General features: G+C 41.8%; 7 protein-coding genes and 3 long non-coding RNA genes across 12 annotated transcripts; 4 read left to right on the forward strand and 6 right to left on the reverse strand.

The window, feature by feature from the left end:
• Nucleotides 1–4,088: 4,088 nt before the first annotated feature.
• LOC115181923 (gastrula zinc finger protein XlCGF17.1-like) lies at nt 4,089–8,399 on the reverse strand. Its single transcript, XM_029743615.1, has 2 exons — nt 8,393–8,399; nt 4,089–5,229 (listed from the first exon to the last, which is right to left on the reverse strand). Exons 1-2 carry the CDS (start codon nt 8,397–8,399, stop codon nt 4,523–4,525), a joined length of 714 nt encoding a protein of 237 aa, XP_029599475.1. The 3' UTR covers nt 4,089–4,522.
• Nucleotides 8,400–18,850: 10,451 nt separating this feature from the next.
• Nucleotides 18,851–25,687, forward strand: LOC115181915 (uncharacterized). 2 transcript variants are annotated; one of them, XR_003873556.1, is made up of 2 exons: nt 18,851–18,882; nt 24,808–25,687. It is a non-coding gene; the product is annotated as an uncharacterized LOC115181915 (long non-coding RNA). The 2 variants fall into 2 exon arrangements; XR_003873557.1 differs by lacking the exon at nt 18,851–18,882 and adding an exon at nt 20,327–20,365.
• A 5,393-nt stretch (nt 25,688–31,080) lies between these two features.
• Nucleotides 31,081–37,789, forward strand: LOC115181914 (zinc finger protein 883-like). 2 transcript variants are annotated; one of them, XM_029743609.1, is made up of 3 exons: nt 31,081–31,503; nt 31,715–31,931; nt 34,604–34,693. In XM_029743609.1, coding segments are annotated over exons 1-3 (426 nt in total). In that variant the 5' UTR covers nt 31,081–31,295; the 3' UTR covers nt 34,605–34,693. The 2 variants fall into 2 exon arrangements, with proteins under 2 accessions (XP_029599469.1, XP_029599468.1); XM_029743608.1 differs by lacking the exon at nt 31,715–31,931 and having other exon boundaries at nt 34,604–37,789.
• Nucleotides 37,790–49,401: 11,612 nt separating this feature from the next.
• On the reverse strand, nt 49,402–54,445 carry LOC115181906 (gastrula zinc finger protein XlCGF17.1-like). The gene is made up of 2 exons (XM_029743596.1): nt 53,903–54,445; nt 49,402–50,408 (listed from the first exon to the last, which is right to left on the reverse strand). The coding sequence occupies exons 1-2, from the start codon at nt 54,222–54,224 to the stop codon at nt 49,639–49,641; spliced, it is 1,092 nt and encodes a 363-aa protein (XP_029599456.1). The 5' UTR covers nt 54,225–54,445; the 3' UTR covers nt 49,402–49,638.
• A 4,668-nt stretch (nt 54,446–59,113) lies between these two features.
• On the reverse strand, nt 59,114–62,007 carry LOC115181908 (gastrula zinc finger protein XlCGF7.1-like). The gene is made up of 2 exons (XM_029743598.1): nt 60,422–62,007; nt 59,114–60,296 (listed from the first exon to the last, which is right to left on the reverse strand). The coding sequence occupies exons 1-2, from the start codon at nt 60,546–60,548 to the stop codon at nt 59,695–59,697; spliced, it is 729 nt and encodes a 242-aa protein (XP_029599458.1). The 5' UTR covers nt 60,549–62,007; the 3' UTR covers nt 59,114–59,694.
• Nucleotides 62,008–65,089: 3,082 nt separating this feature from the next.
• LOC115181909 (uncharacterized) lies at nt 65,090–74,917 on the reverse strand. The gene is made up of 2 exons (XR_003873555.1): nt 74,811–74,917; nt 65,090–65,335 (listed from the first exon to the last, which is right to left on the reverse strand). It is a non-coding gene; the product is annotated as an uncharacterized LOC115181909 (long non-coding RNA).
• On the reverse strand, nt 69,081–73,689 carry LOC115181907 (zinc finger protein 135-like). The gene is made up of 2 exons (XM_029743597.1): nt 73,147–73,689; nt 69,081–70,260 (listed from the first exon to the last, which is right to left on the reverse strand). Exons 1-2 carry the CDS (start codon nt 73,466–73,468, stop codon nt 69,659–69,661), a joined length of 924 nt encoding a protein of 307 aa, XP_029599457.1. The 5' UTR covers nt 73,469–73,689; the 3' UTR covers nt 69,081–69,658.
• Nucleotides 74,918–77,387: 2,470 nt separating the features above from the next.
• Nucleotides 77,388–108,380, reverse strand: LOC115181924 (gastrula zinc finger protein XlCGF7.1-like). The gene is made up of 2 exons (XM_029743616.1): nt 108,278–108,380; nt 77,388–78,520 (listed from the first exon to the last, which is right to left on the reverse strand). Exons 1-2 carry the CDS (start codon nt 108,378–108,380, stop codon nt 77,835–77,837), a joined length of 789 nt encoding a protein of 262 aa, XP_029599476.1. The 3' UTR covers nt 77,388–77,834.
• Nucleotides 108,381–126,499: 18,119 nt separating this feature from the next.
• LOC115181931 (uncharacterized) lies at nt 126,500–127,320 on the forward strand. The gene is made up of 2 exons (XR_003873561.1): nt 126,500–126,610; nt 127,128–127,320. It is a non-coding gene; the product is annotated as an uncharacterized LOC115181931 (long non-coding RNA).
• Nucleotides 127,321–131,903: 4,583 nt separating this feature from the next.
• On the forward strand, nt 131,904–133,368 carry LOC115181925 (gastrula zinc finger protein XlCGF17.1-like; the record flags this gene model as incomplete). Its single annotated transcript, XM_029743618.1, has 2 exons — nt 131,904–132,708; nt 133,316–133,368. Coding segments are annotated over 2 exons (858 nt in total), but the record flags the coding sequence as incomplete, so codon positions are not given.
• Between the last annotated feature and the right edge of the window lie 10,811 nt (nt 133,369–144,179).

Raw genomic sequence — 144,179 nt, forward strand, 5'->3', positions numbered from 1 at the left:
CAAACACAGTGTGCTTAAACTAATAACACAAATTGTATTTTTCTTGTCTATATTGAATACATCATTTAAACATTCACAGTGTAGGTTGGAAAAAGTATGTGAACCCCTAGGCTAATGGCTACTCCAAAAGCTAATTGGAGTCAGGAGTCAGCTAACCTGAATTCCAATCAATGAGGTGAGATTGGAGATGTTTGTTAGAGCTGCCTTGCCCTTTAAAAAACACTCACAAAGTTTTTGTTTGCTATTCACAAGAAGCATTGCCTGATGTGAACCATGCCTCAAACAAAAGAGATCTCAGAAGACCTAAGATTAAGAATTGTTGACTTGCATAAAGCTGGAAAGGGTTACAAAAGTATCTAAAGGCCTTGATGTTCATCAGTCCACGATTAGACAAATTGTCTATAAATGGAAAAAGTTCAGCACTGTTGCTACTCTCCCTTGAAGTGGCCATCCTGCAAAGATGACTGCAAGAGCACAGCGCAAAATGCTCAATGAGGTTAAGAAGAAACCTATAGTGTCAGCTAAAGACTTACAGAAATCTCTGGAACGTCCTATCATCTCTGTTGACGATTCTACAACACGTAAAACACTTAACAAGAATGGTGTTCATGGGAGGACACCACGGAAGAAGCCACTGCTGTCCAAAAAAACAATTGCTGCACGTCTGAAGTTTGCAAAAGTGCACCTAGATGTTCCACAACGCTTCTGGCAAAATATTCTGTGGTCAGATGAAACTACAGTTGAGTTGTTTGGAAGGAACCCACAACACTGTGTGTGGAGAAAAAAAGGCACAGCACACCAACATCAAAACCTCATCCCAACTGTAAAGTAAGGTGGAGGGAGCATCATGGTCTGGGGCTGCTTTGCTGCCTCAGGACCTGGACAGCTTGCTATCATCAACAGGAAAATGAATTCCCAAGTTTATCAAGACATTTTGAAGGAGAATGTTAGGCTATCTGTTCGCCAATTGAAGCTCAACAGAAGTTGGGTGATGCAACAGGACAACAACCCAAAATACAGAAGTAAATCATCAACAGAAGGGCTTCAACAGAAGAAAATACGCATTCTGGAGTGGCCCAGTCAGAGTCCTGACCTCAACCCGATTGAGATGCTGTGGCATGACCTCAAGAGAGCAATTCACACCAGACATCCCAAGAATATTGCTGAACTGAAACAGTTTTGTAAAGAGCAATGGTCCAAAATTCCTCCTGACCGTTGTGCAGGTCTGGTCCGCAACTACAGAAAACATTTGGTTGATGTTATTGCTGCCAAAGGAGGGTCAACCAGTTATTATATTATATTTTTCCCACCATGCACTGTGAATGTTTACACAGTGTGTTCAATAAAGACAAGAAAACATATAATTGTTTGTGTGTTATTAGTTTAAGCAGACTGTGTTTGTCTATTGTTGTGACTGAGATTAAGAAATCCAGGTATTTCCAAAGGGTTCACATACTTTTTCTTACCACTGTATATAATGAACATACTAGGTCTATACTGCCTACATGGTGTAACAATACATCATGTAGATGTATATAATGAACAGACTAGGTCTATACTGCTCCTACACGGCATCATGTAGATGTATATGATGAACAGACTAGGTCTATACTGATCCTACATGGTGTAAAAATACATCATGTAGATGTATATAATGAACATACTAGGTCTATACTGCTCCTACATGGTGTAACAATACATCATGTAGATGTATATAATGAACAGACTAGGTCCATACTGCTCCTATGTGGTGTAACAGTACATCATGTAGATGTATATAATGAACAGACTAGGTCTATACTGCTCCTACGTGGTGTAACAATACATCATGTAGATGTATATAATGAACAGACTAGGTCTATACTGCTCCTACACGGCATCATGTAGATGTATATAATGAACATACTAGGTCTATACTGCTCCTACATGGTGTAACAATACATCATGTAGATGTATATAATGAACAGACTAGCTCTATACTGCTCCTACATGGTGTAACAATACATCATGTAGATGTATATAATGAACAGACTAGGTCTATACTGCTCCTACACGGCATCATGTAGATGTATATAATGAACAGACTAGGTCTATACTGTTCCTACATGTACCAATACATAGATATACAGTACCAGTCAAAAGTTTGGACACACCTACTCATTCCAGGGTTTTTGTTATTTTTTTTTTTTTACTATTTTCTACATTGTAGAATAATAGTGAAGACATCAAAACTATGAAATAACACATATGGAATAATGTAGTAACCAAAAAAGTGTGTAATAATCCTGCTGTTTAATCAGCTTCTTGGTATGCCACACCTGTCAGGTGGATGGATTATCTTGGCAAAGGAGAAATGCTCACTAACAGGGATGTAAACGAATGTGTGCACAAAATTAGAGAGAAAGAAGTATTTTTTTTACATATGGAACATTTCTGGGATCTTTTATTATTATATGTTATATGAAACATGTTTATATATTTTTCAGTATAATATCCCTAAATATCAGTCAAGAAATGGAACAATAAGGCCACAGAACATGACATAAGCAGAGCTGTGGGAGATCACCTCAAGCCCCTGGTAGAGTCGGGGGTGGTGTTTACCACTCCACCACGCCTTCAGCAGGCTGGAAAAGTGGGATTGATCTGGTTGATCCATTTGTTTGTTTGTTTTCAGTAGTTGAATCCTTTCACATATTGTTGATTTAAAAAATGTACTTGATTTGTTGAAAAGAGATACTAAACTTACATACCACACAAGCACAATTTTGACAGTGGACGATATATTGAAATTATTTTGTTTTTCATACTAATATGGACCAAGATGTGTTGCTTTTGCACAGACTTGTTCATTGGTTTTGCAAGAGTCTGTTGATTGGTCAGTCATTGGGTTCATTGTTTTACAATATGTTCAAATCAAATCAAGCTTTATTTATAGAACATTTCAGACATGGATGCAACGGAATGCGCTTTACAAGAAAAAACGAATGAAAAACAATTAATAAAATTATATGCATTTTCCAAAATACTAAACAATAACAATAAAACTGAAAGATTAATGCGCATTCTAAGGAAATGCCATCATTAAAATAGTAAGAATTGGATGTAAAATATAAAAACTGAATGTACACCCCTTTGTTAATATGTATTGGCAATAATTAACTTAATGGTGAGGCATGGAATAATAAAACATGTATCTTTTGTCAGGCTGAATGTTTGAAATATGAGGTGATTTGAGTCATGCTTCTTCAGTAGTGGAATAAAGACAATTAGCACTTGAATGTTGTCAATAACAACTGTGTGTAAAAACTGGAATGATGTATGATTGTTAATAAAACTGTTCATAGACCATTTTTTTTTAATACTGCCTCCATGTTGCAAGTACGTTGAAACTAAGTTGTTTTCAAGTTGTTTAAACAAAGACGTGAAAAATACGTCTTTTGGACTTTCAACCAAAACCGAACGTAGATTGGACATAGTTTTCCTTTCAACAACATTTTGCTTGGTGCCAGTTTTAACGAGGCCAAACCAATAACCAATATGCAGAAACAGTTTGATATATTGAAAACCTAAACATAAAATGTACTATCAACACTAACACAATAGTAATCATATTACTTATATTTCTTTAAACTAGCACCTTATACATTGCACAAGGACCAAAAACATGTTGTTTTGACAAGTAGCAATAAATCACTGATATCGATTAGGGGGGGAAATCAGGTTGTACGTGCTGTTGAAACTAACAACTAAAACAAACACATGGAAATGGGAGATATATTTTACCTCACTGATTAGAGGACAACCTGCAGAAAACAGTCAGCTACATTTTGGAGTGATGCATTTAAATGTAAGGGTCCCCAAAACGAAGAGAAACCAAACACTTATTTGTCATCACTCATCGATATCACATTGAAATCAATTGCACGAGAGGGGGGAGATGAGGTTGCACTTCCTGTTAAAACTAACAGCTCAAAAACCACACGTAATCTGGGAATAATGTGTTCATCACTGGTTAGAGGACAATTTGTAGAAAACAGCTAGCTACATTTGAAGTGTTGCATTTTGATTCATTTGGGTCACCAACGCGGTAAGTTTAACAATATTTATTTTGTTGTTAAATTGTACTCTTTCAATTCAGAGCCTGGATTTTTCCCCTGATGCTAATATCCATATGACACTGAAATCAATAGAACAGGGGCAAACGTTTAAGGTTCTACATTGTGACATTATTAATTAAAATACTCCTACTACAATGTTTAAACATTGTACATTGTGACATTATTTCATTGATATCATGAAACAACTCCATCATGTATTTTCTGATGTTTAATCAGAGATCTTTTATCAGAGTATCTCGTCACATTGATCACAAATATGAGTTCTCTGGTGTGATTCTAAACATCCTGACGAAACATAACTCTTTCCACAGTCAGAGCAGGGAAAAGATTTCTCTCCTGTGTGTGTTCTATGGTGTATAGTCAGACTGCTAGATGTAACAAAACCGTTCCCACATTAACCACAGCTATGAGGCTTCGCTCGTGTGTATTCTCAAGTGTCGAGTCAGATGGCTAGATGTAACAAAACTCTTCCCACACTGATTACAACTATAGGGTTTCTCTCCGGTGTGAATTCTCAGGTGTGCTATCAGGTTGCTAGATTGAGCAAAACTCTTCCCACATTCATTACAGATATAAGGTTTCTCTCCTGTGTGTGTTCTCTGGTGTAGTATCAGACTGCTAGATGAAACAAAACTATTCCCACATTCATCACAGCTATAATATTTCTCTCCTGTGTGTGTTCTCTGGTGTATAGTCAGACTGCTAGATGTAACAAAACTCTTCCCACACTGACCACAGCTATAAGATTTCTCTCCTGTGTGTATTCTCTGGTGTATAGTCAGACAGCTAGATGTAATAAAACTCTTCCCACATTGATCACAACTATAAGGCTTCTTTCCTGAGTGTGTTCTCTGGTGTGCTTTCAGATTACTTGAATGTGTAAAACTCTTTCCACATTGATCACAGCTATAAGGTTTCTCTCCTGTATGGATTCTCTGATGTCTTTTGAGGTCTGTTGAAGAGGTGAATCTCTTCCCACAGTCAGAGCAGCAGTGAGATTTCTTTCCTGTGGGTTTCCACTGCTGTTTCTTGAGATGTTCTGATGTGGAGAGACTCTTCTCTGCCTCGTCAGCTTCATGATGTTGTTGAGGCTCTCCAGAGGATCCACGATAGTCAAGTCTCTCTCCTGTGTGAACAACAAAGTCAGACAGATGGTTAAAGGCCCACAATAGCAGAAATCCACTGTTTATTTTAGCTAAAAGGTGATGCCCATGATGTTGTGTACAAACTTATTTGACAATTGTCTTAATAAGACCAGTCAAGTAAGCAACAATAGACATGTTTAGTCTTATTTTTTTTTTTTAAACTTTAGTAGTAAAGTGGATGATTCTGATTCTAGGCTATTACAGTTGCAGACCACATTTGCTGACCAATATAGGGCCCTTTCAATATATTGGTTGCAGAAACTGCTCCCTGCTAATGAGGAAACAGCTAGTTATTGATGTAGTATATCTGCATGGAGCAAAAATTGTGAATTTAGATTTTAGTTTTTCGCAATGTATTCTGAATATTACAACGCAAGATCAGGAGTGCTCCTCAAGGAAACTCACATTAAGCTATGTGTCTATTCACTAATTCACCACCGTGGGGGAAAACTCAGGGGAGTTCTCATAGGCTGACAGCAAAAATAGCCTCCATTCACAGGTTGCTTATGAGTGCATTTCACACTACTTTTGGATTCAAATTGTAAGGCTTGTTTGAATGTCCTGCTTAATATAATGTTTTTGTCATCCTCCCAATTCAACTGCTTTATACTTAAAAAAAAACACTTCAACCAGTAAAATTCTCTGGTTGCTTTGCTGTCAATGAGCTTAAGCATTCAGGCTAACAACAAATCAAAACGGCTGCATCCAAAACAGGTATTTTGCAAATATTATCTTAGCGACTGTTCAAGCAACAATCAAAACAACAATTGTAAGCCTGAGAACCCAACAAAGTAATAACCTGGTAAATCTAGTGTTGAATGGTCCCAGATGGTGAACAGTTTATTTAGTAATAACCTGGTAAATCTAGAGTGTTGAATGGTCCCAGATGGTGAACAGTTTATTTAGTAATAACCTGGTAAATCTAGACTGTTGAATGGTCCCAGATGGTGAACAGTTTATTTAGTAATAACCTGGTAAATCTAGACTGTTGAAGGGTCCCAGATGGTGAACAGTTTATTTAGTAATAACCTGGTAAATCTAGACTGTTGAATGGTCCCAGATGGTGAACAGTTTATTTAGTAATAACCTGGTAAATCTAGACTGTTGAATGGTCCCAGATGGTGAACAGTTTATTTAGTAATAACCTGGTAAATCTAAACTGTTGAATGGTCCCAGATGGTGAACAGTTTATTTAGTAATAACCTGGTAAATCTAGACTGTTGAATGGTCCCAGATGGTGAACAGTTTATTTAGTAATAACCTGGTAAATCTAGACTGTTGAATGGTCCCAGATGGTGAACAGTTTATTTAGTAATAACCTGGTAAATCTAGACTGTTGAATGGTCCCAGATGGTGAACAGTTTATTTAGTAATAACCTGGTAAATCTAGACTGTTGAATGGTCCCAGATGGTGAACAGTTTATTTAGTAATAACCTGGTAAATCTAGACTGTTGAATGGTCCCAGATGGTGAACAGATTATTTAGTAATAACCTGGTAAATCTAGGCTGTTGAATGGTCCCAGATGGTGAACAGTTTATTTAGTAATAACCTGGTAAATCTAGACTGTTGAATGGTCCCAGATGGTGAACAGTTTATTTAGTAATAACCTGGTAAATCTAGACTGTTGAATGGTCCCAGATGGTGAACAGTTTATTTAGCTGTAATGACCTGGTAAATCTAGACTGTTGAATGGTCCCAGATGGTGAATAGTTTATTTGGAAGTAATAACCTGGTAAATCTAGGCTGTTGAATGGTCCCAGATGGTGAACAGTTTATTCAGTAATAACCTGGTAAATCTAGACTGTTGAATGGTCCCAGATGGTGAACATCAGTTGTTTTCCCCCACGGTGGTCATTCTACTTGTTTATGACGTGACTCTGAGTCATCAGGTTAACATGGGCTACATGGAGTGTTTTGGTTTCACTCTGGGTTGAGTAGACAAACAGAGAGAGGACAAAGACTCTCCTATTTCAGTGGCTGATAATACAGGGGGCGATCCAGGATTGGTCCATTTTAGTTTTAAACTAATACTATACTGTATACGAGTCTTTCTATTAATAAAGAGGACAATGTGGGACATTGGGATCACATTTCTAAATGACTGGAAACTAAAACACATTTCATGCAGTTCCACATGTGAACTTACAGGGACAGAAGACTTTATACACTGAGTGTACAAAACATTATTAACACCTGCTCTTTCCATGACAGACTGACCAGGTGAAAGATATGATCCTTATTGATGTAACTTGTTAAATCCAGTCCAATCAGTGTAGATGAAGGGGAGGAGACAGGTTAACCCTCTAGAGTTGATGTCTGCACCCCCACTGAAATCTAATTAGCATAATACTAAAATCACCATAAGAATCTGTCTGTTTAATCTTCAGATATCTGTATATAGGCTGCATCTCAATATCAGCCTTCCGCATCAGCGGCGAAAGGTAGCAGAGCTACAGCGGTGTTTGTCAGACCAGCGGTGTTTGTCAGACCAGCGGTGTTTGTCCCGAGAATCTGTCTTCTCACGTAGAAAAAAATAGTTTTGTTTTTGTTAAGCTACAACATGTTTAAACTTTCAGTCTGGTAGATACCATTAGTTATATGATACAGCACACTGGCTGGTTCGTGTGTGGATCTGGGAAGAGGGGTGTGTCTGTGGCAATTCACTGACGTTAGGCGTGCAGCACGTTGGCAGTGCTTTCTGGGACTTGTAGTGCAGTCCATCCCGGGCAGTATGGAAGCGGGCCAAACTGAATTGCCAACCCAAATAAGTGCATGGGCCAGATAGACGTGTCACGGGCCAGATTGGGCCGGTGGTCCTTGTGTTTGACACGTGCTCTAGATAGTCTGTTTCCCCAGTCATCTGTAATAATAATTCACAGACAGTGATGACGTCATCTCACAGGGACTTACAGTTTGTTGCCATCTTGCTGCAAGTCTCTTTCAGGACATGAACCTCTCCCTGGGAGAACTGTAAACTGTTCTTAAGGTCTTGGACCTCTCTGGTCAGATCGTCCCTTCTGTTGTTAGTTGAATCCACCAGTATTTGGACAAGGCTGTTGAAGCTATTTTCCTGTTGCTGTAAGGATTGCTTGTGGACATATTTTTGTTGATGTAAAAGATCACGTACCTGTCATAGTTAAACACTGTTCTCTCCATTACTCCAACCTTTAACTTTGGGCGGCATGATGGAGGCAACGTAGGCTAATGCTGGTACACCACATTATTCCAGCCAGCACAGCTCGTAAAGCCGATGGAAACCGCAACAAACAGCAGGGATTTAAATATCCACAAGCACAGGACTTAGGCTAACCGCGTTATGGGATACAAATTAAACAGGCTAGTAAGCAAAAATGTTTTAAAGGAAAAACTTTTCCCGAAAGTTTCAAAACTTTCCAAACATCTAACACCTGTCCAACAGACTGTCAACCCATCGAGTTCACGTTGTCATGCTGCGTCAAAGAGTTGCTAAGATAGTCACAAAATCCCTTCTAAAAACCAGTTGAGAAAATCGACCTATTTTCCTTGAAAGTACGTAATGTCACGATTTCAAAGCTTTACTATATTACAGGGAAGTTAATTATCGCACACCTCTGAAAATATGTTGTGCTTCTTGTTCACGTAGGCTAATTCATGCTAATGTTATTTAGAATGTTATCTAGAATGTTATCTAGAATGTTATTTAGAATGCTATCTAGAATGGCGCTGCATTGGAAAGCAGACGTTTTATGGGCTCCTGATCAATTGTGCAATTATTATGATTTTTTGAAGCTGATCACAACTTTTTTTTTTTACATAATGTTTCCACCATCGCTTCCTATGACCAAAAAGAGCTTCTAGACATCAGAACAATTTTCACTAACCTTGATTTGGACAACAAATTCTACTTCAATGAGTCATGAGTCAGAGGAGAAAGACATATTGACTGTCCGGGATCAGGCCCAAATCCCCGACTCTCGAAGAAGGTTCTATAGAGGCTGGCGCAGGGGGCACCCTGATGAGACTAGAGTGAATAAATCACCTCTACACTCAGTTCTATTGGCGATTGTGCAATCACTGGAGAATAAACTGGACAAGGTCTCTCCTATCAACGGGACTCCCGAGTGGGGTTCCCGAGTGGCTCAGCAGTCTAAGGCACTGCATCTCAGTGCTAGAGGCATCACTACAGACCCTGGTTCGATCCCGGGCTGTATCACAACCGGCTGTGATCGGGAGTCCCATAAGGTGGCGCACAATTGGCCCAGTGTTGTTAGGGAGGGTCTGGCCATGGTAGGCCGTCATTGTAAAATAGGAATTTGTTCTTAACTGACTTACCTAGTTAAATTAAAGGTTAAATAAAAATTACAAATAAACATTAAGAACTGTAATATACTAATATAATATAGCTGCTTCTCAGAGTAATGGCTGAACAAGGATAATATACGTCTAGCTGGTTTTTCTATATATCAACAGGACAGAACAACAGTCTGGTAAGATCAGGGGGAACTAGAGGGAAAAAACTAGATCAGAACAGCAGAGTCTGGTAAGATCAGGGGGGACAAGAGGGAAAAACTAGATCAGAACAGCAGAATCTGGTAAGATCAGGGGGGACTAGAGGGAAAAACTAGATCAGAGCAGCAGAATCTGGTAAGATCAGGGGGGACTAGAGGGAAAAACTAGATCAGAACAGCAGAATCTGGTAAGATCAGGGGGGACTAGAGGGAAAAACTAGATCAGAACAGCAGAGTCTGGTAAGATCAGGGGGGACTAGAGGGAAAAACTAGATCAGAACAGCAGAGTCTGGTAAGATCAGGGGGGACTAGAGGGAAAAACTAGATCAGAACAGCAGAGTCTGGTAAGATCAGGGGGGACTAGAGGGAAAAACTAGATCAGAACAGCAGAGTCTGGTAAGATCAGGGGGGACTAGAGGGAAAAACTAGATCAGAACAGCAGAATCTGGTAAGATCAGGGGGGACTAGAGGGAAAAACTAGATCAGAACAGCAGAATCTGGTAAGATCAGGGGGGACTAGAGGGGAAAACTAGATCAGAACAGCAGAGTCTGGTAAGATCAGGGGGGACTAGAGGGAAAAACTAGATCAGAACAGCAGAATCTGGTAAGATCAGGGGGGACTAGAGGGAAAAACTAGATCAGAACAGCAGAATCTGGTAAGATCAGGGGGGACTAGAGGGAAAAACTAGATCAGAACAGCAGAGTCTGGTAAGATCAGGGGGGACTAGAGGGAAAAACTAGATCAGAACAGCAGAATCTGGTAAGATCAGGGGGGACTAGAGGGAAAAACTAGATCAGAACAGCAGAATCTGGTAAGATCAGGGGGGACTAGAGGGGAAAACTAGATCACTTTTAGTCCACACACAGAGACACATACAAAGCTCTCCCTCACCCTCCATCTGGTAAATATCAACATTCCTCTATCCTCCTGATTCCTGCTACAAGCAAAACCTGAAACAGGAAGTACCAGCTCAATAAGGAAGTGGTCCGATGAAGCGGATGCTCAGCTACAGGACTGTTTCACTAAAACAGACTGGAATATGTTCAGGGATTCATCCGGTGGCATTGAGGCGTTTACCACATCAGTCAACGGCTTCATTAATAAGGGCATGGATGACATCGTCGCCACAGTGACCGTACGTACATACGTATATATTTGAGACTGTTGGACTACATAAATCTTGCTGATGCCTTGCTGATGCCTTGGTCCGGGCTTGTGCTGACTGGCAGGTGTCTTCACTGACATTTTCAACATGTCCCTGATTGAGTCTGTAATACCAACATGCTTCAAGCAGACCACCATAGTCCCTGTGCCCAAGAACACTAAGGCAACCTGCCTAAATGACTACAGACCCGTAGCACTCACATCCGTAGCCATGAAGTGCTTTGAAAGGCTGGTTATGGCTCACATCAACACCATTATCCCAGAATCCCTAGACCCACTCCAATTTGCATACCGCCCAAACAGATCCACAGATGATGCAATCTCTATTGCACTCCACACTGCCCTTTCCCACCTCTCACCTATGTGAGAAAGCTGTTCATTGACTACAGCTCAGCGTTCAACACCATAGTGCCCTCAAACCTCATCACTAAGCTAAGGAACCTGGGACTAAACACCTCCCTCTGCAACTGGATCCTGGACTTCCAGGACAGTCGTGAAGAGGACACGACAAAACCTATTCCCTCTCAGGAGACTGAAAAGATTTGGGTCCTGAGATACTCAAAAGGTTCTACAGCTGCAACATTGAGAGCATCCTGACCGGTTGCATCACTGCCTGGTACGGCAACTGCTCGGCTTCCGACTGCAAGGCGCTACAGAGGGTACTGCGTACGGCCCAGTACATCCCTGGGGCTAAACTGCCTGTAATCCAGGACCTCTACACCAGAGGAAGGCCCAAAAATTGTCGAAGACCCCAGCCACCCCAGTCATAGACTGTTCTCTCTACGACTGCATGGCAAGCGGTACTGGAGTGCCAAGTCTAGGACCAAAAGGCTTCTCAACAGTTTTACCCCCAAGCCATAAGACTCCTGAACAGGTAATCAAATGACTACCCGGACTATTTGCGTTGCCCCCCCCCCCCCCCCAACCACTCTTTTAGGCTGCTGCTACTCTCTGTTCGTCATATATGCATAGTCATTTTAACCATATCTACATACTACCTAATCAGCCTGACTAACTGGTGCCTGTATATAGCCTCAATACTGTTATTTTTCACTGTTGTTTTTATTCCTTTATCTATTGTTCACCTAATACCTTTTTAAAATTAGAAATTGCACTGTTGGTTAGAGCCTGTAAGTAAGCATTTCACTGTAAGGTCTACACCTGTTGTATTAGGCGCACGTGACAAATACACTTTGATTTGATTTTAACAACATCCTATCAACCTCTGTTTTTAAGACAGTACTTACTTGTGTTAATCAGGGAACGGTTTCTCAAAACCATCTTACGGCTAAGTTCATCATTAGAACCATTGGACGCCTTAAGTTGCCTTTGGGAAACCGGGCCCAGATATCCAGTTTCCTCCTCTTCTTTCGATGTGACAGTCATCTTCTCCTCTTTCACTCCAAAAACTGCATCCTCCTCTTTCTCTTGCTCCTCTTCTTTAACTGTAACATCCTCCTCCTCTTTCACTCTGAACGTGTCTTCCTCTTCTTTCTCTTCTTCTTTCACGGTAACAGCCTCACCTTCTACTTGTTGTTGTATTGTAACAAACCCCTCCTCTTTCTCCGTCCAGCTGACCTCTTCTTTTTTAGCAGGAGGAGAGTAGTTTAGTGAACTCATGGTCGGAGATGTTAGCTAGCTAGGCTAATGCTAATTTAACCAGCCCGCTACCTGACTAATATCAACAACACCGTAAATATGAAATTAAATCTGATAACTAACTAGACGACCGAAGTGGGGTTAAAACACAATGGCTACATGAACGCATCTAAAGAGTTTTGGTTCGGCTATTTTGTCTAGCAAGCTACGGAGGTGGCTGACTAACTGTTGTTGCTGTTGAAAGAAGAGTTCCGTCCACTACATTATACGTCACACCAACAGCATCGCCTTAAATTCCCAGAACGCCATCTGCTGACTGGAGTGGGTAACGCAGTTGAGTAAAATGTATATTTTATTTTCAGACAAAAACTTAATTGGTAGGAAAAGTGAGTTTTTACCCACCAATGTAACAACACATTGTGGTTAAAGACTTAGTAACTGAGTTGTAGTCACGATCTGGTTTCTTATAAGTACAAACCGTTATGTTTTTGCGTTATTACATATTTATTAACTTATTTCCGGATATCTTCTAAACTACCCACAATGCACAATTTTGCAATGTCAAATTGATGTACTCTGTTCTACCGAGTTCTATGCTAGCTCGGTAGCTAGCTTATGCTGGCTAACATTAGCCACACCTCAATCAATCAATCAATCAATCAAATGTATTTATAAAGCCCTTTTTACAACAGCCGATGACACAAAGTGCTATACAGAAAAATGTGTAATACAGAAAACCAGCCTAATACCCCAAACAGCACACCTCTTCAAATCAAATCAAAGTTTATTTGTCACGTGCGCCGAATACAACAGGTGTAGACCTTACAGTGAAATGCTTCCTTACAGGCTCTAACCAACAGTGCAAAAAAAGTATTTGTTGAACAATAGGTAAGACAAGAAATAAAAACAACAGTAAAAAGACAGTGAAAAATAACAGTAGCGAGGCTATAACAGTAGTGAGGCTACATACAGGCACCGGTTAGTCGGGCTGATTGAGGTAGTATGTACATGAATGTATAGTTAAAGTGACTACACATATATGATAAACAGAGAGTAGCAGCAGCGTAAAAGAGGGGTTGGGGGGGCGGGACAATGCAAATAGTCCAGGTAGCCATTTGATTACCTATTCAGGAGTATTATGGCTTGGGGGTAAAAACTGTTGAGAAGCCTTTTTGTCGTAGACTTGGCACTCCGGTACCGCTTGCCATGCGGTAGTAGAGAGAACAGTCTATGACTGGGGTGGCTGGGGTCTTTGACAATTTTTAGGGCCTTCCTCTGACACCGCCTGTTGTAGAGATCCTGGATGTTGCATCCTCTTGCTCTTCACTGACTGTGTGGCAAAATATTTGTATAATTTACCCAAGATAGACCAGAGCCTATCGTTTCCAATGGGAGCAAATTAATGATAGTGGGCAGAACAAGAGAGGTGGGCAGAGCCAAGCAGGAGCTAGAGAGATCCTATTGGCGCGTTCTAAGTATTTATTTTCATATGTCCTACTGTGTGAAGTGCAATAACTCAATTCTCCCTTGCACTCCTTCTAACCAACGTAATCTTTTGAAACTTTGGCAAAAGGTAAAGGCTACAAAACGTAGTCCACTCTGTTTGTTAGAGATTCTACTTATGGAAACAGAAAACTGAATTGAGATCAAACGTTTAATCGATGAGAAAATTTGCAGGATTTCAGCCAGAATCCATCTGGCTACTTCTCGCACAGGGCTTCCTCTCATAACCAAATTTGGTAGTGAGTGGAAAATACAACCAGATGCTTCACATTTATACATCAGGTGCTAAGCTGAAAAGAGTGAAGTTAATCGATCCCAGTCGAGGGAGGACCTGATTTTTTTTGTACATAATGTTGATGCTACCATCTCTTATGACCGAAAATAACTGCTGGACATCAGAACAGCGATTACTCACCTCTAATGGAACAAAGAGTCTTTCTTTAACTAGTCTGACGTGAAGGATATACTGCTGACTCGGGAACGGCCCAAATCCCCATCCTTTACGTGAAGAAAAGACTGAGAAAAAGGGGGCTGAGGTCAGGCTGCCTTCTGAGAATTCGCAGGTGAATGAATAAACCACCACTACCATTCGTTATATGCGCCACTTTTCTGTGTTTTTTTTGTTGTTGCATTTCTTGAAACAAGTACTTTTTTTTCATTTCACTTGACCAAATTGGACTATTTTGTGTTTGTCCATTACATAAAATCCTATTTTAAAAAAACATTTAAAATACAGGTATGTTATGCAACAAAATAGGAAAAACGCCAAGGGGGTAAATACTTTTGCAAGGCACTGTAAAACTATTGCTATCTATCAATAATGATGAGCCACCAGGTATAGACAACCTGGATGGGAAACTATGGAGAATGGTAGCAGACTGTATTACCACCAGGTATAGACAACCCGGATGGGAAACTATGGAGAAAGGTAGCAGACTGTATTGCCACCCCTATTTGCTATACAGTGCATTTTGAAAGTATTCAGAGACCTTTTCTACATTTTGTTACATAACAGCCTTAATCTAAAATTCATAAAATTATACTTTTTCCTCATCAATCTCCACACAATCAATCAAATGTATTTATATAGCCCTTTTTTAAATCAGCCAATGTCACAAAGTGCTGTACAGAAACCCGGCCTAAAACCCCAAACAGCAAGTAATGCAGATGTAGAAGCACAATACCCCATAATGACAAAGCAAAAACAGGTTTTTAGAAATTTGGCAAGACAGAAGTCGCTCTTCAGTAAAAGGGATGACAGCCCGCTTGGAGTTTGCCAAAAGGCATCGAAAGACTCTCAGACCATGAGAAAAAATGTATCTGGTCTGATGAAACCAAGATTGAACTCTTTGGCCAAGTGTCACATCTTGCACCCTCCCTACGGTGAGGCATGGTGGTGGGAGTATCATGCTGTGGGGATGTTTTTCAGCGGCAGGGACTGGGAAACTAGTGAGGGTCGAGGGAAAGATGAATGGAGCAAAGTACAGAGAGATCCTTGATGAAAACCTGCTCCAGAGCGCTCAGGACCTCAGACCGGGGCGAAGGTTCCCTTTCCAACAGGACAACGACCCTAAGAACACAGCCAAGACAACGCAGGAGTGGCTTCGTGACAAGTCTCGGAATGCCCTTGAGTGGCCCAGCCAGAGCCCGGACTTGAACCCAATCGAACATCTCTGGAGAGGTCTGAAAATTGCTGTGCAGCAACGCTCCCCATCTGACCTGACAGAGCTTGAGAGGATCTGCAGAGAAGAACGGGAGAAATACAGATGTGCCAAGCTTGTAGAGTCATTCACAAGAAGTCTTAAGGCTGTAATCGCCCACAAAGGTGCTTCAACAAAATACTGAGTAAAGGGTCTGAATACTTGGTCAACATACTTATGTAAATGTTCTATTTTTTATTTTTAATACGTTTGAAAAAATTTCTAAAAAACAGTTTTTGCTTTTTCATAATGGGGTATTGTGTGTAGATTGACGAGGAACATTTTTTTAAAAATATATTTTAGAATAAGTTTGTACTTCATCAAAAGGTTAAGGGGTCTGAATACAACACCTTTTCATATTTACCTTAAAACCAGGGAAGCAGATAACGTGGACGTGTTTATCATAGCCTTATCATAGCCTTGCAGTCCATCTTTTTGGTATTTTGTACCAGTTTCTGTCCCTGTACAAAAGCATGGTCTTCAAACTATGGAAGATGTCAAATCATTTAATAATAATTTATTGGAATTACCTGGCACTTTTCCAGACACCCAAAGCTCTTTAAAGTGTACAGGGGGAAATTCACCAACCTAACCCCACTTACATACATTTCCCCTGGTGGCATTCATACGTGTTTGTGCCCACATCTTGAAAGGGAACAAAAGACAATTTTACTCCACCAGAGGAAAGACAGACAATCAAAAGCCAAAGAGAAATATGCTGCTGAAATGTAACAAGAAGGCAGTAAGTTCAAAGACAGATCACTGTAATACACTTGTACAACATAAATTGGGACTTTAAGATGGGACTTTAAAATGGGTGTCCCAACTCTGTGGTCACTAAACATCCCATGGCACTGATAAAGCCGGTCAGCATACACTCTCTCTCATCTGATTGGTCGAGGAGGCGGACCTTCTGACTTTGTGGCTGTGGTCACTAAAGATCCCATGGCACTTATTGCAAGAATATATAAGTGTGGTTAGGGAGCTGAGTTTCCCTGTACACTGTAAAGAGCTTTTGGGCGTCTAGAAAAGTGCAATGTAATTCCAATCAGTTATTATTATTATTAAATGTTTTTCCATCTTCCATAGCTTGAAGACCATTCCTTTGTACAGAGACAGGAACTGATACATAATACCTAAAAGGTGGTCTGCAAGGCGATAATAAACAGCATCCACGTTATCTGATTTCCTGGTTTTCAGGTAAATATGAGGAAGTATATCACCTTACTGTTTAAGGTAAAAATCTCAAGATGTTAAATAAATAAATTACTATAATAAAGGTTCCAGAGTGACAAATAAAGTAAAAAGGTTGACGTTTTCATCTTAATATCAGCCAAAAAAATCTGCCAATTTCAAAAAATGTACATTTTTGTGCACAATGCTGTGAAACTGTGCACATTTTAAACTAAAATATATATTTTTTAAACAATGCAGATATTAGAGTAAACCTATTTGGCTTAGGACAAGTAACTGAGTAAGAGCCAACATCATGATAAGCTTGCAAGCTGAGTTTGAATAAGACATCCAATTACCATTTTGTTTTTATAACGGTTGGTTGCATGCGCGTCATCACACACCCTCATCTGATTGGTCATTTTCCGAGAACAGTAAAGCGATATTAGTGTCATCACACGAGTAGGCGGGCCTTCTGACTTTGTGACTTTTATGGCCAATTTGAAAAAATAAGAAAAAGAGAATGGACCCCTTTACAGGTGAAGCGATGTACGGGGCATATTTTTTCAATATATTTTTTTCCATTTGTTTAACTTGCCAAGTCTTTCTTACTTTCTTATTTTCAATGACGGCCTACCAGGGAACAGGGAACTGCCTTGTTCAGGGGCAGAATGACAGATTTTTACCTTGTCAGCTCGGGGATTCGATCCAGTAATCTTTGGTTACTAGCCCAACGCTCTAACCACTAGGCTACCCTGCCGCCCCAATAAATGATAGGAGTACACAGCAAAAATATTAGTGACCATTTAGATAAAAAAATATATACATAACAATAAACAAATAAATCACATCATTTTGCATCATTTTCTCACAAATTATTAATTTAGAAAGTATACAGGACAAGACTCTTATTCTAAAGGATTCTAAAAATCCGTGACCCGGAAGTACTTAGTTAATCTTACCCGTTTCACGACAGCCTAATCAGTCACCTCTGTGGCTTGCTGTCCAACATTGCCGAAACATTGGAGCTCTTTAGACGCTGTCGGTGTATATTTGCCTCTGTGTTTTAAACTTCTTTCGTGTAGCTAGTTGTCCCATTTAAGTTCATATTTACGTTGTTAGTCAGGTAGCTAGCTGGCTTGCTAAGTTAGCTTAGCACCACGCTACTCGTTAATGCTAATTAACGTTAGCTAGCTAGCATCACCAACCATGAGTTCACTAAGCTGCTCCCCTGCTAAAGAAGAGGGGATCTACTGGTCGGAGAAAGAGGGTCTGGGGATGAACATTGTCGCAAAAGAAGAACAGGAGGATGCTTTCAGAATGAAAAAGGAGATCGAGGTAGAGGATGTTACAGTGAAAGAAGAGGAACCTTTTAGACGGGAAGAGGAAGAGGGGATAGAGGCTGTCACAGTGGAAGAGGAAGAGGGGATAGAGGCTGTCACAGTGGAAGAAGAGGAGGGGATAGAGGCTGTCACAGTGGAAGAGGAGGAGGGGATAGAGGCTGTCACAGTGGAAGAAGAGGAGGGGATAGAGGCTGTCACAGTGGAAGAAGAGGAGGGGATAGAGGCTGTCACAGTGGAAGAAGAGGAGGGGATAGAGGCTGTCACAGTGGAAGAAGAGGAGGGGATAGAGGCTGTCACAGTGGAAGAAGAGGAGGGGATAGAGGCTGTCACAGTGAAAGAAGAGGAGGGGATAGAGGCTGTCACAGTGGAAGAAGAGGAGGGGATAGAGGCTGTCACAGAGGAAGAGGAGGAGGGGATAGAGGCTGTCACAGAGGAAGAGGAAGAGGGGATAGAGGCTGTCACAGTAAAAGAGGAGGAGGTAGAAGCTTTCAGAATTAAAAAAGAGGAAGAGGAGGAGGATGTTCTAGTGAAAGAAGAGAGAGAACCTTTTAGAGTGAAAGAGGAGGCTATCTTAAGAAAAGAGGAGGAGGAAGACGTTTTGGGAGATGAAGGAGAGGAAGAGGAGACTGAAGATCTGATTAACACCAGTGAGTACCGTCTTAAAAGCAGGGTCACAAACTGCCCTTGATGAATTAATGTATTGTTTTAATATATGGCTCTGGGCCTCGCCATTGATTCTTGGAGAATATAACTTAGAAATGTCCACTGAGCTCAGAACCCAAAATATAAGCTTGTTTTACTCCTTTGTTTGTAAACAATGTAATTGTAAAATAACACTGTATATCCTCAAAACATGGAGGTAGTTAAATGATGCTGAACCTGAGACATGAGACTGTTATGAAATGCATTATGATGTATTTAGAGAATTGGTCCAACTTTTAGAATGTTGAATATTGTTCAAATTCTAGACATTCAGTTGAAATATTCCCCATGTATTGTTAGTGGTGCTCTGACATGGCTGCCGTCATGTAAGTGCATTAGGGATGTGACAAATGTACAATTTCTCTTAATGTTTAAACTGCCATTTCTTTTCTCACATTTAAACGATTTTTTCGGGGGGGGGGGGGGGGTTTATCATAAAAGGACCTGAATTCACAATTCAGATGTGGTTCAGTCTACCACTGTCCTGGCTTCCTACCGATCCTCACTAGTTATTAGTCAGTAAGTCTAAGTATCATAGTAAAATATGATTTTAAACCTAACCTTAACCACAAAGCTAACTTTATGCCTAACCTTAACCACAAAGCTAACTTTATGCCTAACCTTAACCACAAAGCTAACTTTATGCCTAACCTTAACCACAAAGCTAACTTTATGCCTAACCTTAACCACAAAGCTAACTTTATGCCTAACCTTAACCACAAAGCTAACTTTATGCCTAACCTTAACCACAAAGCTAACTTTATGCCTAACCTTAACCACAAAGCTAACTTTATGCCTAACCTTAACCACAAAGCTAACTTTTTTGTTTTCATTAATTTGACTTTGTGGCTGTGGTAACTAGTGGAACCCCTACCAGACGCCCCCCCCCCCTTAATGCTGTCCCCCACCCACTCAGTAACAATGGTATTAATGCTGTCCCCCACCCACTCAATAATAATGGTATTAATGCTGTCCCCCACCCACTCAGTAACAATGGTATTAATGCTGTCCCCCACCCACTCAGTAACAATGGTATTCATGCTGTCCCCCACCCACTCAGTAACAATGGTATTAATGCTGTCCCCCACCCACTCAATAATAATGGTATTAATGCTGTCCCCCACCCACTCAGTAACAATGGTATTAATGCTGTCCCCCACCCACTCAGTAACAATGGTATTCATGCTGTCCCCCACCCACTCAGTAACAATGGTATTAATGCTGTCCCCCACCCACTCAGTAACAATGGTATTAATGCTGTCCCCCACCCACTCAGTAACAATGGTATTAATGCTGTCCCCCACCCACTCAGTAACAATGGTATTAATGCTGTCCCCCACCCACTCAGCAACAATGGTATTAATGCTGTCCCCCACCCACTCAGTAACAATGGTATTCATGCTGTCCCCCACCCACTCAGTAACGATGGTATTCATGCTGTCCCCCACCCACTCAGCAATGATGGTATTAATGCTGTCCCCCACCCACTCAGTAACGATGGTATTTGTATTTATTATGGATCCCCATTAGTTCCTGCCAAGGCAGCAGCTACTCTTCATGGGGTTTATTATGGATCCCCATTAGTTCCTGCCAAGGCAACAGCTACTCTTCCTGGTGTTTATTATGGATCCCCATTAGTTCCTGCCAAGGCAGCAGCTACTCTTCCTGGGGTTTATTATGGATCCCCATTAGTTCCTGCCAAGGCAGCAGCTACTCTTCCTGGGGTTTATTATGGATCCCCATTAGTTCCTGCCAAGGCAGCAGCTACTCTTCCTGGGGTCCAAACACATTAAGGCAGTTATATATTACATATAAAACAAAAGATAAAACAGTACATCATATAACATTATTACACCACTACGTATCTACAATACTAAATGTATAATACCAACATACAACAATATCACAATGTATGCTTATGCATGTGTCTGTACCTTTTGTGTTTGTCTCTTCACAGTCCCCGGTATTCATGCTGTCCCCCACCCACTCAGCAACGATGGTATTCATGCTGTCCCCCACCCACTCAGCAACGATGGTATTCATGCTGTCCCCCACCCACTCAGCAACGATGGTATTAATGCTGTCCCCCACCCACTCAGCAACGATGGTATTCATGCTGTCCCCCACCCACTTAGCAACGATGGTATTAATGCTGTCCCCCACCCACTCAGCAACGATGGTATTCATGCTGTCCCCCACCCACTCAGTAACGATGGTATTAATGCTGTTTCATATTCTCTGTTGTGTCTCTCCTCCATGTTCTCTGTTGTGTCTCTCCTCCATGTTCTCTGTTGTGTGTCTCTACTCCATGTTCTCTGTTGTGTGTCTCTCCTCCATGTTCTCTGTTGTGTGTCTCTCTCCTCCATGTTCTCTGTTGTGTGTCTCTCCTCCATGTTCTCTGTTGTGTGTCTCTCCTCCATGTTCTCTGTTGTGTGTCTCTCCTCCATGTTCTCTGTTGTGTCTCTCTCCTCCATGTTATCTGTTGTGTGTCTCTCTCCTCCATGTTCTCTGTTGTGTGTCTCTCCATGTTCTCTGTTGTGTGTCTCTCTCCTCCATGTTCTCTGTTGTGTGTCTCTCTCCTCCATGTTCTCTGTTGTGTGTCTCTCTCCTCCATGTTATCTGTTGTGTGTCTCTCTCCTCCATGTTATCTGTTGTGTGTCTCTCTCCTCCATGTTCTCTGTTGTGTGTTTCTCTCCTCCATGTTCTCTGTTGTGTGTCTCTCTCCTCCATGTTCTCTGTTGTGTGTCTCTCTCCTCCATGTTCTGTTGTGTGTCTCTCTCCTCCATGTTCTGTTGTGTGTCTCTCTCCTCCATGTTCTCTGTTTTGTGTGTCTCTCTCCTCCATGTTCTCTGTTGTGTGTCTCTCTCCTCCATGTTCTCTGTTGTGTGTCTCTCTCCTCCATGTTCTCTGTTGTGTGTCTCTCTCCTCCATGTTATCTGTTGTGTGTCTCTCTCCTCCATGTTATCTGTTGTGTGTCTCTCTCCTCCATGTTCTCTGTTGTGTGTTTCTTTCCTCCATGTTCTCTGTTGTGTGTCTCTCTCCTCCATGTTCTCTGTTGTGTGTCTCTCTCCTCCATGTTCTGTTGTGTGTCTCTCTCCTCCATGTTCTGTTGTGTGTTTCTCTCCTCCATGTTCTCTGTTGTGTGTTTCTCTCCTCCATGTTCTCTGTTGTGTGTGTCTCTCTCCTCCATGTTCTCTGTTGTGTGTCTCTCTCCTCCATGTTCTCTGTTGTGTGTCTCTCTCCTCCATGTTCTCTCCATAATGACAAATCAAAAACAGGTTGTTTATAATTTTTTGTTAAATATATAAAAAATAAAAACTGAAATATGACATTTACATAAGTATTCAGTACTTTGTTGAAGCACCTTTGGCAGCAATTACAGCCTCAAGTCTTCTTGGGTATGGCGTTACAAGCTTGGCACACCTGTATTTGGAGAGTTTCTCCCATTCTTCTCTGCAGATCCTCTCAAGCTCTGTCAGGTTGGATGGGGAGCATCACTGCACAGCTATTTTCAGGTCTCTCCAGAGATGTTCGACCAGGTTCAAGTCCTGGCTCTGGCTGGACCACTCAAGGACATTCCGAGACTTGTTCTGAAGCCACTCCTGCGTTGTCTTGGCTGTGTGCTTAGGGTCGTTGTCCTGTTGGAAGGTGAACCTTCGCCCCCAGTCTGAGGTCCTGAGCGTTCTGGATCAGGTTTTCATCAAGGATCTCTCTGAACTTTGCTCCGTTCATCTTTCCCTCGATCCTGACTAGTCTCCCAGGCCCTGCCGCTGAAAACCATCCCCACAGCATGATCCTGTCACCACCACGCTTCGCCGTAGGGCTAGTGCTAGATTTCCTCCAGATTTGACATTCAGGCCAAAGAGTTTAAGTTTTGGTTTCATCAGACCAGATAATCTTGGTTTCTCATGGTCGGACAGTCCTTTAGGTGCCCTTTGGCAAACTCCAAGCAGGCTGTCATGTGCCTTTTACTGAGGAGTGGCTTCTGTCTGGCCACTCTACCATAAAGGCCTGATTGGTAGAGTGCTGCAGAGATGGTTGTCCTTCTGGAAGGGTCTATATAAACAGGTGTGATGTCCAATCAATTGAATTTACCGCAGGTGGTATCCCAATCAAGTTGTAGAAACATCTCTAGGATGATCAATGGAAACGGGATGCAACTGATCTCAATATATAGTCTCATAGCGAAGGGTCTGAATACTTATGTAAATAAGGTATTTCTGTTTTGTTTTTTTTAAAACCTGTTTTCACTTTGTCATTATGAGATATTGTGATGTCATTATGGGATATTGTGATGTCATTATGGGGTATTGTGTGTAGATTGTTGAGGAACATGTTTTATTTAATCAATTTTTGAATAAGGCTGTTCCGTAACAAAATGTAGAAAAAGTCAAAGGATCTGAATACTTTCCGAAGGCACTGTATGTATGCCATTGACCCAACTGTTGACCAGACTATGTTAGAGCTGCTGTCTGACCTTGTTACCTAACAGAATGCCCTGGTTGGTTTAAAACTTGTACTGTAATTTGGACAAGACTAAATACATGTTGTTCTGTAGTTCTCTCCAGGATGTTTCAGATGAACTACCGTAATTTCCGGACTATTAAGCGCACCTGAATATAAGCCGCACACACTGAATTTTTTTTAATTTTTTAATTTTGAACATAAATAAGCCGCACATGTCTATAAGCCGCAGGTGCCTACCGGTACATTGAAACAAATTAACTTTACACAGGCTTTAACGAAACACGGCTTGTAACAAAAATAAATAGGCTTTAACGAAATACGGCTTGTAACAAAAATAAATAGGCTTTAACGAAACACGGCTTGTAACAAAAAAATAAAACATTTGCAGTAAGCTTTAGTTGTCTTTTTGCACTGAGTCAATTCCTCACGCTGCTGTTTCCAACCTCTTATCATCGACTCATTAAGACCAAGCTCCCGTGCAGCAGCTCTATTTCCTTTTCCAACAGCCAGATCAATTGCCTTCAACTTGAAAGCTGCATCATATGCATTTCTCCGTGTCTTTGCCATGATGAGGGTGACAAAATGACTACCGTAATCAGAATGATGGGAAGTTTGAGAGCGCTCGATTTAATCTAAACAGTAAACAAAAAAGTTGTTTGACCTTAACCCGTTCGGCAATTTCATTGGTCTAATAAAAGCTTCATGCCGCCAAAAAACTGAGCACGTCACAGAATTTGTTTTATTTTTATTTTTTAATTGAAAGCGGGAAAAATCCATATATTAGCCGCATCATTGTTTAAGCCACGAGGTTCAAAGCCTGGGAAAAAAGTTGCGGCTTATAGTCCGGAATTTATGGTATATATTTATTCACTGGATGGTTCTCCCATCGATCGGGTTCCTATAAATATTTGGGCATTTGGATTGACAAAGACTTAATGTTTTTAAAGAAGCATACGGATGAGATAGTTAAAGAAAATCTAAGATTTAAACCGGGCTTCTTTTTTTCTAGATCTTGCTTCCCTAAACAGCAGAAGCAGATTGAACAGTCAACTTTCCTGACAGTTCTAAAAAATAAAAAAGGGTTTCTACTATTTCCTTTCATGTTCTGGAAATATCTGATTTTCTGTGGTGTTTTAGTGACCTCATGGCACAGTGTGGGTGGGTTTACATTGTTTGTTTTATTATTATTTATACATTATCAGAAAGCCTAAATCTTCCCCTAAAAAAAATTGGATGGATGGAACTTTTAAAAGGCATTACATGAGATTATCACAAATAACCAATCAGCATTTTATAATGAGGGATCTAGTCTGGATTAAACCTCATAGGAACACAGTTTAATCATGTGGAGGTTTCATTCAGGAATATTTGTTAACAAAATAATATTTTTTTATCTTTGGCAGGAGAGAAACCAGACTCTCACTCTGACAGCGGGACGAGTCCTTCAGGGGATCCAGACCCAGAGATTCCCAAACCAGCGACACGACACAACTGCTCCCAGTGTGGAAAGAGTTTTAAGTGGTTATGTAAGCTCAAAGAGCATGAGAGAACACACACAAGAGAAAAACTCTTCCAATGCTCCCATTGTGAAAAGAGATTTAACCAGTCATCACTTCTGAAAGAGCATGAGAAAATACACACAGGAGAGAAGCCTTTCCGATGTTCCCAGTGTGGAAAGGGTTTTACATGGTTAAGGCACCTAAAAGAGCATGAGAGGATACACACAGGAGAGAAGCCTTTCCATTGCTCCCAGTGTGGAAAGCGTTATACTCGATTAGCACACCTAAAAATACATGAGAGAATACACTCTGGAGTGAAGGCTTACCTCTGTTCCCAGTGTGGAAAGAATTTTAGGTGGTTAGAGAACCTGAAGCAGCATGAAAGGACACACACAGGGGAGAAGCCTTACCATTGCTCTCAGTGTGGAAAGGATTTTACCACATTAGGGAATGTAAAAGAGCATAAGAAGAAACACACAGGAGAAAAACCTTTACAATGTACCCAGTGTGGAAAGAGATTTACACATTTAGGAAATCTGAAAAGGCATGAAGGAATACACACAGGAGAAAAACTCTACCACTGCTCTCAGTGTGGAAAGCGGTTTACCCAGTTAGGGTATTTGAAAAAACATGAGAAAATACACTCTGAAGAGAAGCCTTACCCCTGTTCCCACTGTGGAAAGAGTTTTAGGTGGTTAGGGGACCTGAAAGAGCACGAGAGGATGCACACAGGGGAGAAACCTTACCACTGCTCCTTGTGCGGAAAAGATTTTACCAAGTTAGGGAACCTAAAAGAGCATAAGAAGAAGCACACAGGAGAAAAGCCTTACCACTGCTCCCTGTGTGAAAAGACTTTTACGCAGTTAGGGGGCCTGAAATATCACGAGGGTACACACACAGAAAAAAAGACCTACCACTGCTCTCAGTGTCAAAAGACATTTACCCGATTAGGGAACCTGAAAAAGCATGAGAGAATACACACACTCAGGTGAGGATAAGACCGTCCACTGCTCCCAGTGTAGAAAGAGTTTAGGTCAGTTAGGGAACCGGAAAGAGCATGAAAAACACATACAGCAGAGAAGCCTTACTACTGCTCTAATGACGGAAAGACATTTTCCCGGTCAGAGGACTTGAAATCACATGACAGAATAGAGGCTGTATTCTGAAATGTGTGTTTTGTTTATACCACATGAAATCATATTGTTTATACGAAATCATATTGCTTATATGAAATCATGTTTTGATTTTGACATGTTTAGATTATGACATGTTTTGATTATGGATTCTGATTGATGGAACCCTTAGATGTTCATAATTGTGTTCCAATTGTTCATTATGTATTTTGGGGCTCCCGAGGGGTGCAGCGGTCTGAGGCACTACATCTCAGTGCTTGAGGCGTCACTTCAGACCCTGGTTTGATTCCAGGCTGAATCACAACCGGCCGTGATTGGGAGTCCCGTAGGGCGGCGCAAAATTGGCCCAGCAGTGTCCAGGTTAGGGTTTGGCCGGGGTAGGCCGTCATTGTGAATAAGAATTCATTCTTACCTGACTTGTCTAGTTAATGGTTAAATGATTATTCTTTTTTAATTATTAGATGTTAATTAATATGATTAATACGATATTTTCAAATGTAAATTAAAATTGGATGAATAGAATGTTATTTTAAATATACTTTTTTTTATTTGAACCTTAACTTCTCATGAGGGTGGACATGTCATCTGACCATGCCACCGATTCTAATCCAAGTGCCAAAGAACTGTACCCAGTACCACAACATTTTAGCCAAAAACCTGGTTGCCTCTGCCAGGAGGCTGACACTCGAGACCACTGTGTCCTTAGGAACCTTCAATGCTGCAGACATGTTTTGGTTCCCTTCGCCAGATCTGTGCCTTTACACAATCCCGTCTCTGAGCTCTTCGGACAATTCTTTCGACTTCATGGCTTGGTTTTTGCTCTTACATGCACTGTCAACCTTTATAGATAGGTGTGTGCCTTTCCAAATGATGTCCATTCAATTGAATTTACCACAGGTGTTGTCCAATCAAGTTGTAGAAACATCTCAAGGATGATCAATGGAAACAGGATGCACCAGAGCTCAATTTCGAGTCTCATATCAAAAGGGTCTGAATACTGATGTAGAAAAGGTATTTTCGTTTATTTGTAATAAATTTGCAAAAATGTAAAACCTGTTTTCTCTTTGTCATTATAAGGTATTGTGTGTAGATTAGTAAAGAAAGGGGTTTCATCCATTTTAGAATAAAGCTGTTAGGTAAGAAAATGTGGAAATGGTGAAGGGGTCTGAATACACTGTAGATGGTGATGCTAGACGTTCTTGATAATGTTCGTAAGTGGGTGAATAATGGGTAGCCTACTTCCAGTACTTTTTGACTTGTAGCTACCCTAGCTAGTTGTACTATTTTGGTCTGGTTTTTTGACTTGTAGCTACCCTAGCTAGTTGTACTATTTTGGTCTGGTTTTTTGACTTGTAGCTACCCTAGCTAGTTGTACTATTTTGGTCTGGTTTTTTGACTTGTAGCTACCCTAGCTAGTTGTACTATTTTGGTCTGGTTTTTTGACTTGTAGCTACCCTAGCTAGTTGTACTATTTTGGTCTGGTTTTTTGACTTGTAGCTACCCTAGCTAGTTGTACTATTTTGGTCTGGTTTTTTGACTTGTAGCTACCCTAGCTAGTTGTACTATTTTGGTCTGGTTTTTTGACTTGTAGCTACCCTAGCTAGTTGTACTATTTTGGTCTGGTTTTTTGACTTGTAGCTACCCTAGCTAGTTGTACTATTTTGGTCTGGTTTTTTGACTTGTAGCTACCCTAGCTAGTTGTACTATTTTGGTCTGGTTTTTTGACTTGTAGCTACCCTAGCTAGTTGTACTATTTTGGTCTGGTTTTTTGACTTGTAGCTACCCTAGCTAGTTGTACTATTTTGGTCTGGTTTTTTGACTTGTAGCTACCCTAGCTAGTTGTACTATTTTGGTCTGGTTTTTTGACTTGTAGCTACCCTAGCTAGTTGTACTATTTTGGTCTGTTTTTTTACTTGTAGCTACCCTAGCTAGTTGTACTATTTTTGGTCTGGTTTTTTGACTTGTAGCTACCCTAGCTAGTTGTACTATTTTGGTCTGGTTTTTTGACTTGTAGCTACCCTAGCTAGTTGTACTATTTTGGTCTGGTTTTTTGACTTGTAGCTACCCTAGCTAGTTGTACTATTTTGGTCTGGTTTTTTGACTTGTAGCTACCCTAGCTAGTTGTACTATTTTGGTCTGGTTTTTTGACTTGTAGCTACCCTAGCTAGTTGTACTATTTTGGTCTGGTTTTTTTACTTGTAGCTACCCTAGCTAGTTGTACTATTTTGGTCTGGTTTTTTGACTTGTAGCTACCCTAGCTAGTTGTACTATTTTGGTCTGGTTTTTTGACTTGTAGCTACCCTAGCTAGTTGAACTATTTTGGTCTGGTTTTTTGACTTGTAGCTACCCTAGCTAGTTGTACTATTTTGGTCTGGTTTTTTGACTTGTAGCTACCCTAGCTAGTTGTACTATTTTGGTCTGGTTTTTTGACTTGTAGCTACCCTAGCTAGTTGTACTATTTTGGTCTGGTTTTTTGACTTGTAGCTACCCTAGCTAGTTGTACTATTTTTGTCTGGTTTTTTGACTTGTAGCTACCCTAGCTAGTTGTACTATTTTGGTCTGGTTTTTTTTTTACTTGTAGCTACCCTAGCTAGTTGTACTATTTTGGTCTGGTTTTTTGACTTGTAGCTACCCTAGCTAGTTGTACTATTTTGGTCTGTTTTTTTTTACTTGTAGCTACCCTAGCTACAAGTCCCTGTGGCTCAGTTGGTAGAGCATGGTGTGTGCAACGCCAGGGTTGTGGGTTCGATTCCCACGGGGGGCCAGTACCAAAAAAAAAAAAATATTTAAATGCATGAAATGAAAAATGAAATGTATGTATTCACTACTGTAAGTCGCTCAAATGTAAATGTACTATTTTGGTCTGTTTTTTTTACTTGTAGCTACCCTAGCTAGTTGTACTATTTTGGTCTGGTTTTTTGAGTGGTTTCGGAGATGAACTGATTAGCATCCTCTCTTGAGTCAATAGTGTGCTAACTTTACTGCAGGAAGACATTGATCTGTTTGCTGTTACCTTCTGGACAGCAGATCATTAATATAGCAAGTAGACAAGGTGTGAAAGTGAAAGTCACCCAGTAAAATACTACTGGAGTAAAAGTATTTGGTTCTAAATATTCTTTACTATCAAAAGTTAAAGTATAAATCACTTCAAATTCCTTCTATTATGCAAAGCAGACAGCACCATTTTCTTGTTTTTTTTTAAAGTTATGGATAGCCAGGGGCACACTCAGACATCATTTACAAAAGATACGTTTGTGTTTAGTGAGTCCGCCAGATCAGAGGCAGAAGGGATGACAATATATTGTCTCGATAAATGCATGATTTGGACCATTTTCCTGTCCTGCTAAGCATTAAAAATGTAACGAGTACTTTTGGGTGTCAGGTAAAATTATATGGAGTAAAAAGTACATTATTTTCTTTAGGAATGTAGTGAAGTAAAAGTAAAAGTTGTCAAAGATATAACTAGTAAAGTACAGATACCCCAAAAAACTACTTAAGCAGTACTTTAAAGTATTTTTACTTAAGTATTTTACACCGCTGGAGCTCTCTGATAGTCATAATAGAATATGGAACTCTCTGGTTGTCATAATATCATAACCGCCATCGATAAGAGACATTACTGTGCAGCTGTATTTATCGACCTGGCCAAGGCTTTCGACTCTGTCAATCACCACATTCTTATCGGCAGACTCAACGGCCTTGGTTTCTCAAATGACTGCCTCGCCTGGTTCACCAGCTTCTTCTCAGACATAGTTCAGTGTGTCAAATCGGAGGGCCTGTTGTCCAGACCTCTGGCAGTCTCTATGGGGTTGCCACAGGGTTAAATTCTCAGGCCGACTTTTTTCTCTGTATACATCAATGATGTCGCTCTTGCTGCTGGTGATTCTCTGATCCTCCTCTACGCAGACGACACCATTCTGTATACTTCTGGCCCTTCTTGGGACACTGTGTTAACTAACCTCCATACAAGCTTCAATGCCATACAACTCTCCTTCCGTGGCCTCCAACTGCTCTTAAATGCAAGTAAAACTAAATGCATGCTCTTCAACCGATCGCTGCCTGCACCTGCCTGCCTGTCCAGCATCACTACTCTGGACGGCTCTGACTTAGAATATGTGGACAACTACAGATACCTAGGTGTCTGGCTAGACTGTAAACTCTCCTTCCAGACTCATATTAAACATCTCCAATCCAAAATGAAATCTAGTATCAGCTTCCTATTTTGCAACAAAGCATCTTTCACTCATGCTGCCAAACATACCCTCGTAAAACTGACTATCCTACTGATCCTTGACTTCAGCGATGTCATTTACAAAATAGCCTCCAATACCCTACTCAATAAACTGGATGCAGTCTATCACAGTGCCATCCGTTTTATCACCAAAGCCTAGGGAACCCTGACCTGTTCACCGGACGTACTACCCTGTCACGGACCTGCTGTTTTTGACTCTCTCTACCGCACCTGCTGTCTCTAACTCTGAATGATTGGCTATGAAAAGCCAACTGACATTTACTCCTGAGGTGCTGACCTGTTGCACCCTCTACAACCACTGTGATTATTATGATTTGACCCTGCTGGTCATCTATGAATGTTTGAACATCTTGGCCATGTTCTGTTATAATCTCCACCCGGGAACAGCCAGAAGAGGACTGGCCACCCCTCAGAGCCTGGTTCCTCTCTAGGTTTCTTCCTAGGATCTGGCCTTTCTAGGGAGTTTTTCCTAGCCACTGTGCTTCTACATCTGCATTGCTTGCTGTTTGGGGTTTTAGGCTGGGTTTCTGTATTGCACTCTGTAACATCGGCTGATGTAAAAAGGGCTTTATAAATCAATTTGATTGATATAAAGTTTATTTGAAATTCGTACTAAAAATCAGAACTAATCAATCAAAACATTATTTTCTTTGTAAAAGTGTTAATATAATTTAATTTAATATAAAAAAAATAAACATTCCCCCAACTGCGTTACCCACTCCAGTCAGCAGATGGCAATGTGTGTTTTTCAGGGAATACTGCTAGTGTGACGTATAATCTAGTGGACGGAAAGCCTCTTCAACAACTGCAGTCTCCTCGGTAGCTCGCTTGCTAACATTGTCAAAACATTCAAGCTCTTTAGACAATTTCGTAGTTTATTTGCGACTATGTTTTAAACGCACTTCTTTGGAAGCAACTAGTTACACCTTTTAATGTCATATTGACGTTGTTGTCAGTCAGCTAGCTGGCTGGTTAAGTTAGCACTAGTTTAGCTAACATCCCCGACCATGAGTTTACTAAGCTACTCTCTTCCTGCTAAAGAAGACGTTTGGTGGACGGAGAAAGGAACTATCGTGAAAGATGAGAAAGAAGAGGAGGCTGTTACCGTCAAAAAAGAAGTTAAAGGCGAGGCTGTTTCAGTGAAAGAAGAGGATTACGATTTTGGAGTGGAGGAGGAAGAAGCAGAAAAGAAGACTGGAGATCTGATTAACTCCAGTAAGTACTATCTTAAACAGGGACACAAACTCTGCAGTTGTTGAACTAATGTGCGTTTTAAAAAAACTTTTTTTTTAAATGGCGCTACACTTGGATATGTTTGTCTGTACTGTAGGAATTGTTAAAGACATCCTCCGGTGACGTTTGAACGTTTCCTGTTGAAAAGCGATATATAAATACACTAAAGATCAACATTGTGTTTTTTTTAAAGACACAACTGCAAACTTCAAGGAGTTTGATGGGAAGACACGATGTCACCAGCTGGAACTCCAGTTGGCATTCTGCATTCTCACTACAGATTCCAGCCGTTCGCTTAGCCCGGCGACTGGCTCATGTGAACTACAATCAAGAAGCGTGTGTTACAACCTGGTCTCAGAAGGGGAAGGGTTAGCTAACATGCTAAGTAGTTGCAAACTAGCTAAAAAGTAGTAAGTAGCTAATTAGCTAAAAATGCTAAAGTTATCCGTGTTGAAATTCGAACTCGTAACCTTTGGGTTGTTACACGTTCGTGTTATTCGCTCACTCATCCACACCAGTCAACCACCCTACCTTCATTTTTGCCATAAGTAGCCATCTGTCTTATGTAACCATACCAAACATATTAACATACTAATTTCAGTGTCCTGGATTTACATGTACCATGTTACGTCTAGTCTGAGACAAGGCTGTGTGTGTTTAGAAAGTAAATCATTGCTTGCGATACGGCTTTCGAAACAGCGAGAAAGAATCCTTCAAATTAAAAAGATACTTACTGTAGCAGTTACAGATCCATGCAGCTATGGAGACTCCATCCTACTTAACTACACTGTAGCAGTTACAGATCCATGCAGCAAGGAGCCTCCATCCTACTAAACTACACTGTAGCAGTTACAGATCCATACAGCTATGGAGCCTCCATCCTACTAAACTACACTGTAGCAGTTACAGATCCATACAGCTATGGGTGACTCCATCCTACTAAACTACACTGTAGCAGTTACAGATCCATACAGATATGGAGCCTCCATCCTACTAAACTACACTGTAGCAGTTACAGATCCATACAGCTATGGGTGACTCCATCCTACTAAACTACACTGTAGCAGTTACAGACCCATACAGATATGGAGCCTCCATCCTACTATACTAGTCTTCGCTACACTTCCTGAGTTAGACTTAGACAGGTGGTCGCCTCTTGTCTTCCATCGGGTTCCGTTAACTGTAGCATGGCCCTGTGGGAACATTAACCCTATAAAGGTGTGTATCTTTTTAACCTTTTTTTTTATTTTATAAAAATTATTATTATTTCTTGCTGGTCTGAAAGATAAGGTCCTTATTGGTTCCAGAACCTTACAACAAGCATGCGTGTTCATGTTCAGACCGAGACGTCGGGGCTCTTAACAAAACTCCCCTGTACAGAGAAAGCATTCTTCCAACGAATCTGATGTGTAATGGAACGATCAAGGGCCTCTGTCTGAAGCTGTTGAACATAGTATATCTATTAAAGGAACAATCCACCAAAAACACTCACTAATATGTGAGAATAATGTTTTTGAAATCTGACGTTTCCTCGATCTAACTGTCACATCCCTACACTGAACAAAAATCTAAACACTGACCTCTATCTTAAACCCTCTGACCTCTGCTACCTTAAACCCTTGTTATCTGACCTCTGCATTCTGTTTGTACAGAAAATATGTATAGAACTTGAGATTTATTATTCAATAGAAATGTATGAAAATATGTATTTATTCAAATGTAATCTCCCTTTACTTGCTATAATGACAGCTAGTGGCTAATTGTTGGGTTGTTACTAGAACGGTACATAAGGGGTTAAGTTAATTGTAAACACCTTATTCTTTGTTCCAGCTGCAGTGTTTCCAGAGTTGACTGAGTCATAGTTCAGGAAATCAGTCAACTGAAATACATTCATTAGGCCCTAATCTATGGATTACACATGACTGGGAATACAGATATAATAAAAATATATATATTTGGCTGAATCAAGCTACCTTATCTGACTAAATCGGTAATAGAATTACCACAGAATATAGAACTGTGGAATAGATAGAACACCAGGATATAGAACTGTGGAATTGATAGAACACCAGGATATATCCCTTTGTTTTGGCAAGCTTAAATACGTTCAGGAGTAGAAATTTGCTTAACAAGTCATCTAAAAAGTTACATGGACTCACTGTGTCTAATAATAGTGTTTAACATGATTTTTTTTATGAGTACCTGATCTCTTTACCCCACACATACAATTATCTTTAAGGTCCCTCAGTCGAGCAGTGAATTTCAAACACAGAATCAACCACAAACAACGGAGGTTTTCCAATGCCTCGCAAAGAAGGGCACCTCTTGGTAGATGGGTAAAAATTAAAAAAGCAGACATTGAATATCCCTTTAAGCAGGGACTGGTCGTACTGATGTTGTAGTGACTGGATGTATTGATGTTGTAGTGACTGGATGTATTGATGTTGTAGTGACTGGATGTATTGATGTTGTAGTGACTGGATGTAGTGATGTTGTAGTGACTGGATGTATTGATGATGTAGTGACTGGATGTATTGATGTTGTAGTGACTGGATGTATTGATGTTGTAGTGACTGGATGTATTGATGTTGTAGTGACTGGATGTATTGATGTTGTAGTGACTGGATGTATTGATGTTGTAGTGACTGGATGTAGTGATGTTGTAGTGACTGGATGTAGTGATGTTGTAGTGACTGGATGTATTGATGTTGTAGTGACTGGATGTATTGATGTTGTAGTGATGTTGTAGTGACTGGATGTATTGATGTTGTAGTGACTGGATGTATTGATGTTGTAGTGACTGGATGTATTGATGATGTAGTGACTGGATGTATTGATGTTGTAGTGACTGGATATAGTGATGTTGTAGTGACTGGTCGTAAAGAATAATAATTCAAATGCAACTTTTAACAGGTATTACCTGGGATTATCTAATGGCTATCAACCAATCAGCATCCAGAATCCATATTTACCATTTTATTATGAGGGATCTAGTCTGGTTTAAACCTCATAGGAAGACAGTTTAATCATGTGGAGGTTTCATTCATTCCTCTGTTTAACAAAATCTGTTTATCTTTGGCAGGAGATAAACCAGACTCTCACTCTGACAGCGGGAAAAGTCCTTCAGGGGATCCAGACCCAGAGATTCCCAAACCAGCGACACGACACAACTGCTCCCAGTGTGGAACGAGTTTTAAGTGGTTATGTAAACTCAAAGAGCATGAGAGAACACACACAGGAGAAAAGCTCTTCCAATGCTCCCATTGTGAAAAGAGATTTAACCAGTCATCACATCTGAAAGAGCATGAGAGAATACACACAGGAGAGAAGCCTTTCCAATGCTCCCAGTGTGGAACGAAATTTACACGGTTAAGGCACCTGAAAGAGCATGAGAGGATACACACAGGAGAGAAGCCTTTCCAATGCTCCCAGTGTGGAAAGGGTTTTACACGGTTAGGGAACCTGAAAGAACATGAAATAATACACACAGGAGAGAGGCCTTACCATTGCTCCCAATGTGGAAAGAGTTTTACCCGAGTAGGGCACCTAAAAATACATGAGAGAATACACTCTGGAGTGAAGCCTTACCTCTGTTCCCAGTGTGGAAAGAATTTTAGGTGGTTAGAGAACCTAAAGCAGCATGAAAGGACACACACAGGGGAGAAGCCTTACCATTGCTCTCACTGTGGAAAGGATTTTACCACATTAGGGAACGTAAAAGAGCATGAGACGAAACACACAGGAGAAAAACCTTTCCAATGTTCCAAGTGTGGAAAAAGTTTTACACATTTAGGAAGTCTGAAAAGGCATGAAGCAATACACACAGGAGAAAAACCCTACCACTGCTCTCAGTGTGGAAAGAGTTTTTCCCAGTTAGGGTATCTGAAAAAACATGAGAAAATACACACTGGAGAGAAGCCTTACCACTGTCCCCACTGTGGAAAGAGTTTTACCCGGATAGGAAGCCTTAAAGAGCATGAGAGGATACATACAGGAGAAAAGCCTTTTCAATGTTTCCAGTGTGGAATGAGTTTTACCCATTTATTGAGCCTGAAAAATCATGAAGGAATACACACAGGAGTGGAGAAGACCTACCACTGCTCTCAGTGTGGAAAGAGTTTTTCCCACTTAGGGAACCTGAACAAACATAAGAGAATACACTCTGGAGAGAAGCCTTATCCCTGTTCCCATTGTGGAAATAATTTTAGGTGGTTAGGAGACCTGAAGGAGCATGAGAAGACACACACAGGGGAGAAACCTTACCACTGCTCCTTGTGCGGAAAGGATTTTACCAAGTTAGGGAACCTAAAAGAGCATAAGAAGAAACACACAGGAGAAAAGCCCTACCAATGCTCCCTGTGTGGGAAGACTTTTACCCAGTTAGGGGGCCTGAAATATCACGAGAGGACGCATACAGAAAAAAAGACCTACCACTGCTCTCAGTGTCAAAAGATATTTACCCGGTTAGGGAACCTGAAAAAGCATGAGACGATACACACATTTAGGTGAGGATAAGACCGTCCATTGCTCCCCATGTGGAAAGAGTTTAGGTCAGTTAGGGAACCTGAAAGAGCATGAAACACAAATACTGCAGAGAAGCCTTACTACTGCTCTAATTGCGGAAAGACATTTTTCCAGTCAGAGGACCTGAAATCACATGACAGAATAGAGGCTGTGTTCTGAAATAAGGTTTTGTTTATATGAAATCATATTGTACAGCTTTCCCAGGACTGCCGTGCAGAAGAAATACCTGTAGAGACGCACAAGATTGAACTTCACTTCACTTTTTACTTTGCCCCGTTAACACTATCAACGTTTCCCACTACTGAAATGGGGAATTATTATTATTATACTACTATGGGAATTGTGAATTAATCAACCTAATATCAGCCCCTTTCAATGCAAAACAAATCTAACTATGCAAGACTTAGTCTGTGATTTTTTTTAAATTTATTTTTTAGGCAGAGTGCGTGGGAGGAGGATTCTATCGCACTGAAAAGTCAGGTGCGGCAGTGAGTGGATGTGCTTGTTTTGAAATTAAACCATGTAGCCGCGTTATATTATATCCTGGTGTTCTATCTATTCTACACAGTTGTTCTTTTTTTTTGCTAGTTATTAGCCCAGTTCTAGCTCATTTCTGGTCAGCAATGGGGAGTGATGGCTTCCTACGGGTACATTTCTAGCCATCTTTGAAAAGCAAGTAAGATAAAAAATATATATATCTTAAAGGGAGAGGGTTGTATTTTGAGACAAGCTTGAATAAGCTAAGTGGCCAATAGGCAAAGGGTATCATATGTTTTTGTCTGACTCTGTATTGATTATAGTATGGGAATAATAATGACTTTTATTTTGAAAAGTGGTTTCTTGCGTCATACATTACAACATTTTCAGTCACCTACTTGTCTGAAGGCTAAAAAGTCAAGCCCTCCATGTTTTCAAAAGTCTCATGGAATGTAGGGCCTACATTGAACACCACACATTGGCTGCTACTCTAGGCTGAATGATAGAACAGCTATTTCCATGTTAAAATGTTATGGGGTGCATTTTCTCCATTGTTTTTGATGGTAGACCACTCTGGTAATAGACCATTTAAAATTACGTGAGGAGACATGAGAAAAGCCCTACCACTGCTCCCAGTGTGAAGCGTTTCAACCAGCTACAGCACCTAAAATCACGTGACAGGAAACACAATTGAGAATCTACCACTGCTCTCTGTGTGGAAAGAGATTTATCCGGTCAGAGGAGCTGAAATCACATGAGAGAATAGAGAGGCTGTGTTCTGACATATGTTTTTGACTGAGAATATATGTTTTTGTTTATGCCACACAAAACCAAATTGTATATATCAGAGCTTGCTCAAAAATAGGCCTACATTTGTCATCTCGAGACATGGTCATATCTAAATTTAGATTAAAATTCATGAAAAGTGTATTTTATTTTGATTATGAACGTAGTGATTGGATACAAGTATAAACCCTTAAATGTTGTTTGTTATGGATGTTGCCCTTAAATGTTTAATTATTATATAGCTGGATGGAATTTTCCCTTTCTTGATTTTAACCTTGAAACCCCTTGAATTTAATTGGATGATTTGGATATTGATAACTACATTTGATTGGATATTGATAAATACATTTGATTTGAATATATGATTTGGATTTTTCAACAACAAAAAATTTGATTGGATTCATGATTTGGATATTGCAAAATGTACAGTATTAAATGGATGACTATAATGGGCATAAAATGAATTATAACCTTGAAACCACTTGAATTGAGTCGTTTAGTTTCATTGAGATAATTTGTGTAATATTCATCAAGCTAATTAATACATTTTTTCACTTTTTCATTCCGGGATATTGTGATGTCATTATGGGGTATTGTGATGTCATTATGGGATATTGTGATGTCATTATGGGATATTGTGATGTCATTATGGGGTATTGTGTGTAGATGGGTGAGGGGGGAAAAATATAATTAATACATTTTGAATTCGAGCTGTAATAAAATGTGGAAGAAGTCAAGGAGTCCTGTACATCTACATTAGGTATTGTTACACCATGTAGGAGCAGTATAGACCTAGTCTGTTCATTATATACATCTACATGATGTATTGTTACACCATGTAGGAGCAGTATAGACCTAGTCTATTCATTATATACATCTACATGATGTATTGTTACACCATGTAGGAGCAGTATAGATCTAGTCTGTTCATTATATTCATCTACATTAGGTATGTGGAGCTACAGTTGGGTCTGAAGTTATTGACACCCTTGATAAAGATGAACAAAAACTGTATAAAATAAATAATTCAAACAATGAGCTATAAAATTGTTGTTGTATGTACAAAAAAAAGAGGAAAATATACAATTTGATACTAATACAATTGCTCAGAGATTGAGATTTTGTGTAACAAGTAATTGTGCTCCAGCAACCTCCCCTTGGGATGATAATGACACTAAAATGTTTGAGTTCTAGAACACATTGGGAGGGAATCTTAGATCATTCCTCCATACAGAATCCTTCCAGATGTTTGATGAGTTCTAGAACACATTGGGAGGGATCTTAGATAATTCCTTCATACAGAATCCTTCCAGATGTTTGATGAGTTCTAGAACACACTGGGAGGGATCTTAGACCATTCCTTCATACAGAATCCTTCCAGATGTTTGATGAGTTCTAGAACACACTGGGAGGGATCTTAGACCATTCCTCCATACAGAATCCTTCCAGATCCTTGATATCCTTTGTCTATGATTATTGACTGCCCTCTTCAATTAAAACCACAGGTTTTCAATGGGTCTGGAGTCCGGAGACTGAGAAATGTCCGGAGACTGAGAAATGTTGATTTTTGTGCCCATTAACCATTTCTTTGTGTATTTTGATGTGCACTTGGCGTTATTGTCTTGCTGGGAAGATCCACTTGGAGTTATTGTCTTGCTGGGAAGATCCACTTGGGGTTATTGTCTTGCTGGGAAGATCCACTTGGGGCCAAGTTTTTAAGCCTCCTGGCAGAAGCAACCAGGTTTTGGTACTGGTTAAAGTTCATGATGCCATTGACCTTAACAAGGGCCCCAGGATCAATGGAAGCAAAATAGCCCCATAACGTCAAAAATCCAGCATCAATTTACAGCAGGTAAGGGGTTCTTTTGTGCTCATGCATTCTCATTTAGACTCTAAACCCACCAAGGAGCTCTATTTTAATCGATCACTTAGCAACAGATGTAAAGTTTGTTTTAAATTCTCACTGATAAAAAATCTGAACTAATCAATCAACACATGCTTTTATTTTTAAGTTTTCATTTTATTTAACAGAAGAAAGAAAAAAACATTCCAACTTCGTTTACCCACTCCAGTCAGCAGATGGCGATGCTGCTACTGTGAAGTATAATCTAGTGGACGGAACGCTTCTTCAACAACTGTAGCCACATCGGTAGCTTTCTAGCCAACACTGTCAAAACATATACGCTCTTTAGACAATTTTGCGGATTATTTGCGACTGTTTTAAACGCACTTCTGTGGAAACAACTATTTACTCCATTTAATTTCAAATTGACGTTGTCAGTCAGCTAGCTGGCTGGTTAAGTTAGCACTAGTTTAGCTAACATCCCTGACCATGAGTTTACTAAACTACTCTCCCCCTGCTAAAGAAGAGGTCTACTGGACAGAAAAAGGAACTATCGTGAAAGAGAAGGGAGAAGAGGCTGTTACTGTCAAAAAAAGAAGTTCAGGGCGAGGCTGTTACACATTTGCATTTCATCCCTTTCTCTTAACACAATGTATTACATTTGCACTACAGTTGTGTTACGTTCCCCAGTGTTTGTGTGTATTTCAGGAAATAGCTTCCTGGATTCCAAAGCAGCTGATTGGTCAGCCCATCACTAATTGGAGCGCTGACCCCGCCCTCTCGTCAGGGGATAAAGCTGTCTGCAATTACTGACTCCTTCTGCAGCTTTAAAAGCCAGTGTTCCTTTGTTAGGAGTGAGAGCTTCTTTGTATGTCCTGTGTTGGTTGTTGGTCTGGTAAATTGGTTAGAAAGTGTTTTGTAGCTGCTCCTGTAGAGGTATGTGTATGCGATAGTACCTAGTGTTTTTGGTTTATTCAAATTGTTCACTAAGTTTGGTGAATTATTTGGTTTCATTTGTTCCCAGGAGGAGGGGAAGAGGAAGGCACCTTGGGAGTGTTTAAGAAAGATGTATGGAGAAAAAGAAATGTATGAAATGTATGCATTCACTACTGTAAGTCGCTCTGGATAAGAGCATCTGCTAAATGACTAAAATAAAAAAATAAAGAGACCACCCCCGGTATTTTGGTTAGGGCGCCAGGTAACCAGTTAGTAGGCAGGTAAGGTAGGAGAGGAACTTTAACTTTCTTTGCTTTGGTTCCATCCAGACCCTTTTCCCCACATTACCGTGTGAAGGAAGAATAAATTCCCTGTAAACGGTAATATTCTCTGTCATCCTTACCCGCACCTGCAATCACATACCTTTTTTCACTCCACGGGGAGTTGAGTTGTAGCAAGGTGTTGTGTTCCCTCCTCCAAGAGGCATACATAACAGTTTTATTACATTTCCACTGCAGTTACATTACAGTTGTATTACATTTCCATTAGTTGTTACATTTCCATTACAGTTGTATTATATTTCCACTACAGTTGTATTACAGTACATTTGTATTACATTTCCACTACAGTTGTATTACATTAGATTTACACTACAGTTGTATTACATTTACACTACAGTTATTATTTAAAGCTGCAATATGTCACTTTTGTATTTTTTTTAAATGTTCAAATGCTCCAATAAGTCGCTAGTGGTCAGCCAATGTGATGCAACAGTAACAATATAGCACTCCTAGCCTGCCTGAGAACCGTTGGATTCACTGCTATTCATTTTCCCGGTAGGGTCTGGTTTTCCAGACAGATTTTGTGGCACACACAGTGAGTGACATGTTTTCAGTCAGTAAGGAGGCGGTCTGATAGCTAGCTAGCTGAGCCCATGGACAACACTTGTCTAGAGGAGATAGCTAGCTAGCTAGCTAGCTAGCTGAGCCCATGGACAATGTTTGTCTAGAGCAGATAGCTAGCTTACAGACATGGCAGAGGCGAGTTGCAAACGACCTGACTCAGCAGCAGTAGTAGTCATGTGCCTTTTACTGAGGGTTGGCTTCCACCTGGCCACTCTACAATAAAATACCTGATTGTTGGAGTTCTGCAGAGATGGTTGTCCTTCTAGAAGGCTCTCCCATCTCCACAGAGGAACTCTAGAACTCAGACAGAGTGACCATTGTGTTCTTAGTTACCTCCCTGACCAAAGCCCTTCGCCCCGATTGCTCAGTTTGGCTAGGCAGCCAGTTTTAGGAAGAGTCTTGGTGGTTCCAAACTTCTTCCATTTAAGAATGATGGAGGCCACTGTGTTTTTGGGGTCCTTCAATGCTGCAGACTTGTGTTGGTACCCTTCCCCAGATTTGTGCCTCGACACAATCCTGTCTCAAGAGCTCTACGGACCATTCATTCGACCTCATGGCTTGGTTTTTGCTCTGACATTGCACTGTCAACTGTGGGACCTTACATAGACAGGTGTGTGCCTTTCCAAATCATGTCCAATGAATTGAATTTACCACAGGTGGACACCAATCAAGTTGTAGAAACATCTCAAGGATGATCAATAGAAACAGGATGCACCTGAGATCAATTTCAAGTCTCCTAGCAAAAGGGTCTGAATAAATAAGAGTACATTTGCAATTATAAAAACCTGTTTTCGCTTTGTCATTAGTAAGAAAATGTGGAAAAAGTCAAGGGGTCTGAATACTTTCCGAAGGCATTGTATGTATTTTTATATTTCACCTTTATTTAACCAGGTAGGCCAGTTGAGAACAAGTTCTCATTTACAACTGCCACCTGGCCAAGATAAAGCAAAGCAGTGCGACACAAACAACACATAGTTACACATGGGATAAACAAACGTACAGTCAATAACACAATAGAAAAATCTATATACAGTGTGTGCAAATGTAGTAAGATTAGGGAGGTAAGGAAATTAATAGGCCATAGTGGCAAAATAATTACAATTTAGCATTAACACTGGAGTGATAGATGTGCAGACGATGAATGTGCCAGTAGAGATACTGGGGTGCAAAGGAGCAAAAAAATAATAATATGGAGATGAGGTAGTTAGGTGGGCTATTTACAGATGGGCTATGTACAGGTGCAATGATCGGTAAGCTGCTATGACAGCTGATGCTTAAAGTTAGTGAGGGAGAGATAAGACTCCAGCTTCAATGACTTTTGCAATTCGTTCCAGTCATTGGCAGCAGAGAACTGGAAGGAACGGCGGCCAAAGGGGGAGTTGGCTTTGGGAATGACCAGTGAAATATACCTGCTGGAGCGCGTGCTACGAGTGGGTGCTGCTATGGTGACCAGTGAGCTGAGATAAGGTGGGGCTTTACCTAGCAAAGACGTATAGATGACCTGGAGCCAGTGGATTTTGGCAACGAATATGAAGCGAGGGCCAGCCAACAAGATCATACAGGTCACAGTGGTGGGTGGTATATGGGGCTTTGGTGACAAAACGGTTGGCACTGTGATAGACTACATCCAGTTTGCTGAGTAGAGTGTTGGAGGCTATTTTGTAAATGACATCGCCGAAGTCAAGGATCAGTAGGATGGTCAGTTTTACGAGGGTATGTTTGGCAGCATGAGAGAAGGATGCTTTGTTGCGAAATAGGAAGCCGATTCTAGATTTAATTTTGGATTGGAGATGCTTAATATGAGTCTGGAAGGAGAGTTTACAATCAAACCAGACACCTAGGTATTTGTAGTTGTCCACATATTCTAAGTCAGAACCGTCCAGAGTAGTGATGTTAGATGGGCGGGCAGCGATCTGTTGAAGAGCATGCATTTAGTTTTACTTGCATTTAAGAACAGTTGAAGGCCACGGAAGGAGTGTTGTATGGCACTGAAGCTCATCTGGAGGTTTGTTAACACAGTGTCCAAAGAAGGGCCAGAAGTATACAGAATGGTGTCGTCTGCGTAGAGGTGGATCAGAGAATCACCAGCAGCAAGAGCAACATCATTGATGTATACAGAGAAAAGAGCCGGCCCGAGAATTGAACCCTGTGGCACCCCCATAGAGACTGACAGAGGTCCGGACAACAGGCCCTCTGATTTGACACACTGAACTCTATCTGAGAAGTAGTTGGTGAACCAGGCGAGGCAATCATTACAGAAACCAAGGCTGTTAAATCTGCCGATAAGAATGCGGTGATTGACAGAGTCGAAAGCCTTGGCCAGGTCGATGAAGACGGCTGCACAGTATTGTCTTTTATCGATGGCGGTTATGATATCGTTTAGGACCTTGAGCGTGGCTGAGGTGCACCAATGACCAGCTTGGAAACCAGATTGCATACTGGAGAAGGTACGGTGGGATTCAAAATGGTCGGTGATCTGTTTGTTAACTTGGTTTTCGAAGACTTTGGAAAGGCAGGGTAGGATAGATATAGGTCTGTAACAGTTTGGATCTAGAGTGTCTCCCCCTTTGAAGAGGGGGATGACCACGGAAGCTTTCCAATCTTTAGGGATCTCAGACGATACGAGAGAGAGGTTGAACAGGCTAGTAATAGGGGTTGCAACAAGAGAGGGTCCAGATTGTCTAGCCCAGCTGATTTGTAGGGGTCCAGATTTTGCAGCTCTTTCAGAACATCAACTATCTGGATTTGGGTGAAGGAGAAGTGGGGGAGGCTTGGGCAAGTTGCTGTGGGGGGTACAGAGCTGTTGACCGGGGTAGGGGTAGCCTGGTGGAAAGCATGGCCAGCCGTAGAAAAATGCTTATTGAAATTCTCAATTATCATAGATTTATCGGTGGTGACAGTGTTTCCTAGCCTCAGTGCAGTGGGCAGCTGGGAGGAGGTGCTCTTATTCTCCATGGCCTTTACAGTGTCACAGAACTTTTTGGTGTTTGTGCTACAGGATGCAAATTTCTGTTTGATAAAGCTAGCCTTTGCTTTCCTAACTGCCTGTGTATATTGGTTCCTAACTTCCCTGAAAAGTTGCATATCGCGGGGGCTATTCGATGCTAATGCAGTACGCCACAGGATGTTTTTGTGCTGGTCAAGGGCAGTCAAGTCTGGAGTGAACCAAGGCCTATATCTGTTCTTAGTTCTACATTCTTTGAATGCGGCATGCTTATTTAAGATGGTGAGGAAAGCACTTTTAAAGAATAACCAGGCATCCTCTACTGACGGAATGAGGTCAATATCCTTCCAGGATACCCGGGCCAGGTCGATTAGAAAGGCCTGCTCGCTGAAGTGTTTTAGGGAGCGTTTGACCTCAGACCCATTACAGACGCAGGCAATGAGGCAGTGATCGCTGAGATCCTGGTTGAAGACAGCAGAGGTGTATTTAGAGGGCAAGATGGTCAGGATGATATCTATGAGGGTGCCTGTGTTTATGGATTTAGGGTTGTACCTGGTAGGTTCCTTGATAATTTGTGTGAGATTGAGGGCATCTAGCTTAGATTGTAGGATGGCTGGGGTGTTAAGCATATCCCAGTTTTGGTCACCTAACAGTACGAACTCTGAAGCTAAATGGGGGGCAATTAATTCACATATGGTGTCCAGGGCACAGCTGGGGGCTCTATAACAAGCGGCAACAGTGAGGCACTTATTTCTGGACAGGTGGATTTTTAAAAGTAGAAGCTCGAACTGTTTGGGCACAGACCTGGATAGCATGACAGAACTCTGCAGACCATCTCTGCAGTAGATTGCAACTCCTCCCCCTTTGGTAGTTCTATCTTGGAGGAAAATGTTGTAGTTGGGGATGGAAATTTCAGAATTTTTGGTGGCCTTCCTAAGCCAGGATTCAGACATGGCTAGGACATCAGGGTTGGCGGAGTGTGCTAAAGCAGTGAATAAAACAAACTTAGGGAGGAGGCTTCTGATGTTAACATGCATTAAACCAAGGCTTTTACGGTTACAGAAGTCAACAAATGATAGTGCCTGGGGAATAGGAGTGGAACTGGGGGCTACAGGGCCTGGATTAACCTCTACATCACCAGACGAAGGGTACGGCTAAAGGCTATAAGAACTGGTCGTCTAGTGCTTGGGAACAATGAATAAAAGGAGCAGATTTCTGGCCGTGGTAGAATACATTCAGGGTATAATGTACAGACAATGGTATGGTAGGATGTGAGTACATTGGAGGTAAACCTAGGCGTTGAGTGACGAGAGAGGTTTCTTCTCTGGAGGCACCAGTTAAGCCAGGTGAGGTCTCCACATGTGTGTGGGGTGGGACAAAAGAGCTATCTAAGGCATGTTGAGCCGGACTGAGTGCTCTACAGTGAAATAAAACAATAAGAAATAGCCAAGACAGCAGTAGACAAGGCATATTGACAATAGAGAGGCATAAAGCAATCACAGGTGTTGATCAGGAGAGCTAAGACAACGGGTAAATGGCGATGAATGAGCAGAGCGGCTGGGGCCGACAGGTAAACAAAATGAGGTACCGTGTTATTGAAACAGTCAATCAGCTGTGTAGCCGAGTGATCATGGGGTCAAAAGAGCAGCAATAGGTGAGCCAGGGTGCCGTTCAGTAGTCACTACTACGCTAGGCGAGCAGGGGACACAGCGTTCAGAAAAGCTAGTAGATGGTTCTTCGGCGACATCGTAACAGAATAGCCTGTTGAGACCACATCGGGCGATCACGTTGGCAGTCCAGTTGTGATTGATTGGCGGGGATCCATGACGTCAATAAAGGGTCCAGGCCAATTGGCAAAGGAGGTATTGTAGCCCTAGAACTAGCTGGTATATGGGCCTAGATTGAGTGTGTCGAGTTCTGTCAGTGTGTAGAGTCCTGTCAGTGTGTAGAATCATGGTGCAAAACTAAAACAAGGGTCAACTCAAGTTCACCTAGATCTTGGTGACATTGGGTTTGTACAGTGCCTTCGGAAAGTATTCAGACCCCTTGACTTTTTCCACATTTTGTTACATTTCTGCCTTATTTTATTTTTTAATACATTTGCAAAAATGTATAAAAACCTGTATTTGCTTTGTCATTATTGGGTATTGTGTATAGATTGATGAGTTTAAAAAAACGATTTAATTAATTTTAGAATAAGGCGTAATAATGTAACAAAATGTGGAAAAAGTCTAGGGGTCTGAATAATTTCCGAAGGCACTGTATATCATGACTGCCCTTACGAAAAAATATTGCAGTCAGGGTGCAATATAAGTGCAGTATGCTGCAAATAAGTTCATTTTACTGCAGTTATTCTGCAATTACTGCATCCGAAATACCACAGTCGCCGCACTTTTACTGCAGTTTCAAAATCGCAATCTTTTTTTGTTTGTTGTAAGGGTCTAAACACATCTGGCTTTAATTAACGATTTAACATTTCCAAAACAGCACCACCGTGGCTACTGTGCAGCCTCACTCTACCCGTGATATCAAAGTAACTGTTGATAAGGCACAAAAAAATGAAATAAAATGCACGACTCCATCTGTGTATGAGAGAGCATCTGACTCAGTTTCCCAGAAAAAAAACGTGTTTTTGTATTCACGCACGCAAATTCAGGAGGAAACTGGAGAGCGGATGGCGAGTACCGGCTCACGTGGCCACAGTGAAACACCGAAGAGCTCTGATTTTGCCGCTATTTTTGGCTACCGAGTAGCTGTTGTTGTTGGGTCACCACAGCCACAAATAGCTAAACCCTCCCCATTTCTAAACAAGTTCTTATTAAAATCTGATTTAACACCTAACCTTAACCACACTGCTAACCTTATAGATGGGTTGGTTGTTTAGGAACAAAACCGACACGTGCTCAAATATGGGACAAAACAGACGGGATTGGTCTAGATTATTGACAACATTTACACTATATTTCTCAAATTGTTGATCGAAAACTTAAATAAATCGGCACAATGAGCACCTGTTGTCTCTCAGATACATTGTTACAGTTGGTTAGCCAGCTAGCGAAGTTTAACATAGATGTGCCGTCAGTCAAAACACCTCAAAACGAGACGTATCAAGAACAAGATGAAACTAGGTGAAACGAGCCACTTACGATTCCCCACATGGCAGCTTCTTGTCATTGTTCATAGCCATCTGGCCACCCAGAATCACAACAGCACACTGACTTCTGCCCCGTGGATGCACGTTTTCGTCATGTCAGTTAACCTGTATGTCTAACCTTAAATTAAGACGACAAAAAAACTAAACATTTTTGCTTTTTGAACAAAGAAGCATCTCGTACTCTAGATTATGTCACGCTAGAAGCATCGCCTGAGACGCACATCGCCATCTGCTGACTGGAGTGTACAGGAATTGTTTAATTTATTTTTCATTTCTTTCAAAAGTTTAATATTATATTGAGACTTAGAAAGACAATTTAATGTTGATCGATTAGTGAGAATTTAAAATAAACGTTACATCTACTACACATCTGTATTCAATGCAAATTCTGATTCATTAAGTCAAACAAACAGATAATATCAAAATAAACAACTAGCTCTATACTGCATGTACATAGTGGTATAACATTGATGGGAACATTCATGTTTTTCATGTCAACAACTTATCAATGTTGTTATAAAAACCCCACCACATTTTCATCGTCCTTTAGCTTGACGACTAGTAAACAAATTAACTCAATGAAACAACTAAATTCAAGAGGTTTCAAAGTTCAAAATCAAGAAATGCACATTCTATTAATCTATTCAATATCTAAATCATGTAAAACAATTCATTTAGTGAAAAGCCAGATCACATCACATTCAAGAGGATAAACGTTAAAATCAAGAAATGCAAAACTCCATTAATCTATATAATAATATCCCCAAAATATACTGCTCAAAAAAATAAAGGGAACACTAAAATAACACATCCTAGATCTGAATGAATGAAATAATCTTATTAAATACTTTTTTCTTTACATAGCTGAATGTGCTGACAACAAAATCACACAAAAATAATCAATGGAAATCCAATTTATCAACCCATGGAGGTCTGGATTTAGAGTCACACACAAAATTAAAGTGGAAAACCACACTACAGGCTGATCCAACTTTGATGTAATGTCCTTAAAACAAGTCAAAATGAGGCTCAGTAGTGTGTGGCCTCCACGTGCCTGTATGACCTCCCTACAATGCCTGGGCATGCTCCTGATGAGGTGGTGGATGGTCTCCTGAGGGATCTCCTCCCAGACCTGGACTAAAGCATCCGCCAACTCCTGGACAGTCTGTGGTGCAACGTGGCGTTGGTGGATGGAGCGAGACATGATGTCCTAGATGTGCGCAATTGGATTCAGGTCTGGGGAACGAGCGGGCCAGTTCATAGCATCAATGCCTTCCTCTTGCAGGAACTGCTGACACACTCCAGCCACATGAGGTCCAGCATTGTCTTGCATTAGGAGGAACCCAGGGCCAACCGCACCAGCATATGGTCTCACAATGGGTCTGAGGATCTCATCTCGGTACCTAATGGCAGTCAGGCTACCTCTGGCGAGCACATGGAGGGCTGTGCGGCCCCCCAAAGAAATGCCACCCCACACTATGACTGACCCACCGCCAAACCGGTCATGCTGGAGGATGTTGCAGGCAGCAGAACGTTCTCCACGACGTCTCCAGACTCTGTCATGTCTGTCACGTGCTCAGTGTGAACCTGCTTTCATCTGTGAAGAGCACAGGGCACCAGTGGCGAATTTGCCAATCTTGGTGTTCTCTGGCAAATGCCAAACATCCTGCACGGTGTTGGGCTGTAAGCACAACCCCCACCTGTGGACGTCGGGCCCTCATACCACCCTCATGGAGTCTGTTTCTGACCGTTTGAGCAGACACATGCACATTTGTGGCCTGCTGGAGGTCATTTTGCAGGGCTCTGGCAGTGCTCCTCCTGCTCCTCCTTGCACAAAGGCGGAGGTAGCGGTCCTGCTGCTGGGTTGTTGCCCTCCTACGGCCTCCTCCACATCTCCTGATGTACTGGCCTGTCTCCTGGTAGCGCCTCCATGCTCTGGACACTACGCTGACAGACACAGCAAACCTTCTTGCCACAGCTTGCATTGATGTGCCATCCTGGATGAGCTGCACTACCTGAGCCACTTGTGTGGGTTGTAGACGCCGTCTCATGCTACCACTAGAGTGAAAGCACCGCCAGCATTCAAAAGTGACCAAAACGTCAGCCAGGAAGCATAGGAACTGAGAAGTGGTCTGTGGTCACCACCTGCAGAACCACTCCTTTATTGGGGGTGTCTTGCTAATTGCCTATAATTTCCACCTGTTGTCTATTCCATTTGCACAACAGCATGTGAAATTTATTGTCAATCAGTGTTGCTTCCTAAGTGGACAGTTTGATTTCACAGAAGTGTGATTGACTTGGAGTTACATTGTGTTGTTTAAGTGTTCCCTTTATTTTTTTGAGCAGTGTATAATGAACAATAGAAGGTTTATAGTTGTATCCATTAAAGTTTCATAATCAAAACAAAATAAAATTGTATAGTATTTAATCTGATTTTAGACATCAGGTCAACAGCTGAAAACTAAAACAAAAGTACATCTATTTTGTTAATGATTTCATATAAACAATAGGATTTCATTTGGCATAAACAAAAACCTAAATTCTCAGGTCAAAAAGATAAGTCAGAACACAGCCTCTCTATTCTCTCATGTGATTTCAGGTCTTCTGACTGGGAAAATGTCTTTCCACACTGAGAGCAGTGGTATGTCTTCTCCTCCTGTGTATGCATTATTGCATGCTTATTCAGATGTCTTAAATTGATAAAACTCATTCCACACTGGGAGCATTGGTAGGGCTTTTCTTGTGTGTGTGTTGTCTCATGCTCTTTTAGGGTCCCTAACTGGGTAAAACGCTTTCCACACTGGGAACATTGGAAAGGCTTTTCCCCTGTGTGTATCCTCTCATGCGCCTTCAGGCTCCCTAAGCAGGTAAGACGCTTTCCACACGGGGAACATTGGAAAGGCTTTTCCCCTGTGTGTATCCTCTCATGCGCCTTCAGGCTCCTTAAGCGGGTAAGACGCTTTCCACACTGGGAACATTGGAAAGGCTTTTCCCCTGTGTGTATCCTCTCATGTTGCTTTAGGCTCCCTAACCAGGCGAAACTCTTTCCACACTGGGAACAGTTGTATGGTTTCTCTCCAGAGTGTATTCTCTTATGCTCCCTCAGGTTTCCTAACAAAGTAAAACTCTTTCCACACTGGGAACATTGGAAAGGCCTTTCTCCTGTGTGTATCCTCTCATGCCGTTTTAGGTCCCATGATAGGGAAAATCTCTTTTCACATTGGGAGCATTGGTGTTGTCTCGCTGGTTTGGGTGTCACTGGGTCTGGTCCCCCTGAAGGACTCTTTCCCCTGTCAGAGTGAGAGTCTGGTCCCTCTCCTGCCAAAGACAAACAGATTATTTAGTTAAATACTTAATAGAGACCTGAATAAAACTTCTACATGATAAAACTGGCTCCGGTTAAAGGAGGAGCCTGGTGAAGAGCTCCGGTCTGAGTAACTAACTGGCTGACGCTGCTCCCTCCGTGACGTCGCTGCTCCCTCCGTGACGTCGCTGCTCCCTCCGTGACGTCGCTGCTCCCTCCGTGACGTCGCTGCTCCCTCCGTGACGTCGCTGCTCCCTCCTTTTAAACTACTGCCCAGCCTTTCTGAACTGCCTGGCTGAACAACACCTTATCATCTGAAGCTGTGGTAGACCATCATCAAGACCTGCCAGATCTCTACATGTGTTTTGTTCGTTTTTACAGTCTGAGATTGTCTTTCAAATGAAAAGCATTGTATAAAATACATTATTATTACTACTACTATTGTTATACTACCAGGTTTAGTCCCCCAATCACCTCATGAATTTAAAAAAAGTACTACTCTGCCATTTTTTTATTTGTACCCCCCTTCAGTCCTTGATTTTCCCTCAATAAATCTATATGACGCACTGTCATTGTTACAATCTTAATTTCACTAACAGAACTGGCGTTACCCACTTTGAGGAGGGCATATCATTTACCCACTTTGAGGAGGGCATGTCATTTTATTGAATAGTTTCCCCCCGTCCCCCAGTCCATCTCCTGAAAATAGCCCCTGCTCCTCTCCTTCTCCTGACAGGTTAAAGACCATTATTGGGCTAACAGAGGCTCCTGTTATTCATTTTTTACATTTTAGTCATTTACATTTTATTCAGCGACTTACAGTAGTGAATGCATACATTTCATACAATTTCATACATTTCATACTTTTTTCCCCCTGTGCTGGCCCCCCGTGGGAATCGAACCCACAACCCTGGCGTTGCAAACACCATGCTCTACCAACTGAGCTTCAGGTAGTACTTACTGGTGGTAATCAATAGCTCCTCCCCTCCTCCTGACAGGTTAAAGGGACGTGACTAGTTGATAATCATCCCCAATCATTTCTTCCAAACTGAACCTAACCTCTATTCAGACGTAGAACAACGGATTAAATGACTGAGGTAAAGTATGGTGGGGGAGAAAGGGGGAGAACGGGTGAGTTGCTGAGTGAGGGGAAGATAATTATTTAATCACCAATTGTGAATGAAGAACAGCAGTCCTATCAGTCTACTCTGGTCTACTTGGAGTCCACAGTGACAGTGTGTCTAACTTACTAAATCTGAACGAAAACTACTCGGATGGCGGGGAAGAAATGAATCAAGACATCTCTGATGATTATTCTTGGGGAGGCCCTCCACCTATAAAATGGATTGAACTTGGGGGAAAGACCCTCCACCAATAAGAATGGATTGAACTTGGGGGGGAAAGGCCCTCCACCAATAAAAATGGATTGAACATGGGGGGAAAGGCCCTCCACCAATAGAAATGGATGGAACATGGGGGGGAAAGCCCTCCACCAATAAAAATGGATTGAACATGGGGGAAAGGCCCTCCACCAATAAAAACGGTTTGAACATGGGGGGGAAAGGCCCTCCACCAATAAAAATGGATTGAACATGGGGGGGAAAAGGCCCTCCACCAATAAAAATGGATTGAACATGGGGGGAAAGGCCCTCCACCAATAGAAATGGATGGAACATGGGGGAAAGGCCCTCCACCAATAGAAATGGATTGAACATGGGGGGGAAAGGCCCTCCACCAATAGAAATGGATGGAACATGGGGGGGGGGGGAGGCCCTCCACCAATAAAAATGGATTGAACATGGGGGGAAAGGCCCTCCACCAATAGAAATGGATTGAACATGGGGGGAAAGGCCCTCCACCAATAGAAATGGATTGAACATGGGGGGGGGAGGAGGCCCTCCACCAATAAAAATGGTTTGAACATGGGGGGAAAGGCCCTCCACCAATAGAAATGGATTGAACATGGGGGGGAAAGGCCCTCCACCAATAGAAATGGATTGAACATGGGGGGGAAAGGCCCTCCACCAATAGAAATGGATTGAACATGGGGGGGGGAGGCCCTCCACCAATAAAAATGGATTGAACATGGGGGGGAAAAGGCCCTCCACCAATAAAAATGGATTGAACATGGGGGAAAGGCCCTCCACCAATAGAAATGGATTGAACATGGGGGGGAAAAGGCCCTCCACCAATAAAAATGGATTGAACATGGGGGGGAAAGGCCCTCCACCAATAGAAATGGATTGAACATGGGGGAAAGGCCCTCCACCAATAGAAATGGATTGAACATGGGGGAAAGGCCCTCCACCAATAGAAATGGATTGAACATGGGGGAAAGGCCCTCCACCAATAAAAATGGATTGAACATGGGGGGGAAAGGCCCTCCACCAATAGAAATGGATTGAACATGGGGGGGAAAGGCCCTCCACCAATAGAAATGGATTGAACATGGGGGAAAGGCCCTCCACCAATAGAAATGGATGGAACATGGGGGGGGGGGGGCCCTCCACCAATAAAAATGGATGGAACATGGGGGGGAAAGGCCCTCCACCAATAGAAATGGATTGAACATGGGGGAAAGGCCCTCCACCAATAAAAATGGATTGAACATGGGGGGAAAGGCCCTCCACCAATAAAAATGGATTGAACATGGGGGGGAAAGGCCCACCACCAATAGAAATGGATTGAACATGGGGGGGAAAAGCCCTCCACCAATAGAAATGGTTTGAACATGGGGGGAAAGGCCCACCACCAATAGAAATGGATTGAACATGGGGGGAAAGGCCCTCCACCAATAGAAATGGATTGAACATGGGGGGAAAGGATCAGAAAACCAGTCAGTATCTGGTGTGTCCACCATTTTCCTCATGCAGCGTGACATTTTTTATATGAATAAAAGCTTGCTAGAATGACCAAAGTCAGCATTTTGACATGTCCCTCCGTCCAACATGTATCACTTCCAGGATCATATTAACCCACTTAATCCCCCCCCAAAATGCTGTAAATTTCACCATAATTGTAAAGCCCAAAAGTTTTAATTGCTACCTTTATAGGGTTACTGTTCCCACATGGCCATATTTCCATGTTACAGCATGTTTGAGGAAAACAGATGGAAGACAGATGATAGACAGAGGCATACCTGGGCTAATTAGCTATCAGCGACTCCTAACACCTGTGTGTTAACGGAATACGGACGCCACAAAGGTGTTGTCGCTGAAAAACACTGTCGGCTGCAACTGTGTTAAAACCAGTTAGAACAGTGTGCAGTAAGAGTATATTTGTGAAATTATTTTTGATGTGATATGAAAGTAGAGAGATTTAGGTTTCTGGAACCGTACCACAATTGAGAATCGATTCACATTTAGATGTAGTATTTGTCTGTTTTGGAGCCAGTTCGCCTCACAGCAGAACATGTCTGGTCCTTGGACTATATTGAGTAACGTCAGGCTTCTTTCGTCCATTATTGGTCTAAAAGAGGTTGTGATCCTGTTATTAAGATAGTACTTACTGGTCTCAATCAGATCTTCTGTCTCCTCCTCGTCTTCTTCTTTCAATGTGACAGTCATCTCCCCCTCCTCCCCTGCATCCTCCTCTTGCTCTTCCTCCTCCTCTTTCACTCTGAACGCGTCTTCCTCTTCTTTCACAGTAACGTCTTCCTCTTCTTCTTTCACGGGAACAGCCTCAACCTCTACTTGTTTTTTAACTGTGACATCCTCCTCTTCTTTCTCCTCTTTCACGACAATGTTCAGCCATATACCCTCTGGAGCCTTATTCTCCGTCCAGCAGACCGCTTCTTCTTCAGCAGGAGGAGAGTAGCTTAGTGAGCTCATGGTCGGGGATGTTAGCTAGCTAGCATTAGCGACTAGCCTAGTGCTAGGCTAACTTATCAAGCCAGGTAACTGACTAACAATATACATATAACATTAAATAAGGTAACTAGCTAAACGACACAACTGTGTTTAAAACATTGAGACAGTCTAAAGAGCTTCAATGTTTCGGTTATGTTGGCGAGCAAGCTACCGAGGTGTCTGACTAGCTGTTGTTGTTGTTGTTGAAGACACGTCCCGTCCACTAGATTATACGTCACAATGACAGCATCGCCTGAAAGACGCTCATCGCCATCTGCTGACTGGAGTTGGTAACGCAGTTGAGAGAAAAGTGCATTTTATTTCATTTAAAACACTTTCCATCTGCTACGTATCTGACTGCATTTAAGGAAATGTCATATTAATTCTGTCAAAGAAACAATCTATACCGTGGTTTAACAGGGATCAACGTTCTATGAAAGCAGCTGGGAGCAAACTGGAGAAACGCTAGAGGAAAACAAGGCGAACTGTATATACATATGAAGTGTGTACAACAGTATGTAAGCATTATTAAAGCAACCAGTGATTCCATGTCTATGTACATAGGACAGCAGCCTTGAAGGTGCAGGGTTGAGTACCGGGCGGTAGCCAGCTAGTGACAGTGACAGGGCAGGGTACTGGGTGGAGGCCGGCTAGTGATGGCTATTTAACAGTCTGACGGCCTTGAGATAGAAGCTGTTTGGTGCAGTTGCTGTACCAGGTGGTGATACAGACTGACAGGATGCTCTCAATTGCATATCTGTATAAGTTTGTGAGGGTCTTAGGGGCCAAGCCTCCTGAGGTTGAAGAGGAACTGTTGCTCCTTCTTCACCACACTGTGTGGATGGACCATGTTCAGATTGTCAGGGATGTGTACGCCGAGGAACTTGAAGCTTTTCACCTTCTCCACTGCGGCTGGTCTCCTGAAGTCCACGATCAGCTCCTTTGTTTTTGTTGATTTTGAGGGAGAGGTTATTTTCTTGGCACCACTCCGCCAGGGCCCTCACCTCCTCCCTGTAGGCTGTTTCGTCATTGTTGGTAATCAGGCCATTCACTGTTGTGTCGTCTACAAACTTGATGATTGAGTTGGAGGTGTGGCCATGCAATCATGGATTCATTGTAAGACAAGAGGACCTTGTGCATTTCAGATAACATAACAACCCAATGTTTATATCCCAGGACAAATCAGCCAGCAACAGCAAGCTAACTAGCTAAATTGCCATGAATGCTTTTCGACCTGTCCCCAAATAAATGTACTTGGTTCAGAGTTCATTTTGATATTTCAACCTGCGTGTCCTGATCGCGTCTGGTATGGATGGACAAAATCAATATGCGCAGGTACATTTATTAGACCTAATGGATAAATAGTCTAGTCAGTATAGGATACATGTATTAGACCTAATGGATAATAGACTAGTCAGTATAGAATACATGTATTAGACCTAATGGATAATAGACTAGTCAGTATAGGATACATGTATTAGACCTAATGGATAAATAGTCTAGTCAGTATAGGATACATGTATTAGACCTAATGGATAATAGACTAGTCAGTATAGGATACATGTATTAGACCGAATGGATAAAAGACTAGTCAGTATAGGATACAATTATGGTAACTTATTATAGCCTAATATATTAGCTACCATGGAGCCATATTCTAATGAAATGTATTAGATCCATGGATCCTTATTCTAATATAATGAATTAGCTACCATGGTGCCTTATTCTAATGAATTAGCTACCATGGAGCCTTATTCTATTTTAATGTATTAGCTGCCATGGAGCCTTATGCTATTTTAATGTATAAGCTTAAATGGAGCCTTATTCTATTATAATGTATTAGCGACCATAGAGCCTAATTCTATTCTATTGTATTAGCTGCCATGGTGCTTTATTCTAATGTAATAGCTACCATGGAGCTTTATTCTAATGTATTAGCTACCATGGAGCCTTATGCTATTTTAATGTATTAGCTACCATGGAGCCTTATTATATTCTAATGTATTAGCTACCATGGAGCCTTATTCTATTCTAATGTATTAGCTACCACGGAGCCTTATTATATTCTAATGTATTAGCTACCATGGAGCCTTATTCTATTCTAATGTATTAGCTACCATGGAGCCTTATTATATTCTAATGTATTAGCTACCATGGAGCCTTATTATATTCTAATGTATTAGCTACCATGGAGCCTTATTATATTCTAATGTATTAGCTACCATGGAGCCTTATTATATTCTAATGTATTAGCTACCATGGAGCCTTATTCTATTCTAATGTATTAGCTACCATGGAGCCTTATTATATTCTAATGTATTAGCTACCATGGAGCCTTATTATATTCTAATGTATTAGCTACCATGGAGCCTTATTCTATTCTAATGTATTAGCTACCATGGAGCCTTATTATATTCTAATGTATTAGCTACCATGGAGCCTTATTATATTCTAATGTATTAGCTACCATGGAGCCTTATTATATTCTAATGTATTAGGTACCATGGAGCCTTATTATATTCTAATGTAATAGCGACCATAGAGCCTAATTCTATTCTAATGTATTAGCTGCCATGGTGCCTTATTCTAATGTAATAGCTACCATGGAGCTTTATTCTAATGTATTAGCTACCATGGAGCCTTATTATATGCTAATGTATTAGCTACCATGGTGCCTTATTCTAATGTATTAGCTACCATGGAGCCTTATTATATTCTACTGTATTAGCTACCATGGAGCCTTATTATATTATAATGTATTAGCTACCATGGAGCCTTATTATATTCTACTGTATTAGCTACCATGGAGCCTTATTCTAATGTATTCGCTACCATGGAGCCTGATTATATTCTACTGTATTAGCTACCATGGAGCCTTATTATATTCTAATGTATTAGCTACCATGGAGCCTTATTCTATTCTAATGTATTAGCTACCATGGAGCCTTATTATATTCTAATGTATTAGCTACCATGGAGCCTTATTATATTCTAATGTATTAGCTACCATGGAGCCTTATTCTATTCTATTGTATTAGCTACCATGGAGCCTTATTATATTCTATTGTATTAGCTACCATGGAGCCTTATTATATTCTATTGTATTAGCTACCATGGAGCCTTATTATATTCTAATGTATAGCTACCATGGAGCCTTATTATATTCTAATGTATTAGCTACCATGGAGCCTTATTCTATTCTAATGTATTAGCTACCATGGAGCCTTATTATATTCTAATGTATAGCTACCATGGTGCCTTATTATATTCTATTGTATTAGCTACCATGGAGCCTTATTCTATTCTATTGTATTAGCTACCATGGAGCCTTATTATATTATATTGTATTAGCTACCATGGAGCCTTATTATATTCTAATGTATAGCTACCATGGAGCCTTATTATATTCTAATGTATTAGCTACCATGGTGCCTTATTATATTCTAATGTATTAGCTACCATGGTGCCTTATTATATTCTATTGTATTAGCTACCATGGAGCCTTATTATATTCTAATGTATTAGCTACCATGGAGCCTTATTATATTCTAATGTATTAGCTACCATGGAGCCTTATTATATTCTAATGTATTAGCTACCATGGAGCCTTATTATATTCTAATGTATTAGCTACCATGGTGCATTATTCTATTATAATGTATTAGCTACCATGGAGCCTTATTATATTCTACTGTATTAGCTACCATGGTGCCTTATTATATTCTAATGTATTAGCTACCATGGAGCCTTATTATATTCTAATGTATTAGCTACCATGGAGCCTTATTATATTCTAATGTATTAGCTACCATGGAGCCTTATTCTATTCTAATGTATTAGCTACCATGGAGCCTTATTATATTCTAATGTATTAGCTACCATGGAGCCTTATTATATTCTAATGTATTAGCTACCATGGAGCCTTATTATATTCTAATGTATTAGCTACCATGGTGCCTTATTATATTCTAATGTATTAGCTACCATGGAGCCTTATTATATTCTAATGTATTAGCTACCATGGAGCCTTATTATATTCTAATGTATTAGCTACCATGGAGCCTTATTATATTCTAATGTATTAGCTACCATGGTGCCTTATTATATTCTAATGTATTAGCTACCATGGAGCCTTATTATATTCTAATGTATTAGCTACCATGGAGCCTTATTATATTCTAATGTATTAGCTACCATGGAGCCTTATTCTATTCTAATGTATTAGCTACCATGGAGCCTTATTATATTCTAATGTATTAGCTACCATGGAGCCTTATTCTATTCTAATGTATTAGCTACCATGGAGCCTTATTATATTCTAATGTATTAGCTACCATGGTGCCTTATTATATTCTAATGTATTAGCTACCATGGAGCCTTATTCTATTCTAATGTATTAGCTACCATGGAGCCTTATTATATTCTAATGTATTAGCTACCATGGTGCCTTATTATATTCTAATGTATTAGCTACCATGGAGCCTTATTATATTATAATGTATTAGCTACCATGGAGCCTTATTATATTCTAATGTATTAGCTACCATGGTGCCTTATTATATTCTAATGTATTAGCTACCATGGAGCCTTATTATATTATAATGTATTAGCTACCATGGTGCCTTATTATATTCTAATGTATTAGCTACCATGGTGCATTATTCTACTTTTTATTTTTCATTTCTTTCAAAAGTTTATTATATTGAGACTAACAAAGATACGTTTTTGCTAATCAATTAGTAAGAATTTAAAATAAACTTCACATCTACTACACATCTGTATTCAATCTAAACTAGCTCTATACTGCTTCTATATAGTGGTATAACATTGATGGGAACACTCATGTTTTTCATGTAAACAACTTATCAATGTTGTTATAAAAACGGCATCACATTTTCATTGTACTTTAGCTTGATGACTAGTAAACAAATTAACTAAATGCAACAAAAACGACTAAATTCAAGAGGTTTCAATGTTCAAAATAAAGAAATGCACATTCTATTAATCTATTCAATAATTTACATGGTGCAATATCTAAATCATGTAATACAATTCATTTAGTGAAAAACCAGATCACATCAAATTCAGGAGGTTTAAGGTTAGAATCAAGAAATGCAAACTCCATTCATCAACATTTAGCAATATCCCAAAAACAAAATGAACAATATTAGAGGGTTTGCAATGGATTAAATATTAGAGGGTATGCAATGGATTAAAGTTCATAATCAAAACACATTGTATAGTTTTTATCATCTCCAGATGAAAACTTAAACAAAAGTAGGTCTATTTGGTTAATGATTTCATGTTGTATAAACAAAAACCTAAATTCTCAGGTCAAAAACATAAGTCAGAACACAGCCTCTCTATTCTATGATGTGATTTCAGGTCCTCTGACTGGGAAAATGTCTTTCCACAATGAGAGCACTGGTAAGTGCATGCTTATTCAGATGTCTTAAATTGCTAAAACTATTTCCACACTGGGAACATTGGAAATGATTTCCCCTGTGTGCATCCTCTCATGCTTCTGCAGGCTCCTTAAGCGGGTAAAAATCTTTCCACACTGGGAACATTGGAAAGGATTTTCCCCTGTGTGTATCTTCTCATGCTTCTGCAGGCTCCTTAAACGGGTAAAATGCTTTTCACACTGGGAACATTGGAAAGGATTTTCCCTTGTGTGTACCCTCTCATGACTCTTCAGGTTCCTTAAGCGGATAAAACGCTGTTCACACTTGGAACATTGGAAAGGCTTTTCCCCTGTGTGTAGCCTCTCATGCTCCGTCAGGCTCATTAAGCGGGTAAAACGCTTTCCACAGTGGGAACATTGGAAAAGATTTTCCCCTGTATGTGTCCTCTCATGCTCCTTCAGGCTCCTTAAGCGGGCAAAATGCTTTCCACAGTGAGAACATTGGAAAGGCTTTTCCCCTGTGTGTGTCCTCTCATGCTGTTTTAGGGCCCATGATAGGGAGTGGTGTTGTCTCGCTGGTTTGTGTGTCACTGGGTCTGGTCCTCCTGAAGGACTCTTTCCGCTGTCAGAGTGAGAGTCTGGTCTTTCTCCTGCCAAAGAAAAACAGATTATTTAGTTAAATACTTAATAGAGACCTGAATAAAACTTCTACATGATAAAACTGGCTCCGGTTAAAGGAGGAGCCTGGTGAAGAGCTCCGGTCTGAGTAACTAACTGACTGACGCTGCTCCCTCCGTGACGTCGCTGCTCCCTCCGTGACGTCGCTGCTCCCTCCGTGACGTCGCTGCTCCCTCCGTGACGTCGCTGCTCCCTCCGTGACGTCGCTGCTCCTTCTGTGACATCGCTGCTCCCTCCTTTTAAACTACTGCCCAGCCTTTCTGAACTGCCTGGCTGAACAACACCTTATCATCTGAAGCTGTGGTAGACCATCCTCAAGACCTGCCAGATCTCTACATGTGTTTTGTTAGTTTTGACAGTTTTTACAGTCTGAGATTGTCTTTGTAATGAAAAGTGTTGTATAAAATACATTATTGTTATTATTACTACTATTGTTATACTATCAGGTTTAGTCCCCCAATCACATCATGAATTTAAATAAAGTACTACTCTGCCATTTTTTGTATTCATGCCCCTCTTCAGTCCTTGATTTTCCCTCAATAAATCTATATGATGCACTGTCATTGTTACAATCTTAATTTCACTAACAGAACTGGCGTTACCCACTTTTTGGAGGGCATGTCATTTTATTGAATAGTTCCCCCCCTGCCTGTCCGTCTCCAGACAATAGCGCCTGCTCCTCTCCTTCTCCTGACAGGTTAAAGTCCATTATTGGGCTAACAGAGGTTCCTGTTATTCAGGTAGTACTTACTGGTGGTAATCAATAGCTCCTCTCCTTCTTCTGACAGGTTAAAGTCCATTATTAGGCTAACAGAGGTTCCTGTTATTCAGGTAGTACTTACTGGTGGTAATCAATAGCTCCTCTCCTCCTCCTGACAGGTTAAAGTCCATTATTAGGCTAACAGAGGTTCCTGTTATTCAGGTAGTACTTACTGGTGGTAATCAATAGCTCCTCTCCTCCTCCTGACAGGTTAAAGTCCATTATTGGGCTAACAGAGGTTCCTGTTATTCAGGTAGTACTTACTGGTGGTAATCAATAGCTCCTCTCCTTCTTCTGACAGGTTAAAGTCCATTATTAGGCTAACAGAGGTTCCTGTTATTCAGGTAGTACTTACTGGTGGTAATCAATAGCTCCTCTCCTCCTCCTGACAGGTTAAAGTCCATTATTGGGCTAACAGAGGTTCCTGTTATTCAGGTAGTACTTACTGGTGGTAATCAATAGCTCCTCTCCTTCTCCTGACAGGTTAAAGTCCATTATTGGGCTAACAGAGGTTCCTGTTATTCAGGTAGTACTTACTGGTGGTAATCAATAGCTCCTCCCCTCCTCCTGACAGGTTAAAGGGACGTGACTAGTTGATAATCATCCCCAATCATTTCTTCCAAACTGAACCTAACCTCTATTCAGACGTAGAACATCGGATTAAATGAATGAAGTAAAGTATTGTGGGGGAGAAAGGGGGAGAACGGGTGAGTTGATGAGCGAGGGGAAGATAATTATTTAATCACCAATTGTGAATGAAGAACAGCAGTCCTATCAGTCTACTCTGGTCTACTTGGAGTCCACAGTGAGAGTGTGTCTAACTTACCAAATCTGAACGAAAACTACTCGGATGGCGGGGAAGAAATGAATCAAGACATCTCTGATGATTATTCTTGGGGAGGCCCTCCACCAATAGAAATGGATTGAACATGGGGGGGGGGGGAGGCCCTCCACCAATAAAAATGGATTGAACATGGGGGGGAAAGGCCCTCCACCAATAGAAATGGATTGAACATGGGGGGGGGAGGCCCTCCACCAATAAGAATGGATTGAACTTGGGGGGGAAAGGCCCTCCACCAATAAAAACGGATTGAACATGGGGGGGGGGGAGGCCCTCCACCAATAAAAATGGATTGAACATGGGGGGGGGAGGCCCTCCACCAATAGAAATGGATTGAACATGGGGGGGGGGGGGCCCTCCACCAATAAAAATGGGTTGAACATGGGGGGGGGGGAGGCCCTCCACCAATAGAAATGGATTGAACATGGGGGGGGGGAGGCCCTCCACCAATAGAAATAGATTGAACATGGGGGGAAAGGCCCTCCACCAATAGAAATGGATTGAACATGGGGGGGGGGGAGGCCCTCCACCAATAGAAATGGATTGAACATGGGCTGGGGAGACCCTCCACCAATAAAAATGGATTGAACATGGGGGGGGGGGAGGCCCTCCACCAATAAAAATGGATTGAACATGGGGGAAAGGCCCTCCACCAATAAAAATGGATTGAACATGGGGGGGGGGGGGGGGAAAGGCCCTCCACCAATAAAAATGGATTGAACATGGGGGGGAGGCCCTCCACCAATAAAAATGGATTGAACATGGGGGGAAAGGCCCTCCACCAATAGAAATGGATTGAACATGAGGGGAAAGGATCAGAAAACCAGTCAGTATCTGGTGTGACCACCATTTTCCTCATGCAGCGTGACATTTTTTATATGAATAAAAGCTTGCTAGAATGACCAAAGTCAGCATTTTGACATGTCCCTCCGTCCAACATGTATCACTTCCAGGATCATATTAACCCACTTAATCCCCCCCCAAAATGCTGTAAATTTCACCATAATTGTAAAGCCCAAAAGTTTTAATTGCTAACTTTATAGGGTTACTTTTCCCACATGGCCATATTTCCATGTTACAGCATGTTTGAGGAAAACAGATGGAAGACAGATGATAGACAGAGGCATACCTGGGCTAATTAGCTATCAGCGACTCCTAACACCTGTGTGTTAACGGAATACGGACGCCACAAAGGTGTTGTCGCTGAAAAACACTGTCGGCTGCAACTGTGTTAAAACCAGTTAGAACAGTGTGCAGTAAGAGTATATTTGTGAAATTATTTTTGATGTGATATGAAAGTAGAGAGATTTAGGTTTCTGGAACCGTACCACAATTGAGAATCGATTCACATTTAGATGTAGTATTTGTCTGTTTTGGAGCCAGTTCGCCTCACAGCAGAACATGTCTGGTCCTTGGACTATATTGAGTAACGTCAGGCTTCTTCCGTCCATTATTGGTCTAAAAGAGGTTGTGATCCTGTTATTAAGATAGAAGATCTGATTGAGACCAGTAAGTACTGTCTCCTCCTCGTCTTCTTCTTTCAATGTGACAGTCATCTCCCCCTCCTCCCCTGCATCCTCCTCTTGCTCTTCCTCCTCCTCTTTCACTCTGAACGCGTCTTCCTCTTCTTTCACAGTAACGTCTTCCTCTTCTTCTTTCACGGGAACAGCCTCAACCTCTACTTGTTTTTTAACTGTGACATCCTCCTCTTCTTTCTCCTCTTTCACGACAATGTTCAGCCATATACCCTCTGGAGCCTTATTCTCCGTCCAGCAGACCGCTTCTTCTTCAGCAGGAGGAGAGTAGCTTAGTGAGCTCATGGTCGGGGATGTTAGCTAGCTAGCATTAGCGACTAGCCTAGTGCTAGGCTAACTTATCAAGCCAGGTAACTGACTAACAATATACATATAACATTAAATAAGGTAACTAGCTAAACGACACAACTGTGTTTAAAACACTGAGACAGTCTAAAGAGCTTCAATGTTTCGGTTATGTTGGCGAGCAAGCTACCGAGGTGTCTGACTAGCTGTTGTTGTTGTTGTTGAAGACACGTCCCGTCCACTAGATTATACGTCACAATGGCAGCATCGCCTGAAAGACGCTCATCGCCATCTGCTGACTGGAGTTGGTAACGCAGTTGAGAGAAAAGTGCATTTTATTTCATTTAAAACACTTTCCATCTGCTACGTATCTGACTGCATTTAAGGAAATGTCATATTAATTCTGTCAAAGAAACAATCTATACCGTGGTTTAACAGGGATCAACGTTCTATGAAAGCAGCTGGGAGCAAACTGGAGAAACGCTAGAGGAAAACAAGGCGAACTGTATATACATATGAAGTGTGTACAACAGTATGTAAGCATTATTAAAGCAACCAGTGATTCCATGTCTATGTACATAGGACAGCAGCCTTGAAGGTGCAGGGTTGAGTACCGGGCGGTAGCCAGCTAGTGACAGTGACAGGGCAGGGTACTGGGTGGAGGCCGGCTAGTGATGGCTATTTAACAGTCTGACGGCCTTGAGATAGAAGCTGTTTGGTGCAGTTGCTGTACCAGGTGGTGATACAGACTGACAGGATGCTCTCAATTGCATATCTGTATAAGTTTGTGAGGGTCTTAGGGGCCAAGCCTCCTGAGGTTGAAGAGGAACTGTTGCTCCTTCTTCACCACACTGTGTGGATGGACCATGTTCAGATTGTCAGGGATGTGTACGCCGAGGAACTTGAAGCTTTTCACCTTCTCCACTGCGGCTGGTCTCCTGAAGTCCACGATCAGCTCCTTTGTTTTTGTTGATTTTGAGGGAGAGGTTATTTTCTTGGCACCACTCCGCCAGGGCCCTCACCTCCTCCCTGTAGGCTGTTTCGTCATTGTTGGTAATCAGGCCATTCACTGTTGTGTCGTCTACAAACTTGATGATTGAGTTGGAGGTGTGGCCATGCAATCATGGATTCATTGTAAGACAAGAGGACCTTGTGCATTTCAGATAACATAACAACCCAATGTTTATATCCCAGGACAAATCAGCCAGCAACAGCAAGCTAACTAGCTAAATTGCCATGAATGCTTTTCGACCTGTCCCCAAATAAATGTACTTGGTTCAGAGTTCATTTTGATATTTCAACCTGCGTGTCCTGATCGCGTCTGGTATGGATGGACAAAATCAATATGCGCAGGTACATTTATTAGACCTAATGGATAAATAGACTAGTCAGTATAGGATACATGTATTAGACCTAATGGATAATAGACTAGTCAGTATAGGATACATGTATTAGACCTAATGGATAATAGACTAGTCAGTATAGGATACATGTATTAGACCTAATGGATAAATAGTCTAGTCAGTATAGGATACATGTATTAGACCTAATGGATAATAGACTAGTCAGTATAGGATACATGTATTAGACCTAATGGATAAAAGACTAGTCAGTATAGGATACAATTATGGTAACTTATTATAGCCTAATATATTAGCTACCATGGAGCCATATTCTAATGAAATGTATTAGATCCATGGAGCCTAATTCTACTGTATTAGCTACCGTGGATCCTTATTCTAATATAATGAATTAGCTACCATGGTGCCTTATTCTAATGAATTAGCTACAATGGAGCCTTATTCTATTTTAATGTATTAGCTGCCATGGAGCCTTATTCTATTTTAATGTATAAGCTTAAATGGAGCCTTATTCTATTATAATGTATTAGCGACCATAGAGCCTAATTCTATTCTATTGTATTAGCTGCCATGGTGCCTTATTCTAATGTAATAGCTACCATGGAGCTTTATTCTAATGTATTAGCTACCATGGAGCCTTATGCTATTTTAATGTATTAGCTACCATGGAGCCTTATTATATTCTAATGTATTAGCTACCATGGAGCCTTATTCTATTCTAATGTATTAGCTACCACGGAGCCTTATTATATTCTAATGTATTAGCTACCATGGAGCCTTATTCTATTCTAATGTATTAGCTACCATGGAGCCTTATTATATTCTAATGTATTAGCTACCATGGAGCCTTATTATATTCTAATGTATTAGCTACCATGGAGCCTTATTATATTCTAATGTATTAGCTACCATGGAGCCTTATTATATTCTAATGTATTAGCTACCATGGAGCCTTATTCTATTCTAATGTATTAGCTACCATGGAGCCTTATTATATTCTAATGTATTAGCTACCATGGAGCCTTATTATATTCTAATGTATTAGCTACCATGGAGCCTTATTCTATTCTAATGTATTAGCTACCATGGAGCCTTATTATATTCTAATGTATTAGCTACCATGGAGCCTTATTATATTCTAATGTATTAGCTACCATGGAGCCTTATTATATTCTAATGTATTAGGTACCATGGAGCCTTATTATATTCTAATGTATTAGCGACCATAGAGCCTAATTCTATTCTAATGTATTAGCTGCCATGGTGCCTTATTCTAATGTAATAGCTACCATGGAGCTTTATTCTAATGTATTAGCTACCATGGAGCCTTATTATATGCTAATGTATTAGCTACCATGGTGCCTTATTCTAATGTATTAGCTACCATGGAGCCTTATTATATTCTACTGTATTAGCTACCATGGAGCCTTATTATATTATAATGTATTAGCTACCATGGAGCCTTATTATATTCTACTGTATTAGCTACCATGGAGCCTTATTCTAATGTATTCGCTACCATGGAGCCTGATTATATTCTACTGTATTAGCTACCATGGAGCCTTATTATATTCTAATGTATTAGCTACCATGGAGCCTTATTATATTATAATGTATTAGCTACCATGGAGCCTTATTATATTCTATTGTATTAGCTACCATGGTGCCTTATTATATTCTAATGTATAGCTACCATGGAGCCTTATTATATTCTAATGTATTAGCTACCATGGTGCCTTATTCTATTCTAATGTATTAGCTACCATGGAGCCTTATTATATTCTATTGTATTAGCTACCACGGAGCCTTATTCTAATGTATAGCTACCATGGAGCCTTATTATATTCTAATGTATTAGCTACCATGGAGCCTTATTATATGCTAATGTATTAGCTACCATGGTGCCTTATTCTATTCTAATGTATTAGCTACCATGGTGCCTTATTATATTCTAATGTATTAGCTACCATGGTGCCTTATTCTATTCTAATGTATTAGCTACCATGGAGCCTTATTATATTCTAATGTATTAGCTACCATGGAGCCTTATTCTATTCTAATTTATTAGCTACCATGGAGCCTTATTATATTCTAATGTATTAGCTACCATGGAGCCTTATTATATTCTAATGTATTAGCTACCATGGAGCCTTATTCTATTCTATTGTATTAGCTACCATGGAGCCTTATTATATTCTATTGTATTAGCTACCATGGAGCCTTATTATATTCTATTGTATTAGCTACCATGGAGCCTTATTATATTCTAATGTATAGCTACCATGGAGCCTTATTATATTCTAATGTATTAGCTACCATGGAGCCTTATTCTATTCTAATGTATTAGCTACCATGGAGCCTTATTATATTCTAATGTATAGCTACCATGGTGCCTTATTATATTCTATTGTATTAGCTACCATGGAGCCTTATTATATTCTATTGTATTAGCTACCATGGAGCCTTATTATATTATATTGTATTAGCTACCATGGAGCCTTATTATATTCTAATGTATAGCTACCATGGAGCCTTATTATATTCTAATGTATTAGCTACCATGGTGCCTTATTATATTCTAATGTATTAGCTACCATGGTGCCTTATTATATTCTATTGTATTAGCTACCATGGAGCCTTATTATATTCTAATGTATTAGCTACCATGGAGCCTTATTATATTCTAATGTATTAGCTACCATGGAGCCTTATTATATTCTAATGTATTAGCTACCATGGAGCCTTATTATATTCTAATGTATTAGCTACCATGGTGCATTATTCTATTATAATGTATTAGCTACCATGGAGCCTTATTATATTCTACTGTATTAGCTACCATGGTGCCTTATTATATTCTAATGTATTAGCTACCATGGAGCCTTATTATATTCTAATGTATTAGCTACCATGGAGCCTTATTATATTCTAATGTATTAGCTACCATGGAGCCTTATTATATTCTAATGTATTAGCTACCATGGAGCCTTATTATATTCTAATGTATTAGTTACCATGGAGCCTTATTATATTCTAATGTATTAGCTACCATGGTGCCTTATTATATTCTAATGTATTAGCTACCATGGAGCCTTATTATATTCTAATGTATTAGCTACCATGGAGCCTTATTATATTCTAATGTATTAGCTACCATGGAGCCTTATTATATTCTAATGTATTAGCTACCATGGTGCCTTATTATATTCTAATGTATTAGCTACCATGGAGCCTTATTATATTCTAATGTATTAGCTACCATGGAGCCTTATTATATTCTAATGTATTAGCTACCATGGAGCCTTATTCTATTCTAATGTATTAGCTACCATGGAGCCTTATTATATTCTAATGTATTAGCTACCATGGAGCCTTATTCTATTCTAATGTATTAGCTACCATGGAGCCTTATTATATTCTAATGTATTAGCTACCATGGTGCCTTATTATATTCTAATGTATTAGCTACCATGGAGCCTTATTCTATTCTAATGTATTAGCTACCATGGAGCCTTATTATATTCTAATGTATTAGCTACCATGGTGCCTTATTATATTCTAATGTATTAGCTACCATGGAGCCTTATTATATTATAATGTATTAGCTACCATGGAGCCTTATTATATTCTAATGTATTAGCTACCATGGTGCCTTATTATATTCTAATGTATTAGCTACCATGGAGCCTTATTATATTATAATGTATTAGCTACCATGGTGCCTTATTATATTCTAATGTATTAGCTACCATGGTGCATTATTCTACTTTTTATTTTTCATTTCTTTCAAAAGTTTATTATATTGAGACTAACAAAGATACGTTTTTGCTAATCAATTAGTAAGAATTTAAAATAAACTTCACATCTACTACACATCTGTATTCAATCTAAACTAGCTCTATACTGCTTCTATATAGTGGTATAACATTGATGGGAACACTCATGTTTTTCATGTAAACAACTTATCAATGTTGTTATAAAAACGGCATCACATTTTCATTGTACTTTAGCTTGATGACTAGTAAACAAATTAACTAAATGCAACAAAAACGACTAAATTCAAGAGGTTTCAATGTTCAAAATAAAGAAATGCACATTCTATTAATCTATTCAATAATTTACATGGTGCAATATCTAAATCATGTAATACAATTCATTTAGTGAAAAACCAGATCACATCAAATTCAGGAGGTTTAAGGTTAGAATCAAGAAATGCAAACTCCATTCATCAACATTTAGCAATATCCCAAAAACAAAATGAACAATATTAGAGGGTTTGCAATGGATTAAATATTAGAGGGTATGCAATGGATTAAAGTTCATAATCAAAACACATTGTATAGTTTTTATCATCTCCAGATGAAAACTTAAACAAAAGTAGGTCTATTTGGTTAATGATTTCATGTTGTATAAACAAAAACCTAAATTCTCAGGTCAAAAACATAAGTCAGAACACAGCCTCTCTATTCTATGATGTGATTTCAGGTCCTCTGACTGGGAAAATGTCTTTCCACAATGAGAGCACTGGTAAGTGCATGCTTATTCAGATGTCTTAAATTGCTAAAACTATTTCCACACTGGGAACATTGGAAATGATTTCCCCTGTGTGCATCCTCTCATGCTTCTGCAGGCTCCTTAAGCGGGTAAAAATCTTTCCACACTGGGAACATTGGAAAGGATTTTCCCCTGTGTGTATCTTCTCATGCTTCTGCAGGCTCCTTAAACGGGTAAAATGCTTTTCACACTGGGAACATTGGAAAGGATTTTCCCTTGTGTGTACCCTCTCATGACTCTTCAGGTTCCTTAAGCGGATAAAACGCTGTTCACACTTGGAACATTGGAAAGGCTTTTCCCCTGTGTGTAGCCTCTCATGCTCCGTCAGGCTCATTAAGCGGGTAAAACGCTTTCCACAGTGGGAACATTGGAAAAGATTTTCCCCTGTATGTGTCCTCTCATGCTCCTTCAGGCTCCTTAAGCGGGCAAAATGCTTTCCACAGTGAGAACATTGGAAAGGCTTTTCCCCTGTGTGTGTCCTCTCATGCTGTTTTAGGGCCCATGATAGGGAGTGGTGTTGTCTCGCTGGTTTGTGTGTCACTGGGTCTGGTCCTCCTGAAGGACTCTTTCCGCTGTCAGAGTGAGAGTCTGGTCTTTCTCCTGCCAAAGAAAAACAGATTATTTAGTTAAATACTTAATAGAGACCTGAATAAAACTTCTACATGATAAAACTGGCTCCGGTTAAAGGAGGAGCCTGGTGAAGAGCTCCGGTCTGAGTAACTAACTGACTGACGCTGCTCCCTCCGTGACGTCGCTGCTCCCTCCGTGACGTCGCTGCTCCCTCCGTGACGTCGCTGCTCCCTCCGTGACGTCGCTGCTCCCTCCGTGACGTCGCTGCTCCCTCCGTGACGTCGCTGCTCCTTCTGTGACATCGCTGCTCCCTCCTTTTAAACTACTGCCCAGCCTTTCTGAACTGCCTGGCTGAACAACACCTTATCATCTGAAGCTGTGGTAGACCATCCTCAAGACCTGCCAGATCTCTACATGTGTTTTGTTAGTTTTGACAGTTTTTACAGTCTGAGATTGTCTTTGTAATGAAAAGTGTTGTATAAAATACATTATTGTTATTATTACTACTATTGTTATACTATCAGGTTTAGTCCCCCAATCACATCATGAATTTAAATAAAGTACTACTCTGCCATTTTTTGTATTCATGCCCCTCTTCAGTCCTTGATTTTCCCTCAATAAATCTATATGATGCACTGTCATTGTTACAATCTTAATTTCACTAACAGAACTGGCGTTACCCACTTTTTGGAGGGCATGTCATTTTATTGAATAGTTCCCCCCCTGCCTGTCCGTCTCCAGACAATAGCGCCTGCTCCTCTCCTTCTCCTGACAGGTTAAAGTCCATTATTGGGCTAACAGAGGTTCCTGTTATTCAGGTAGTACTTACTGGTGGTAATCAATAGCTCCTCTCCTTCTCCTGACAGGTTAAAGTCCATTATTGGGCTAACAGAGGTTCCTGTTATTCAGGTAGTACTTACTGGTGGTAATCAATAGCTCCTCTCCTCCTCCTGACAGGTTAAAGTCCATTATTGGGCTAACAGAGGTTCCTGTTATTCAGGTAGTACTTACTGGTGGTAATCAATAGCTCCTCTCCTTCTCCTGACAGGTTAAAGTCCATTATTGGGCTAACAGAGGTTCCTGTTATTCAGGTAGTACTTACTGGTGGTAATCAATAGCTCCTCCCCTCCTCCTGACAGGTTAAAGGGACGTGACTAGTTGATAATCATCCCCAATCATTTCTTCCAAACTGAACCTAACCTCTATTCAGACGTAGAACAACGGATTAAATGACTGAGGTAAAGTATGGTGGGGGAGAAAGGGGGAGAACGGGTGAGTTGCTGAGTGAGGGGAAGATAATTATTTAATCACCAATTGTGAATGAAGAACAGCAGTCCTATCAGTCTACTCTGGTCTACTTGGAGTCCAGAGTGAGAGTGTGTCTAACTTACCAAATCTGAACGAAAACTACTCGGATGGCGGGGAAGAAATGAATCAAGACATCTCTGATGATTATTCTTGGGGAGGCCCTCCACCAATAGAAATGGATTGAACATGGGGGGGGGGGGGAGGCCCTCCACCAATAAAAATGGATTGAACATGGGGGGGAAAGGCCCTCCACCAATAGAAATGGATTGAACATGGGGGGGGGTGAGGCCCTCCACCAATAAGAATGGATTGAACTTGGGGGGGAAAGGCCCTCCACCAATAAAAATGGATTGAACATGGGGGGGGGGGGGGGGGGAGGCCCTCCTCCAATAAAAATGGATTGAACATGGGGGGGGGGAGGCCCTCCACCAATAGAAATGGATTGAACATGGGGGGGGGGGGGCCCTCCACCAATAAAAATGGGTTGAACATGGGGGGGAGGCCCTCCACCAATAGAAATGGATTGAACATGGGGGGGGGGAGGCCCTCCACCAATAGAAATAGATTGAACATGGGGGGAAAGGCCCTCCACCAATAGAAATGGATTGAACATGGGGGGGGGGGGGAGGCCCTCCACCAATAGAAATGGATTGAACATGGGCTGGGGAGACCCTCCACCAATAAAAATGGATTGAACATGGGGGGGGGGGGAGGCCCTCCACCAATAAAAATGGATTGAACATGGGGGAAAGGCCCTCCACCAATAAAAATGGATTGAACATGGGGGGGGGGGGGGGGGGAAAGGCCCTCCACCAATAAAAATGGATTGAACATGGGGGGGAGGCCCTCCACCAATAAAAATGGATTGAACATGGGGGGAAAGGCCCTCCACCAATAGAAATGGATTGAACATGAGGGGAAAGGATCAGAAAACCAGTCAGTATCTGGTGTGACCACCATTTTCCTCATGCAGCGTGACATTTTTTATATGAATAAAAGCTTGCTAGAATGACCAAAGTCAGCATTTTGACATGTCCCTCCGTCCAACATGTATCACTTCCAGGATCATATTAACCCACTTAATCCCCCCCCAAAATGCTGTAAATTTCACCATAATTGTAAAGCCCAAAAGTTTTAATTGCTAACTTTATAGGGTTACTTTTCCCACATGGCCATATTTCCATGTTACAGCATGTTTGAGGAAAACAGATGGAAGACAGATGATAGACAGAGGCATACCTGGGCTAATTAGCTATCAGCGACTCCTAACACCTGTGTGTTAACGGAATACGGACGCCACAAAGGTGTTGTCGCTGAAAAACACTGTCGGCTGCAACTGTGTTAAAACCAGTTAGAACAGTGTGCAGTAAGAGTATATTTGTGAAATTATTTTTGATGTGATATGAAAGTAGAGAGATTTAGGTTTCTGGAACCGTACCACAATTGAGAATCGATTCACATTTAGATGTAGTATTTGTCTGTTTTGGAGCCAGTTCGCCTCACAGCAGAACATGTCTGGTCCTTGGACTATATTGAGTAACGTCAGGCTTCTTCCGTCCATTATTGGTCTAAAAGAGGTTGTGATCCTGTTATTAAGATAGTACTTACTGGTCTCAATCAGATCTTCTGTCTCCTCCTCGTCTTCTTCTTTCAATGTGACAGTCATCTCCCCCTCCTCCCCTGCATCCTCCTCTTGCTCTTCCTCCTCCTCTTTCACTCTGAACGCGTCTTCCTCTTCTTTCACAGTAACGTCTTCCTCTTCTTCTTTCACGGGAACAGCCTCAACCTCTACTTGTTTTTTAACTGTGACATCCTCCTCTTCTTTCTCCTCTTTCACGACAATGTTCAGCCATATACCCTCTGGAGCCTTATTCTCCGTCCAGCAGACCGCTTCTTCTTCAGCAGGAGGAGAGTAGCTTAGTGAGCTCATGGTCGGGGATGTTAGCTAGCTAGCATTAGCGACTAGCCTAGTGCTAGGCTAACTTATCAAGCCAGGTAACTGACTAACAATATACATATAACATTAAATAAGGTAACTAGCTAAACGACACAACTGTGTTTAAAACACTGAGACAGTCTAAAGAGCTTCAATGTTTCGGTTATGTTGGCGAGCAAGCTACCGAGGTGTCTGACTAGCTGTTGTTGTTGTTGTTGAAGACACGTCCCGTCCACTAGATTATACGTCACAATTGCAGCATCGCCTGAAAGACGCTCATCTCCATCTGCTGACTGGAGTTGGTAACGCAGTTGAGAGAAAAGTGCATTTTATTTCATTTCAAACACGTATCTGACTGCATTTAATTAAGGAAATGTCATTTTAATTCTGTCAAACAATCTGCACCATGGTTTAACAGTGATCTACGTTCTATGAAAGCGGCTGGGAGCAAACTGGAGAATAGCTGGAGGAAAACAAAGCGAACTGTATATACATATGAAGTGTGTACAACAGTATGTAAGCATTATTAAATTGACCAGTGATTCCATGTCTATGTAAATATGGCAGCAGCACACCGGGCGGCAGCCAGCTAGTGACAGTGACTAAGTTCAGTGTAGTGTACTGGGTGGAGGCCGGCCAGTGATGACTATTTAAAAGTCTGATGGCCTTGAGATAGAAGCTGTTTGGTGCAGTTGCTGTACCAGGTGGTGATACAGACTGACAGGATGCTCTCAATTGCATATCTGTATAAGTTTGTGAGGGTCTTAGGGGCCAAGCCTCCTGAGGTTGAAGAGGAACTGTTGCTCCTTCTTCACCACACTGTCTGTATGGACCATGTTCAGATTGTCAGGGATGTGTACGCCGAGAAACTTGAAGCTTTTCACCTTCTCCACTGCGGCTGGTCTCCTGAAGTCCACGATCAGCTCCTTTGTTTTTGTTGATTTTGAGGGAGAGGTTATTTTCTTGGCACCACTCCGCCAGGGCCCTCACCTCCTCCCTGTAGGCTGTTTCGTCATTGTTGGTAATCAGGCCATTCACTGTTGTGTCGTCTACAAACTTGATGATTGAGTTGGAGGCGTGGCCATGCAATAATGGATTCATTGTAAGACAAGAGGACCTTCTGCACTTCAGATAACATAACAACCCAATGTCTATATCACAGGACAAATTAGCCAGCAACAGCAAGCTAACAAGCTAAATTGCCATGAATGCTTTTCGACCTGTCCCCAAATTCATGTACTTGGTTCAGAGTTCATTTTGATATTTCAACCTGCGTGTCCTGATCGCGTCTGGTATGGATGGACAAAATCAATATGCGCAGGTACATTTATTAGACCTAATGGATAATAGACTAGTCAGTATAGGATACATGTATTAGACCTAATGGATAAATAGACTAGTCAGTATAGGATACATGTATTAGACCTAATGGATAAATAGACTAGTCAGCATAGGATACGTTTATGGTAACTTATTATATTCTAATGTATTAGGTACCATGGAGCCTTATTCTATTCTAATGTATTAGCTGCCATGGAGCCTTATTATATTCTAATGTATTAGCTACCATGGAGCCTTATTCTATTCTAATGTATTAGCTACCATGGAGCCTTATTCTATTCTAATGTATTAGCTGCCTTGGAGCCTTATTATATTATAATGTATTAGCTACCATGGAGCCTTATTCTATTCTAATGTATTAGCTACCATTGACCTTATTCTATTCTAATGTATAGCTACCATGGAGCCTTATTCTATTCCAATGTATTAGCTACCATGGAGCCTTATTATATTCTAATGTATTAGCTACCATGGAGCCTTATTCTATTCTAATGTATTAGCTACCATGGAGCCTTATTATATTCTAATGTATTAGCTACCATGGAGCCATATTCTATTCTAATGTATTAGCTACCATGGAGCCTTATTCTATTCTAATGTATTAGCTACCATGGAGCCTTATTATATTCTAATGTATTAGCTACCATGGAGCCTTATTATATTCTACTGTATTAGCTACCATGGAGCCTTATTCAACAGTATTAGCTACCATGGAGCCTTATTCTACTATAATATATTAGCTGCCATGCTGCATTATTCTATTATAACGTATTAGCTTCCATGGAGCCTTATTATATTCTAATGTATTAGCTACCATGGAGCCTTATTATATTCTATTGTATTAGCTACCATGGAGCCTTATTCTATTCTAATGTATTAGCTACCATGGTGACTTATTATATTTTAATGTATTAGCTACCATGGAGCCTTATTATATTCTAATGTATTAGCTACCATGGAGCCTTATTATATTCTAATGTATTAGCTACCATGGAGCCTTATTATATTCTATTGTATTAGCTACCATGGAGCCTTATTATATTCTAATGTATTAGCTACCATGGAGCCTTATTATATTCTAATGTATTAGCTACCATGGTGCCTTATTATATTCTAATGTATTAGCTACCATGGAGCCTTATTCTATTCTAATGTATTAGCTACCATGGTGACTTATTATATTTTAATGTATTAGCTACCATGGAGCCTTATTATATTCTAATGTATTAGCTACCATGGAGCCTTATTCTATTCTAATGTATTAGCTACCATGGTGCCTTATTATATTCTATTGTATTAGCTACCATGGAGCCTTATTATATTCTAATGTATTAGCTACCATGGAGCCTTATTATATTCTAATGTATTAGCTACCATGGTGCCTTATTATATTCTATTGTATTAGCTACCATGGAGCCTTATTATATTCTAATGTATTAGCTACCATGGTGCCATATTCTATTCTATTGTATTAGATACCATGGTGCCTTATTATATTCTATTGTATTAGCTACCATGGAGCCTTATTATATTCTAATGTATTAGCTACCATGGAGCCTTATTATATGCTAATGTATTAGCTACCATAGAGCCTTATTATATTCTAATGTATTAGCTACCATGGAGCCTTATTCTATTCTAATGCATTAGCTACCATGGAGCCTTATTATATTCTAATGTATTAGCTACCATGGTGCCTTATTCTATTCTAATGTATTAGCTACCATGGAGCCTTATTCTATTCTACTGTATTAGCTACCATGGAGCCTTATTATATTCTACTGTATTAGCTACCATGGAGCCTTATTATATTCTAATGTATTAGCTACCATGGAGCCTTATTATATTCTAATGTATTAGCTACCATGGAGCCTTATTATATTCTATTGTATTAGCTACCATGGAGCCTTATTATATTCTAATGTATTAGCTACCATGGAGCCTTATTATATTCTAATGTATTAGCTACCATGGAGCCTTATTATATTCTAATGTATTAGCTACCATGGAGCCTTATTATATTCTAATGTATTAGCTACCATGGTGCCTTATTATATTCTAATGTATTAGCTACCATGGAGCCTTATTATATTCTAATGTATTAGCTACCATGGAGCCTTATTATATTCTAATGTATTAGCTACCATGGAGCCTTATTATATTCTAATGTATTAGCTACCATGGTGCCTTATTATATTCTAATGTATTAGCTACCATGGTGCCTTATTATATTCTAATGTATTAGCTACCATGGAGCCTTATTATATTCTAATGTATTAGCTACCATGGAGCCTTATTATATTCTAATGTATTAGCTACCATGGTGCATTATTCTACTTTTTATTTTTCATTTCTTTCGAAAGTTTAATATTATATAATAATTAATATTATATTGAGACTGACAGACACGTTTTTGCTGATCGATTAGTGAGAATTTAAAATTAACTTAATCTACTACACATCTGTATTCAATGCAAATTCTGATTCATTCAGTCAACAGACAATATCAAAATAAACAACTAGCTCTATACTGCTTCTACATAGTGGTATAACATTGATGGGAACACTCGTGTTTTTCATGTCAATAACTTTATTATAAAAACACCATCACATTTTCATAGTCCTTTAGCTTGACGACTAGTAAACAAACTAACTCAATGAAACAAAACAACTAAAATCAAGAAATGCATTTTCTATTAATCTATTCAATAATATACATGGTGCAATATCTAAATCATGTATTCAATCAAATTCATTTAGCGAAAGCCAAATCCAAGAGGTTTAAGGTTAGAATCAAGAAATGCAAAACTCCATTCATCTATATAATCATTAACATTTAGCAATATCCCAAAAACATAATGAACAATATTAGAGGGTTTATACTTGTATGCAATGGATTAAAGTTCATAATCAAAACACATTGTATAGTATTTATCATCTCCAGATGAAAACTTAAACAAAATTATGTATATTTTGTTAATGATTTCATGTGGTATAAACAAAAACCTAAATTCTCAAGTCAAAAACATAAGTCAGAACACAGCGCCTCTATTCTCTCATGTGATTTCAGGTCCTCTGACTGGGAAAATGTCTTTCCACACTGAGAGCAGTGGTAAGTCTTCTCCTCCTTTGTATGAATTCTTGCATGCTTATTCAGATGTTTTAAATTGATAAAACTCTTTCCACACAGGGAGCATTGGTAGAGCTTTTCTTGTGCGTGTGTTGTCTCATGCTCTTTTAGGGTCCCTAACTGGGTAAAACGCTTTCCACACTGGGAACATTGGAAAGGCTTTTCCCCTGTGTGTATCCTCTCATGCTCCTTCAGGCTCCTTAAGCGGGTAAACCGCTTTCCACACTGGGAACATTGGAAAGGCTTTTCCCCTGTGTGTATCCTCTCATGCTGCTTTAGGCTCCCTAACCAGGCGAAACGCTTTCCACACTGGGAACAGTGGTACGGTTTCTCTCCAGAGTGTATTCTCTTGTGCTCCCTCAGGTTTCCTAACAAAGTAAAACCATTTCCACACTGGGAACATTGGAAAGGCCTTTCACCTGTGTGTGTCCTCTCATGCCGTTTTAGGGCCCATGATTGGGAAAATCTCTTTTCACATTGGGAGCAGTGGTGTTGTCTCACTGGTTTGGGTGTCACTGGGTCTGGTCCCCCTGAAGGACTCTTTCCGCTGTCAGAGTGAGAGTCTGGTCCCTCTCCTGCCAAAGACAAACAGATTATTTAGTTAAATACTTAATAGAGACCTGAATAAAATTTCTACATGATAAAACTGGCTTTAGCAATTGTTCGATGTCTTTAGCAATTGTTCGATGTTGTCTTTTTGAAAAATGAAGAAGTAGTCGTCTTCTTTCTAAGTGTCACTCAGGTGGACTCTAGTCTTTTGGTGCGCGTGAATGAGAGCACGCTCCGTGTTGTTTTTCTCCGGTATTGGAAACAGTTTATTCCATCTTAAATTTGATCGATTATTTACATTTTAGCGTTTCTGAGGTTGGATTAGAAATGTTGTTTGAAATGTTTGGACCAAGTTTACAGGTAACTTATTAGATCCTTTGTAGGCATGTTGGGTGAGTTGGAACTGGTGTATTTCTGAATCAAACGTGCCAAATAAACTGACATTTTTGGGATATAAAGAAGGACTTTATCAAACAAAATGACCATTCATTGTGTAACTGAGACCTTTGGGATTGCAAAAATATGAAGATCTTCAAAGGTAAGCGATTTATTTTATCGCTATTTCTGACTTTCGTGATGCATCTGTTTGGTTGGAAAATGTTTTTCATGCTTTTGTCTGCAGGGTGCTGTCCTGAGATAATCACATGGTATGTTTTCGCCGTAAAGCCTTTTTAAAATCTGACAAAGCGGCTGGATTAACAAGAAGTTCATCTTTAAGCCGATGTATAACACTTGTATTTTTTATGAATGTTTATTATGACTATTTCTGTATTTTGAATTTGGCGCTCTGCAATTTCACCGGATGTTGTCGAGGTGGGTCGCTAGCGGAACGCCTACGCCAGAAAGGTCAAAGGGCCGTTTCATCCATTATTGGACTAACAGAGCTTCCTGTTATTCAGATAGATCTGATTACCACCAGTAAGTGATTACCACTACCTTCTCTTCCTACTCCTCTTTGAACTCTCCTTCCTCTTCTTTCACGGTAACAGCCTCACCCTGTACTTATTTTGTTACTGTGACATCCTCCTCTTCATTCTCTTCTTCACAACAATGTTCAGCCCCAGACCCTCTTTCTCCGTCCAGCAGATCTCCTCTTCTTTAGCAGGAGGGGATTAGCTTAATCGGGGATGTTAGCTAGGAAGCATTAGCCACTAACCTAGTGCTAGGCTAACTTATCAAGCCAGCTAGCTGAGTAACAATGTAAATATAATATTAAATATGGTAAATAGCTAAACAACAGAAATGTGTTTAAAACACAGAGGCACATATACAAAGTCTAAAGAGCTTCAATGTTTCGGCAATGTTTGCTAGAAAGCTACCGAGGTGTCTGACTAGCTGCTGTTGTTGTTGAAGAAACGTCCCGTCCACTAGATTACACGTCACAATGGCAGCATCGCCTGAAAGACGCTCATCGCCATCTGCTGACTGGAGTTGGTAACGCAGTTGAGAGAAAAGTGTATTTTATTTCATTTAAAACACACTTTCCATCTGCTACATATCTGACTACATTTAAGGAAATGTCATATTAATTCTGTCAACCAAACAATCTGCACCATGGTTTAACAGTGATCTACGTTCTATGAAAGCGGCTGGGAGCAAACTGGAGAATAGCTGGAGGAAAACAAAGCTAACTGTGTATCCACAGTCCCTGGTATATCACCATACTGCATACAAACCTAACTGTATCCACAGTCCCTGGTATATCATCAGACTGCATACAAACCTAACTACATCCACAGTCCCTGGTATATCACCAGACTGTATACAAACCTAACTGCATCCCCAGTCCCTGGTATATCATCAGACTGTATAAAAACCTAACTGCATCCCCAGTCCCTGGTATATCACCAGACTGTATACAAACCTAACTGCATCCCCAGTCCCTGGTATATCACCAGACTGTATACAAACCTAACTGCATCCCCAGTCCCTGGTATATCACCAGACTGTATACAAACCTAACTGCATCCCCAGTCCCTGGTATATCACCAGACTGTATACAAACCTAACTGCATCCCCAGTCCCTGGTATATCACAAGACTGTATACAAACCTAACTGCATCCCCAGTCCCTGGTATATCACCATACTGTATACAAACCTAACTGCATCCCCAGTCCCTGGTATATCACCCGACTGCATACAAACCTAACTGCATCCCAGTCCCTGGTCTATCACCAGACTGCATATAAACCTAACTGCATCCCCAGTCCCTGGTATATCACCAGACTGTACAAACCTAACTGCATCCACAGTCCCTGGTATATCATCAGACTGTACAAACCTAACTGCATCCCCAGTCCCTGGTATATCACCAGACTGTATACACACCTAACTGCATCCCCAGGCCCTGGTATATCATCAGAATGCATACAAACCTAACTGCATCCCCAGGCCCTGGTATATCACCAGACTGTACAAACCTAACTGCATCCCCAAGCCCTGGTATATCACCAGACTGCATACAAACCTAACTGCATCCCCAGGCCCTGGTATATCACCAGACTGTACAAACCTAACTGCATCCACAGTCCCTGGTATATCACCAGACTGTACAAACCTAACTACATCCCCAGTCCCTGGTATATCACCAGACTGTACAAACCTAACTACATCCCCAGTCCCTGGTATATCACCAGACTGTATAAACCTAACTGCATCCCCAAGCCCTGGTATATCACCAGACTGTATACAAACCTAACTGCATCCCCAGTCCCTGGTATATCACCAGACTGTACAAACCTAACTGCATCCCCAGTCCCTGGTATATCACCAGACTGTACAAACCTAACTACATCCCCAGTCCCTGGTATATAACCAGACTGTACAGTCCCTGGTATATCACCAGACTGTATACAAACCTAACTGCATCCCCAGTCCCTGGTATATCACCAGACTGTACAAACCTAACTACATCCCCAGTCCCTGGTATATAACCAGACTGTACAGTCCCTGGTATATCACCAGACTGTACAAACCTAACTGCATCCCCAGTCCCTGGTATATCAGCAGACTGTACAAACCTAACTACATCCCCAGGCCCTGGTATATCACCAGACTGTACAAACCTAACTACATCCCCAGTCCCTGGTATATTACCAGACTGTACAAACCTAACTACATCCCCAGGCCCTGGTATATCACCAGACTACATACAAACCTAACTACATCCCCAGTCCCTGGTATATCACCAGACTGTACAAACCTAACTACATCCCCAGGCCCTGGTATATCACCAGACTGCATATAAACCTAACTGCATCCCCAGTCCCTGGTATATCACCAGACTGTACAAACCTAACTACATCCCCAGTCCCTGGTATATCATCAGACTGTTCAAACCTAACTGCATCCCCAGTCCCTGGTATATCACCAGACTGTACAAACCTAACTGCATCCCCAGTCCCTGGTATATCACCAGACTGTACAAACCTAACTACATCCCCAGTCCCTGGTATATCATCAGACTGTACAAACCTAACTGCATCCCCAGTCCCTGGTATATCACCAGACTGTACAAACCTAACTGCATCCCCAGTCCCTGGTATATCACCAGACTGTACAAACCTAACTGCATCCCCAGGCCCTGGTATATCACCAGACTGTACAAACCTAACTACATCCCCAGTCCCTGGTATATCACCATACTACATACAAACCTAACTGCATCCCCAGTCCCTGGTATATCACGAGACTGCATACAAACCTAACTACATCCCCAGTCCCTGGTATATCACCAGACTGTACAAACCTAACTGCATCCCCAGTCCCTGGTATATCACCATACTACATACAAACCTAACTGCATCCCCAGTCCCTTGTATATCACCAGACTGCATACAAACCTAACTGCATCCCCAGTCCCTGGTATATCACCAGACTGTACAAACCTAACTGCATCCCCAGGCCCTGGTATATCACCAGACTGCATACAAACCTAACTGCATCCCCAGTCCCTGGTATATCACCAGACTGTATACAAACCTAACTACATCCCCAGTCCCTGGTATATCACCAGACTGTACAAACCTAACTGCATCCAAAGTCCCTTGTATATCACCAGACTGTACAAACCTAACTGCATCCCCAGGCCCTGGTATATCACCAGACTGCATACAAACCTAACTACATTCCCAGTACCTGGTATATCATCAGACTGTACAAACCTAACTGCATCCCCAGTCCCTGGTATATCATCAGACTGTACAAACCTAACTGCATCCCCAGTCCCTGGTATATCATCAGACTGTACAAACCTAACTGTATCCCCAGTCCCTGGTATATCACCAGACTGTATACACACCTAACTGCATCCCCAGGCCCTGGTATATCATCAGAATGCATACAAACCTAACTGCATCCCCAGGCCCTGGTATATCACCAGACTGTACAAACCTAACTGCATCCCCAAGCCCTGGTATATCACCAGACTGCATACAAACCTAACTGCATCCCCAGGCCCTGGTATATCACCAGACTGTACAAACCTAACTGCATCCACAGTCCCTGGTATATCACCAGACTGTACAAACCTAACTACATCCCCAGTCCCTGGTATATCACCAGACTGTATAAACCTAACTGCATCCCCAAGCCCTGGTATATCACCAGACTGTATACAAACCTAACTGCATCCCCAGTCCCTGGTATATCACCAGACTGTACAAACCTAACTGCATCCCCAGTCCCTGGTATATCACCAGACTGCATACAAACCTAACTACATCCCCAGTACCTGGTATATCATCAGACTGTACAAACCTAACTGCATCCCCAGTCCCTGGTATATCACCAGACTACATACAAACCTAACTACATCCCAAGTCCCTGGTATATCACCAGACTGTACAGTCCCTGGTATATCACCAGACTGTATACAAACCTAACTGCATCCCCAGTCCCTGGTATATCACCAGACTGTACAAACCTAACTACATCCCCAGTCCCTGGTATATAACCAGACTGTACAGTCCCTGGTATATCACCAGACTGTACAAACCTAACTGCATCCCCAGTCCCTGGTATATCAGCAGACTGTACAAACCTAACTACATCCCCAGGCCCTGGTATATCACCAGACTGTACAAACCTAACTACATCCCCAGTCCCTGGTATATTACCAGACTGTACAAACCTAACTACATCCCCAGGCCCTGGTATATCACCAGACTACATACAAACCTAACTACATCCCCAGTCCCTGGTATATCACCAGACTGTACAAACCTAACTACATCCCCAGGCCCTGGTATATCACCAGACTACATACAAACCTAACTACATCCCCAGTCCCTGGTATATCACCAGACTGTACAAACCTAACTACATCCCCAGTCCCTGGTATATCACCAGACTACATATAAACCTAACTGCATCCCCAGTCCCTGGTATATCACCAGACTGTACAAACCTAACTACATCCCCAGTCCCTGGTATATCATCAGACTGTTCAAACCTAACTGCATCCCCAGTCCCTGGTATATCACCAGACTGTACAAACCTAACTGCATCCCCAGTCCCTGGTATATCACCAGACTGTACAAACCTAACTACATCCCCAGTCCCTGGTATATCATCAGACTGTACAAACCTAACTGCATCCCCAGTCCCTGGTATATCACCAGACTGTACAAACCTAACTGCATCCCCAGTCCCTGGTATATCACCAGACTGTACAAACCTAACTGCATCCCCAGGCCCTGGTATATCACCAGACTGTACAAACCTAACTACATCCCCAGTCCCTGGTATATCACCATACTACATACAAACCTAACTGCATCCCCAGTCCCTGGTATATCACGAGACTGCATACAAACCTAACTACATCCCCAGTCCCTGGTATATCACCAGACTGTACAAACCTAACTGCATCCCCAGTCCCTGGTATATCACCATACTACATACAAACCTAACTGCATCCCCAGTCCCTTGTATATCACCAGACTGCATACAAACCTAACTGCATCCCCAGTCCCTGGTATATCACCAGACTGTACAAACCTAACTGCATCCCCAGGCCCTGGTATATCACCAGACTGCATACAAACCTAACTGCATCCCCAGTCCCTGGTATATCACCAGACTGTATACAAACCTAACTACATCCCCAGTCCCTGGTATATCACCAGACTGTACAAACCTAACTGCATCCAAAGTCCCTTGTATATCACCAGACTGTACAAACCTAACTGCATCCCCAGGCCCTGGTATATCACCAGACTGCATACAAACCTAACTACATTCCCAGTACCTGGTATATCATCAGACTGTACAAACCTAACTGCATCCCCAGTCCCTGGTATATCATCAGACTGTACAAACCTAACTGCATCCCCAGTCCCTGGTATATCATCAGACTGTACAAACCTAACTGTATCCCCAGTCCCTGGTATATCATCAGACTGTACAAACCTAACTGCATCCCCAGTCCCTGGTTTATCACCAGACTACATACAAACCTAACTAAATCCCCAGTCCCTGGTATATCACCAGACTGTACAGTCCCTGGTATATCAGCAGACTGTACAAACCTAAATACATCCCCAGTCCCTGGTATATCACCAGACTGTACAGTCCCTGGTATATCACCAGACTGTACAAACCCAACTGCATCCCCAGTCCCTGGTATATCAGCAGACTGTATACAAACCTAACTGCATCCACAGTCCCTGGTATATCACCAGACTGTACAAACCTAACTACATCCCCAGGCCCTGGTATATCACCAGACTACATACAAACCTAACTACATCCCCAGTCCCTGGTATATCACCAGACTGTACAAACCTAACTACATCCCCAGGCCCTGGTATATCACCAGACTACATACAAACCTAACTACATCCCCAGTCCCTGGTATATCACCAGACTGTACAAACCTAACTACATCCCCAGTCCCTGGTATATCACCAGACTGCATATAAACCTAACTGCATCCCCAGTCCCTGGTATATCACCAGACTGTACAAACCTAACTACATCCCCAGTCCCTGGTATATCATCAGACTGTTCAAACCTAACTGCATCCCCAGTCCCTGGTATATCACCAGACTGTACAAACCTAACTGCATACCCAGTCCCTGGTATATCACCAGACTGTATACAAACCTAACTACATCCCCAATCCCTGGTATATCATCAGACTGTACAAACCTAACTGCATCCCCAGTCCCTGGTATATCACCAGACTGTACAAACCTAACTGCATCCCCAGTCCCTGGTATATCACCAGACTGTACAAACCTAACTGCATCCCCAGGCCCTGGTATATCACCAGACTGTACAAACCTAACTACATCCCCAGTCCCTGGTATATCACCAGACTGTACAAACCTAACTGCATCCCCAGTCCCTGGTATATCACCATACTACATACAAACCTAACTGCATCCCCAGTCCCTGGTATATCACGAGACTGCATACAAACCTAACTACATCCCCAGTCCCTGGTATATCACCAGACTGTACAAACCTAACTGCATCCCCAGTCCCTGGTATATCACCATACTACATACAAACCTAACTGCATCCCCAGTCCCTTGTATATAACCAGACTCCATACAAACCTAACTGCATCCCCAGTCCCTGGTATATAACCAGACTGTACAAACCTAACTGCATCCCCAGGCCCTGGTATATCACCAGACTGCATACAAACCTAACTGCATCCCCAGTCCCTGGTATATCATCAGACTGTACAAACCTAACTGCATCCCCAGTCCCTGGTATATCACCAGACTGTATACAAACCTAACTGCATCCCCAGGCCCTGGTATATCATCAGACTGTACAAACCTAACTACATCCCCAGTCCCTGGTATATCATCAGACTGTACAAACCTAACTGCATCCCCAGTCCCTGGTATATCACCAGACTGTACAAACCTAACTACATCCCCAGTCCCTGGTATATCACCAGACTGTACAAACCTAACTGCATCCCCAGTCCCTGGTATATCACCAGACTGCATACAAACCTAACTACATCCCCAGTCCCTGGTATATCACCAGACTGCATACAAACCTAACTACATCCCCAGTCCCTGGTATATCACCAGACTGTACAAACCTAACTGCATCCAAAGTCCCTTGTATATCACCAGACTGTACAAACCTAACTGCATCCCCAGGCCCTGGTATATCACCAGACTGCATACAAACCTAACTACATTCCCAGTACCTGGTATATCATCAGACTGTACAAACCTAACTGCATCCCCAGTCCCTGGTATATCATCAGACTGTACAAACCTAACTGCATCCCCAGTCCCTGGTATATCATCAGACTGTACAAACCTAACTGTATCCCCAGTCCCTGGTATATCATCAGACTGTACAAACCTAACTGCATCCCCAGTCCCTGGTATATCACCAGACTGTACAAACCTAACTGCATCCCCAGTCCCTGGTATATCACCAGACTGTACAAACCTAACTGCATCCCCAGTCCCTGGTATATCACCAGACTGTACAAACCTAACTGCATCCCCAGGCCCTGGTATATCACCAGACTGTACAAACCTAACTACATCCCCAGTCCCTGGTATATCACCATACTACATACAAACCTAACTGCATCCCCAGTCCCTGGTATATCACGAGACTGCATACAAACCTAACTATATCCCCAGTCCCTGGTATATCACCAGACTGTACAAACCTAACTGCATCCCCAGTCCCTGGTATATCACCATACTACATACAAACCTAACTGCATCCCCAGTCCCTTGTATATCACCAGACTGCATACAAACCTAACTGCATCCCCAGTCCCTGGTATATCACCAGACTGTACAAACCTAACTGCATCCCCAGGCCCTGGTATATCACCAGACTGCATACAAACCTAACTGCATCCCCAGTCCCTGGTATATCATCAGACTGTACAAACCTAACTGCATCCCCAGTCCCTGGTATATCACCAGACTGTATACAAACCTAACTACATCCCCAGTCCCTGGTATATCACCAGACTGTACAAACCTAACTGCATCCAAAGTCCCTTGTATATCACCAGACTGTACAAACCTAACTGCATCCCCAGGCACTGGTATATCACCAGACTGCATACAAACCTAACTACATTCACAGTACCTGGTATATCATCAGACTGTACAAACCTAACTGCATCCCCAGTCCCTGGTATATCACCAGACTGTACAAACCTAACTGCATCCACAGTCCCTGGTATATCACCAGACTGCATACAAACCTAACTACATCCCCAGTCCCTGGTATATCACCAGACTGTACAAACCTAACTGCATCCAAAGTCCCTTGTATATCACCAGACTGTACAAACCTAACTGCATCCCCAGGCCCTGGTATATCACCAGACTGCATACAAACCTAACTACATTCCCAGTACCTGGTATATCATCAGACTGTACAAACCTAACTGCATCCCCAGTCCCTGGTATATCATCAGACTGTACAAACCTAACTGCATCCCCAGTCCCTGGTATATCATCAGACTGTACAAACCTAACTGTATCCCCAGTCCCTGGTATATCATCAGACTGTACAAACCTAACTGCATCCCCAGTCCCTGGTATATCACCAGACTGTACAAACCTAACTGCATCCCCAGTCCCTGGTATATCACCAGACTGTACAAACCTAACTGCATCCCCAGTCCCTGGTATATCACCAGACTGTACAAACCTAACTGCATCCCCAGGCCCTGGTATATCACCAGACTGTACAAACCTAACTACATCCCCAGTCCCTGGTATATCACCATACTACATACAAACCTAACTGCATCCCCAGTCCCTGGTATATCACCAGACTGCATACAAACCTAACTACATCCCCAGTCCCTGGTATATCACCAGACTGTACAAACCTAACTGCATCCCCAGTCCCTGGTATATCACCATACTACATACAAACCTAACTGCATCCCCAGTCCCTTGTATATCACCAGACTGCATACAAACCTAACTGCATCCCCAGTCCCTGGTATATCACCAGACTGTACAAACCTAACTGCATCCCCAGGCCCTGGTATATCACCAGACTGCATACAAACCTAACTGCATCCCCAGTCCCTGGTATATCATCAGACTGTACAAACCTAACTGCATCCCCAGTCCCTGGTATATCACCAGACTGTATACAAACCTAACTACATCCCCAGTCCCTGGTATATCACCAGACTGTACAAACCTAACTGCATCCAAAGTCCCTTGTATATCACCAGACTGTACAAACCTAACTGCATCCCCAGGCCCTGGTATATCACCAGACTGCATACAAACCTAACTGCATCCCCAGTCCCTGGTATATCATCAGACTGTACAAACCTAACTGCATCCCCAGTCCCTGGTATATCATCAGACTGTACAAACCTAACTGTATCCCCAGTCCCTGGTATATCACCAGACTGTACAGTCCCTGGTATATCACCAGACTGTACAAACCTAAATACATCCCCAGTCCCTGGTATATCACCAGACTGTACAGTCCCTGGTATATCACCAGACTGTACAAACCCAACTGCATCCCCAGTCCCTGGTATATCAGCAGACTGTATACAAACCTAACTGCATCCACAGTCCCTGGTATATCACCAGACTGTACAAACCTAACTACATCCCCAGGCCCTGGTATATCACCAGACTACATACAAACCTAACTACATCCCCAGTCCCTGGTATATCACCAGACTGTACAAACCTAACTACATCCCCAGGCCCTGGTATATCACCAGACTGCATACAAACCTAACTACATCCCCAGTCCCTGGTATATCACCAGACTGTACAAACCTAACTACATCCCCAGTCCCTGGTATATCACCAGACTGCATATAAACCTAACTGCATCCCCAGTCCCTGGTATATCACCAGACTGTACAAACCTAACTACATCCCCAGTCCCTGGTATATCATCAGACTGTTCAAACCTAACTGCATCCCCAGTCCCTGGTATATCACCAGACTGTACAAACCTAACTGCATCCCCAGTCCCTGGTATATCACCAGACTGTACAAACCTAACTGCATCCCCAGGCCCTGGTATATCACCAGACTGTACAAACCTAACTACATCCCCAGTCCCTGGTATATCACCATACTACATACAAACCTAACTGCATCCCCAGTCCCTGGTATATCACGAGACTGCATACAAACCTAACTACATCCCCAGTCCCTGGTATATCACCAGACTGTACAAACCTAACTGCATCCCCAGTCCCTGGTATATCACCATACTACATACAAACCTAACTGCATCCCCAGTCCCTTGTATATAACCAGACTCCATACAAACCTAACTGCATCCCCAGTCCCTGGTATATAACCAGACTGTACAAACCTAACTGCATCCCCAGGCCCTGGTATATCACCAGACTGCATACAAACCTAACTGCATCCCCAGTCCCTGGTATATCATCAGACTGTACAAACCTAACTGCATCCCCAGTCCCTGGTATATCACCAGACTGTATACAAACCTAACTGCATCCCCAGGCCCTGGTATATCATCAGACTGTACAAACCTAACTACATCCCCAGTCCCTGGTATATCATCAGACTGTACAAACCTAACTGCATCACCAGTCCCTGGTATATCACCAGACTGTACAAACCTAACTACATCCCCAGTCCCTGGTATATCACCAGACTGTACAAACCTAACTGCATCCCCAGTCCCTGGTATATCACCAGACTGCATACAAACCTAACTACATCCCCAGTCCCTGGTATATCACCAGACTGCATACAAACCTAACTACATCCCCAGTCCCTGGTATATCACCAGACTGTACAAACCTAACTGCATCCAAAGTCCCTTGTATATCACCAGACTGTACAAACCTAACTGCATCCCCAGGCCCTGGTATATCACCAGACTGCATACAAACCTAACTACATTCCCAGTACCTGGTATATCATCAGACTGTACAAACCTAACTGCATCCCCAGTCCCTGGTATATCATCAGACTGTACAAACCTAACTGCATCCCCAGTCCCTGGTATATCATCAGACTGTACAAACCTAACTGTATCCCCAGTCCCTGGTATATCATCAGACTGTACAAACCTAACTGCATCCCCAGTCCCTGGTATATCACCAGACTACATACAAACCTAACTGCATCCCCAGTCCCTGGTATATCACCAGACTACATACAAACCTAACTACATCCCCAGTCCCTGGTATATCACCAGACTGTACAGTCCCTGGTATATCACCAGACTGTACAAACCTAAATACATCCCCAGTCCCTGGTATATCACCAGACTGTACAGTCCCTGGTATATCACCAGACTGTACAAACCCAACTGCATCCCCAGTCCCTGGTATATCAGCAGACTGTATACAAACCTAACTGCATCCACAGTCCCTGGTATATCACCAGACTGTACAAACCTAACTACATCCCCAGTCCCTGGTATATCACCAGACTGCATATAAACCTAACTGCATCCCCAGTCCCTGGTAAATCACCAGACTGTACAAACCTAACTACATCCCCAGTCCCTGGTATATCATCAGACTGTACAAACCTAACTGCATCCCCAGTCCCTGGTATATCACCAGACTGTACAAACCTAACTGCATCCCCAGTCCCTGGTATATCACCAGACTGTACAAACCTAACTACATCCCCAGTCCCTGGTATATCACCAGACTGTACAAACCTAACTACATCCCCAGTCCCTGGTATATCACCATACTACATACAAACCTAACTGCATCCCCAGTCCCTTGTATATCACCAGACTGCATACAAACCTAACTGCATCCCCAGTCCCTGGTATATCACCAGACTGTACAAACCTAACTGCATCCCCAGGCCCTGGTATATCACCAGACTGCATACAAACCTAACTGCATCCCCAGTCCCTGGTATATCATCAGACTGTACAAACCTAACTGCATCCCCAGTCCCTGGTATATCACCAGACTGTATACAAACCTAACTACATCCCCAGTCCCTGGTATATCACCAGACTGTACAAACCTAACTGCATCCAAAGTCCCTTGTATATCACCAGACTGTACAAACCTAACTGCATCCCCAGGCCCTGGTATATCACCAGACTGCATACAAACCTAACTGCATCCCCAGTCCCTGGTATATCATCAGACTGTACAAACCTAACTGCATCCCCAGTCCCTGGTATATCATCAGACTGTACAAACCTAACTGTATCCCCAGTCCCTGGTATATCACCAGACTGTACAGTCCCTGGTATATCACCAGACTGTACAAACCTAAATACATCCCCAGTCCCTGGTATATCACCAGACTGTACAGTCCCTGGTATATCACCAGACTGTACAAACCCAACTGCATCCCCAGTCCCTGGTATATCAGCAGACTGTATACAAACCTAACTGCATCCACAGTCCCTGGTATATCACCAGACTGTACAAACCTAACTACATCCCCAGGCCCTGGTATATCACCAGACTACATACAAACCTAACTACATCCCCAGTCCCTGGTATATCACCAGACTGTACAAACCTAACTACATCCCCAGGCCCTGGTATATCACCAGACTGCATACAAACCTAACTACATCCCCAGTCCCTGGTATATCACCAGACTGTACAAACCTAACTACATCCCCAGTCCCTGGTATATCACCAGACTGCATATAAACCTAACTGCATCCCCAGTCCCTGGTATATCACCAGACTGTACAAACCTAACTACATCCCCAGTCCCTGGTATATCATCAGACTGTTCAAACCTAACTGCATCCCCAGTCCCTGGTATATCACCAGACTGTACAAACCTAACTGCATCCCCAGTCCCTGGTATATCACCAGACTGTACAAACCTAACTGCATCCCCAGGCCCTGGTATATCACCAGACTGTACAAACCTAACTACATCCCCAGTCCCTGGTATATCACCATACTACATACAAACCTAACTGCATCCCCAGTCCCTGGTATATCACGAGACTGCATACAAACCTAACTACATCCCCAGTCCCTGGTATATCACCAGACTGTACAAACCTAACTGCATCCCCAGTCCCTGGTATATCACCATACTACATACAAACCTAACTGCATCCCCAGTCCCTTGTATATAACCAGACTCCATACAAACCTAACTGCATCCCCAGTCCCTGGTATATAACCAGACTGTACAAACCTAACTGCATCCCCAGGCCCTGGTATATCACCAGACTGCATACAAACCTAACTGCATCCCCAGTCCCTGGTATATCATCAGACTGTACAAACCTAACTGCATCCCCAGTCCCTGGTATATCACCAGACTGTATACAAACCTAACTGCATCCCCAGGCCCTGGTATATCATCAGACTGTACAAACCTAACTACATCCCCAGTCCCTGGTATATCATCAGACTGTACAAACCTAACTGCATCACCAGTCCCTGGTATATCACCAGACTGTACAAACCTAACTACATCCCCAGTCCCTGGTATATCACCAGACTGTACAAACCTAACTGCATCCCCAGTCCCTGGTATATCACCAGACTGCATACAAACCTAACTACATCCCCAGTCCCTGGTATATCACCAGACTGCATACAAACCTAACTACATCCCCAGTCCCTGGTATATCACCAGACTGTACAAACCTAACTGCATCCAAAGTCCCTTGTATATCACCAGACTGTACAAACCTAACTGCATCCCCAGGCCCTGGTATATCACCAGACTGCATACAAACCTAACTACATTCCCAGTACCTGGTATATCATCAGACTGTACAAACCTAACTGCATCCCCAGTCCCTGGTATATCATCAGACTGTACAAACCTAACTGCATCCCCAGTCCCTGGTATATCATCAGACTGTACAAACCTAACTGTATCCCCAGTCCCTGGTATATCATCAGACTGTACAAACCTAACTGCATCCCCAGTCCCTGGTATATCACCAGACTACATACAAACCTAACTGCATCCCCAGTCCCTGGTATATCACCAGACTACATACAAACCTAACTACATCCCCAGTCCCTGGTATATCACCAGACTGTACAGTCCCTGGTATATCACCAGACTGTACAAACCTAAATACATCCCCAGTCCCTGGTATATCACCAGACTGTACAGTCCCTGGTATATCACCAGACTGTACAAACCCAACTGCATCCCCAGTCCCTGGTATATCAGCAGACTGTATACAAACCTAACTGCATCCACAGTCCCTGGTATATCACCAGACTGTACAAACCTAACTACATCCCCAGTCCCTGGTATATCACCAGACTGCATATAAACCTAACTGCATCCCCAGTCCCTGGTAAATCACCAGACTGTACAAACCTAACTACATCCCCAGTCCCTGGTATATCATCAGACTGTACAAACCTAACTGCATCCCCAGTCCCTGGTATATCACCAGACTGTACAAACCTAACTGCATCCCCAGTCCCTGGTATATCACCAGACTGTACAAACCTAACTACATCCCCAGTCCCTGGTATATCACCAGACTGTACAAACCTAACTACATCCCCAGTCCCTGGTATATCACCATACTACATACAAACCTAACTGCATCCCCAGTCCCTTGTATATCACCAGACTGCATACAAACCTAACTGCATCCCCAGTCCCTGGTATATCACCAGACTGCATACAAACCTAACTGCATCCCCAGTCCCTGGTATATCATCAGACTGTACAAACCTAACTGCATCCCCAGGCCCTGGTATATCACCATACTACATACAAACCTAACTGCATCCCCAGTCCCTGGTATATCATCAGACTGCATACAAACCTAACTACATCCCCAGTCCCTGGTATATCACCAGACTGTACAAACCTAACTGCATCCCCAGTCCCTGGTATATCACCAGACTGTACAAACCTAACTGCATCCCCAGTCCCTGGTATATCACCAGACTGTACAAACCTAACTGCATCCCCAGGCCCTGGTATATCACCAGACTGTACAAACCTAACTACATCCCCAGTCCCTGGTATATCACCATACTACATACAAACCTAACTGCATCCCCAGTCCCTGGTATATCACGAGACTGCATACAAACCTAACTACATCCCCAGTCCCTGGTATATCATCAGACTGTACAAACCTAACTACATCCCCAGTCCCTGGTATATCACCAGACTGTACAAACCTAACTGCATCCCCAGTCCCTGGTATATCACCATACTACATACAAACCTAACTACATCCCCAGTCCCTGGTATATCATCAGACTGTACAAACCTAACTGCATCCCCAGTCCCTGGTATATCACCAGACTGTACAAACCTAACTACATCCCCAGTCCCTGGTATATCATCAGACTACATACAAACCTAACTGCATCCCCAGTCCCTGGTATATCACCAGACTGCATACAAACCTAACTACATCCCCAGTCCCTGGTATATCACCAGACTGTACAAACCTAACTGCATCCAAAGTCCCTTGTATATCACCAGACTGTACAAACCTAACTGCATCCCCAGGCCCTGGTATATCACCAGACTGCATACAAACCTAACTACATCCCCAGTCCCTGGTATATCACCAGACTGTACAAACCTAACTGCATCCAAAGTCCCTTGTATATCACCAGACTGTACAAACCTAACTGCATCCCCAGTCCCTGGTATATCACCAGACTGTACAAACCTAACTGCATCCAAAGTCCCTTGTATATCACCAGACTGTACAAACCTAACTACATCCCCAGGCCCTGGTATATCACCAGACTGCATACAAACCTAACTACATTCCCAGTACCTGGTATATCATCAGACTGTACAAACCTAACTGCATCCCCAGTCCCTGGTATATCATCAGACTGTACAAACCTAACTGCATCCCCAGTCCCTGGTATATCATCAGACTGTACAGTCCCTGGTATATCACCAGACTGTACAAACCTAACTACATCCCCAGTCCCTGGTATATCATCAGACTGCATACAAACCTAACTATATCCCCAGTTCCTGGTATATCATCAGACTGTACAAACCTAACTGCATCCCCAGGCCCTGGTATATCACCAGACTGTACAAACCTAACTACATCCCCAGTCCCTGGTATATCACCATACTACATACAAACCTAACTGCATCCCCAGTCCCTGGTATATCACGAGACTGCATACAAACCTAACTACATCCCCAGTCCCTGGTATATCACCAGACTGTACAAACCTAACTACATCCCCAGTCCCTGGTATATCACCATACTACATACAAACCTAACTACATCCCCAGTCCCTGGTATATCATCAGACTGTAGAAACCTAACTGCATCCCCAGTCCCTGGTATATCATCAGACTGCATACAAACCTAACTACATCCCCAGTCCCTGGTATATCATCAGACTGTACAAACCTAACTGCATCCCCAGTCCCTGGTATATCATCAGACTGTACAAACCTAACTGCATCCCCAGTCCCTGGTATATCACCAGACTGTACAAACCTAACTACATCCCCAGTCCCTGGTATATCACCATACTACATACAAACCTAACTGCATCCCCAGTCCCTGGTATATCATCAGACTGTACAGTCCCTGGTATATCACCAGACTGCATACAAACCTAACTACATCCCCAGGCCCTGGTATATCACCAGACTGCATACAAACCTAACTACATTCCCAGTACCTGGTATATCATCAGACTGTACAAACCTAACTGCATCCCCAGTCCCTGGTATATCATCAGACTGTTCAAACCTAACTGCATCCCCAGTCCCTGGTATATCATCAGACTGTACAGTCCCTGGTATATCACCAGACTGTACAAACCTAACTACATCCCCAGTCCCTGGTATATCATCAGACTGCATACAAACCTAACTACATCCCCAGTTCCTGGTATATCATCAGACTGGATACAAACCTAACTGTATCCCCAGTCCCTGGTATATCACCAGACTGTACAAACCTAACTGCATCCCCAGTCCCTGGTATATCACCAGACTGTACAATCCTAACTGCATCCCCAGTCCCTGGTATATCATCAGACTGTACAAACCTAACTACATCCCCAGTCCCTGGTATATCATCAGACTGCATACAAACCTAACTGCATCCCCAGTCCCTGGTATATCACCAGACTGTACAAACCTAACTGCATCCCCAGTCCCTGGTATATCACCAGACTGTATACAAACCTAACTGCATCCCCAGTCCCTGGTATATCACCAGACTGTATACAAACCTAACTGCATCCCCAGTCCCTGGTATATCACAAGACTGTATACAAACCTAACTGCATCCCCAGTCCCTGGTATATCACCATACTGTATACAAACCTAACTGCATCCCCAGTCCCTGGTATATCACCATACTGTATACAAACCTAACTGCATCCCCAGTCCCTGGTATATCACCATACTGTATACAAACCTAACTGCATCCCCAGTCCCTGGTATATCACCCGACTGCATACAAACCTAACTGCATCCCAGTCCCTGGTATATCACCAGACTGCATATAAACCTAACTGCATCCCCAGTCCCTGGTATATCACCAGACTGTACAAACCTAACTGCATCCCCAGTCCCTGGTATATCACCAGACTGCATACAAACCTAACTACATTCCCAGTACCTGGTATATCATCAGACTGTACAAACCTAACTGCATCCCCAGTCCCTGGTATATCATCAGACTGTACAAACCTAACTGCATCCCCAGTCCCTGGTATATCATCAGACTGTACAAACCTAACTGTATCCCCAGTCCCTGGTATATCATCAGACTGTACAAACCTAACTGCATCCCCAGTCCCTGGTTTATCACCAGACTACATACAAACCTAACTAAATCCCCAGTCCCTGGTATATCACCAGACTGTACAGTCCCTGGTATATCACCAGACTGTACAAACCTAAATACATCCCCAGTCCCTGGTATATCACCAGACTGTACAGTCCCTGGTATATCACCAGACTGTACAAACCCAACTGCATCCCCAGTCCCTGGTATATCAGCAGACTGTATACAAACCTAACTGCATCCACAGTCCCTGGTATATCACCAGACTGTACAAACCTAACTACATCCCCAGGCCCTGGTATATCACCAGACTACATACAAACCTAACTACATCCCCAGTCCCTGGTATATCACCAGACTGTACAAACCTAACTACATCCCCAGGCCCTGGTATATCACCAGACTACATACAAACCTAACTACATCCCCAGTCCCTGGTATATCACCAGACTGTACAAACCTAACTACATCCCCAGTCCCTGGTATATCACCAGACTGCATATAAACCTAACTGCATCCCCAGTCCCTGGTATATCACCAGACTGTACAAACCTAACTACATCCCCAGTCCCTGGTATATCATCAGACTGTTCAAACCTAACTGCATCCCCAGTCCCTGGTATATCACCATACTACATACAAACCTAACTGCATCCCCAGTCCCTGGTATATCACCAGACTGTATACAAACCTAACTGCATCCCCAGTCCCTGGTATATCACGATACTGCATACAAACCTAACTACATCCCCAGTCCCTGGTATATCACCAGACTGTACAAACCTAACTGCATCCCCAGTCCCTGGTATATCACCATACTACATACAAACCTAACTGCATCCCCAGTCCCTGGTATATCACCAGACTGTACAAACCTAACAGCATCCCCAGTCCCTGGTATATCACCATACTGTATACAAACCTAACTACATCCCCAGTCCCTGGTATATCACCAGACTGTATACAAACCTAACTACATCCCCAGTCCCTGGTATATAACCAGACTGTACAAACCTAACTGCATCCCCAGGCCCTGGTATATCACCAGACTGCATACAAACCTAACTGCATCCCCAGTCCCTGGTATATCATCAGACTGTACAAACCTAACTGCATCCCCAGTCCCTGGTATATCACCAGACTGTATACAAACCTAACTGCATCCCCAGGCCCTGGTATATCATCAGACTGTACAAACCTAACTACATCCCCAGTCCCTGGTATATCACCAGACTGTACAAACCTAACTGCATCCCCAGTCCCTGGTATATCACCAGACTGCATACAAACCTAACTACATCCCCAGTCCCTGGTATATCACCAGACTGCATACAAACCTAACTACATCCCCAGTCCCTGGTATATCACCAGACTGTACAAACCTAACTGCATCCAAAGTCCCTTGTATATCACCAGACTGTACAAACCTAACTGCATCCCCAGGCCCTGGTATATCACCAGACTGCATACAAACCTAACTGCATCCCCAGTCCCTGGTATATCACCAGACTGCATACAAACCTAACTACATTCCCAGTACCTGGTATATCATCAGACTGTACAAACCTAACTGCATCCCCAGTCCCTGGTATATCATCAGACTGTACAAACCTAACTGCATCCCCAGTCCCTGGTATATCATCAGACTGTACAAACCTAACTGTATCCCCAGTCCCTGGTATATCATCAGACTGTACAAACCTAACTGCATCCCCAGTCCCTGGTATATCACCAGACTACATACAAACCTAACTGCATCCCCAGTCCCTGGTATATCACCAGACTACATACAAACCTAACTACATCCCCAGTCCCTGGTATATCACCAGACTGTACAGTCCCTGGTATATCACCAGACTGTACAAACCTAAATACATCCCCAGTCCCTGGTATATCACCATACTGTACAAACCTAACTACATCCCCAGGCCCTGGTATATCACCAGACTGTACAGTCCCTGGTATATCACCAGACTGTACAAACCTAACTGCATCCCCAGTCCCTGGTATATCAGCAGACTGTATACAAACCTAACTGCATCCACAGTCCCTGGTATATCACCAGACTGTACAAACCTAACTACATCCCCAGGCCCTGGTATATCACCAGACTACATACAAACCTAACTACATCCCCAGTCCCTGGTATATCACCAGACTGTACAAACCTAACTGCATCCCCAGTCCCTGGTATATCACCAGACTGTACAAACCTAACTACATCCCCAGGCCCTGGTATATCACCAGACTGTACAAACCTAACTACATCCCCAGTCCCTGGTATATCACCATACTACATACAAACCTAACTGCATCCCCAGTCCCTGGTATATCACGAGACTGCATACAAACCTAACTACATCCCCAGTCCCTGGTATATCACCAGACTGTACAAACCTAACTGCATCCCCAGTCCCTGGTATATCACCATACTACATACAAACCTAACTACATCCCCAGTCCCTGGTATATCATCAGACTGTACAAACCTAACTGCATCCCCAGTCCCTGGTATATCACCAGACTGTACAAACCTAACTACATCCCCAGTCCCTGGTATATCACCATACTACATACAAACCTAACTGCATCCCCAGTCCCTGGTATATCACCAGACTGCATACAAACCTAACTACATCCCCAGTCCCTGGTATATCACCAGACTGTACAAACCTAACTGCATCCAAAGTCCCTTGTATATCACCAGACTGTATACAAACCTAACTGCATCCCCAGTCCCTGGTATATCACCAGACTGCATACAAACCTAACTGCATCCCCAGTCCCTGGTATATCATCAGACTGTACAAACCTAACTGCATCCCCAGTCCCTGGTATATCATCAGACTGTACAAACCTAACTACATCCCCAGGCCCTGGTATATCACCAGACTGCATACAAACCTAACTACATTCCCAGTACCTGGTATATCATCAGACTGTACAAACCTAACTGCATCCCCAGGCCCTGGTATATCATCAGACTGTACAAACCTAACTGCATCCCCAGTCCCTGGTATATCATCAGACTGTACAGTCCCTGGTATATCACCAGACTGTACAAACCTAACTACATCCCCAGTCCCTGGTATATCATCAGACTGCATACAAACCTAACTACATCCCCAGTCCCTGGTATATCATCAGACTGTACAAACCTAACTACATCCCCAGTTCCTGGTATATCATCAGACTGTACAAACCTAACTGCATCCCCAGGCCCTGGTATATCACCAGACTGTACAAACCTAACTACATCCCCAGTCCCTGGTATATCACCATACTACATACAAACCTAACTGCATCCCCAGTCCCTGGTATATCACCATACTACATACAAACCTAACTACATCCCCAGTTCCTGGTATATCATCAGACTGGATACAAACCTAACTGTATCCCCAGTCCCTGGTATATCACCAGACTGTACAAACCTAACTGCATCCCCAGTCCCTGGTATATCACCAGACTGTACAATCCTAACTGCATCCCCAGTCCCTGGTATATCATCAGACTGTACAAACCTAACTACATCCCCAGTCCCTGGTATATCATCAGACTGCATACAAACCTAACTGCATCCCCAGTCCCTGGTATATCACCAGACTGTACAAACCTAACTGCATCCCCAGTCCCTGGTATATCACCAGACTGTATACAAACCTAACTGCATCCCCAGTCCCTGGTATATCACCATACTGTATACAAACCTAACTGCATCCCCAGTCCCTGGTATATCACCATACTGTATACAAACCTAACTGCATCCCCAGTCCCTGGTATATCACCCGACTGCATACAAACCTAACTGCATCCCAGTCCCTGGTATATCACCAGACTGCATATAAACCTAACTGCATCCCCAGTCCCTGGTATATCACCAGACTGTACAAACCTAACTGCATCCACAGTCCCTGGTATATCATCAGACTGTACAAACCTAACTGCATCCCCAGGCCCTGGTATATCACCAGACTGTACAAACCTAACTACATCCCCAGTCCCTTGTATATCACCAGACTGTATACACACCTAACTGCATCCCCAGTCCCTGGTATATCATCAGACTGTATACAAACCTAACTGCATCCCCAGTCCCTGGTATATCACCAGACTGTATACAAACCTAACTGCATCCCCAGTCCCTGGTATATCACCAGACTGTATACACACCTAACTGCATCCCCAGGCCCTGGTATATCATCAGAATGCATACAAACCTAACTGCATCCCCAGTCCCTGGTATATCATCAGACTGTACAAACCTAACTACATCCCCAGTCCCTGGTATATCAGCAGACTGTACAAACCTAACTACATCCCCAGTCCCTGGTATATCATCAGACTGCATACAACGAGGCACTGAACACTGCACACAAGTTATACTTTACCAATCTCGTTGCAAGTGTTGAGGGGAACCCCAGAATTCTATTTTCTGTTGTAAAGAAATGAGTTCAACCACCAGTTAACTCCTCCTTTACCCACTCCATTGAGTAAAGTAAAAGCCAATGGCCAGTATACAGTCTCCCTTCTCTATGTTTGACAAGTTGTAGCTGTGGCTAGGAGTGTTATTTATTCATTATTATTATATAATATATAATTAATACAATGTCGTCACAGTGAATTTGGTGGTGTTTTTTCTCCTGTTCAGATCATTTAAAAGTCGCTTGCATTTTGCCCCATAAATAAGTGTGAAAGTACCCACTTTTTCCCACTAGATGCCGCTGTTCCTGCTATTGCCACAAGTTTTCATACATTTTGCTGTGTTTATTAAATGGATCACAACAATTTCTTTCCAACTTTGGGTAGAAAACCAATAGCTTTTTTCTCACAATGAAAATAAATTGTCCTCTGATTCAGTCCTCCATGAAAGCAATTCAGTCCTTCTCTTAGGCTTAATCTGTGTCCAGGAAACGGCGTGTGGTTTATTCCCTTCAAAGAAGGGATCTGGATTAGTTAAGACCATTCCTGGTTGGTGGGGGATCCATGGGAAGCTTTTGACCATTTAACTGGATTCCTCATGTCTTACTCAAGTGTTGGAAGAAGTTTGATCCCAATCGGATGTTGGATACTATATTTATTGAATATTATGAATCAAAAGGGCCAATTTGGGTGCAATCAATTAGCTTCATTTCTCAGATCAAATTAGATGTCAACAAAATCATGTTGCTGAAATGACATGAAACGACTTAGCTGTTTTTCCATCCCTGTGATTGGGTATGGTAACTCCTACTCCTATAGGTTAGTGAAGAGGTCAGGTAATATGGGAGTTTTTGCAATAGGGCTTTATAAATGAATAAAATGCAGTGTTTCAACCTACGTGAGGTCAAAGAGGGTCATCCTACTTTCTGATAGAGCGAGCGGTGGAGTGCAAAACCTGTCACCTGTGATGAAACGAAGAGCGCTACGATAAACTGCATCTAACGGCTTTAATGAAGTGGAAGCTGCATTCATGTAGATCAGGTTGTCATACCTGTGGTATACGGGCCTTATTGCTTAAACAAACTATTTATACTCCTCTACGTATTTATCTGGACAGGGAAGATAAACCGTTTAATGTGGCTCTGTACTCCTCTATGTATTTATCTGGACAGGGAAGATAAACCGTTTAATGTGGCTCTGTACTCCTCTACGTATTTATCTGGACAGGGAAGATAAACCGTTTAATGTGGCTCTGTACTCCTCTATGTATTTATCTGGACAGGGAAGATAAACCGTTTAATGTGGCTCTGTACTCCTCTACGTATTTATCTGGACAGGGAAGATAAACCGTTTAATGTGGCTCTGTACTCCTCTACGTATTTATCTGGACAGGGAAGATAAACCGTTTAATGTGGCTCTGTACTCCTCTACGTATTTATCTGGACAGGGAAGATAAACCGTTTAATGTGGCTCTGTACTCCTCTATGTATTTATCTGGACAGGGAAGATAAACCGTTTAATGTGGCTCTGTACTCCTCTACGTATTTATCTGGACAGGGAAGATAAACCGTTTAATGTGGCTCTGTACTCCTCTACGTATTTATCTGGACAGGGAAGATAAACCGTTTAATGTGGCTCTGTACTCCTCTACGTATTTATCTGGACAGGGAAGATAAACCGTTTAATGTGGCTCTGTACTCCTCTACGTATTTATCTGGACAGGGAAGATAAACCGTTTAATGTGGCTCTGTACTCCTCTACGTATTTATCTGGACAGGGAAGATAAACCGTTTAATGTGGCTCTGTACTCCTCTATGTATTTATCTGGACAGGGAAGATAAACCGTTTAATGTGGCTCTGTACTCCTCTACGTATTTATCTGGAGAGGGAAGATAAACCGTTTAATGTGGCTCTGTACTCCTCTATGTATTTATCTGGACAGGGAAGATAAACCGTTTAATGTGGCTCTGTACTCCTCTATGTATTTATCTGGACAGGGAAGATAAACCGTTTAATGTGGCTCTGTACTCCTCTATGTATTTATCTGGACAGGGAAGATAAACCGTTTAATGTGGCTCTGTACTCCTCTACGTATTTATCTGGACAGGGAAGATAAACCGTTTAATGTGGCTCTGTACTCCTCTACGTATTTATCTGGACAGGGAAGATAAACCGTTTAATGTGGCTCTGTACTCCTCTACGTATTTATCTGGACAGGGAAGATAAACCGTTTAATGTGGCTCTGTACTCCTCTACGTATTTATCTGGACAGGGAAGATAAACCGTTTAATGTGGCTCTGTACTCCTCTATGTATTTATCTGGACAGGGAAGATAAACCGTTTAATGTGGCTCTGTACTCCTCTACGTATTTATCTGGACAGGGAAGATAAACCGTTTAATGTGGCTCTGTACTCCTCTACGTATTTATCTGGACAGGGAAGATAAACCGTTTAATGTGGCTCTGTACTCCTCTACGTATTTATCTGGACAGGGAAGATAAACCGTTTAATGTGGCTCTGTACTCCTCTACGTATTTATCTGGACAGGGAAGATAAACCGTTTAATGTGGCTCTGTACTCCTCTACGTATTTATCTGGACAGGGAAGATAAACCGTTTAATGTGGCTCTGTACTCCTCTACGTATTTATCTGGACAGGGAAGATAAACCGTTTAATGTGGCTCTGTACTCCTCTACGTATTTATCTGGAGAGGGAAGATAAACCGTTTAATGTGGCTCTGTACTCCTCTATGTATTTATCTGGACAGGGAAGATAAACCGTTATGTGGCTCTGTACTCCTCTATGTATTATCTGGACAGGGAGATAAACCGTTTAATGTGGCTCTGTACTCCTCTATGTATTTATCTGGACAGGGAAGATAAACCGTTTAATGTGGCTCTGTACTCCTCTACTGTATTTATCTGGACAGGGAAGATAAACCGTTTAATGTGGCTCTGTACTCCTCTACGTATTTATCTGGACAGGGAAGATAAACCGTTTAATGTGGCTCTGTACTCCTCTACGTATTTATCTGGACAGGGAAGATAAACCGTTTAATGTGGCTCTGTACTCCTCTACGTATTATCTGGACAGGGAAGATAAACCGTTTAATGTGGCTCTGTACTCCTCTATGTATTTATCTGGACAGGGAAGATAAACCGTTTAATGTGGCTCTGTACTCCTCTATGTATTTATCTGGACAGGGAAGATAAACCGTTTAATGTGGCTCTGTACTCCTCTATGTATTTATCTGGACAGGGAAGATAAACCGTTTAATGTGGCTCTGTACTCCTCTATGTATTTATCTGGACAGGGAAGATAAACCGTTTAATGTGGCTCTGTACTCCTCTACGTATTTATCTGGACAGGGAAGATAAACCGTTTAATGTGGCTCTGTACTCCTCTACGTATTTATCTGGACAGGGAAGATAAACCGTTTAATGTGGCTCTGTACTCCTCTACGTATTTATCTGGACAGGGAAGATAAACCGTTTAATGTGGCTCTGTACTCCTCTACGTATTTATCTGGACAGGGAAGATAAACCGTTTAATGTGGCTCTGTACTCCTCTATGTATTTATCTGGACAGGGAAGATAAACCGTTTAATGTGGCTCTGTACTCCTCTATGTATTTATCTGGACAGGGAAGATAAACCGTTTAATGTGGCTCTGTACTCCAGCATTTTAGATCAAATGTTTCATATGAGACAAAGGAAGAGAATGTCACCTTTTATTTGAGGGTATTTTCAGGGCATCTGTTTTACCATTTATAAATAAAATCACTTCATGTCGCTAGTCCCCCCCATTTGAATGCGTCATAAGCATTTGGATAAATTCACTTATATGTGTATTAAAGTATTTGGTCCAATATTCCTAGAACACAATGATTACATCAAGCTTGTGACTCTTCAAACTTGTTGGATACATTTGCAGTTTGTTTTGGTTGTGTTTCAGATGATGTTGTACCCAATAGAAATGAATGGTGTTGGGTTCTGAGAGTATGAAATATATTTATTCATGAACATGAGGGCGAGAGGGTAATGTATAACGTTTACATTATATCAGGGACCCTACTGAAAGACTGAGTGCAGGGAAGCGGTCACATGTGGCAGGCATTGATAAGGGGAGAGAGCCACGGATTAGTGATGAAGGGGGGTCGAGGTCAGGTCACGTTAAGGGAGGAAGAAAAGTTTATGGCCCATATTATTTAGTGTCCAGCAATGTGAAGTAAAGTGCAGTAAAGATACAATGTGTGTACAGATGTGTAGGAGGCGGTTTTTTGTCTAATCCAGCTGGATTGACCATCTGGGAAGAATAAACTGGTTCAGCTTTTTCCGTTGGGTTTTCACTCTGAGAATTAGAACCTAACAACGGTAAATAATGTACAGTGAGGGAAAAAAGTATTTGATCCCCTGCTGATTTTGTACATTTGCCCACTGACAAAGAAATGATCAGTCTATAATTTTAATGGTAGGTTTATTTGAACAGTGAGAGACAGAATAACAACAAAAAAATCCTGAAAAACACATGTCAAAAATGTTATACATTGATTTGCATTTTAATGAGGAAAATAAGTTTTTGACCCCCTCTCAATCAGAAAGATTTCTGGCTCCCAGGTGTCTTTTATACAGGTGACGAGCTGAGATTAGGAGCACACTCTTAAAGGGAGGGCTCCTAATCTCAGTTTGTTACCTGAATAAAAGACACCTGTCCACAGAAGCAATCAATCAATCAGATTCCAAACACTCCACCATGGCCAAGACCAAAGAGCTCTCCAAGGATGTCAGGGACAAGATTGTAGACCTACATAATGCTGGAATGGGCTACAAGACCATCGCCAAGCAGCTTGGTGAGAAGGTGAGAACAGTTGGTGCGATTATTCGCAAATGGAAGAAACACAAAAGAACTGTCAATCTCCCTCGGCCTGGGGCTCCATGCAAGATCTCACCTCGTGGAGTTGCAATGATCATGAGAACGGTGAGGAATCAGCCCAGAACTACACGGGAGGATCTTGTCAATGATCTCAAGGCAGCTGGGATCATTGTCACCAAGAAAACAATTGGTAACACACTACGCCGTGAAAGAACTGAAATTCTGCAGCGCCCGCAAGGTCCCCCTGCTCAAGAAAGCACATATACATGCCCGTCTGAAGTTTGCCAATGAACATCTGAATGATTCAGAGGACAACTGGTGAAAGTGTTGTGGTCAGATGAGACCAAAATGGAGCTCTTTGACATCAACTCAACTCGCCGTGTTTGGAGGAGGAATGCTGCCTATGACCCCAAGAACACCATCCCCACCATCAAACATGGAGGTGGAAACATTATGCTTTGGGGGTGTTTTTCTGCTAAGGGGACAGGACAACTTCACCGCATCAAAGGGACGATGGACGGGGCCACGTACCATCAAATCTTGGGTGAGAACTTCCTTCCTTCAGCCAGGGCATTGAAAATGGGTCCTGGATGGGTATTCCAGCATGACAATGACCCAAAACACACGGCCAAGGCAACAAAGGAGTGGCTCAAGAAGAAGCACATTAAGGTCCTGGAGTGGCCTAGCCAGTCTCCAGACCTTAATCCCATAGAAAATCTGTGGAGGGAGCTGAAGGTTCGAGTTGCCAAACGTCAGCCTCAAAACCTTAATGACTTGGAGAAGACCTGCAAAGAGGAGTGGGACAAAATCCCTCCTGAGATGTGTGCAAACCTGGTGGCCAACTACAAGAAACGTCTGACCTCTGTGATTGCCAACAAGGGTTTTGCTACCAAGTACTAAGTCATGTTTTGCAGAGGGGTCAAATACTTATTTCCCTCATTAAAATGCAAATCATTTTATAACATTTTTGACATGTGTTTTTCTGGATTTTTTTGTTGTTATTCTGTCTCTCACTGTTCAAATAAACCTACCATTAAAATTATAGACTGATCATTTCTTTGTCAGTGGGCAAACGTACAAAATCAGCAGGGGATCAAATACTTTTTTCCCTCACTGTATTGTGTCATATGAGTCACACAAGAATAGAATATGTTTCTTAACACTTTGTGGATGCTAACATGATGGGTTCGGTAGGTAGCCTAGTGGTTAGAGCGTTGGGCCAGTAACCGAAATGTTGCTGGGTCGAATCCCCGAGCAGACAAGTTAAAAATCTGTCGTTCTGCCCTTGAACAACCCACTGTTCCCCGGTAGGCCCCAATTGTAAATAAGAATATGTTCTTAACTGACTTGCCTGGTTAAATAAAATACAAATATTTTTTTGGGGGGGATAATCATGAATGGATCATGAATAATAATGAGTGAGAAAGGTAGAGCCATAAATATCATACACCTTATTGGTACGTAAGCGTTTTATATCTCGACTGTCCTAATAAACAGATAGGGGAGAGTAGCTGAGGGTTTGAAGAAATGGAACAACTCTAATTCATAGACAGAGCTGTGATGCAAGGACCGACCATGAGATCAAAATGATTGTTTTAACCACGTTTTGAGTCAAATACAGTGTTTGTTTACATTTGCATTGTTTACACACAACGAGAGTTTTGGGGTTCTGGTGAGGAGCACATTTCAGTGCAATGACCCTTTGGCTTTCAAACCACACATTAGTTCAACAACTGTAGAGTTTCTGTCTGGGTTTTTAAGACAGTACTCACTGGTGTTAATCAGATCTTCAGTCTCCTCTTCCTCTCCTTCATCTCCCAAAACATCCTCCTCTTCTTCTATCAATGTTATGGCCTCCTCTTCCTCCTTTTTCATCCTGAAAGCTTCTACCTCCTCTTCTTCCACTGTGACAGCTTCTATCCCATCTTCATCTTTCACTCTAAAAGGTTCTTCCTCTTCTTTCACTATAATATCCTCCTCTTTCATTCTGAAAGCGCCTACCTCCTCTTCTTTCACTGTGACAGCCTCTATCCCCTCCTCTTCTTTCACTGTGACAGCCTCTATCCCCTCCTCTTCTTTCACTGTGACAGCCTCTATCCCCTCCTCTTCTTCCACTGTGACAGCCTCTATCCCCTCCTCTTCTTCCACTGTGACAGCCTCTATCCCCTCCTCTTCTTTCACTGTGACAGCCTCTATCCCCTCCTCTTCTTTCACTGTGACAGCCTCTATTACCTCCTCTTCTTCCACTGTGACAGCCTCTATCCCCTCCTCTTCTTCCACTGTGACAGCCTCTATCACCTCCTCTTCTTTCACTGTGACAGCCTCTATCCCCTTTTCCTCTTTCACTCTAAAAGGTTCTTCCTCTTCTTCCACTGTAACATCCTCTTCTTTCAATGTGATACTGATAGCCTCTTCTTCTTCCTCTTTCATTCTGAAAGCTTCTTCCTCTCCTTTTACTGAAACATCCTCCTCCTCCTCTTCGTTCATGACAATGTTCAGCCCCAGAGCTTCTTTCTCCGTGCAGCAGACCTCTTCTTTATCAGGAGAGTAGCTTAGTGCCCTCATGGTCGGGCTAGCTAGCATTAGCGATAAGCTTAGTGCTAGACTTAGTATAATCAACACATTTGTAAATTTAACAAGCAAATTACTTTAAGTTAAATAGTAGATACGTAAAGAGGATTGTGTTAAAAACACCGAGATCAACATACAGAAAAATGGTCCAAAGAGCTTGTTTTCGGTTGTATGTTGGCTACCAGGCTACGGAGGTGGTTGAATGAGTCAGTATCCGTGTTGTTGAAACAGCATCCGGTGTCGATTAGTCCACTAGATATGACGTCACCATCTGAAGACGCATATCGCCGTCAGCTGACTGGAATGGGTAACGCAGTTTAGAAAAAATATTCACTACATTGTTTATTCATTTAAAGATGAGCAAATATGTTTTGTCTGACTTCTTACAGCCAAAACGTTCGTCTATGCAGACCTGTAGCTACATGTGAATATGTACATTATGAATACATACTGTTAGAATAGTTTAATGCAGACCTGTAGCTACATGTGAATATGAACATTATGAATACTTACTGTTAGAATAGTTTAATGCAGACCTGTAGCTTCATGTGAATATGTACATTATGAATACATACTGTTAGAATAGTTTAATAATGCAGACCTGTAGCTACATGTGAATATGTACATTATGAATACATACTGTTAGAATAGTTTAATGCAGACCTGTAGCTTCATGTGAATATGAACATTATGAATACATACTGTTAGAATAGTTTAATGCAGACCTGTAGCTACATGTGAATATGAACATTATGAATACATACTGTTAGAATAGTTTAATGCAGACCTGTAGCTACATGTGAATATGAACATTATGAATACTTACTGTTAGAATAGTTTAATGCAGACCTGTAGCTACATGTGAATATGAACATTATGAATACATACTGTTAGAATAGTTTAATGCAGACCTGTAGCTACATGTGAATATGAACATTATGAATACATACTGTTAGAATAGTTTAATGCAGACCTGTAGCTACATGTGAATATGAACATTATGAATACATACTGTTAGAATAGTTTAATGCAGACCTGTAGCTTCATGTGAATATGTACATTATGAATACATACTGTTAGAATAGTTTAATGCAGACCTGTAGCTTCATGTGAATATGAACATTATGAATACATACTGTTAGAATAGTTTAATGCAGACCTGTAGCTACATGTGAATATGAACATTATGAATACTTACTGTTAGAATAGTTTAATGCAGACCTGTAGCTTCATGTGAATATGTACATTATGAATACATACTGTTAGAATAGTTTAATGCAGACCTGTAGCTACATGTGAATATGTACATTATGAATACATACTGTTAGAATAGTTCCGTGTAGCTCAGTTGGTAAAGCATGGCGCACGCAACGCGAGGGTTGTTGGTTTGATACCCGCGGGGGACCAGTACGAAAATGTATGCACACACTAATGTAAGTGGAGCTGTGTCTGCTTAATTAATAAAATGTTTAACAAAATTAAGACCTAGTTAAGGATTGAACTCCAATCTTGACAATATAATGTCAGTTGCTACGGAGGTGGCTGACTAGCTGCTGTTGTTGAAGAAGCGTCCCGTCTTCTAGATTACACGTCACGCTGGTAGCGTCGCCTCAAAGAAGCACATCGTCATCTGCAGACTGGTGTCATACGTTTATTTCATTTTCAGAACGTTTTCCCCCCCATCTATTTCATTAGATACTTATTAGATTGATTAGACGTCATGACAATTTAAAACATACTATCCTACTATTTTGTCATTCAGTGAAATGAACAGATAATTGTTTGTTTAATTTATTAAGAAAAACTGCGAAATGGAGAGTTGAAAATAAAGAGGAGGGAGGGTCACAAAAGTAATGTTTGGGAAAGATTTGCTGAAGTGGTAAAAGAGGATGATAGCTATGTCATGTGTGATGAATGTGAAGCACGATACAACTTTGCTCCCATTGGAAACAACGCCAATGATAAATCTGGGGTTAGTTATCAGTACGCTGCATTCATAACCAAGTGGGAATTTACCACATACGACTGGGAAAAGTCCACTTGAACGGCCATCCAACTGGTATTTGCAAACACAGCATTATTGGTTGCCACACCTCAGTCCACCTCATTCACCTGAGAGGGGTGGGGCTAGCTCTTTAAATGCCCCCACCTGCAGTCTTCGGCAGTGTTCATCTGCTCAGACGTTGCTGACACCTGACAGAGCTTACAATGCCTGGACAGGTAGTTGCACATGTTATGGCAATGGGCTGTTACAAGCGAATCACTGTTGTCAAGTCACCACCTTTCAAAGAGTGATGCATTTTGGGGATAGAAAGTGTCCGACTTGCTGACATGTCGACTACATAAACTTTACAACAATGACTTTACTATTGACGATGATGATCTGGCAAAGGTCCTTGAAGTACAGAACAACCTCTCTACCAACAACCTGCATGAACCCTTCTAGTCTGGCTAGATACTACAGAACTACCTCTCTACCAACAATCTGCATGAACCCGTCTAGTCTGGCTAGATACTACAGAACTACCTCTCTACCAACAACCTGCATGAACCCTTCTAGTCTGGCTAGATACTACAGAACTACCTCTCTACCACCAACTTGCATGAAACCTTCTAGTCTGGCTAGATACTACAGAACTACCTCTCTACCAACAACCTGCATGAACCCTTCTAGTCTGGCTAGATACTACAGAACTAACTCTCTACCAACAACCTGCATGAACCCTTCTAGACTGGCTAGACACTACAGAACTACCTCTCTACCAACAACCTGCATGAACCCTTCTAGTCTGACTGTATACAACTACAGAACTACCTCTCTACCAACAACCTGCATGAACCCTTCTAGTCTGACTGTATACAACTACAGAACTACCTCTCTACCAACAACCTGCATGAACCCTTCTAGTCTGGCTAGATACTACAGAACTACCTCTCTACCAACAACCTGCATGAACCCTTCTAGTCTGGCTAGATACTACAGAACTACCTCTCTACCAACAATCTGCATGAACACTTCTAGTCTGGCTAGATACTACAGAACTACCTCTCTACCAACAACCTGCGTGAACCCTTCTAGTCTGGCTAGATACTACAGAACTACCTCTCTACCAACAACCTGCATGAACCCTTCCAGTCTGGCTAGATACTACAGAACTACCTTTCTACCAACAACCTGCATGAACCCTTCTAGTCTGGCTAGATACTACAGAACTACCTCTACCAACAATCTGCATGAACCCTTCTAGTCTGACTAGATACTACAGAACTACCTCTCTACCAACAACCTGCATGAACCCTTCTAGTCTGGCTGGATACTACAGAACTACCTCTCTACCAACAACCTGCATGAACCCTTCTAGTCTGGCTAGATACTACAGAACTACCTCTACCAACAATCTGCATGAACCCTTCTAGTCTGACTAGATACTACAGAACTACCTCTCTACCAACAACCTGCATGAACCCTTCTAGTCTGACTAGATACTACAGAACTACCTCTCTACCAACAACCTGCATGAACCCTTCTAGTCTGACTAGATACTACAGAACTACCTCTCTACCAACAACCTGCATGAACCCTTCTAGTCTGACTAGATACTACAGAACTACCTCTCTACCAACAACCTGCATGAACCCTTCTAGTCTGACTAGATACTACAGAACTACCTCTACCAACAATCTGCATGAACCCTTCTAGTCTGGCTAGATACTACAGAACTACCTCTACCAACAATCTGCATGAACCCTTCTAGTCTGGCTAGATACTACAGAACTACCTCTCTACCAACAACCTACATGAACCCTTCTAGTCTGGCTAGATACTACAGAACTACCTCTCTACCAACAACCTGCATGAACCCTTCTAGTCTGGCTAGATACTACAGAACTGCCTCTCTACCAACAATCTGCATGAACCCTTCTAGTCTGGCTAGATACTACAGAACTACCTCTCTACCAACAACCTGCATGAACCCTTCTAGTCTGACTAGATACTACAGAACTGCCTCTCTACCAACAACCTGCATGAACCCTTCTAGTCTGACTAGATACTACAGAACTGCCTCTCTACCAACAACCTGCATGAACCCTTCTAGTCTGACTAGATACTACAGAACTGCCTCTCTACCAACAATCTGCATGAACCCTTCTAGTCTGACTAGATACTACAGAACTACCTCTACCAACAATCTGCATGAACCCTTCTAGTCTGGCTAGATACTACAGAACTACCTCTCTACCAACAACCTGCATGAACCCTTCTAGTCTGACTAGATACTACATAACTACCTCTCTACCAACAACCTGCATGAACCCTTCTAGTCTGGCTAGATACTACAGAACTACCTCTCTACCAACAATCTGCATGAACCCTTCTAGTCTGCCTAGACACTACAGAACTACCTCTCTACCAACAACCTGCATGAACCCTTCTAGTCTGGCTAGATACTACAGAACTACCTCTCTACCAACAACCTGCATGAACCCTTCTAGTCTGACTAGATACTACAGAACTGCCTCTCTACCAACAATCTGCATGAACCCTTCTAGTCTGGCTAGATACTACAGAACTGCCTCTACCAACAACCTGCATGAACCCTTCTAGTCTGGCTAGATACTACAGAACTACCTCTCTACCAACAATCTGCATGAACCCTTCCAGTCTGACTAGATACTACAGAACTGCCTCTACCAACAACCTGCATGAACCCTTCTAGTCTGGCTAGATACTACAGAACTACCTCTCTACCAACAACCTGCATGAACCCTTCTAGTCTGGCTAGATACTACAGAACTACCTCTACCAACAACCTGCATGAACCCTTCTAGTCTGACTAGATACTACAGAACTACCTCTCTACCAACAACCTGCATGAACCCTTCTAGTCTGGCTAGATACTACAGAACTACCTCTCTACCAACAATCTGCATGAAACCCTTCCAGTCTGACTAGATACTACAGAACTGCCTCTACCAACAACCTGCATGAACCCTTCTAGTCTGGCTAGATACTACAGAACTACCTCTCTACCAACAACCTGCATGAACCCTTCTAGTCTGGCTAGATACTACAGAACTACCTCTACCAACAACCTGCATGAACCCTTCTAGTCTGACTAGATACTACAGAACTACCTCTCTACCAACAACCTGCATGAACCCTTCTAGTCTGGATAGATACTACAGAACTACCTCTCTACCAACAATCTGCATGAACCCTTCTAGTCTGGCTAGATACTACAGAACTACCTCTCTACCAACAACCTGCATGAACCCTTCCAGTCTGGCTAGATACTACAGAACTACCTCTCTACCAACAACCTGCATGAACCCTTCTCGTCTGGCTAGATACTACAGAACTACCTCTCTACTAACACTCTGCATAAACCCTTCCAGTCTGACTAGATACTACAGAACTACCTCTCTACCAACAATCTGCATGAACCCTTCTAGTCTGGCTAGATACTACAGAACTACCTCTACCAACAATCTGCATGAACCCTTCTAGTCTGGCTAGATACTACAGAACTACCTCTCTACCAACAACCTGCATGAACCCTTCTAGTCTGGCTAGATACTACAGAACTACCTCTCTACCAACAACCTGCATGAACCCTTCTAGTCTGGCTAGAAACTACAGAACTACCTCTCTACCAACAACCTGCATGAACCCTTCCAGTCTGGCTAGATACTACAGAACTACCTCTCTACCAACAACCTGCATGAACCCTTATAGTCTGGCTAGATACTACAGAACTACCTCTCTACCAACAACCTGCATGAACCCTTCTAGTCTGACTGTATACAACTACAGAACTACCTCTCTACCAACAACCTGCATGAACCCTTCTAGTCTGACTGTATACAACTACAGAACTACCTCTCTACCAACAACCTGCATGAACCCTTCTAGTCTGGCTAGATACTACAGAACTACCTCTCTACCAACAACCTGCATGAACCCTTCTAGTCTGGCTAGATACTACAGAACTACCTCTCTACCAACAATCTGCATGAACCCTTCTAGTCTGGCTAGATACTACAGAACTACCTCTCTACCAACAACCTGCATGAACCCTTCCAGTCTGGCTAGATACTACAGAACTGCCTCTACCAACAATCTGCATGAACCCTTCTAGTCTGGCTGTATACTACAGAACTGCCTCTACCAACAATCTGCATGAACCCTTCTAGTCTGGCTTTATACAACTACAGAACTACCTCTCTACCAACAACCTGCATGAACCCTTCTAGTCTGACTAGATACTACAGAACTGCCTCTCTACCAACAACCTGCATGAACCCTTCTAGTCTGACTAGATACTACAGAACTACCTCTCTACCAACAACCTGCATGAACCCTTCTAGTCTGACTAGATACTACAGAACTACCTCTCTACCAACAACCTGCATGAACCCTTCTAGTCTGACTAGATACTACAGAACTACCTCTCTACCAACAACCTGCATGAACCCTTCTAGTCTGACTAGATACTACAGAACTACCTCTACCAACAATCTGCATGAACCCTTCTAGTCTGGCTAGATACTACAGAACTACCTCTACCAACAATCTGCATGAACCCTTCTAGTCTGGCTAGATACTACAGAACTACCTCTCTACCAACAACCTACATGAACCCTTCTAGTCTGGCTAGATACTACAGAACTACCTCTCTACCAACAACCTGCATGAACCCTTCTAGTCTGGCTAGATACTACAGAACTGCCTCTCTACCAACAATCTGCATGAACCCTTCTAGTCTGGCTAGATACTACAGAACTACCTCTCTACCAACAACCTGCATGAACCCTTCTAGTCTGACTAGATACTACAGAACTGCCTCTCTACCAACAACCTGCATGAACCCTTCTAGTCTGACTAGATACTACAGAACTGCCTCTCTACCAACAACCTGCATGAACCCTTCTAGTCTGACTAGATACTACAGAACTGCCTCTCTACCAACAATCTGCATGAACCCTTCTAGTCTGACTAGATACTACAGAACTACCTCTACCAACAATCTGCATGAACCCTTCTAGTCTGGCTAGATACTACAGAACTACCTCTCTACCAACAACCTGCATGAACCCTTCTAGTCTGACTAGATACTACAGAACTACCTCTCTACCAACAACCTGCATGAACCCTTCTAGTCTGGCTAGATACTACAGAACTACCTCTCTACCAACAATCTGCATGAACCCTTCTAGTCTGCCTAGACACTACAGAACTACCTCTCTACCAACAACCTGCATGAACCCTTCTAGTCTGGCTAGATACTACAGAACTACCTCTCTACCAACAACCTGCATGAACCCTTCTAGTCTGACTAGATACTACAGAACTACCTCTACCAACAATCTGCATGAACCCTTCTAGTCTGGCTAGATACTACAGAACTACCTCTCTACCAACAACCTGCATGAACCCTTCTAGTCTGACTAGATACTACAGAACTACCTCTCTACCAACAACCTGCATGAACCCTTCTAGTCTGGCTAGATACTACAGAACTACCTCTCTACCAACAATCTGCATGAACCCTTCTAGTCTGCCTAGACACTACAGAACTACCTCTCTACCAACAACCTGCATGAACCCTTCTAGTCTGGCTAGATACTACAGAACTACCTCTCTACCAACAACCTGCATGAACCCTTCTAGTCTGACTAGATACTACAGAACTGCCTCTACCAACAACCTGCATGAACCCTTCTAGTCTGGCTAGATACTACAGAACTACCTCTCTACCAACAATCTGCATGAACCCTTCCAGTCTGACTAGATACTACAGAACTGCCTCTACCAACAACCTGCATGAACCCTTCTAGTCTGGCTAGATACTACAGAACTACCTCTCTACCAACAACCTGCATGAACCCTTCTAGTCTGGCTAGATACTACAGAACTACCTCTACCAACAACCTGCATGAACCCTTCTAGTCTGACTAGATACTACAGAACTACCTCTCTACCAACAACCTGCATGAACCCTTCTAGTCTGGCTAGATACTACAGAACTACCTTTCTACCAACAATCTGCATGAAACCCTTCCAGTCTGACTAGATACTACAGAACTGCCTCTACCAACAACCTGCATGAACCCTTCCAGTCTGGCTAGATACTACAGAACTACCTCTCTACCAACAACCTGCATGAACCCTTCTAGTCTGGCTAGATACTACAGAACTACCTCTACCAACAACCTGCATGAACCCTTCTAGTCTGACTAGATACTACAGAACTACCTCTCTACCAACAACCTGCATGAACACTTCTAGTCTGGATAGATACTACAGAACTACCTCTCTACCAACAATCTGCATGAACCCTTCTAGTCTGGCTAGATACTACAGAACTACCTCTCTACCAACAACCTGCATGAACCCTTCCAGTCTGGCTAGATACTACAGAACTACCTCTCTACCAACAACCTGCATGAACCCTTCTCGTCTGGCTAGATACTACAGAACTACCTCTCTACTAACACTCTGCATAAACCCTTCCAGTCTGACTAGATACTACAGAACTACCTCTCTACCAACAATCTGCATGAACCCTTCTAGTCTGGCTAGATACTACAGAACTACCTCTCTACCAACAACCTGCATGAACCCTTCTAGTCTGGCTAGATACTACAGAACTACCTCTCTACCAACAACCTGCATGAACCCTTCTAGTCTGGCTAGAAACTACAGAACTACCTCTCTACCAACAACCTGCATGAACCCTTCCAGTCTGGCTAGATACTACAGAATTACCTCTCTACCAACAACCTGCATGAACCCTTATAGTCTGGCTAGATACTACAGAACTACCTCTCTACCAACAACCTGCATGAACCCTTCTAGTCTGACTGTATACAACTACAGAACTACCTCTCTACCAACAACCTGCATGAACCCTTCTAGTCTGACTGTATACAACTACAGAACTACCTCTCTACCAACAACCTGCATGAACCCTTCTAGTCTGGCTAGATACTACAGAACTACCTCTCTACCAACAACCTGCATGAACCCTTCTAGTCTGGCTAGATACTACAGAACTACCTCTCTACCAACAATCTGCATGAACCCTTCTAGTCTGGCTAGATACTACAGAACTACCTCTCTACCAACAACCTGCATGAACCCTTCCAGTCTGGCTAGATACTACAGAACTGCCTCTACCAACAATCTGCATGAACCCTTCTAGTCTGGCTGTATACTACAGAACTGCCTCTACCAACAATCTGCATGAACCCTTCTAGTCTGGCTTTATACAACTACAGAACTACCTCTCTACCAACAATCTGCATGAACCCTTCTAGTCTGGCTAGATACTACAGAACTACCTCTCTACCAACAACCTGCATGAACCCTTCTAGTCTGACTAGATACTACAGAACTGCCTCTACCAACAATCTGCATGAAGCCTTCTAGTCTGGCTAGATACTACAGAACTGCCTCTACCAACAATCTGCATGAACCCTTCTAGTCTGGCTGTATACAACTACAGAACTACCTCTCTACCAACAATCTGCATGAACCCTTCTAGTCTGGCTAGATACTACAGAACTACTTCTCTACCAACAATCTGCATGAACCCTTCTAGTCTGGCTAGATACTACATAACTACCTCTCTACCAACAACCTGCATGAACCCTTCCAGTCTGACTGTATACAACTACAGAACTACCTCTCTACCAACAACCTGCATGAACCCTTCCAGTCTGGCTGTATACAACTACAGAACTACCTCTCTACCAACAACCTGCATGAACCCTTCTAGTCTGGTTAGATACTACAGAACTACCTCTCTACCAACAATCCGCATGAACCCTTCTAGTCTGGCTAGATACTACAGAACTACCTCTCTACCAACAATCTGCATGAACCCTTCCAGTCTGGCTAGATACTACAGAACTACCTCTCTACCAACAACCTGCGTGAACCCTTCCAGTCTGGCTAGATACTACAGAACTACCTCTCTACCAACAATCTGCATGAACCCTTCTAGTCTGACAAGATACTACAGAACTACCTCTCTACCAACAACCTGCATGAACCCTTCCAGTCTGGCTAGATACTACAGAACTACCTCTCTACCAACAATCTGCATGAACCCTTCTAGTCTGGCTAGATACTACAGAACTACCTCTCTACCAACACTCTGCACGAACCCTTCTAGTCTGACTGTATACAACTACAGAACTACCTCTCTACCAACAACCTGCATGAACCCTTCTAGTCTGGCTAGATACTACAGAACTACCTCTCTACCAACAATCTGCATGAACCCTTCTAGTCTGGCTAGATACTACAGAACTACGTCTCTACGAACAATCTGCATGAACCCTTCTAGTCTGGCTAGATACTACAGAACTAACTCTCTACCAACAACCTGCATGAACCCTTCCAGTCTGACTGTATACAACTACAGAACTACCTCTCTACCAACAACCTGCATGAACCCTTCCAGTCTGGCTAGATACTACAGAACTACATCTCTACCAACACTCTGCATGAACCCTTCTAGTCTGGCTAGATACTACAGAACTACCTCTCTACCAACAACCTGCATGAACCCTTCCAGTCTGGCTAGATACTACAGAACTACCTCTCTACCAACAATCTGCATGAACCCTTCTAGTCTGGCTAGATACTACAGAACTACCTCTCTACCAACAACCTGCATGAACCCTTCTAGTCTGGCTAGATACTACAGAACTACCTCTCTACCAACAACCTGCATGAACCCTTCTAGTCTGGCTGTATACAACTACAGAACTACCTCTCTACCAACACTCTGCATGAACCCTTCTAGTCTGGCTGTATACAACTACAGAACTACCTCTCTACCAACAATCTGCATGAACCCTTCTAGTCTGGCTAGATACTACAGAACTACCTCTCTACCAACAACCTGCATGAACCCTTCTAGACTGACTAGATACTACAGAACTACCTCTCTACCAACAATCTGCATGAACCCTTCTAGTCTGGCTAGATACTACAGAACTTCCTCTCTACCAACAATCTGCATGAACCCTTCTAGTCTGGCTAGATACTACAGAACTACGTCTCTACGAACAATCTGCATGAACCCTTCTAGTCTGGCTAGATACTACAGAACTACCTCTCTACCAACAACCTGCATGAACCCTTCCAGTCTGACTGTATACAACTACAGAACTACCTCTCTACCAACAACCTGCATGAACCCTTCCAGTCTGGCTAGATACTACAGAACTACCTCTCTACCAACAATCTGCATGAACCCTTCTAGTCTGGCTAGATACTACAGAACTACCTCTCTACCAACAACCTGCATGAACCCTTCTAGTCTGGCTAGATACTACAGAACTACCTCTCTACCAACAACCTGCATGAACCCTTCTAGTCTGGCTGTATACAACTACAGAACTACCTCTCTACCAACACTCTGCATGAACCCTTCTAGTCTGGCTGTATACAACTACAGAACTACCTCTCTACCAACAATCTGCATGAACCCTTCTAGTCTGGCTAGATACTACATAACTACCTCTCTACCAACAACCTGCATGAACCCTTCTAGACTGACTAGATACTACAGAACTACCTCTCTACCAACAATCTGCATGAACCCTTCTAGTCTGGCTAGATACTACAGAACTACCTCTCTACCAACAATCTGCATGAACCCTTCTAGTCTGGCTAGATACTACAGAACTACCTCTCTACCAACAACCTGCATGAACCCTTCTAGTCTGGCTAGATACGACAGAACTACCTCTCTACCAACAACCTGCATGAACCCTTCTAGTCTGGCTGTATACAACTACAGAACTACCTCTCTACCAACACTCTGCATGAACCCTTCTAGTCTGGCTAGATACTACAGAACTACCTCTCTACCAACACTCTGCATGAACCCTTCTAGTCTGACTGTATACAACTACAGAACTACCTCTCTACCAACAACCTGCATGAACCCTTCTAGTCTGACTAAATACTACAGAACTACCTCTCTACCAACAATCTGCATGAACCCTTCCAGTCTGGCTAGATACAACTACAGAACTACCTCTCTACCAACAATCTGCATGAACCCTTCCAGTCTGGCTGTATACAACTACAGAACTACCTCTCTACCAACAATGCCAAGAGTGTGCAAAGCTGTTATCATGGCAAAAGGTGGCTACTTTGAAGAATCTGAAATATAAAATATATTTTGATTAGTTTCGTTTTTTGGTTACTACATGATTCCATATGTGTTATTTCATAGTTTTGATGTCTTCACTAATATTCTACAATGTAGAAAATAGTAAAAATAAAGAAAAACCCTGCAACGAGTAGGTGTGTTCAAACTTTTGACTGGTACTGTAAGTATTCCGACACTTTGCTATGAGACTCAAAATTGAGTTTTGATGCATCCTGTTTTCACTGATCATCCTTGAGATGTTTCTACAACTTCATTGTCTATACAAGGCCCCACAGTTGACAGTGCAAAAACCAAGCCATGAGGTTGAAGGAATTGTCCATAGAGCTCTGAGACAGGATTGTGTCGAGGCATAGATTTGGGGAAGGGTACCAAAGCATTTCGGCAGCATTGAAGGTATCAAAGACCACAGTGGCCTCCATCATTCTTAAATGGAATTAGTTTGGAACCACCAAGATTCTTCCTAGAGCTGGCCGCCCGGCCAAACTGACCAATCGGAGAAGGGCCTTTGTCAGGGAGGTGACCAAGAACCCAATGGTCACTCTGACAGAGTTCCTCTGTGAAGATGGGAGAATCTTACAGAAGGACAACCATCTCTGCAGCAGTCCACCAATCGGGCCTTTATGGTAGAGTGGCCAAATGGAAGCCACTTCTTAGTTAAAGACACATGACAGCCCGCTTGGAGTTTGCCAAAAGGAACCTAAAGGACTCTCAGACCATGAGAAACAAGATTCTCTGGTCTGATGAAACTAAGATTGAACTCTTTGGCCTGAATGCCAAGCGTCACGTCTGGAGGAAACCTGGCACCATCACTGCGGTGAAGCATGGTGGTGGCAGCATCATGCTATGGGGATGTTTTTCAGAGGCAGGGACTGGGAGACTAGTCAGGATCGAGGGAAAGGTGAACGGAGCAAAGTACAGAGAGATCCTTGATGAAAACCTGCTCCAGAGCGCTCAGGACCTCAGACTGGGGTGAAGGTTCATCTTTCCAACAGGACAACGACCCTAAGCACACAGCCAAGACAACCCAGGAGTGGCTTCGGGACAAGTCTCTGAATGTCCTTGAGTGGCCCAGACAGAGCCCGGACTTGAACCCGATCAAACACCTCTGGAGAGATCTGAAAATAGCTGTGCAGTGACGCTCCCCATCCAACCTGACAGAGCTTGAGAGGATGTGCAGAGAAGAATGGGAGAAACTCTACAAATACAGGTGTGCCAAGCTTGTAGCGGCATACCCAAGAAGACTCGAGGCTGTAATCGCTGCCAAAGGTGCTTCAACAAAATACTGAGTAAAGGGTCTGAATACTTATGTAAATGTAGTACTTACTGGTGGTAATCAATAGCTCCTCTCCTTCTCCTGACAGGTTAAAGACCATTATTGGGCTAACAGAGGTTCCTGTTATTCAGGTAGTACTTACTGGTGGTAATCAATAGCTCCTCCCCTTCTCCTGACAGGTTAAAGTCCATTATTGGGCTAACAGAGGTTCCTGTTATTCAGGTAGTACTTACTGGTGGTAATCAATAGCTCCTCTCCTTCTCCTGACAGGTTAAAGTCCATTATTGGGCTAACAGAGGTTCCTGTTATTCAGGTAGTACTTACTGGTGGTAATCAATAGCTCCTCCCCTCCTCCTGACAGGTTAAAGGGACGTGACTAGTTGATAATCATCCCCAATCATTTCTTCCAAACTGAACCTAACCTCTATTCAGACGTAGAACATCGGATTAAATGAATGAAGTAAAGTATTGTGGGGGAGAAAGGGGGAGAACGGGTGAGTTGATGAGCGAGGGGAAGATAGTTATTTAATCACCAATTGTGAATGAAGAACAGCAGTCCTATCAGTCTACTCTGGTCTACTTGGAGTCCACAGTGAGAGTGTGTCTAACTTACCAAATCTGAACGAAAACTACTCGGATGGCGGGGAAGAAATGAATCAAGCCATCTCTGATGATTATTCTTCTGATTCTTAACCTCTGACCTACACCTCTGAGAGGCAGAAATGTGAGTAACACTGAGCAGATGCCTGTGCCACGACCAAATAACAACGGTGAGACAGGAAGAGAGGACGAGACGGCACCATTTGGACAGAACAAAGATGGTGACAATGTTACGGAACTATTATCAGCATAAAATGAGCAGAAGCCTGCGCCACGACCAAATGAAAACGGTGAGACAGGAAGAGAGGGCACCGTTTGGACAGAACAAGATGGTGACAATGTTACGGAACTATTATCAGCATAAAATGTCATCACTCAGCAATGCACTCACAAGCTTTCATTGTTTATGTGACATGGACGTGCTCCAACCGATGTCGTTGTTTATGTGACATGGACATGCTCCAACCGATGTCTTCGTTCAGGTGACATGGACGTGCTCCAACCGATGTCTTTGTTCAGGTGACATGGACGTGCTCCAACCGATGTCTTCGTTCAGGTGACATGGACGTGCTCCAACCGATGTCGTCGTTCAGGTGACATGGACGTGCTCCAACCGATGTCGTCGTTCAGGTGAGATGGACGTGCTCCAACCGATGTCTTCGTTCGGGTGACATGGACATGCTCCAACCGATGTCGTCGTTCAGGTGACATGGACATGCTCCAACCGATGCCGTTGTTCAGGTGACATGGACATGCTCCAACCGATGTCGTTGTTCAGGTGACATGGACATGCTCCAACCGATGTCGTTGCATGAACACCATGTACCATGTAAGCACGAGCTGACAATAACTGACTATATTTGACTGCTGTCATATCGACACATACTGTATTCATTATAATGTCATTATGGCATTTGAGTAAGACATTTAAGCGCGTTAACCCTCGCAAGGCTGCCGGCCCAGACGGACGTTCTTCCTCTCCTTTTACTGTAACATCCTCCTCCTCTTCTTCTTTCACGACACTGTTCAAAGCTTCTTTCTCCGTCCATCAGACCTCTTCTTCTTTAGCGGGGGGGGGGGGGAGTAGCTTAGTGAGCTCATGGTCAGGGATGTTAGCTCGTTAACATTAACGGCTAGCCTGGTGCTAAGCTAATTTAGCAATCCAGCTAGCTACTAACCTGATTAACAACGTAAATATTAAATTAAATGGGGCAAGTTGCTATACGAAACAAGTATGTTAAAAACACACGGACCAAAATACACCTAAAGCTTGAATGTTTGGGCTACATTGGCTAACAAACTACCGATGTTGTTGTTGAAGAAACTATGATTTTTATTAACAACAAATCAATACAAAAAGTACAAGAACAACAGGTTTGTATAAAGAATATACAAAGAACATTTTGCAAGGGGCGGGGCTGGGGGCGTGACTGGGGGGGGGGGGTACAATATCACGTTACACAAGGACCTTAATGGACACAAACGCATTTATCGTTCGAACAGGCCGAGTATTTAATTGTCTTAAAATATAGTTACATTTCATTTTGCAAAGTAATAAAATGTGGTGTTTTGTTTGTAAATTTACATTTGTGAATATGAAATTTGGCCAAAAGAATAATGAAATTAATTACATTCAATTTTTCAATTTATTTCTATCATAAATAAAGAATCCAAGCAGTACATCTCTCCACAATAGTGTAAAATCTTCATAAATGTGTTCATTTATAAATCTACTGATGTCTTGCCGCAGATTCTTACATGAATACATTGCCAAAAAAGATGCAACACTGTTTCTGGGTGGTCATTACAAAAGGTACCATTTCATTTTTTTTTTTTTACATCTTCATATAGGGGTTGTCAGGATAATATTTATGAATAATTTAAAAAGAAACTTCCTGAATTTTGTTAATAAGTAGGTATGTGTGTGGCAACATCCAAACTTTTTCCAACAGACATTATCATCAATAAAAACATTCCAATAATGCATGACAAGGCATAGACACAACATCCTGTTGAAACAAGGTTCCTATAGCTCTATTGTTGTTCAATGGACTGACATGACAAGGCATAGACACACCATCCTGTTGAAACAAGGTTCCTGTAGATCTATTGTTGTTGAATAGACCAACATGACATAAGGAATAGACACAACATCCTGTTGAAACAAGGCATGTATAGATCTATTGTTGTTGAATGGACTAAAAGAACAACAAATCTTTCCTACTGATGAGTCAACAGGGGTAATCATAGGTATGTTCTGAGGGTCAGGTCTTGACACGTTCCTGAATAATAAAGCAACGCCTGAGGGAATGGCAGCTAAAATGATTGTAAAATGTTTAGGTGTTACAGGGACCTTGTGAAGTGATCAGAATTCCTTATAATTAAGTAAAAGACCCTCTGCATTTACAAGTTGGCTCACCAATAGGATATTATTTAGGAACCAATATTCTAAAAACAAAGAAGTATTTTTAAACAATATGTCCCGATTACTTCATATATAATATATATAATATACATATATAAAATTATGCTTATAAATTAAGGTCCGTAACAAGAAAAGCTGCCGATGAAAACCTGAGTTTCACCGGAACTCGTAGTACAGAGTAGATCAATCTGACATTGCGACATATTGCATTGTAGGTAGTTTAGAAGATATCCGGAAATAAGTTAATAAATATGTAGTAACGCAAAAACTCAAGCTTCCTAACCTTCAACGTGTTGTCAGAAAATAAAATATACATTTTGCTCAACTGCGTTACCCACTCCCACTCCAGTCAACAAAAAGCAATGTGGATTTTAAGTCAATGCCGCTAGTGTGACGTATAATGTAGTGGACGGAACGCTTCTTTCAACAACAACAACAGTTAGTCAGCCACCTCGGTAGCTTGCTAGACAACATAGACGAACCAATAAAGCTCTTTAGACGCTTTAGTGTATATTAGCCACTGTGTTTTAAACCCACTTCTGTCGTCTAGTTAGTTATCTGTTTTAATTTCATATTTACGGTGTTGTTGTTAGTCAGCTAGCGGGCTGGTTAAGTTAGCATTAGCCTAGCTAGCTAACATCTCCGACCATGAGCTCACTAAGTTACTCTCCTCCTGCTAAAGAAGAGCAGGTCTGCTGGACGGAGAAAGAAGCTCTTGTGAAAGAGGAGGAGGAAGAGGAGGCTGTTACAATACAACAACAAGTAGAGGGTGAGGCTGTAACAGTGAAAGAAGAAGAGAAAGACGTTTCAGTGAAAGAAGAGGAAGACGCGTTCAGAGGGAAAGAGGAGGAGGAAGAGCAAGAGGAGGATGCAGGGGAGGAGGGAGAGATGACTGTTACATCGAAAAAGGAGGAGGAAGAAGAGGAGGAAACTGGATATCTGGGCCCCGTTTCCCAAAGTTATCTTAAGGCATCCAATGGTTCTAAAGATGAAGTTAGCTGTGAAATGGTTTTGGGAAACCGGGCGCTGATTAATACTAGTAAGTACTGTCTTAAAAACAGAGGCATAAACTCTGCAGTTGTTGAACTGATGTGTGGTTTTAAAAGGAAAATCTGCAGTTGCTTTTTAAATTATTTATATATAGTCATTGATTCTTGAAGATTATAAACTGTGTGGTTCCAGCCCTGAATGCTGATTGACTGACAGCCGTGGTATATCAGACCGTATACCACGGGTATGACGAAACATTTTATTTTTACTGCTCTAATTACGTTGGTAACCAGTTTATAATAGCAATAAGGCACGTCAAGTGTTTGTGGTATATGTAAACCAACACTGTATAGCCTCAAAACATGGTTAAAACGAGAATGTTGATATCATGGATGGTCAGTCCTTGCATCCGTAGGCCTGTCTATGAATTTGAGAGTAGTTACATTTCTCCAGACCCATCCATCATCTTATTACCAAAACAGTAGCAGAATGATATCTTTGTTATTGTTTGAACTGCAGATTGGTTGGTTGGTTGATTGATTGTGGCTTTATTTTTACTTCTACAGGATCAATGTCCCGAAATCTGGACAGTTGCTGCTCTGAAGGTAAATAATGTACTTCTATTCAGTAATCTTGCTCTGATTTGTCATCCTGAGGGTCCCAGAGATAAAATGTGGTAGTAGTTTTATATCCAAACACGATCCATTTTTATATACAGTGTTTTGCATGAATTCCCGACTCTTTCAACTTGCAACAAAACTATTTATGAAATCTAATCTGCTAAACGTTGTTTAACCCGGTCAAGTTCAGTTTCTGTGCCCAGACACTCTAGAAGACAACCAAACTTGTTTCATCATTCTACATTACATATTGGCTACACAACACGTCAATTATACCATGAAGGTCAACCATCATTACGCACCAATGAGACGAGCTGTGTTCACTTGATTGACAGTGTCTTGGTCCAATGACCACCTATCGTTTTGAAATATAACTAGCTAGATAGCCAATGAGCTGGGCTTTCCAGCAGTATGTGAATGCCCTTTGTAATGACAAACAGCCATCTTGCTAGAGCTGTGTGCAACAGTGTTCATTCTCAGGTTAAAGGAAACAGGTAGTTTACGTTACGCAGAGGTTCGTTCTATATATTCCAAGAATATTCCTGAATTTAAACAGTTTTGTAAAGAGGAATGGTCCAAAATTCGTCCTGACCGTTGTGCAGGTTTGATCTACAACTACAGAAAACGTTTGGTTGAGGTTATTGCTGCCAAAGGAGGTTCAACCAGTTATTAAATCCAAGGGTTCACATACTTTTCCCACCCTGCACTGTGAATGTTTACATGGTGTGTTCAATGAAGACATGGACACTTATAATTGTTTGTGTGTTATCAGTTTAAGCAGACTGTTTGTCTATTGTTGTGACCTACATGAAGATCAGATCAAATTCTATCACCAATTTAAGCAGAAATCCAGGTAATTCCAAAGGGTTCACATACTTTTTCTTGCCACTGTATGTATATGTGTGTATATATGCTCAAAAAAATAAAGTGAACACTTAAACAACACAATGTAACTCCAAGTCAATCACACTTCTGTGAAATCAAACTGTCCACTTAGGAAGCAACACTGATTGACAATAAATTTCACATGCTGTTGTGCAAATGGAATAGACATCAGGTGGAAATTATAGGCAATTAGCAAGACACCCCCAATAAAGGAGTGGTTCTGCAGGTGGTGACCACAGACCACTTCCTATGCTTCCTGGCTGATGTTTTGGTCACTTTTGAATGCTGGCGGTGCTTTCACTCTAGTGGTAGCATGAGACGGCGTCTACAACCCACACAAGTGGCTCAGGTAGTGCAGCTCATCCAGGATGGCACATCAATGAGAGCTGTTGCAAGAAGGTTTGCTGTGTCTGTCAGCGTAGTGTCCAGAGCATGGAGGCGCTACCAGGAGACGTGGAGGAGGCCGTAGGAGGGCAACAACCCAGCAGCAGGACCGCTACTTCCGCCTTTGTGCAAGGAGGAGCAGGAGGAGCACTGCCAGAGCCCTGCAAAATAACCTCCAGCAGGCCACAAATGTGCATGTGTCTGCTCAAACGGTCAGAAACAGACTCCATTAGGGTGGTATGAGGGCCCGACGTCCACAGGTAGGGGTTGTGCTTACAGCCCAACACCGTGCAGGACGTTTGGCATTTGCCAGAGAACACCAAGATTGGCAAATTCGCCACTGGCGCCCTGTGCTCTTCACAGATGAAAGCAGGTTCACACTGAGCACATGTGACAGACGTGACAGAGTCTGGAGACGCCGTGGAGAACGTTTTGCTGCCTGCAACATCCTCCAGCATGACCGGTTTGGCGGTGGGTCAGTCATGGTGTGGGGTGGCATTTCTTTGGAGGGCCGCACAGCCATCCATGTTCTCGCCAGAGGTAGCCTGACTGCCATTAGGTACCGAGATGAGATCCTCAGACCCCTTGTGAGACCATATGCTGGTGCAGTTGGCCTTGGGTTCCTCCTAATGCAAGACAATGCTAGACCTCATGTGGCTGGAGTGTGTCAGCAGTTCCTGCAAGAGGAAGACATTGATGCTATGGACTGGCCCGCCCGTTCCCCAGACCTGAATCCAATTGAGCACATCTTGGACATCATGTCTCGCTCCATCCACCAACGCCACGTTGCACCACAGACTGTCCAGGAGTTGGCGGATGCTTTAGTCCTGGTCTGGGAGGAGATCCCTCAGGAGACCATCCGCCACCTCATCAGGAGCATGCCCAGGCGTTGTAGGGAGGTCATACAGGCACGTGGAGGCCACACACACTACTGAGCCTCATTTTGACTTGTTTTAAGGACATTACATCAAAGTTGGATCAGCCTGTAGTGTGGTTTTCCACTTTCATTTTGAGTGTGACTCCAAATCCAGACCTCCATGGGTTGATAAATTGGATTTACATTGATTATTTTTGTGTGATTTTGTTGTCAGCACATTCAACTATGTAAAGAAAAAAGTATTTAATAAGATTATTTCATTAATTCAGATCTAGGATGTGTTATTTTAGTGTTCCCTTTATTTTTTTGAGCAGTGTATATAAAACTTTTGACCGGTAGTGTGTGTGTGTATATAAGTTTTAGACTTACCATATCAGTGTGTAGCCCAAACTGTTTGGAGGCTACAGACGTTTACTTGAGAAGACAGATTTTCGGGACAAACACTGCTAGTCTGACAAACACCGTTGTAGCTCTGCCACCTTTTCGCCACTAATGCGGTTATTAGTTATAAATAAAATTTAAAAAAATTGCGGTTGTCATAGGCAACCGTTGTTGTTGTTTTGATTATTACTTGAACAGTCACTATGGTTGTGATATTTGCAAAATACTTATTTTTGATGCGGCCCTGATTAACACCAGTAAGTACTTTTTAAAAACAGAAGCATAAACTCTGCAGTTGTTGAACTGATGTTTGGTGTTAAAAGGGAAATCTGCAGTTGCTTGTAAATTATTTATATTAGCTTGAATGCTAACGCTCATTGATAGGCTGGTTGCAAAGCTAGCCAAAGACTTAAAGTAGTTAAAGCTAGCCAAAGACTTAAAGTAATTAAAGCTAGCCAAAGAGCATTTTGCTGGCTGAAGTTAAAGTATTTTTTAAAGTATAAACCAGTTGATTTGTGACAATGACACAAACATTATACATTCTAACGAGCCTTACAATTATAATCCAAAAGTTAAATGTACTCATAAGCAACCTGGAAATGGAGGCTATTTTTGCTGGCAGCCTACGATTTTGAGCTGATAATGTGTAGTAATATTCAGAATACATTGTGAAAAACCAAAATCTTTGCTCATCATTTTTGCTCCATGCAGATATACTACATCCATAACTAGTGGTTTCCTCATTACCAGATATACTACATCCATAACTAGTGGTTTCCTCATTACCAGATATACTACATCCATAACTAGTGGTTTCCTCATTACCAGATATACTACATCCATAACTAGTGGTTTCCTCATTACCAGATATACTACATCCATAACTAGTGGTTTCCTCATTACCAGATATACTACATCCATAACTAGTGGTTTCCTCATTACCAGATATACTACATCCATAACTAGTGGTTTCCTCATTAGCAGATATACTACATCCATAACTAGTGGTTTCCTCATTAGCAGATATACTACATCCATAACTAGTGGTTTCCTCATTACCAGATATACTACATCCATAACTAGTGGTTTCCTCATTACCAGATATACTACATCCATAACTAGTGATTTCCTCATTAGCAGATATACTACATCCATAACTAGTGGTTTCCTCATTAGCAGATATACTACATCCATAACTAGTGGTTTCCTCATTACCAGATATACTACATCCATAACTAGTGGTTTCCTCATTACCAGATATACTACATCCATAACTAGTGGTTTCCTCATTACCAGATATACTACATCCATAACTAGTGGTTTCCTCATTACCAGATATACTACATCCATAACTAGTGGTTTCCTCATTAGCAGATATACTACATCCATAACTAGTGGTTTCCTCATTACCAGATATACTACATCCATAACTAGTGGTTTCCTCATTACCAGATATACTACATCCATAACTAGTGGTTTCCTCATTAGCAGATATACTACATCCATAACTAGTGGTTTCCTCATTAGCAGATATACTACATCCATAACTAGTGGTTTCCTCATTACCAGATATACTACATCCATAACTAGTGGTTTCCTCATTAGCAGATATACTACATCCATAACTAGTGGTTTCCTCATTAGCAGATATACTACATCCATAACTAGTGGTTTCCTCATTACCAGATATACTACATCCATAACTAGCGGTTTCCTCATTAGCAGGGAGGCGTTTCTACAACCAGATTGCATACGCATCGCTCTCTTGTGGCAATGTTTGCAAACACAGAAAGGGCCCTATATTGGAAACCGAAAGTGATCTGGCACACTGCTTAGGGTTTCAGGAACTTTAATAACTTATTTCTAACCTAGAATCATACATCATAATTACTACTAATGTGAAAAGAATAAGACAAAATATGGCTGTTTTTGATCACTTGACTGTCTTAAGACAATAGTCAATTAAGTTTGTAAAGGCATTTAAACATTCATTAAGGATGTAAATTGTTGTACAACATCATGGGGTTCACCCTTTAGCTGAAAGATACAGTGGATTTCTGCTGTTATGGGCCTTTAACCATCTGTCTGACTTTGTTGTTCACACAGGAGAGAGACGGGACTATCGTGGATCCTCTGGGGAGCCTCAACAACATCATGAAGTTGACGAGGCAGAGAAGAGTCTCTCCACATCAGAACACCTCAAGAAACACCTGCGGAAACCCACAGGGAAGAAATCTCACCACTGCTCTGACTGTGGGAAGAGTTATTTAAGATCAGATTCACTAAAAATACACCAGAGAATACAAACTGGAGAGAAATCTTACAGCTGTGATCAGTGTGGGAAGAGTTTTACTTCATCTAGCCATCTGACTATACACCAGAGACAACACACAGGAGAGAAGCCTTATAGCTGTGATCATTGTGGGAAGAGTTTTGTTACATCTAGCCGTCTGACCATACACCAGAGAACACACACAGGAGAGAGACCTTACCAGTGCTCTGACTGTGGAAAGAGTTTTGTTATCTCAGGAAATTTAACATCACACCAGAGAACACACACAGGAGAGAAGCCTTATAGCTGTAATCAATGTGGGAAGAATTTTTCTCACTCAGGCAACCTGATAGCACACCTGAAAATACACACTGGAGAGAAACCTCATTGCTGCTCTGACTGTGGGAAGAGATTCATCTTTTTAGCAGATCTTAAAATACATCAGAGAATCCATACAGGAGAAAAACCTTACCACTGCTCTAACTGTGGAAAGAGTTTTGTTTCCTCAAGGCATTTAAAATCACACCAGAGAACACACACAGGAGAGAAGCCTTATAGCTGTGATCAATGTGAGAAGAGTTTTGTTACATCTAGCAGCCTGAAAACACACCAGAGGACACACACAGGAGAGAAACCTTATAGCTGTGATCAATGTGGGAAGAGTTTTGTTACATCTAGCAGTCTTACTATGCACCAGCGCACACACACAGGAGAGAAACCATATAGCTGTAGTCAATGTGACATGAGATACTCTGCTAAAAGATCTCTGATTAAACATCAGAAAATACATACATGAAGTTGTTTCATGATATCAATGAAATAATGTCACAATATAGGATGTTTTAACATTGTAGTAGGAGTATCTTAATGATGTCACAATGTAGAATGTTTTAACATTGTAGTAGGAGTATCTTAATGATGTCACAATGTAGGATGTTTTAACATTGTAGTAGGAGTATTTTAATTGATAATGTCACAATGTAGAACCTTAAACCATTGCCCTGTTCTATTGAGTTCAGTGTCATATGGATATTAGCCTCAGGGGAAAAATCCAGCCTCTGAATTGAAAGAGTTCTATTTAACCAAAAAAGTGTTGTGTTACACTTACCATGTTGGCGACCCACTTAAATCAAAACGCAACTCTTCAAAATGTAGCTTTTTGCTAGAAATTGTCCTCTAACCAGTGATGTACACATTATTCCCAGATTTTGTGGGGTGTTTGAGCTGTTCGTTTTTACAGGATTTGCAACCTCATCTCCCCCTCACACGCAATTGATTTCAACGTGATTTTGATATGAGTGATGACAAATAATTGTTGCGTTTATCTTCGTCAAGCTCCCAGGCTCTACCAGGGGCTTGATGTGGTCTCCCACAGCTCTGTTCTGTAATGGAAAGTCATGTTCTGCTGCCTTTCCATTACATTGCTTGACTGCCCCTGCAACACAGAAAGAAACCATTTAGTCATATTATACTGAACAAAAATATAAACGCAACATGTTTCATGAGCTGAAATAAAAGACCCCAGAAATGTTTCATTTTTAGAAAAAGCTTATTTCTCAAAAATGTTGGGTGCAAATTTGTTTACATCCCTGTTAGTTAGCATTTCTGTTTCAGCAGGGTACTGCACGGCCCCATGTCGCAAGGATCTGTACACAATTCCTGGAAGCTGAAAATGTCCCAGTTCTTCCATGGCCTGCATACTCACCAGACAAATTACCCATTAAGCATGTTTGGGATGCTCTGGATCGATGTGTATGACGGCGTATTCCAGTTCCCGCCAATATCCAGCAACTTCGTCACAGCCATTGAAAAGCAGTGGGACAATATTTCACAGGCCACAATCAACAGCCTGATCCTTTCACAGCATTTTAAGGCTGCACTGAGACAATGACTTATCAATGACCCAAGCCCAGTTCAGTTCATCTCTACCATTCTGTTGCTTAGTTGTCATAATGCGTCAGCAAATGTACATTTTTATAATTTTTTTTATATTTTCTATTTCACCTTTATTTAACCAGGTAGGCTAGTTGAGAACAAGTTCTCATTTGCAACTGTGACCTGGCCAAGATAAAGCAAAGCAGTTCGACACATACAACAACACAGAGTTACACGGAATAAACAAACATACAATCAATAATACATTAGCCCAGGGGTGTTGGACGACACAGTGTCAGTGACCTAATTTATGTCCCGTTAACTGCCCTGAAGGCCTCTGCTGATGCTACAGCTACTGTATATAGTAATCATGTGCCTATGAACCAGAGATGTACTGTTAGCACTGAGGCGGTGTGCCCTAGGAGGAAGTCCACTGTGTGCAGCTCACCCTGCACTAACATAAATAACATAACATTTCCTCAGCTTCACAATAAAGCAATGAAAACAAGCAAGCATCCCAGAAAAGTGCTAAAAATAGCCCACTTTAACATATGTTGCTTAAGAAACAAGGTTCATGAAGTCAATCATTTGCTTGTAACAAATGACATGCATATTCTGACATTCTCTGAAACTCACTTGGATAATAGCTTTGATGTTACAATTGTAGCATTACATGGTTATAACATCTACAGAAAATACAGAAATATCAAAGGTGGAGGTGTTTCCATTTATATTCAGAACCACATTCCTGTAAAGCTTAGAGAGGATCTCAAGTTAAATACTGTTGAAGTAATATGGCTACAGGTTCATCTGCCTCACCTAAAGCCCATTCTGATGGGAAGCTGCTATAGACCACCAAGTGCTAACACAGTCAGTATCTGGATAACATGTGTGAAATGCTTGATAATGTATGTGATGTCAACAGAGAGGTATATTTTCTGGGTGATTTAAATATTGACTGGCTTTCATCAAGCTGACCACTCAAGAAAAAGCTTCAAACTGTAACTAGTGCCTGCAACTTGGTTCAGATTATCAGTCAACCTACCATGGTAGTTACAAACAGCATAGGAATTAAATCATCAACATGTGTTGATCATATCTTTACTTGTGCTGCAGAAAATTGTTTGAAAGCAGTATACAAATCCATCGGATGTAGTGATCACTATATAGTAGCCATATCGAGACAAACCCAAGTTCCAAAGGCTGGGCCTGATGTTCTGTAAAAGAGGTCATACAATAAGTTGTAGTGATTCCTATGTTGTTGATGTAAAGAATATTTGTTGGTCCGTGGTGTGTAATGAGGAGCGACCAGACGCAGCACTTGACACATTTATGAAATTGCTTATTCCAGTTACTAATAAGCATGCACCCATTAAGAAAAGGACTGTAAAAACTGTTAAATTCCCTTGGATTTATGAGGAATTGAAAAAGTGTATGGTTGAGAGGGATGAGGCAACAGGAATGGAAAATAGGTCTGGCTGCACAACCGATTGGCAAACGTACTTCAAATTGAGAAATCATGTCACTAAACTGAATAAAAAGGAGAAGAAACTATACAATGAAATAAAGATAAAAGACATAAAGAATGATAGTAAAAAGCTTTGGAGCACCTTAAATGAAATGTTGGGCAAAAAGGCAAACTCAGCACCATTTTTTATTGAATCAGATTGAATCTCAATAAATCACAAAACCCACTGATATTACCAAGTACTTTAATGATTTTTCCATTGGAAAGATTTCAGAGAGAGGAGAAGCAGACTTAGGGATGACGTACACATCCGAGGAAAAAACAATGACAAATAAAATCTGAAATATTTACTAAACAAACATAAGATAAAAAACCAAAATAATGACAAACTAAACAACTAAAAAGCACCCTGAGGAAAATCAAAAATACAAATATGTGTTTTAAGATCTCTTTTAAATATGTCCACATTTTCAGCCCCCCTCAGGTTCTCTGGCAGGCTGTTCCAGAGGCTGGGGGTATAATAACTAAAGGCTGCCTCTCCATGCCTCTTGGTCCCCCTCAGGTTCTCTGACAGGCTATTCCAGAGGCTGGGATATAGTAACTAAAGGCTGCCTCTCCATGCCTCTTGGTCCCCCTCAGGTTCTCTGGCAGACTATTCCAGAGACTGGGGGTATAGTAACTAAAGGCTGCCTCTCCATGCCTCTTGGTCCTAGGCTTTGGGATAGTTAAAAGGCCAGAGGACCTGAGGGACGTACTGGGTACATAACTTAAAAACATGTCTGACATGTATTGGGGTGCACAATCATGGATTGATTTAAAAACCAATAGAATGATTTTAAAATGAATTCTAAAACTGACAGGCAGCCAGTGCAGAGACCTTAAAACCAGTGTAATGTGTGCTCTCCGTCTGGTCTTGGTCAGTACCCCTGCTGCAGTATTCTGTATGTTTTGCAGTTGACCAATTACTTTCTTGGGTAGTCCAGAATAGAAGAGCATTACAGTAGCTTGCTTGTAATTAAAGCATGGATGAGTCTCTGTATCAGCCTGAGATAAAAACGACCGTACTTTGGCAATGTTCCTCATGTGGTAAAAAGCTATTTTGGTCACATTCCTAATGTGTGAATCGAAATTTAGTCCCAGGAACTAAAATAACACCTAGGTTTTTTACCTGGTGTTTTATGTGTATTGCCTGTGAATTAAAATGTGCGGCCAGATTCTCTCTCTGTGCTTTAGTTCCAACAATAATTACCTCATTCTTGGCTTGATTTAGCTGGAGGAAGTTGGGACTCATCCAAGTATTTAAATCACTAATACAGTCTAATAATTTATCTGTGGAGCTAAAATCCTCTGGTGACACAGAAATGTAAAGTTGTGTATCTTCTGAGTAGCAGTGAAAATCTATGCTGTGCAATCTGATAACGCTACCAATGAGTAACTCACTACCTGTCAAAAGTTTTAGAACACATACTCATTCAAGTTTTTTTTTTTTTTTACTATTTTCTACATTGTAGAATAACAGTGAAGAAATCAAAGGGCCCCAGGATCAATGGAAGCAAAATAGCCCCATAACATCAAAAATCCAGCATCAATTTACAGCAGGTACGGGGTTCTTTTGTGCTCATGCATTCTCATTTAGACTCTAAACCCACCAAGGAGCTCTATTTTAATCGATCACTTAGCAACAGATGTAAAGTTTGTTTTAAATTCTCACTGATAAAAAATCTGAACTAATCAATCAACACATGCTTTTATTTGGAAAAGTGTTATTAATCTATATATATAATATTATTTAATAGACAAAAATTAAACATTCCCTCAACTGCGTTTCCTCCCTCCAGACAGCAGATGGCGATATGTGTCTTTCAGGCGATGTTTCTAGTGTGACGTATAATTTAGTGGACGGAAAGCCTCTTCAACAACTGCAGCCACCTCGGTAGCTAACATTGTCGAAACAAATACACTCTTTAGACAATTTCGTGGTTTATTTGCCACTATGGTTTAAACAAATAGTTACCCCATGTAATTTTATATTAACGTTGTTGTCAGTCAGCATTAGCCTAGCTAGCTAACATCCCGACCATGAGTTTACTAAGCCACTCTCCCCCTGTTAAAGAAGAGGTCTTCTGGACGGAGAAAGGAACTATCGTGAAAGATGAGAAGGAAGAGGAGGCTGTTACCGTCAAAAAAGAAGTTAAAGGTGAGGCTGTTACGGTGAAAGAAGATGAAGACGTGTTCAGAGTGAAAGAAGAGGATAAAGAGGACGATGTTGCTGTCACAGTGAAAGAAGAGGAAGACGTTTTTGGCGTGAAGGGGATAACTGTCACATTGGAGGAGGAAGAAGCAGAAAAGACTGGAGATCTGATTAACTCCAGTAAGTACTATCTTAAACAGGGACACAAACTCTGCAGTTGTTGAACTAATGTGTGATTTTTAAAAGGGCACTACACTTGGATATGTTTTTCTGTACTGTAGGAATTGATAAAGACATCCTCTTATTCCTCTGGGAAGATATGTCATCAGCTAGCTCTCGAGAACTCTAGGAGGCATTCTGCATTCTCCCTACAGATTTCAGCCATTAGTTTGCATGTACTATGTTACGTCTAGTCTATGAGACCAGGCTGTGTGTGTTTAGAAAGTCAATCATTGCTTGCGATATGGCTTTTGAAGCAGCGTGAAAGAATCCTTCAAATTAAAAATATACACTTACTGTAGCAGTTACAGAGCCATACAGCTATGGAGCCTCCATCCTACTAAACTACACTGTAGCAGTTACAGATCCATACAGCTATGGAGCCTCCATCCTACTAAACTACACTGTAGCAGTTACAGAGCCATACAGCTATGGAGCCTCCATCCTACTAAACTCGTCTTCCGCTAGACTTCCTGAGTTAGGCTTACACACAGGAGCTAGATAGCTAATTAGCACAGGTATGTCGCCTCTTGTCTTCCATCGGGGTTCTGTAAACACGTGCTGTAACATGACCCTGTGGGAACATTAACCTTATAAAGGTGTGTATCTTTTTAACCTTTTTTAAAAATGATTATTATTTCTTGCTGATATGAAAGATAAGGTCCTTATGCTTCCAGAACAGTACTCCCAGGGGGACTTTCCTTGGCTCATCGAGTTCCAGCAACTCCTTGTGGCGGTCCAGGCACCTGCAAGCTGACTTTGGTCATCACATTGGTGCTGGCTTCCCGGTTAAGCGAACAGTGTGTTCAGAAGTTTCGGAGAATGCTTGTCTAGACCTTCGCCTCTCCCAAGCCCTTTGGGGAGTTGCAGCGATGAGACAATTGTAACTACCAATTGGATATCACAAAAAAAATCAAGAAATAAAATAACCCCCCCCCCGCGCCACAGACTCACTGAGCCATCCATCCACACAGAGAGCCATCCATCCACACAGAGAGCCATCCATCCATCCACACAGAGATCCATCCATCCATCCACACAGATCCATCCATCCATCCACACAGAGATCCATCCATCCACACAGAGATCCATCCATCCACACAGAGAGCCATCCATCCACACAGAGATCCATCCATCCACACAGAGAGCCATCCATCCACACAGAGAGCCACATATACCATCCACTGAGCCATCCATCCACACAGAGAGCCACATATACCATCCACTGAGCCATCCATCCACACAGAGAGCCACATATACCATCCACTGAGCCATCCATCCACACAGAGAGCCATCCAGCCACACAGAGAGCCACATATACCATCCACTGAGCCATCCATCCACACAGAGAGCTACATATACCATCCAATGAGCCATCCATCCACACAGAGCGCCACAGACGCAACGAGACACCATCCAACAAGCCATCCATCCACACAGAGATCCATCCATCCACACAGAGCCATCCATCCACACAGAGAGCCATCCATCCACACAGAGAGCCATCCATCCACACAGAGAGCCATCCATCTACACAGAGAGACATCCATCCACACAGAGCACCACAGACACCATCCAATAAGCCATCTATCCACACAGATAGCCATCCATCAGACATTTTTTTGGTACCCTTCCCAGGATCACAATTCTTCAACCTCATGGCTTGATTTTTGCTCTGACATGCACTGTCAACTGTGGGACCTTATATAGACAGGTGTGTGCCTTTCCAAATCATGTCCAATCAATTGAATTGACCACAGGCGGACTCCAATGAAGTTGTAAAAACATTTCAATGATGATCAATGGAAACAGGATCCACCTGAGCTCAATTTCGAGTCTTATGTCAAAGGGTCTGAATACTTCTGTAAATAAGATATTGTTTATTTTTTATACATTTGCAGAAATGTCTAAAAACCTGTTTTCACTTTGTTATTATGGGGTATTGTGTGCTGATAAGGTGAAAAAATATTTTAATACATTTTAGAATAAGGCTGTAACGTAACAAAATGTGGAAAAAGGGAAGGGGTCTGAATACTTTCAAAATGCACTGTATAAAGAACAGTAAAACTGTATCTTTATCCATCTTTCAATAGACTCCTATCACCTGTTCTAATCACTATCTCTCTGTTTAACTAAATACTATGTTTGTCTTTGGCAGGAGAGAGACCAGACTCTCACTCTGACAGACGGAAGCGTCCTTCAGGGGAACACGACCCTGAGACGTCCAATCCAGTGAGACAACACCACTGCTCCCAGTGTAATAAGAGTTTTAAGTGGTTATGGAAGCTGAAAGAGCATGATAGAACACACACAGGAGAAAAGCCCTTCCAATGCTTCCAGTGTGGAAAAAGTTATACCCAGTTAGTGAGCCTGAAAAGGCATAAAGGAATACACTCAGGAGAAAAGGCTTACCACTGCTCTCAGTGTGGAAATAGTTTTACCCAGTTAGGGAACCTGAACAAACATAAGAGAATACACTCTGGAGATAAGCCTTACCACTGTTCCCATTGTGGAAAGAATTTCAGGTTGTCGGATAACTTAAAGGAGCATGAGAGGACACACTTAGGGGAGAAAACTTGCCATTGCTCCCAGTGTGGAAAGAGTTTTTCTAATTTAGGGAACCTGAACAAACATAAGAGAATACACTCTGGAGAGAAGCCTTACCACTGTTCCCATTGTGGAAAGAGTTTTACCCAGTTAGGGAGCCTGAAAAGGCATGAGAACACACACACACAGGGGAAGATAAGCTCACAGTTTGGAAAGAGTTTTAGTGAGGGAACCTAATTGTGGAAAGACATTTTCCCCAGACAAAGGACCTGAAATCACATGATAGAATAGACAGGCTGTGTTCTGATGAGTCACTGTGTTCTGATTGATGTTTGACTGTTGTTTTATGCTACATTAAATCATGTTGTTTATATGCAATCTTACTCAAAATTAGGCCCATTTTTATTTTTTCTCTAGAGACATGATCATGTCTAAAATCAGATTACAATTAAAACATTTCTCTTTTTTTTATTATTATAGATTTGGACTGATTGAATTCATCTATAAAGATGTTCTTTATATGATTTTGATATTTTACAATATAAATGATTAAACGGATGAATAATGTCTAGACTAAGCAACCATTTTAAATGTAAACAAGTTCTCCAGCACAAAATGGGTATCGGCCAATTAAAATAGTTGATTTACTTGCATGTTCTGACTGACAAGTTGTGTTATACACCTTCCGGCCATCCATTCACCCACTCAGACGAGCTCATTTCTGTAAGTACAATGAATGCAGTTGACAGAACACTAAATTGTACATGTAACAATCTCATATTTTTTCCCCTCAAAGCACATGGATGTGTCAAACAGAAACAACAACATGGGATTTTGTCATACTATATTTGCAAAAACATGAAAATGTTGTCTAATGTTAGTAGTAGCTAGTAATCTAGTCAAGGAAGCATCAATGCAATATTGGTACACAACATTATGTTACAGACCAATGAATTTGTAGGTTTAAAATATCCCTCTAGTAGCCAAAGTTGACCTATTTTAAGAAATGCCATTGTTTGGTGGACGTAAAGTCTAAAGTCTTTGATAGGCTGATGAAGAATTTGTTCAGGTGAGCATAGGGCGTCATCCAATGGTACCAGCTACAATTTAGCTTTCTGTCAACTGCAAGTACATTTTTTTTAAAATTGTGCCGACGAACCTGTTTAAATTGAAATGGTTTCTTATGTTCGCAACTATGGACTCGGTGTATTTCTTGACTCTAACCTCATGAATTTAGTCTTTTGGTTTCATTTAATTAATTTGTGTACTAGGACTCTATTCAGTCTGTACAGCTGAAGTGTTACAGATTCCGCTATAGAAATGTAAAGGTCATTTCGGATTGAGCCGACATATGCAGGGTTTACCTTGAATGCAGTCTCCACTAAAGCGATAACACTGCCTTTAAATTTCATTCACGCTGTAAAGCTGAACTTCCGCGATCTGGATTGAATAGAGCCCTCAGTCTTCAAGCTAAGAAAACACAGAGTGCAGATTGTATTTTTTTTTTGCAACATGTTATCTGAATAAAAATTTCAATTAATATTTTTAACTGTGTTAGCCACTAGTGGACATTGATTATGTATATCTATGTACTTACAGAAATGAGCTCGTCTGAGTGGGTGAATGGATGGCTGGAAGGTAGACAACACAACATGTCAGTCAGAACATCACTAGAGGTCTCTTCTGAGTGGGTGAATGGATGGCTGGAAGGTAGATAACACAACACAACATGTCAGTCAGAACATCACTAGAGGTCTCTTCTGAGTGGGTGAATGGATGGCTGGAAGGTATATAACACAACATGTCAGACAGAACATCACTAGAGGTCTCTTCTGAGTGGGTGAATGGATGGCTGGAAGATAGATGACACACTGTCAGCCTGAAAACCAATCACTTAAAACAAAATGTTACCTTTATTTAACAAGGCAAGTCAGTTAAAAACAAATTCTTATTTACAATGACGGCCTACTCCAGCCAAACCCGGACGACGCTGGGCCAATTGTGCGCCGCCCTGTGGGGCAGGTCTCCCAATCACGGCCGGTTGTGAACCAGGTACTATAGTGACGCCTCATGCAGTGCCTTAGACCGCTGTGATACAGCCTGGATTCAAACCAGGTACTATAGTGACGCCTCATGCAGTGCCTTAGACCGCTGTGATACAGCCTGGATTCAAACCAGGTACTGTAGTGACGCCTCATGCAGTGCCTTAGACCGCTGTGATACAGCCTGGATTCAAACCAGGTACTGTAGTGCCTTAGACCACTGCGCCACTTGGGAGCCCACATCACCTCAGGATCGCACACTTCCTTCTCTCTTCCGTGGCAGTCGTAAAAGAAACACAGACGGACAACTAGATGCACAATGGATGATCTTGGTCATCTAGTTGCTCCCAACTACATCGCACAGTTCAGGCATGATCTGATTTATCTCTACAGAAACTACAACTCTACTACATTGCACAGTTCAGTCTGGGTCTGATTTATCTCTACAGAAACTACAACTCCCTACTACATCGCACAGTTCAGTCTGGGTCTGATTTATCTCTAGAGAAACTACAACTCCCTACTACATCGCACAGTTCAGTCTGGGTCTGATTTATCTCTACAGAAACTACAACTCCCTACTACATCGCACAATTCAGTCTGGGTCTGATTTATCTCTAGAGAAACTACAACTCTCTACTACATCGCAAAGTTCCGGCTTGATTAGATGTATTTCTAGAGAAACTGCGATGTACACATTGAAGTAAAAAAATAAATAAAAATGTAATTGAAATAATTAAAATAACGTTGGCCAATTCGTTGTTTAAAAAACTTTATTTTGGTTAATCGCTCAGCACTAAGTGAACAGACGTTGAGGAATTGTTGGTTTGCTCCAGTTGGTGGGTGTGGCTTAAAGCAATGAGTGACACATGAAGGGCAGCAGTGCATTTTCAACCCAATAGTTTAACTAGTCGCTCAGTGCAGCACCTTTTCCTTTTAATTCATGTTCCACTACTTTTTTCATACTGACTGCAGCTCAGTACACCGTGTAGGAGCAGTTTGGACCTACTCAGTACTGTTACACCGTGTAGGAGCAGTTTGGACTTATTCAGTACTGTTACACCGTGTAGGAGCAGTTTGGACCTACTCAGTACTGTTACACCGTGTAGGAGCAGTTTGGACCTACTCAGTACTGTTACACCGTGTAGGAGCAGTTTGGACCTACTCAGTACTGTTACACCGTGTAGGAGCAGTTTGGACCTACTCAGTACTGTTACACCGTGTAGGAGCAGTTTGGACCTACTCAGTACTGTTACACCGTGTAGGAGCAGTTTGGACCTACTCAGTACTGTTACACTGTATATGAGCAGTTTGGACTTATTCAGTACTGTTACACCGTGTAGGAGCAGTTTGGACCTACTCAGTGCTGTTACACCGTGTAGGAGCAGTTTGGACCTACTCAGTACTGTTACACCGTGTAGGAGCAGTTTGGACCTACTCAGTCCTGTTACACCGTGTAGGAGCAGTTTGGACCTAGATACCTTATTGGATTATTATCTGTTTGATTGATTGATTTCCTAAATGCAGATGTGCAGGAGTAAATTGTTTTAAATTCTCACTCATTAAAGATATTCACAAATTAACACATGCTTCTCTTTGTACGTCACAATATAATAATATTATATAATGAAATAATTTTTTTTTATTTATTGTTTTGGTCTGGAAAATGAAAATAAAAATGTTCCTCAACTGCGTTACCAACTCCAGTCAGCAGATGGCGATGAGCGTGTTTCAGGCGATGCTGCTGTGTGACGTATAATCTAGTGGACGGGACGTTTCTTCAACAACAACAGCTAGTCAGACACCTCGGTAGCTTGCTCGCCAACATAGCCGAAGCTTTCAAGCTCTGTAGACACT

The sequence above is a fragment of the Salmo trutta genome, unplaced genomic scaffold (genome assembly GCF_901001165.1).
Source record: "Salmo trutta unplaced genomic scaffold, fSalTru1.1, whole genome shotgun sequence".
In the NCBI taxonomy this organism is placed as follows: domain Eukaryota; kingdom Metazoa; phylum Chordata; class Actinopteri; order Salmoniformes; family Salmonidae; genus Salmo; species Salmo trutta.

Excerpts from the sequence above, each read along its gene's own strand:
- LOC115181914 (XM_029743608.1), top strand. The coding sequence starts at position 31,296 with ATGAGTTTACTAAGCTACTCTCTTCCTGCTAAAGAAGACGTTTGGTGG. Across the intron at positions 31,504-34,603 it reads TGGAGATCTGATTAACTCCA|GAGATAAACCAGACTCTCAC; the intron begins GTAAGTACTATC and ends TATCTTTGGCAG.
- LOC115181906 (XM_029743596.1), bottom strand. The coding sequence starts at position 54,224 with ATGAGCTCACTAAGCTACTCTCCTCCTGCTGAAGAAGAAGCGGTCTGC. Across the intron at positions 50,409-53,902 it reads AGAAGATCTGATTGAGACCA|GAGAGGGACCAGACTCTCAC; the intron begins GTAAGTACTATC and ends TGTCTTTGGCAG.
- LOC115181908 (XM_029743598.1), bottom strand. The coding sequence starts at position 60,548 with ATGTCACAGAAGGAGCAGCGACGTCACGGAGGGAGCAGCGACGTCACG. Across the intron at positions 60,297-60,421 it reads GGAGGGAGCAGCGTCAGTCA|GAGAAAGACCAGACTCTCAC; the intron begins GTTAGTTACTCA and ends TTTCTTTGGCAG.
- LOC115181907 (XM_029743597.1), bottom strand. The coding sequence starts at position 73,468 with ATGAGCTCACTAAGCTACTCTCCTCCTGCTGAAGAAGAAGCGGTCTGC. Across the intron at positions 70,261-73,146 it reads AGAAGATCTGATTGAGACCA|GAGAAAGACCAGACTCTCAC; the intron begins GTAAGTACTATC and ends TTTCTTTGGCAG.
- LOC115181924 (XM_029743616.1), bottom strand. The coding sequence starts at position 108,380 with ATGAAAAAGGAGGAAGAGGAGGCCATAACATTGATAGAAGAAGAGGAG. Across the intron at positions 78,521-108,277 it reads TGAAGATCTGATTAACACCA|GAGAGGGACCAGACTCTCAC; the intron begins GTGAGTACTGTC and ends TGTCTTTGGCAG.